General features: G+C 35.8%; 3 protein-coding genes and 1 pseudogene across 6 annotated transcripts; 2 read left to right on the forward strand and 2 right to left on the reverse strand.

Annotated features, from left to right (window-relative positions):
- Positions 1-44702: 44702 nt before the first annotated feature.
- LOC142633053 (argininosuccinate synthase, chloroplastic-like) lies at positions 44703-105555 on the reverse strand. The gene is made up of 9 exons (XM_075807332.1): positions 105249-105555; positions 102945-103005; positions 102713-102800; positions 102298-102439; positions 92079-92109; positions 91747-91926; positions 91250-91335; positions 91107-91144; positions 44703-44764 (listed from the first exon to the last, which is right to left on the reverse strand). Exons 1-9 carry the CDS (start codon positions 105344-105346, stop codon positions 44703-44705), a joined length of 786 nt encoding a protein of 261 aa, XP_075663447.1. The 5' UTR covers positions 105347-105555.
- LOC142632276 (argininosuccinate synthase, chloroplastic-like) lies at positions 61687-66957 on the forward strand. Of its 3 annotated transcripts, none has more exons than XM_075806702.1 (8): positions 61687-63363; positions 64094-64181; positions 64322-64460; positions 65065-65113; positions 65365-65439; positions 65534-65719; positions 65871-65959; positions 66065-66957. In XM_075806702.1, exons 1-8 carry the CDS (start codon positions 63262-63264, stop codon positions 66561-66563), a joined length of 1227 nt encoding a protein of 408 aa, XP_075662817.1. In that variant the 5' UTR covers positions 61687-63261; the 3' UTR covers positions 66564-66957. The 3 variants fall into 3 exon arrangements, with proteins under 3 accessions (XP_075662817.1, XP_075662818.1, XP_075662819.1); XM_075806703.1 differs by having other exon boundaries at positions 64331-64460; XM_075806704.1 differs by having other exon boundaries at positions 63315-63363; positions 64342-64460.
- Positions 90236-90958, reverse strand: LOC142630372 (argininosuccinate synthase, chloroplastic-like; annotated as a pseudogene).
- Positions 105556-112740: 7185 nt separating the features above from the next.
- On the forward strand, positions 112741-116642 carry LOC142631096 (uncharacterized). 2 transcript variants are annotated; one of them, XR_012843508.1, is made up of 2 exons: positions 112741-115842; positions 115964-116642. XR_012843508.1 is itself a non-coding variant. In XM_075805176.1 (2 exons), exons 1-2 carry the CDS (start codon positions 115782-115784, stop codon positions 116586-116588), a joined length of 573 nt encoding a protein of 190 aa, XP_075661291.1. In that variant the 5' UTR covers positions 112771-115781; the 3' UTR covers positions 116589-116642. The 2 variants fall into 2 exon arrangements, 1 of the variants encoding a protein (XP_075661291.1); XM_075805176.1 differs by having other exon boundaries at positions 112771-115842; positions 116077-116642.
- Positions 116643-144179: the final 27537 nt, after the last annotated feature.

Here is a 144179-nt window from a genome sequence, read left to right on the forward strand (position 1 = left end):
AAATTTTCTATTCAAAATTGGTAGATAATTATCTTTATTTAATAAATTAAATAGAGATAATTATTTATTTTTGTTGATTATTATCTTTATTAAAATATGATCTTTATCAAAATAGATAAATAGAGATAATTATCTCTAAGAAGAATTTGGGCCAATCAAAAGTCTGCTACATACTTTCAAGCATATCAATTCATAGGGGAGCTTATCCTCTGAAATCACTATAAATAGAGAACATTCCCTCTCATTTTCAGGACCCAGTTTTCAAAATGCCCAATCTCTGGAGAAATTTTGTCTCAAGAATCTTTGAAGAACTTGAACATTTGAAGGGCTTGAAGGACAACAAATCTCTAACAAGCTCAAGGCTAGAGATTCGTTGAGAATACCGTTCAATCCATCTTCCAATCAAAATCAAGAAGATCTCTTGTTCAAGTTCTTTGAAGTTCTATTGGAATTAAGCTAAAAAACCTCTATAAACCTCAACAAACCCAAATCTTTGAAGCTCAACAGATCAAGTCTCTAAAGCCGCGAAGAACTTCAACCTAAGGCTCTAATAAGCTCAAAGCTAAAATTTGTTGTGAAGACCGTTCAATACATCTTCCAACCAAAGTCAAGAAGAGTCATTGTTCGAGTCAAGTTCAAAGAAGATAGAATCAGAGGGTATTCTTTTGTAAAAGAATTGAAATAGAGATTGTACTCATTATACATCAATACAAATTTATATTTGCAAACCATATTTCTTTTCAATTGTTTGATTTTCTGCGAATGTTTATAGTATTCCTAAACATTGCTCTGTTTTGATGTTTGTGGATACATTGTAACCGCACCATAGTTAATTGTGAAAGTACAATTTCCCCAAAAATCTTCGTCATTCTTTAGTTAAATAGATACATTATGGGTAGTATCAACACATTTATGTGATAACACTTACTTTTAAATGGATTCAATCTTTTGTTTTTTTCTTCTTAGTAAATTTTTCTTCTACACTTGGTATTCGAAAAACCACAATTTTAAAAATGGCAAAGCTTGAATGTAACAATTTGAATAATTCTTCAGCGAAAATAACTATAATAGAAAGAAAAGATTCGAAAGGATATTGCCAACAAAAATAGAATTGGTTTTAATATGTAATTGAGAAATATAATTGGTTTCAATATCTAATTGAGAGTTTAAAATTAGCAACACAATAAATATAGAGAAAATAAATTGGCAGTGAAAAGACCTCACATCAAGGACAACATTGGTAGTGTGATTCTGGCATTTTATGTTTTGATTTGAGAATATAATTCATTCATGCTGATTTAGCCCCTACATATATGGCATTTTATGTTTTGATTTGGATCATCAACTTGATATTCGGTACGATATAGGGAATAATCAAATCTAATTTGAAATCCTTTAAAAAAATGTATATTGAGATACCCATTGATGATGAACTTGAGGTTCAAACTAAACCTTTGTATTTGTATAATTTCCAACATTATATTTTCAGTGGTGCATAAAAGTTGGAGCAAAACGCTCAGCGGCTGGTGCACCCTGTAGCCAATGCCAGCATTCAAGAGCACTTCACATATCAGCTCCAAGCAAACCTGTCTCCACGGTTTTCTTCCCACTAGTCATCAGGCTGCCATTGAAGAAGACAAATTACAAGTTGCAAATGCATTGACTAAGTTAAAAATAAAATTACATATATAAAATTAAAACTTCAAATCGAAGACGAGATTCTTTCACTTGTGAAGATAGTGAAAGATATGCAAGAATATGACTACTCTATCGACGTTCCTCTTTTGAACACAATTCACAAGCCTATAGGACAAAGAAGAATTCACATGGAAGCTATGAAGCACGGGTGCGGCGTTTGGGCTGCCGCACCCGCGTCGGACGCGGCCGGACGCGGCGACGCGCAGGCGACGCCGTTGCCTGCGCGTCCGTGCCACGTCCGGCAATAAAAAATCAGTTTTTTCGGTGCGATTCGGCGCGATTCGCGCCGCTACGGCGCCGGTTCGGGCCGACGCGCGCGAAATCGGGCCGATTCGCGCCGATTCGGCCCGAATCGGGTGAAATCGGTCCGGCCGAAATCAACCGATACCGGCCGATACCGGATAAATCTGCCGAAATCGGCCGATACCGGCCGAAATTCAAAAAAAAAAAACAAAACAAAACAAAAACAACAACAGGTGCGTATGGCTGGAAAAAAGAAAAAAAGAAAAAAAGAAAAAAAAAAGGTGCAAACGCACCGTTTGGAAAAAAACCAAGACCCAACCCTCTCCCTCTTCATTTTCTTGAGCCTCTCTCCCACTCTCTACCTTCACTCTTCAGCTAGGCTCTCTCCTATTCTCTGTATTCTAGTTATTATTTACCATTGCTCTTAAATTTGGTATATATTTATATAATGTGAAAAAAGTATGTTTAGCAATATATTAAAAATATAAATAAAAATATTTTTAATAATTTTTTAATCGCCGCACCCGCACCCTACTTTTTCAAAAATTGCCGAGTCCCGCACCCGCACCCGAATCCCGAAACGCACCCGTGCTTCATAGCATGGAAGCAGAGCTATAAGAGAGACCAAAAAATACCAACTAATATGATGGGTCCATTTTAATTGTAATGAACTTTGATTTAAGATTCAAGATTATTTATTGCTTTAAACCTATAACTGGCTTTTTCTGAAGAATTTGAAGCAAGGTTCCTTTCTCGGCCTACCGGAATTCCAGGGAGAGTCGGTTGTTTCTCTTCTACCTAGTCATATGCTTTAGCCTTATCAGATGTTGTGTCACCTGCCTTTACATCCCCCCTCAAACTGAGGGGAGGAAGACCCATCAGTTTGTATGCAAGATCCATAAACTGAGGGGAGGACAATCTCTTAGTAAAAATATCAGCCAACTGATCATGTGTGGAAATAAATTGATCTGCAAGTCTCTATTAAGAACCTTCTCCCTGATGAAATGATAGTCTACCTCAATATGCTTTGTTCTAGCATAGAAAATAGGATTGGAAACTAATGACAAAGCAGACACATTATCACACCAAAGCAAAGGAGGGAGAGATAAGTAAACCCCCAAATCCTTAAGAATCATCCTTATCCAACACAGTTCAACAGCTATAGAAGCTAAGGCTCTATATTCAGCCTCAGTGGAAGACCTAGCCACAATCAATTGCTTCTTGGCAAACCAAGTAATTGGAGAATTCCCTAGAAACACCACCATGCCAGTAATGGACCTACGATCAAGAGGATCACCAACCTAGTCAGCATCACAATAAGCAGACAGAGCTAAAGGACCAGGCTGAAAATGAACTCCATGATGCAAGGTACCCTTGAGATATCTAAGGATCCTTTTGGCTGCCATCAAGTGATGTTGGGTAGGTTGACTCATAAATTGACAAACCTGTTGAACTGAATAAGACAAATTAGGTCTGGTGAAGGTCAAGTATTGCAAAGCCCCAACCATACTCCTATAGATAGTAGGATCTTGAAGTAAAGGACTGACTTGGGAGCTAACATGCACAGTGGGGGAACAAGAAGTGAGACAAGGTTTTCAATCCAACATATTGAACTTGGTAAGCAAATCTGAAGCATATTTAGATTGATGCACAAAGAGACCTTGAGAAGTGTACTCCATTTGAAGACCAAGGAAGTACTTCAGAGGGCCAAGATCCTTCAAATCAAAAGTAGCCCTAAGTTTGGAAACAATATGAGCAATAAAGGAAGTACTATTCCAAGTGATGATTATATCATCAACGTATAACAGCAAATAAACCACAAATGAATCATGGTGAAGTATGAACAAGTTACAATTAGCATCAGAAGCCTTAAAAACCAATGTGCAATAGTTCAGAGGTTAAGCTATCAAACCAGGCCCTTAGTGCCTGTTTTAGACCATAAATGGCCTTATGAAGAAGACACACATGATCAAGGTGAGCAGTATCAACATAACCAAGGGGCTGAGACATGAAAAATTCCTCTTGCAAAATTCCATGAAGAAAAGCATTAGACGCATCCAATTGCTTCAAAGACCAATGATTCTGCACAGCCAAGGCTAAAATGATTCTCACAGTAGCTGGTTTGACAACAAGGCTAAATGTCTTCCCATAATCTAAACCATATTATTACAAAAACCCTTCACAACCAAACGAGCCTTTTATCTAGCAACAGCACCATCACTCCCTCTTTTAATCTTATACACCCACTTGCAATGAACCACATTCTTACCAAGTGGAAGAGGGATTAAAGACCAAGTATGTTGCTTCTGAAGTGAATGAAACTCAGAATCCATAGCCTCAATCCAATGAGGGAATTGAGAAGCAACATTAAAACTTGGTGGTTCCCCCTGAAAGTAATCCCTTACAATGCAAAGGCTTTGGGCTTGAATATGACATGTTTGGATTTGGTAAGCAATGGATGAGTATTAGTGTGAGGATTAGTGTGGACAGTAGTAGACTCAGAAGAGGGAGAATGTGATGGAACAACACTATCAGGAGAGATATTGGAAGCTGTATCAAACCTAGGGATAGGAAAAGAAGAGGTATTGGAAGCTATATCAGACTTAGGGATAGGAAAAGGAGAGTTAATAAATGAGGGAAGAGCATCAGATATGACAGATAAAGGAGTAGCAGTAGAAGTGGGTAAAAGAGTTGATAACCAAAGGTCAAAAGATGGGCTGTTAGAACTAGCAAAGCAGGAAGAAACATATAAAGGTGCAGGAAGAGTAGGGAAGATTGATTCATGAAAAATGACATGTGATGTGATATACACTTTCTGTGACTGAGGGTCATAACAAATGTAACCCTTGGATAAAGGTGGATACCCTAGGAAAATGCACTAAGTTGACTTGGATTGAAGCTTGTTATCAGTATAAGGTTTGAGAAAGGGAAAACAAGCACAATTAAAGGTTTTTAAAGCCTGTAAAGAAGGAGTAGTATGGAAAAGCTTTTTCCATGGTGATTTGAAACCAATAACAAATGAGGGAAGTCTATTAACTAGGAAGGTAGCAGTACTAAATGCATAACACCAAAAAGAAGAAGGAAGCTTAGATTGGTGAAACATAGACAATCCACTCTCAACAATTTGTTTTCCTTCAGCTACCCCATTTTGTTGAGGGGTATATGGACATGACAACTGATGTTGGATACCATTTTCTAAGCAAAAAGACTTGAAATGATTACTAGTGTACTCACCCCCACCATCTGGCCTAGGGGTTTTGATGTTAGACCCAAACTGATTTTCTACAAGAGCTTTAATGTGGAGAAAAACAGTAAACACTTCAAATTTGTGCTTAAGCAGAAATAACCAGGTAAACCTTGTAAAATCATTAACAAAAATGACAAAGAATCTATAGCCAAGGATAGAAGTCACAAGAGCAGGGCCCCAAAAATCACTGTGAACCAATTGTAAAGGAAAAGTACTTGACATAACATGTTTTGGAAAAGGAAACTTATGCATCTTAGCACTTATACAATATGTACATTGTGAACAAATGTCATCATTAACAGAAATTTTGACAAAATAATTGAAAGAAGACAAGGTAGATTGAAGAAGCTTGGAGCAAGGATGTCCAAGTCTTTGATGCCATAGCAATGCTTGTGGAGAAACAGCACTATTTACAGATGATTGGAATGCAAGAGATGAAGAAGGAGTAGGAGCAGCATATAGTTGAGAGGAAAAAGGGATTGGATAGACACCATCCTTACTCTAGCCTTGATAGAGAACCTTCCCCGTAGGTAAGTCCACAATTAAGAATTGGGTAGCATCAAAATAGCAATAAGCATTGTTTTGTAAGCAAAGTTTATGAACAAAGAGCAAAAACGAAGCCAAAGCAGGGACCCTAAGGATATTATCTAAACAAAATTGATGAGAAAGTGTAAGAAGCTTACCATTTCCAATATGAGTCATAGGCGATTCTTGCCCATTGCCAACAGTAACAGATTCATTCCCTATAGTGATTTGAGAGTGTAAAGAAAGCTGAGATAAATCTGGAGTAACATGTTTTAAGCATCCAGTATCAGTGAGCCAAGTAGAATTGGATGTTGAAGCAGAATTAGCACTTGCTGAAGCAGCCATAGAACTAACTGCCATAGAGGCTAGTTTAGCTGGTGCATGTCTGCCTTGATAGACAAAGTTCATACGATGATAGCAGTCTAAGTCAGTGTGTCCATTCTTGCCACAAATTTGACAGGTAGGTTTGGAATTCTGAAATTGACCTTGAACCTGATGAAAACCAGAACTGGTTCCACCATTCTTGAACTGAGAATATGATTGGAAACCAAAAAATTGAGGAGTAGTATTGGCAGTCCTAGAAGATTGACCAGAATTGAAACCAAAATTGGGATTCCTAGATGTATGGCCATTATTAAAACCAAAATTAGGACCAAAGTTATTAAAACCTCTACCACGACCCCTATGATTACCATTCCTGTCTCTACCTCTATTATTATTCTAATCGAACCCACTTTGAAGCATCATAGCCATTGAAGTATCTCTAGCCTCAAATTTCTTTTTAATAGCTCTTTCTTCAGCATTTAACAAAGTATTTAACTCTTCTAAAGTAAACACATCATTCCTAGTTCTTATTACTGAACAAAATGCACCATATTCTTGAGGTAGAGCTTCTAGAACTAGATGTATAAGTTCTTCTTCGTCAATAACAACAGCAACAAAACTCAATCTATCCCTAACTTTTTTGATTCTTTGAAAGAAATTATCAATACTCTCAGAACCTTTCTTAATACTCAACAATTCATTTCTCAGACTTAACACATGAAATCGAGAAATAGAGCAAACCTTTTCTCAAGCACATTCCAGACTCCCTTAGCAGATTTCTGACCCACTGTCATGGCTAAAATGGATGGAGATAGAGTGGAGTTGATGAATGTGAATAGGGCTTGCTCTCGATTCTTCCAACTGAGATACTCAGGGTTTGGCTCACTAGTAAAGTGTCCAGAACTGTCCTTCAAAAGAGGACCAGGTGCTACACATGAACCATCAACAAAGCCTATCATAGCATAAGCCTCAAGAATCACAACGATCTGATGTTTCCAGACTATGTAATTTGTGAAATCCAGCTTCATCGTCATCCTACTCGCCATATTAGATAGGAGTAGCAACGATGGATTCACTAAAGAATTTGTAAGAGTAGTTGTTGTAGTAGAAGTAGAGGGAGTTGTTAAGGAATTAGAGCTCGGAGCAGAAGCCATTAATGGTTGCTCTAATACCTTGAAAAGCAATATAAGAAAAAGGGAAAATATGAAGAAGCAGAGTAAAGAGCAGAGAAGAACGCAAGGAAGAGATGAAATTTTGATGAACTAAATCTGAGTTTCTTGATTTCATTCATTCACTGAATCCAATACATATACTCAACCTCTTCCGTAAAGTTTGGGATCACTGTAACTAACTATAGTGGCGAGGTGGTTCTTTTGAGAGAGAGAGTTGAAAAAATGAGAAGAGAAAGGTAGAGCAAAGCAATCCAAGCAAGCCCATGGATTTGAGTTTTTAGTTTGTTTATAAACTTAATTGTACTTTGGTACTATTTATAACTTCTATTATATTATCAACTAGCTTTAAACACTTTTAGCAAAAAGTTTTTACATTCCACCAATGAAATAATGACACGTGTCTAACTTTTTTTCCTACCCTGGCTGAGTGATAGCTGTAGGGAGGGAGGAGAGAACCAAAAAAAATGAAACACACGAGTTACCAGCAGTAAGAGACATTTTCAAGAAGAGAATAAGAGAACGTTTATTGAAGTAAATTAACGTTAACGAAAGAGAACTTAGCTGCTTATAATAAAATAAAATAAAAAGACTCGCGTGTTATTATTTCATTGGTTGTACATGAATTGGGACAAGTTTGGTAAGACAAAGGAAGCTGCGTTCCATTTTGACACCTTTCCCATTTGACATGGAATATCCGCTCTTCGGCCCACTAACTCAAAGTTTTTAATTATTTTTATTTTTTCCGTAGAGTTTTAACTTTACGGTGCTTTTGCAGACATTAAATATTAGAGGCCAAAATGGCCCAATATCACAATTTTCAGAAATTTTTAGCAAAAAAACACTGTTTCGGAACTAAATAGGGAAATACCACTTTTATGGTACTTGAGTTTGCCAAACTCGAGTACCATTTGGAACTCAAGTTTAAGACACTCGAGTTCCTAGAAGTTTTGCCACCGTGGCATTGCTGAGGTGGAAATTTGGCGAATAAAAAAATAATGTGGTACTCGAGTTTGGTATACTCGAGTACCATGCAACACAATACTCGAGTATAACATGCTCGAGTACCTTTTATAAATAAAAAGTCAATTATTTTATTTCTACAGTACTCGAGCTCACCAAGCTCGAGTACCTTGTAACTTTTTTTTTTTTTTGGATTATCGACAAATAAACATAAACATAAAATGTTGTTTATTTTATTTCTATAGTACTCGAGCTCACCAAGCTCGAGTACCTTGTAACTTTATTTTATTTTGTTTTGGGATTATCGACAAATAAACATAAACATAAAATGCTGTTTATTTTATTTCTACAGTACTCCAGCTCACTAAGCTCGAGTACCTTGTAACTTTTCTTTTTTTTTTTTTTTTTTTTGGAATTATCGACAAATAAACATAAACATAAAAATGAGTAGCTTTTTTATGTATTTATTTATTTAAATAGAAGCATTGTAAAATACAGAGATTTTAATTTCAAAATATGAATTTAATTTCTATATTAAGTAAACTGTTCACTGTTTTCTCATAAAAATTGTTCACTCTCTTTTTTGAGTAAATTATTTTCTGTTCACTATTTAAAAAATTGTTCGCTATTTTCTCATAAAACACCTAGTAAAATCGTGTTTTCTAAATTTAAACGCCAAATCTGAATGCTTTTTCATGTTTGAATTTCACAATAATTGAATCTATTTTTCTGCATTGATAAAATCTACTTCTACATTAATAAAATTTTCTCTCTACACATCATGTTTACTGTATATTCGAATCTGCTTACTACATTCATAAAATTTGTTTTTGCATTAAGTAAAATTGTTCACTGTTTTCTCATAAAAATTGTTCACTGTTTTCTGCATAAACTATTTCTAGCATTCTGCATAAAATTATTTTCTGTTTAGCATTATTTAAAAAACTGTTCACTCACTTTTCTGCGTAAATTTTTTTTTTTTCACTATTTAAAAAATTGTTCGCTGTTTTCTCATAAAACACCTAGTGAAATCGTGTTTTCTAAATTTAAACGCCAAATCTGAATGCTTTTTCATGTTTGAATTTCACAATAATCGAATCTATTTTTCTACATTGATAAAATCTATTTCTACATTAATAAAATTTGCACTCTGCACATCATGTTTACTGTATATTCGAATCTGTTTACTGCATTCATAAAATCTATTTTTTGCCTTAAGTAAAATTGTTCACTATTTTCTCATAAAAAAATTTCACTGTTTTCTGCATAAACTATTTCTAGCATTTTGCTTAAAATTATTTTCTGTTCAGCATTATTTAAAAAATTGTTAACTATCTTTTCTGCGTAAATTATTTTTTGTTCACTATTTAAAAAATTGTTCGCTGTTTTCTCATAAAACACCTAGTGAAATCGTGTTTTCTAAATTTAAACGCCAAATCTGAATGCTTTTTCATGTTTGAATTTCACAATAATCGAATCTATTTTTCTGCATTTATAAATATGTTTCTACATTAATATAATTTTCTCTCTGCACATCAAGTTTACTGTATATTCAAATCTGCTTACTGCATTCATAAAATCTTTTTTTTTTTTTGCATTAAGTAAAACTGTTCACTATTTTCTCATAAAAATTGTTCACTGTTTCTGCATAAACTGTTTTTAGCTTTGGCGTGGTTATTTCTCTTAAATGGTTTTTGTGTTTTTTTAAATATGTAACCATATGAATAATGGACAAACTCCATGAATGATAAATGAGTGACTCATATAAATCACCTAATGGTAAGTACCTCAAATAATTCGAATTTGTAAAAAAGTTCGAATTAGTTAAATGTAGAAATTCGGGAAAAATCGATGGAAAATCAATGAACGTACCAAATCGTGAAGGTGTACATAAGATGTACAAATAGTCTAGACTTGTTGAGAAAGTACAAATCTACTTTTACAGGGATGCATACACCTCCCATTGTAGTCTTTTAAAGCTGGCTAGCTTGCAGATTGTACTGCAACTTCTTTCATACTCATGGCCTAGGTACCTAATCATTAGTATTGAACAACTGCATTGTGCAAACACTAGGAATTGCACATTTTTAATTACATTATAATGCCATTCTCATAATTTTTTTTAAGTATTTTTCATGTGTATTATTTTCATACTAAGCTACATTGTATTTCTACAAAATTTAATGCAATACAAGTGCTAAATGTTTCTTTTAGATTTCTACTGCCTATTTCTTCCATGCTTTAGAAACCAAAAGATTTTCTAGCTGATTGCTGAATGGGGAACAATACACAATATCTGGTCCAATCAGAGTCCGCTCACATAGGCTTAATATATGCAATAATCTTCCAATCAAAAGTACGAGTTGACATTAGAACGTAACCATTAGTAGAGGAAAGTCAAATAAATTTGAAACAAGAGGTATAGAAAAAGTCATGTTTCTTTAGCAATTTTATGAAACAAAGTCTAATAAGATACATAGCTACAATTAACACTGAATTAAATAAACTGTCTATTACACGTGGAACAAGAACTTCTAGACAATGTCACTTTGCAAGAAACAGAAGTGGTATCAACTAAAAACATAACAAAAGTGAAATGTCCTACGATATTTAAAAGATTTAAAAAAAAAAGATTTTTTTTTTTCATAAAAAATAAAAAAGATATTTGTTTTGTGATGTGTTTGGATGGCTATCAAACTATCTATCATTTTGCCATTTTGGAAGGAGTGTAATAGAATGATTATATATTTATATATAGAAGGATTCGTTCAAAATTTAAATTGAAAGAAATGAATCAAATGATACCCTTAAAGTGGGGATGAAATGTTTTATAATGCTTAAATTTATAAAAGATACTAGTGAAAATTCCATGCGTTGCATGGCTTTAATCCTGAATTTTCTTTATATATATTTTTGAGAAATTATAACTAAATGAGTTATTATTACATAATTTTAGAATTATTTTCTAGCTAAATGTCAAAAATGGGTTAAGTGTCAAAAATGAAATCATGGGTGGGTAAGTTAAATTTGAGACAAATCATAGGTGGGTAAAGTGTAATTCCCAAAAAAAAAAAAAAAAGAGTGGGTTCAAAGGACTAAAAAACCACAATCTATTAGTTTTACTAAGGTGAGTTTGGTTCAGCTTTTTCAAACAGTTCTTTAAGTAGTATGTTTGGTAAAAACTATCAAAAAATGCTTTTTGACAAAGTTGAGTGTTTGGCTAATACTTATAAAAGTGGCGGTTTGAGTTGTAAATTACCAAAAAAGACAAGATATATATATATATATATATATATATATATATATATATATATATATATATGTTTTAATTACCTCTCTTAATGCAAGTTATGGACAAAATATTTTTTCAAAAATTTCACAATAAAGTCTGCATGACAAGCTGGCATTCAGATTAGTTTATTTCCCAAAGTCATCCAAGAAGTAGCCGCACAGATTGGAGGACTTAATTATATGAAGATCACTATTTGGAGTACTCTTCCTACTTGGGACAGTAGTTATTATATGGAAGCTTGGCCAGTACACATTTTGGATGTTATTCATGATTGTGGTTGTATCCTTGAATACAACTGGTATACAGGAGATACTTATTTACCACTTGATGATCTGGATGCTCTGGCTCAAGATGGTCTAATTTCATGAGTAATACAATTTATGAGATATAGAAAGAATTAGACAGAGGCTTCTACTTATATAGTTACACAAACAGGATAACCGTATATGATCCAATACCTTCAGCAAGGAGGCTATTTGGGAAAAGAAAGATTGTTAAGGATCCTAGAATGATACAGATTGAAAGACAGACAGATAGATCACTATTCATCGGCAACTGATCACTATTCACCAACACGCGTGAATAGCTTTTAGAGAAATCAAGACAGTCCAAACAGATACAGACAGATGTTCAAAAGTTACTACTATTTACTAGCATGGGTAAAAAGAGATTTTATAGATTCCCGAGATCTGAAAGATTCCCAGACAGACGCAAACAGACTATTACTCATTAGTACTAATTTCCATACCACCGACAGATTAACTTGAGTTAAATTTACCTACTCAGATTACTTTACCATGGTTCATTTCACCTATAAAAGAGACGTACTACGAAGACAGAAGACAAGTTTCTAAGTTTCTAAGATTCTAAGCTTTTAAGTTCCAAGTTTTAGAAAACCTTTTGTAATAGCCTTCCCTCTCCCTCATAAAGACTTTTGAACTCTCTCCCCATCTTGTAATCTTGTAACCTTTCTCTTCAAACAGTTTTATTTTCAAGCTTGTATCAAAGACAGTAGTTTGTTTTCAAGTTTATCAAAGACTGAAGTTTTTATTCAAGTAAGATTTTACTAGTTTTTGTTTTCATATTCCATACTTCATTTTAACCTTATTTTGAATATATCTATTTTGCTATTTACTTGTTTATTATCTATTTTATCATTGTTTATGCTTCCATATTACTGTTATGCTCTCTCCTGGGTAGTCATTGGTATTAGAGCATGTGGATCATAAAACACCTAATGAACAGTGAATAATTTATGCAGAAAACATGATGTAGCACCAACTGTAGTCATACGAACCACATGTGCCAACAGACGCCACTGTTTCACACATGCTGCTCAACAGCTCGACACGATTTCACACACTGTTCAGCCATATCATCCACATTCATGAGAATACTTAAATATATGAATAATCGTACCCTGGTGCCAGGGACATAGCACTGTGTCAATTAAATATGATTCTCTGTTCAAGAACACTGCAACTATCGCCCACATTTTCAAATCTCATTGTGACATTGGGAACATTTAAAATCCTGTTCATGTAGTGTTTTTCCAGCTTGTATTGACGTGACAAGCCCTAATAACTGAAATTATAATGCTTGGAATATGAACGCTCTGTTTGTTTCAACAATGCTGTTTTCTAGAAAATGAGTTATTTTCTTAAAAGTATTTTCTATGAAATTATCTCATTTTCCAATGTTTGGTAGCAACTTTAAATGAGTTGAAAAACAACCTCCTAACTTCCCTTATTTAGTTTGCTATGAGATAGAGTTGTTTTCCAAAAAAATTTAATGAAAAACAATCTCTAAAAATAAGCCATACTTTTTATATTGACCAAAGATAGTTTTCCTTTGACTCATCTTTTTTTATGCTACCAAACACTGGAAAACAAGGAAAACTATCTTTATACCAGATTTTCCATTGAAACAAACGGAGCGAATATGAGGTTATAAATGCACCACAATAATAATCTTATTTCTACCCCCAATAATTTCATAGATTGACTAAGCTATGAGTCGCAACACCTCAACATCAAATCATACAATGCGAAACAAGTTTAGATCTACTTCAACAAATGGATTATCACAAGTTCTAGCAAATCAACAACTACAGACATACACAGACCACTATGGAGGGAAATGGGTTGGAAAGAAGAGAGATTTTCTTAATATGCCAATATACACATATGAGAGTCTTGGAAGTGTCGGGCACATCATGGTCGGCAAACCTACAAAACCAAGTACAGATACCACCGCAATAGAGTTCACCGTAGCAGAATCACCATGGTCAATCCTATACGAGAAGAGGTGTGAGTTGGAGGTGTATTGTCGATGGCATGGGTTACGAGTTCCTAAGGCACGCTCAGCTGAGTTACCTAGAGATGAACCTGCCAACATACTTGCTCGTCTTGAACAAGAGAACAATCAAATGCAAAGGCGATTAGATCGTTTTCATGCAATCCAAAAAGCTAGGAAGCATCTAAAGGGGAAGGCGCAAGAGCGAGCCATCAAGTCTATTAATGAAGTTACTGCGTTAGATGATGAAAGAGATATTTCAGACTTCTCAGATTCAAGTAATGATGATTTCCAAAAATTTCTACCTACGAACATTAAACGTTGTTGTTAATGTCTACACGTTATGTGCAATACAAAATGTTGTTGTTAATGTCTGACAACTGATGATTATGTACATTCAACTTTTGCAAATCTAAAGATTAACTATTCATTAGTTTTGGCTAAGTTTATATGAAATCACTTGCTCTTTTTTTCCCTGCTGTTCTTTGTTGCTACATATGATTCTTGTGCTTTGGTTGAACAATGTCCTCTGCTTTGTAATGTAAGAAACACCTTAGGAAGTGAAATGCCTCCAGTTAGATATGTTGATGTTTCCAATATTCTGTTTGTGTAATTTGAAATGTTACACACATAACACTTATCACCCAAATTAGATTTATTGTACATTACTTGTTGAGCCCTGACTAGAAATACCCATGTGCTATTACTTCTAACCAGTAGTCACAGATTATGGGAAGAGCATTTCGAGTAGCATCCTTGAAAATGACCAAAGATAGTAAACAGTTCTACATATGCTGTTTAATAGCTTGGTACTATTGAGCCCTGACCAGAAGTACCCATCCACACTCACATGAATACACAAATATGCAACCCTTTGTAATGCACCGTTTTCAAGGATGCAGAGTATCCCTGGAAAGTTTTTGCATCAATTTTGGGGGTGAGCTGTCCACCATTGCTACACTGATGTTTGCAGTGCTACATGTGCTGCTCAATGATTTGGTACGTTCTTTGATTTTCCATTGAGTTTGCACGATTTTTTTCATTCAACAATTTTGAAATTTTCATCAAATCAAGATGATCAGTACATTAGTAAACAGTTTTAAATTGAATTTTCACAATTTTGTACATTTGACAACTCCAAATTTGGAAACAAATCTGGATGATCTATACATCTAATGTAATTAATTTTCCATTGAGTTTACTTAATTTGGTATGTTCTTCAATTTTCATTTGAATTTTCACGATTTTACAAACTCAACGAATTCGAATTTTTCAACAAATTCGTATTATCTGTACATCTAATGTACACTATTTTTCCTTGAGCTTTCACGGTTTTGTACATTCAACAAATTCAAATTTTTAAACAAATTCATACGATCTGTACATCTAACGTACATACTTTTCCATTGAATTTTCATTATTTTGTACTTTCAATGAAGTCAAATTTCTCAACAAGTCTAGACTATCTGTACATCTTATGTACACATTCACGATTTGGTACGTTCGTTGATTTTCCATTGATTTTTCCCGAATTTCTACATTCAACTAATTCGAACTTTTTCACAAATTTGAATTATTTGAGGCACTTACCATTAGGTGATTTATACGAATCACTCATTTTTCTTTCATGGAGTCTGTCCATTATTCATATGATTACATATTTTTAAAAAAAAAACACAAAAACCATTTAAGTGCAATAACCGCGCCAATGCTAAAACAGTTTATGCAGAAAAACAATGAACAATTTTTATGAGAAAACAGTGAACAGTTTTACTTAATGCAAAAAAAAAAAAAGATTTTATGAATGCAGTAAGCAGATTCGAATATACAGTAAACATGATGTGCAGAGAGAAAATTTTATTAATGTAGAAGTAGATTTTATCAATGTAGAAAAATAGATTCGATTATTGTGAAATTCAAACATGAAAAAGCATTCAGATTTGACGTTTAAATTTAGAAAACACGATTTCACTAGGTGTTTTATGAGAAAACAGCAAACAATTTTTTAAATAGTGAACAAAAAATAATTTATGCAGAAAATTGAGTGAACAATTTTTTAAATAATGTTGAACAGAAAATAATTTTATGTAGAATGCTATAAATAGTTTATGCAGAAAATAGTGAACAATTTTTATGAGAAAACAGTGAACAGTTTTACTTAATGCAAAATTTTTTTTTTATGAATGCAGTAAGCAGATTCGAATATACAGTAAACATGATGTGCAGAGAGAAAATTTTATTAATGTAGAAGTAGATTTTATCAATGCAGAAAAATATATTTGATTATTGTGAAATTCAAACATGAAAAAGCATTCAGATTTGGCGTTTAAATTTAGAGAACACGATTTCACTAGGTGTTTTATGAGAAAACAGCAAAAAAAATTTTAAATAGTGAACAAAAAATAATTTACGCAGAAAAGTGAGTGAACAATTTTTTAAATAATGCTGAACAGAAAATAATTTTACGCAGAATGCTAGAAATAGTTTATGCAGAAAACAGTGAACAATTTTTATGAGAAAACAGTGAACAGTTTTACTTAATGCAAAAAACAAATTTTATGAATGCAGTAAGCAGATTCGAATATACAGTAAACATGATGTGCAGAGAGAAAATTTTATTAATGTAGAAGTAGATTTTATCAATGCAGAAAAATATATTCAATTATTGTGAAATTCAAACATGAAAAAGCATTCAGATTTGACGTTTAAATTTAGAAAACATGATTTTACTAGGTGTTTTATGAGAAAACAGCAAACAATTTTTTAAATAGTGAACAAAAAATAATTTACGCAAAAAAGAGAGTGATCAATTTTTATGAGAAAACAGTGAACAGTTTTACTTAATATGGAAATTAAATTCATATTTTGAAATTAAAATCTCTGTATTTTACAATGCTTCTATTTAAATAAATAAATACATAAAAAAAGCTACTTATTTTTATGTTTATGTTTATTTGTCGATAGTCCCAAAAAAAAGAAAAGAAAAGAAAAGTTACAAGGTATTCGAGCTTAGTGAGCTGGAGTACTGTAGAAATAAAATAAATAGCATTTTATGTTTATGTTTATTTGTTGATTATCCCAAAACAAAATAAAATAAAGTTATAAGGTACTCGAGCTTGATGAGCTCGAGTACTGTAGAAATAAAATAAACAACATTTTATATTTATGTTTATTTGTCGATAATCCAAAAAAAAAAAAAAAAAAGTTACAAGGTACTCGAGCTTGGTGAGCTTGAGTACTGTAGAAATAAAATAAACAACATTTTATGTTTATGTTTATGTTTATTTGTCAATAATCCCAAAAAAAAAAAAAAAAGTTACAAGGTACTCGAGCTTGGTGAGCTCGAGTACTGTTGAAATAATATAAACAACATTTTATTAATAAAAGGTACTCGAGTATTGTGTTGCATGGTACTCGAGTATAAGAAGCTCGAGTATCACATTATTTTTTAATTTGCCAAATTTCCACCTCAGCAGTGCCACGGTGGCAAAACTTCTAGGAACTCGAGTGTCTTAAACTCGAGTTCCAAATGGTACTCGAGTTTGGCAAACTCGAGTACCATAAAAGTGGTATTTCCCTATTTAGTTTTGAAACAGTGTTTTTTTACTAAAAATTTCTGAAAATTGTGGTATTGGGCCATTTTGGCCAAATATTAGATCTCTTATTTAATTATTACAAATTTTACCAATTTTTTAATACAAATTTTACCAGTTGAATTAACTGAAAACCACCAATTCAAAGCTAAAAACAAAATTTTAACATAAAATTTTAAGAGCAATTATAAGCATAAATTATTTTACAATATCTTTACAAATAGTTAATGTGACAAATTTTTACTGGTTCTTATTTTGACATATTAACTAACTGCTCCCTGAAAAAAAATGTCTTGGTGTAGATTTATTAACTTTACATTACATAACAATAATTGGTAATATTACGTATACTGCTGGAGTGTTGCCAGAGCAAGCAATTGGAAGGCTCTTGCCATCAAACCACACATTGCAGTGGCATTTAAATTTACCATTATAATCACAAGCCAGTTGGTAAAAAATGTCGTGTTACGCTGCACTTTTCCAAGAAACTAAAACAATACCTTCCATGTCCTTAGAAAAGCAGAGGAGGTTCACCCGCCGAAACCGGAGACGCCTCGCATCTCCATGACGAAATTCGGTCACCTGTCAAAAAGGAATGCGAGAGTGTTTATCATCCAAAGAGCAGACTTGATCACCATCTGCCGTGCTCGGTGCTATCTCAGGTTTGTGCAGCCATTCTTTTAAATATTATGTCAACTTTATATTCTTTTTCTTCAGAACCTCTAAAAGAGGAATTGATAGGGAGACAAAGTATGTGACTATTGGTTGTAGTCGTGCGGGAAAGCCAAGGATTAGATCCAATCGTGCTGGAGTTCCATGGATTAGATCCAGTCATCCACCCCAATTGCAACCACAATCAAAAACAGATTGTAAAGCTCATCTTAGGGTTGTTTGATGCCCTGATGGAAAGTGGGTACTACGAACCATGACACTTGACCAGAATCATGGTTAAGTCCAAGAAAATCTCAATTCTACAAATGCAACAGAATTGAGAATACTAGAACCACGTAAAAAAAGAAAGCTCAAATTGAATGATAAAGCTGGTATTAGAATGAACAAGAATTATGATTCATTAGTGGCTGAGGCAGGGGAATATGAGAATTTGCCATTTCTAGAAAAAGATTGTAGAAATCACATGGAAAAAGTTAGACGTTTACACCTTGAGAAAGGAGATGCTAATGAAATGCATGATTACCTTTTGAAAATGCAAGCCGATAATTCCGAATTCTTTTACATGATGGATTTGAATGAAAATGGTTGATTAAGGAATGTATTTTGGGCAGATGCAAGGAGTAGGGCAGCATTCAAGGAGTTCGGTGATGTGGTTACATTTGACACAACATACTTAGAAAACAAGAACAACATGCCGTTTGCTCCAATTGTTCGGGTGAACCATCATGGGCAATCAACATTACTAGGATGTGGATTGATTTCAAATGAAGACACAGTGACATTTATATCGCTATTTGTCTTGGCTTACATGCATGTCTGGATGTTCTCCCAATGCAATCATTACCGATCAAGACAAAGCCAAGAAAAAAGCTATAGAGATTGTTTTCCCTAATGCACAACATAGATGGTGCTTGTGGCATATCATGAAAAAGATGCCTAATAAATTTAAGGGGTACAAAGAATATGATGTATGAGCAACAAACCACTGCATATGACTACTATTTTTGCCAATTTTTTGTTTGCAATAAATGAAATGATCCTAGTTGAAGATAAATAAGCCAATCATGCAGCAAAAGAGAAGATGATGATACAGCTGAAGCAGGGAAAGCTGAATATAGTCCAATCATATGCAGAAATAATTAAATTTTCACTCTACACATCCACTGATGTTTAAGTTTCTCATCGTTTATATTCATACCAAAGTTACAAAACCGGCTAACTCTAAAATCTCAAGCGTTGTTATAATTTCACATTCCAAGTCAGAGTCATTTTCATTAAGAATTATCACAAATATAACAAGGCCTGCCAATATGGTGTTGTTTTTTAAGAAAATGGAGAGAGACTACTACTGTCTCAAACGCAACAAAGTGTATATGGTGGACCCAAAGAAGAAGGTGAAGGTTGTGAAGAGTAGTGAGAAGAAGAGGGAAACGTTGCCAGAGAAGATGGCAAAGAAGAAGAGAACACTTGAGTAAATTTCATTGAGCTTTGTGAAGAAACCAAAAATAATGATGTGTCGTGCCTTCTGAGATCGTTTGTAATTTTATTTTAGCACACCTTGTTGGAATTTTTGCAAGTGGTATGAAAATGATCAATATCAAATATCAGAGTTGATAATTTGTTTCTCTTTAAAAAGTTTTTGTCACATACGCAGTCATTGTTTTGCTTACCGCAAGCAAACTAAACTTACTCGGATTTTTAGTTCTTTTGTTGATCTATCTTTAATTCATTGTAGAATCTACTGGAATGCACTTGAACTGCATAGCCTATAAATGTAGTATTTTGGATGACCATATATGCAGTTGGCAAGAAACAGTGATCAGTTCATGTGACTTTTATCTTACAGATTTACTAATGTCTGGAAGGGCTAATTCTGTGTGAAAGACTGACAAGCACTTTAGGTTGCATGAATGAGTTCTTATCTTTTTTTAATCACATTAATGAAGAGTTTATTCGTACTCCATCTGTTTTTCCTTGAATTGGAATCTTGAAACCAACTAACCTCCATGACAACCCAAGAGTAAGTAGTGAGCCAATGTCTAATCTGTCAATATAGGTGAGTAGCATGGTTGTGGTTGTTTCACTTTTTCCCTTATGTCTTTGTTTGAACTTCATAATTCAAAATTTATAGAACAATTTTGAGACAAGCATTCAATTAATGTTTTGTTAGTTTGTGTGAATTTCATATGGGAGGAAAATGTTGCTGTCGACTCGCCTCCCTTGGTATTTGCCTCTAGAGAAAAAAATCAGTTCTCACTAATGAGCTTCTGAGGTTCCGGACATCTATCACTAGAAACATGGTAAGAATGCTAAAACCTGTCTTGTTTGCTGGTAATCACATTCAACACTGAACTAATCTGAAAGACCTTTGCTTAAGATTTGAACCTAAGGTATGACCCAACCTCATACGAGCAATTTTCTGCATAATAAAAGGCTTAAAACCTGTCCAACCGGCTTAAAACTTGTTCAATCTCAGAAAATTGGAATAAGGAATAATTAATATGATATATAGAGACACTTTAACCCAAAAGGCCTAAGCCCAATGAGTATGTGCTCAATTATGTTATATAAATTACTCATTCTTTTTATCATTATTCAATGTGAGACTTCACTCACATGTGTGTACCCAACAAGAAATTTTCATACTATCTTCTTTGTCATCTTTTTATTTGCTAGAATGGACTCTGTCTATAGCATTATTGTCTTTAATAAGTGGAGAAAACATATGAAGGAAAACAAAACAAAGAACCTGTCAAATAATAATGATAATTAGCCAAAAGGCAAAATATTAGTAAATCATCTTTATTAATCATTATATTCTTCATCAAAAAACTTGCAGAGGGGACTCTGAGTGGGGGGGTTAACCAAGAGGGCATTGATTTCTACGACAGTTTTATCAATGAACTACTCCAAAATGGTAAGAATGCAATTTAAATTTACTTTCAATTACCACTCATTCTTATACTATATCTTGAAGGTCATCGCTCTCGATTTGTACTTATTTAATGTTTTAATCTTGTGAAGGCATAACCCCTTTTGTGACATTATTCCACTTTGACTTACCAAAATCTCTTCAAGATGAGTATGAAGCCTTCTTGAATTGCAGGATTGTGTGTGCAATTCTTTTGTTTCACACATTTGAAATTTATATAAATACTAATCTTGCTTAATAATCAATTGAGTTTGAACTGCTATATCATTTTGCGTATACAATGTAGTGATGACTTTAAGAACTATGCCAACCTTTGTTTCCAAACCTTTAATGATCAATTAAACATTGAATAACAATAAATGAGCCAAAGTTGGAAGGAATGAATGACACTAAGAAGGACTCAATTGTGATCTTACTTCTTAGTCATCTAACTTTTAGCTTGTTCCTTTCCTTGATGAGTTTGATTGTTATGTTTGGGTCCAGCTCCCCTCCCGTTTCAAACTTATCATGTTTTCTCCAGTTTTAATATAGATGAAAGACACCTGGCAGACCAACAATCTAAAGGCTAAAAAAGACCCACGTCACTCTCTTTCTCTCTCTCTCAATTACAGACCAAGCAAACCCACTGTTATAGCTCCAATCTCTCCAATATCATCACTGTCAACCGGGTCTTAGAGCTACGACCAGATCTCGCTAGAGAAGAAAGCATCGCCCAAATTGAAACAACATTTTTTGGACAAATTCAAAGAACCCAGAAGAGGTAAAGCAAGAATTCTATCAAAATTTGTCTCACTGTCTCCCTCAAAAAGAAACCCCAAGAATAGCCTTGCAAAACCCATAACAGTAAAATCAAAGAAATTTAAGCCTCATACCAGTACCCATAATCAATCACCCATCCATCAAATATATCACAAAATGAAGTGATAGAAACAAAAAGAGAGGAGTAATCATGCAGCAGTGATGAAATCAGTAGCAAGAGGGAGAGACATAGACGTTGGAAATTAGGAATATAAAATCGAAGAAAAATTTGTTGAGCTTCTAACTATTTGCAGCAGTGATCTTGATGTGCTGGCCACGCGTCTCGGATGGCATCTCCGGCATTATTTTCGACAACTCCTTGCCGTCCTTTGCCAATGGTGTTGGGTGCATGTATGATAGTGCCTAGTGGGTTTGCATGGGCCGTGAAAACTTCTCAATAATTTTTTTTTTTTTTTTTATAGTAAAACTTCTCAGTAATTGAGAGAAAGAGAGGCAAAATTGAGAGAGAATGACGCGGGGTTTTCTTAGCCTTTGGATTGTTGGTCTGCCAAGCGTCCATCTATATTAAAACAGGAGAAAGGAGAAAACATAAGGCCAAAATGGCCAAATATCACTATTTTCAGAAATTTGTAGTAAAAAAACACTGTTTTGGAACTAAATAGGAAAATACCACTTTTCTAGAACTCGAGTTTCAGAAACTCGAGTTCCAAATGGTACTCGAGTTTATGAAACTCGAGTTCCTCATCAGTTCCACCACCGTAGCACTGCTGAGCTGGAATTCATGCGATTAAAAAAAATAATGTGGTACTCGAGCTTGGTAAACTCGAGTTCCATGCAACACAGTACTCAAGTATACCAAGCTTGAGTACCTATTATAAATAAAATTATGTAAGGAACTCGAGTTTAGTAAACTCGAGATCCTTATAATCTTTTTTTTTTGGGATAATCAACAAATAAACATAAAAATAAGTAGCTTTGTTATGTTTTTATTTATCTAAATAGAAGCATTGTAAAATATAGATATTTTAATTTCAAAATATGAATTAATTTCTACATTAATTAAAATTGTTCATTATTTTCTCATAAAAATTGTTCACTGTTATCTGCATAAACTATTTCTAGCATTCTCCATAAAATTATTTTCTGTTCAGCATTATTTAAAAAATTGTTCACTCTCTTTTCTGCGTAAATTATTCTCTGTTCACTATTTAAAAAATTGTTCACTGTTTTCTCATAAAACACCTAGTGAAATTGTGTTTTCTAAATTTAAACACCAAATCTGAATACTTTTTCATGTTTAAATTTCACAATAATCAAATTTATTTTCTGCATTGATAAAATCTATTTCTACATTAATAAAATTTGCTCTCTGCACATCATGTTTACTGTATATTCGAATTTGCTTACTACATTCATAAAATCTATTTTCTGCATTAATTAAAACTGTTCATTGTTTTCTCATAAAAATTGTTCACTGTTTTCTGCATAAACTATTTCTACGATTTTGCATAAAATTATTTTTTGTTTAGCATTATTTAAAAAATTGTTCACTCTCTTTTCTGCATAAATTATTTATTGTTCACTATTTAAAAATTTGTTCACTGTTTTCTCATAAAACATCAAGTGAAATCGTGTTTTCTAAATTTGAACGCCAAATTTGAATGCTTTTTCATGTTTGAATTTCACGATAATCGAATCTATTTTTCTGTATTGATAAAATATATTTCTACATTAATAAAATTTGCTCTCTGCACATCATGTTTACTGTATATTCGAATTTGCTTACTGCATTCGTAAAATCTATTTTCTGCACTAATTAAAATTGTTCATTGGTTTCTCATAAAATATTTTCACTGTTTTCTACATAAACTATTTCTACGATTTTGCATAAAATTATTTTCCAGTTCAGCATTATTTAAAAAATTGTTCACTCTCTTTTCTGTGCAAATTATTTTCTGTTTACTATTTAAAAAATTGTTCACTGTTTTCTCATAAAACACCTAATGAAATCATGTTTTCTAACTTTAAACGCCATATCTGAATGCTTTTTATTTCTACATTAATAAAATTTGCTCTCTGCACATCATGTTTATTGTATATTCTCATCTGCTTACTGCATTCATAAAATGTGTTTTCTGCATTAATTAAAACTGTTCATTGTTTTCTCATAAAAATTTGTTCACTGTTTTCTGCATAAACTATTTCTATGATTTTGGATAAAATTATTTATGTTCAACATTATTTTAAAATTGTTCACTCTCTTTTCTTTGTAAATTATTTTCTGTTCACTATTTAAAAAATTGTTTACTACTTTCTCATAAAACACCTAGTGAAATCGTGTTTTCTAAATTTTAATGCCAAATCTGAATGCTTTTTCAGCATTTTGAATTTCACAATAATCGAATCTATTTTTCTGCATTGATAAAATCTATTTCTACATTAATAAAATTAACTCTTTGCACATCATGTTTACTGTATATTCGAATCTGCTTACTACATTCATAAAATCTATTTTCTGCATTAATTAAAACTGTTCATTATTTTCTCATAAAAATTGTTCACTGTTTTCTCGAGAGTGGTGGCCTTAAAATCACCCGGTGGGGTTTTTGCCGTGTTAGTTTTTCCCATCCGAAAACAAATTACCGTGTCAATTTAATTTTCGCTGCACTTTGTTTAATTGGTGATTTGTTTGTGCTACCACGCGCTTTGCATGTTAATTTGATTAATTAATAAAATTGGCTAATTAATCAGTTAATTAATTACTAAGGGTCAATACGTTTTTGACCTATCAAATTTTATTGAAAGTACAAAATTGTGAAAATTCAAGAGAAAATAGTGTACATCAGACGTACAGATTGTTCGAATTTGTAAAAAACAAAATTTATTTGTTGAATGTATAAAATCTTGAAAGTACAAAATAAAATTGTGTAAATTAGATGTACAGATAGTCTAAATTTGTTGAAAAGTTTGGATTCATTAAATGTAAAAAATCGTGAAAATTAAATGGAAAACTATGTACTAATGTATTGATCATCCGAATTTGTTGAAAAATTCGAAATCGCTGAATGAACAAAATCATGTAAACTCAATGGAAAATCAAAGAACGTACCAAATCGTTGAGCAACACATGCAGCACTATGAACATCAGTCTAGCAATGATGGACATTACAAACAACGTCTAATGTTCGTAGGTAGAAATTTTTGGAAATCATCATTACTTGAATCTGAGAAGTTTGAAATATCTCTTTTATCATCTAACGCAGTAACTTCATTAATAGACTTGATGGCCCGCGCTCGCGCCTTCCCCTTTAGATGCTTCCTAACTTTTTGGATTGCATGAAAACGGTCTAATCGCCTTTGCATTTGATTGTTCTCTTGTTCAAGACAAGCAAGTATGTTGGTAGGTTCATTTCTAGGTAACTCGACTGAGCGTGCCTTAGGAACTCGTAACCCATGCCATCAACAATACACCTCTAACTCACACCTTTTCTCGTATAGGGTTAACCATGGTGGTTTTGCTACGGTGAACTCTATTACAGTGGTATCTGTACTTAGTTTTGTATGTTTGCCGACCATGATGTGCCCGATACTTCCAAGACTCTCGTACGTGTATATTGGCATATTAAGGAAATCTCTCTTCTTTCCAACCCATTTCCCTCCATAGTGGTCTGTGTATGTCTGTAGCTGTTGATCTGCTGGAACTTGTGATAATCCATATGTTGAAGTAGATCCAAACTTGTTTCGCATTGTACGATTTGATGTTTAGGCATTGCGACTCATAGCTTAGTCAATCTACGAAGTTAGTGGGGTAGAAATAAGATCATTATTGTGGTGCATTTATAACCTCATTTCATGTTCTAAGCATTATGATTTCAATTATTAGGGCTTTTCATATCAATACAGGCTGGAAAAACACTACATGAATAGGATTTTAAATGTTCGTAGTGTCACAGTGAGATTTGAAGATGTAGGCAGTAGTTGCAGTGTTCTTGAACAAAGCATCATATTTAATTGACACAGTGCTATGTCCCTGGCACCAGAGTACGATTATTCATTTCAGTATTCACATGAATGTGGATGATATGACTGGACAATGTGTGAAATTGTGCCGAGCTGTTGAGCAGCATGTGTGAAACAATGGCATCTATTGGCGCATGCGGTTCGTATGACTACAGTTGGTGCTATAGTAGCGGGCTGGTGACGTGTCTTCAAAAAACTACTCATGCCATAATTGGTGCTACATCATGTTTACTGTATATTCAAATCTGCTTACTGCATTCATAAAATCTATTTTCTGCATTAATTAAAACTGTTCACTACTTTCTCATAAAAATTGTTCACTATTTTCTACATAAACTATTTTTAGCATTTTGCATAAAATTATTTCTATTCAGCATTATTTGAAAAATTGTTCACTGTTTTTTTTTTTGCATAAATTATTCACTGTTCATTAGGTATTTTTTGATTTGGATGCTCTAATACCAATGACTACCCAGGAGAGAGCATAGCAGCAATATGGAAGCATAAACAATGATAAATAGATAATAAAGAGAGTAAATAGCAAAATAGATATATTCAAAATAAGGTTAAAATGGAGTATGGAATATGAAAACAGAAACTAGTAAAATCTTACATAAATGAAAACTTTAGTCTTTGATAAACTTGAAAACAAACTGCTGTCTTTGATACAAGCTTGAAAATAAAATTATTTGAAGAGAAAGGTTAGAAGATTACAAGAGGCGGAGAAAGTACAAAAGTCTTTCTGAGGGAGAGGGAAGGCTATTACAAAAGGCTTTCTAAAACTTGGAACTTAAAAGCTTAGAATCTTAGAAACTTAGAAACTTGTCTTTTGTCTTCATAGTCCGTCTCTTTTATAGGTGAAATGAACCATGATAAAGTAACCTGAGTAGGTAAATTTAACTCAAGTTAATCTGTCGGTGGTATGGAAATTAGTACTGATGATTAATAATCTGTCTGTGTCTGTTTGGGAATCTTTCAGGTCTCGAGATCTATTAGATCACTTTTTACGCATGCTAGTAAACAGTAGTAACTTTTGAACATATGCCTGTATCTGTTTGGACTATCTTGATTTTTCTGGAAGCTATTCACGCGTGCTAGTGAATAGTGATCTGTTGCCAGTGAAATAGTGATTTGTCACCAGTGAATAGTGATCTATCACCAGTGAATAGTGATCTATATGTCTATCTTTCAATCTATATCATTCTAGGATCCTTAACAATCTTTCTTTTCCCAAATAGCCTCCTTGGTAAAGGTATTGGACCATATACGGCTATCCTGTTTGTGTAACTATATAAGTAGAAGCCTCTGTCTAATTCTTTCTGTATCTTATTAATCTTATTACTCATGAAATTAGACCATTCTTGAGCCAGAGCATCCGAATTATTAAGTGGTAAATAAGTATCTCCTGTATACCAGTTGTATTTAAGGATACAACCCCAATCATGAATAAGAACCAAAATGTGTGCTGTTAGAGCTTGCATATAATAACTACTGTCCTAAGCTGGAAGAGTACTCCAGATAGTGATCTTCATATAATTAAGTCCTTCAATCTATGCGGCTACTTCTTGGATGACTTTGGGAAATAAACTAATCTGAATTCCAGAAGTTATGATTAATTTGCTGATAAACCCTGCTTCTAGCATTTCATATAACCATAAAGTATCACGAATTACTAGATCTTCTGTCTCTGTATTGATAAGTAATCCCAGATAGGGATTGGTCTGTCTCCTGTTCCTTCATAAATTCTGTTTGCTTCTCCAAAACTTTCATACCATATAGCTTTATGAGATAGCCATATGTCGTCTATCATGTCTTCTGTTTTGATAAATGTTGTAGAGACTAATACTTTGAAAAGGTAAATCCATCTATCATAAGAACTTTTTATGGCTTTATGGGTTAGTATATTTTGTTGGATTTCAGGGGGTAAGGTTCTAATGGCAAGTCTCATTTTTTGCTGAATCTTAGGCTGGAGCTTTGAAAAGCTTGTTCGCATAAGATAGCTTTTAGGAGACTATGATTCTGTCTTTGTGGAGCTTGAATCTCCAACCTCCTTGCCAGGGAGTTGACAACTAGATGCTTCAATAAATGCACTAGCGTTAACAAGATGTAATTCCAAAGCCTTTCTGTCAATGTCCTTTTGTAAAATCCTTTTAAAATGGTTTATAAGAAAATCATCTTTAAAATTTAAAGCATATATAATAAAACAAACTTTTTTCTGTACACCTTGGTGCTCTTGCAGAGTAGTGGTATAAGAGTAGCCATGATGATCAGGGTGACTGAAATTCAAAAACTTTACAAATTCTACCATGATTTTATCTATGTGACAGTGAACAATTTATGCAGTGAACAGAGAATAATTTATGCAGAAAAGAGAGTGAACAATTTTTTAAATAATGCTGAATAGAAAATAATTTTATGCAAAATCATAGAAATAGTTTATGCAGAAAACAGTGAACAATTTTTATGTGAAAACAATGAACAGTTTTAATTAATGCAAAAAACAGATTTTATGAATGCAGTAAGCAGATTCGAATATACAGTAAACATGATATGCAGAGAGCAAATTTTATTAATGTAGAAATAGATTTTATCAATGCAGAAAAATAAATTCAATTATTGTGAAATTCAAAATGCTGAAAAGGCATTCAGATTTGACGTTTAATTTAGAAAACATGATTTCACTAGGTGTTTTATGAGAAAACAGTGAACAATTTTTTTAAATAGTGAACAGAGAATAATTTACGCAGAAAAGAGAGTGAACAATTTTTTAAATAATGCTGAACAGAAAATAATTTTATGCAAAATGCTAGAAATATTTTATCTAGAAAACAGTGAACAATTTTTATGAGAAAATAATGAACAATTTTAATTAATGTAGAAATTAATTCATATTTTGAAATTAAAATCTCTATATTGTACAATGCTTCTATTTAAATAAATAAAAACATAAAAAAAAACTTCTTATTTTTATGTTTATGTTTATTTGTCGATTATCCCAAAAAAAAAAAAAAAAGTTATAAGGAACTCGAGTTCCTTACAAGGTACCCGAGCTTGATGAGTTCGAGTACTGTAAAAATAAACATAAACATAATTTTATAAATTTTATTTATAATAGGTACTCGAGCCTGGTATACTCGAGTACTATGTTGCATGGAACTCGAGTTTACCAAGCTCGAGTACCACATTATTTTTTTTAATCGCATAAATTCCAGCTCAACAGTGCCACGGTGGCGGAACTGATGAGGAACTCGAGTACCATTTAGAACTTGAGTTTCTGAAACTCGAGTTCTAGAAAAGTGGTATTTCCCTATTTAGTTCCGAAACAGTGTTTTTTTGCTACAAATTTCTGAAAATTGTGGTATTTGGCCATTTTGGCCTAAAACATAAGAGTTTGAAATAGGAGGGGAGTCGGACCCATTATGTTTGTCATGGTTCATTGCTTTTGGTGTTTCAAGAAAAATTATTGAGGATTTGTTGATAATAGCTTTATTTTGCATGTTTATATCATTATTAGAAAGCATTATCAAACTTATTTTGAGTTAATTCATGCATTTTATAGTTGGTTTTGGAATAATTCTAAATAATCAATTTTGTGCTTAATTGAATTTTAATACGTGAATTTATCTTTTATAAGATAATGAAATTAAATAAGTGAATTTGTGCAAAGAAGAAAGCTAATGGACTTTACTTTTACAAGGGCCCATGATGAAGTCAAAGAAAGCCAGCTCAATTAAATTCAAGTCCAACTGGAGTAAGGAATCAAAGGAAATTTGCACCAAATCCAAGTCCAATTCGGATTAGGATTCCAACCTGCACACTAGTTAGTATTTAGAGCATAACTTTCGGCTCAGATGTCCAATTAAGATGATTCAAGTTGGGTTGGAAAGCTAACTTAAAATGCTACAACTATTTTAGTTTACCAAAAATTTGAATTCTGAAGTTAAATGGGCTAAAAATGTCGGTTAAGTGAAGCCTAAAAACTTGAGATTTTCTCCAAAGGGGAATTCAACTTGTAGTAAGATTCCTTGACCAACTTAAAGGCTCTCTAGGGCAAAATTCAGGGGAGAGTTGCCGTAGAACATAATTTAGGTTTTCTCAAAGTTTCTTTACAGTTTTTAGAGTTTTATTTGTGTTATGACTTGCTAGAAGCCTTGCTAAGGCAAAGGGTGGAATCCAACTGTTTATTGGTATGTTCTTAACAATTATTTTTTAGTTTTAATACTTATGTTATTATGTTTTTGATTGATTTACTCATCTAGAAAAGTGTTTAGTTCTGTATAATTCTTTGATTTATTGTAGACTCCGGACACGTTAAATGCTTAGTATTCCTTGTGAACTAATTCACTAGTTTTGTTTTGCCTAAAATCAATCAAGTTCATGAACTACCTTAGACAATTAATTCTTGAGTTTTTATTGTTAAGTCATCCAACTAAGATCATCCTTCATATGAATTTTAGTTGAGTTATAAAACAAATATTGTTAAGACTACCAATAGATGTGTTGTGTGTGGATCCCTAAACTTTAGCGCCTTAATATATTGTTATTTTCTCTCAATTTAAATTACCTTTACTAAACCATCAAAAATCTCTTCAATTAAACTTTATTATTTTAGTTTTATTCTCTTGTGGTTTGCTAATTAATTCCCTTTTCCCTGTGGATTCGACCTCAGACTTATCGAGTTATTACTTCATGACAATCCTGTACTTGGGAGCATTATTTAAGTCGCAGCATTTGTCATCCTCTCTTTCAATTAACAGTTAATTTTCTAGATTTGGTTTTTGTTTTAATCTTGGAGTACATCGGTTATATGGGTGATAGAGATCCATTTTCTTTAAGAAATCATTTGCGCTCCTGCCTTGCAAGATGTAGGAGGTTTTCAAAAAACAAAAATGACAATGATTTTATTTTGCAACAAACTGAGATAATGGTTGTCTTATTCTTCAAAAACGCTTTGGACAGCCTCATTATAGCACATAGCATCCATGTAAGCTGCATCTATGCTTGTATAATGCAAAGAAGAAATTCCAACCTCAAGGCTATAAGTGAAAGAGGTTAATGTGGCACTATTTCTTGGGCTTTCAGCATTAGACCAAATAAGAACATTATGCTAGTAGTGATCTGATGGATGAACAAAAGGCTTACAAATTTGTATGAAATGGCTTACAAATAAGTACACTCATTGAGATGCCCAAAAGTAAAGGGAACAAATTTACTCGTTGAGATGCTTCAAAATATGCATGTTTTGTGTTTGCACATGCACTCAGGTATGGGATACGCAATCACATCTCTATCCCTCCTGTTAGCTCTCATCTCAGGTTGCCCCTGAGATTTGCTGTGCAGTTTCCTCATGATGCTTCTGAATTTTGCATCAAAAATGGAGGTATCATTGAAAAATGGATGCATGGCTTGCTTGTTTGGCTTTATATATTTCCTATGCCCAAGGTTGTCAAAATCGGGATCCTACGTAAGATCGTGGGAGGTAGGTGGAATTGTGGATCGTAAGATTGGATCATGGATCATAAGATCTTACATTATTTGAGGAAAACAAAAACAAAAAAAATACACATTGGTATGTTAAATAATCACATAAATTATACATTCATTGATATAATTAGCATACATTACTACATCCATTTGTAAGCATCATTTAAAGTAGCCAAAAATCTCAAAACGTGACACTCTATTGGGATATTTTTTTTATTTGAGTCTAATTGACACACTCTCTACATTAGAGTAGAAAAACTTGGTTTATTGGGATTTTATTTTTCATTTAGGTCTAACTAAGCCTTCTATCAAGTTAAAGAAGATTGCAAGAAACCAAAGTCATTTGGGATTGTCAAAATCGTACGATCCTACCGATCTTGAACGATCACTAAGATCCTTGAAAGATCCAAATCGTTTTGGGCAGGTGGGATCGTAAGATTTAAATCAGGATTTTGACAACCATGCCTATGCCTGACATAGGCACGATGACCCTGTTAAGTAAAAAATGCAATACAGAAAGAATGAGATAAACTAACACAGATTTAGCAGTTGTACCACAGACATAAATATTATTTTGACATCATGTTAGACTTCTAGTCACCACTAATTAGATAGCTCTTGTCCAGTTTTTATCCAGATGCCTAATATGTGGGATGAAGTTACATAACAACAATATAAAATGGAAACTTTGCATTCAGCAATTATCACTTCTATCAAACTATATTGTACTGTCTTTAGCAATTATCATTCCATCAACCTAGATTGTACTATCTTTTTGTTTTCTGCATTAAGGGGCTAAAGTTATAATTGAAAACTACTATTTAATCAGGGTTTCCATGAGCTGATACTAATAGGACTTCTTCATTGAAGTAGCTAGTATTAGAAGTCTCGATCACTTACTAGCATTGCTCATCCCATATTTCTACCACGGGAAGGTACAAAGACATCGTTGCTCAGGGAGACAATGTAGTCAATGGCAGCTAGAGCTGAGGACTTGTGAATGTACTGTGGAAGTTCTTCATTTTGTGCCAGCTTCTCCTTTGTCACAACATTTGGAAATTCTGCCACAAGTGGTTGCAAAGCCTTGTTTCTCCCAAATGGCTCACCCCCTACAACGTATACCTGTGCACTTCCAAGTGCTCCTAGAGCCTTTAGGAGCCTGCAATAACACCACATTTGAAATTATCTCTCGTTATAGTCTTAAAATCTTTATCTAGGATTATACATATGCAGTTTTGAGTTTTTGATATACCTCGCCATTTCTAATGCATTTATTAGGCATAGTCCAGCAAGTCGTCATTGAATGTAGGTCATGTTTAACCTTCATGTCAAGTATTCAGGTTGAGTCTCCCAAACCTTGGTAATGATGTCATCATATTCTGTGCCTAAACTAGTGAGACATTCAGTTCTGACCCACACATCCTTCCCAAGCCAGAGATGGAGGGCAATGGAAGGGCCTTCAATCCACATTCTCCTTGCAAGCCGATTTCCAAGCTTCCTAATTGGTGTTGCATATCTTAATGCATGAAAGGCTACCTGCAATATGAAGATGCAATGGGACATAATTACGTTACAGAACTATACTGATGATTGTATCATATGAATTTAATGGAGATTGATTTCCAATGTACCTTACATCGAAGCTTTGGAAATCAATCTTTAATTTCAACACCAGAACACCATCTTCATTCAGCTACATGTTCCATTAAATTTGAAAAGTATGAGGTGAAAATGATTTGTCTCTTTGTCAAACTCAAATGTATTTCAAGGGAATCACAATGTAAATGGTGAATCCTCGTGCCAGGAAATTTTAAAAATTAAACCAACTATTGGTGGCTAGTCCTCTATCTAGTCTTTCCCATATTGAGTTGCCATTATCAAAGTGCCTAGCCCATGTGAATTTAGGACCTACATATCCCAAATCCATTAATTCACACTCATAAATTACTTCCCTAAGAAGTTGCATTTGATTATGAGGCCTAATTCCACCACCCACCTTCTCATCTTGTCTAGTGATCTCATTAAAGTCCCAACGCACAACCATGGAATATTAGTTTGAGAATTGAGATACCTAAGTTTTTCCCATGCTTCAGTTCTTCTTGCTGTCTCTGGTTCTCCATAAAAACCTGTCAATCGTCATTCATTGTCTGAATCCTTATCAATGACTCCATCAATATAATACTTTGAAGATCCCACTACTGTCAGATTGATCGAAGACTTCCAAAATAAAACCAATCCACCCAGGGTCGGCCCTTCCCTTAGGCAAGTTAGGCAATTGCCTAAGGCCTCCAAGTGAAAGGGAGGCCCCCAAATGGAAGGGAGACCCCCAAATTTTAAAAAATAAAGGGTAGTAGGGGAAAAAATTTAGTATCAGATTAAAAAAAAAATTAGTATCAAATTTAAACCAAAAAAAAAAAAAAAAGTATCAAACAAACCAAAAATCTGGTTAAACATTGTTCTCTGGACAAACCAAAAATCATCCAGATAAACTACAAATCCAGTCTAAGAGATTAACTACAAAAAAATCACAAATCAAAACAAATAAATCAATTCAAACCCTAAAAATTTTACCTTTCTCTCTTGCTCTCCGCCTCTCCCTGTCTCTCATTCTCTCTAATTCTCTCATTACCTTTCTCTCTTGCAACGGAACTGAGGCAAGCAACAAGCTTGGGCGGCTGGACCGCCTCGATGCCTCCTTGCTCCCTCATCAGTCTACCTCACCACCTCCCTCATCAGTCTGCCTCGCCGCCTCTCTCATTCTTTCTCCGAATCTACTCTCTGCCTCCCTCCCTCATCACTCATGGACTCACCAGCCGTTCACAGTCACTTCATCTTCAGGTATAATTTATAAATATTTGGGATCCGGTTTGACTAATTGAGATTGGGGCACTACTTGTATTCTTGTAATTAATAAGATTGATTGATTGAGTTTGGGCCTAGTTTTGACGTTTTGTAATAGTTTTGGGCTTTAAGTTTTTGTTTTTTTTTTTTAATGATTCAGCCCTTTTTTTCTTTTTTTTTTTGGTTATTGATAGGCCTAGTGTTATAAATTAATAAGCCTAGTGTTATAGTTGTGCTTAAATTTTTGTTATGCTTGTGCTTTTTTTTTTTTTAAATTTTAATCTTGTGTTTATATATATATATATATATATATTAGTTAGTGGTAATATATTAAATAAGTCTTTATTTATGCAGGTTGAAATTGCTAAAAACTTGTTATTGTTTAGTGAAACTACAACAATAATTTCTATATAAATTAGGTTCTATTTCTCATTTGCTCTACACTTGAAAGTTATTTTTTATTTTAGTCTTTATAAATATATTGTTTGATTTGAAATGTCTACTAGAAAATATGCATCTGGTTATGTAAAACTTAAAAAAAGAAGAAAAATTAATTAAGTCTCAAAAAGGATCAATGGATAAATTTGTTATTAGTAATAAACAAAATATAACACAAAATTTAGATGAAAATATCACAAATGAGCAAGAAATTCACCAAAAAGAGTTAGAAGATAATGAAATGATACAATTGCAAGATAACAATGATAGTTTAAAAAAATACTGTCTTAAACTTGAAAAGTTTCTCAAATATGATGTGTATTATGATATTGATGGTTTAGATTTATTTTCAGAGTTAAACATTTTAAAAGAAATTTTACAAATAAAAGATTATACTTCAATTGACAAACTAAATTATATAAAAAGATTAGATTCATTTCCAGATACATGTATTGCTTATAGGATTTCACGAACAATACCTATTACAGTAGCTTCTGCAAAAAGAAGTTTTTCAAAATTAAAATTAATAAAATCATATCTAAGATTAACAATGTCCCAAGAAAGATTAAATGGATTAGCTATATTATCGATTGAAAAGGAGATGTTAGAAGAACTTGAATACAAAATTTTAATTAGTCAATTTGCATCTCAAAAAGCAAGAAAAATATATTTTAAATGAAATATATTATAATATAAAAATATTAAATAAACATTAATTTAATTAATATATAGGTATAAAAAAGGCCCAATTTTTAGTTCTCACCTTAGGCCCCAAAATGTCTAGGGCCGCCCCTGAATCCACCATTTCTACCTTCCCTTGGGACCACCCATCGATGATCATGCTCCATACTTCTTTGTACAATTTCTAGCCTTGCATTATCTGCAAGTGTCTTTGCCAAAAACATTGCAGATGGATCTTTTACTCGAGTGATTTCCACAAGCTTTCTTCCTGTACGCAGGTTCCCAAGCCCATGACAATTCCATGCTAAGCAACTCATTGCTTCTGGCAGGGTTGATGATCAGCCTCCGCCAATATAAAGGATACTCCATCATCTTTTTGAGAAGCCTGAAACTGCTTTGAAGGCAATTCTGAGAAATCAACTGAAGCCCAAGGTTGTCTTTTTCTTTCTGTGGTGAGTTGAGTGGCTGGGATTTCACTTAGTGTTGTTGGCCTGCTTTTGCATGTCCATGATTGGAGAACACACCCCTACCCAATATTTTTTGAAACCCTATCAGGCACGTGAGGTGTTGTTGATTTATTTAGCTGACTTAAACTTGTATCACTAGGAATGTCACGTGGCTTAGTGATGTTGCCGAAAAATCACCAATAAGCTGCAAGCACTTTCAAATCGAAACAATACCTACAAAATGAAAAGAGAAAACCTAACAGAGAGCATCGGTGTGGTGCCGGCCAAAAACCCTCCGAAGGTCAAGTTAGAATTTTTCACAACCCTAAAGTGCCAGAGTTGAGTCAATAATGCGTACCTTAATTTATGAGGGTTTTAGGGTATTTATAGTAGTGTAGGGTTAACCTCCGTGCCTTGACCATGAAGTCCTTTCCTTATAAAATTGGAACTCTTTCCTTTTACATACCTTTTAGAGTTCTTTTCCTTATAGGAATCCTTTGATCAAGGCTTAAACATGTGACCTAAGAATTCTTCTCATACACGTTTGCGTGGAGATCAAGCAAAGCCACATCAGATGTAATTATAAAGTGTAAATCCTCTTTAGGGGTTCTTGGGGCCAATGGCTACCGCGTTGTATCTGTCCGTCCTTTGTGGATCCGACCTCCTTGTCTGTCATTTCAATCCATCACCTTTGTACCGTCACATCAATCACCTAGATCCGTTATGTTCATTTTAATTCACCTTCAGTTGCCCCCTCATTCCATGAGGCCGTCAAGTTTCTGTTGCGGTCTTATGGAATGACGGTTAGTTTTGACTAGTGATAGGATTGTTTTAATGGACACGTTGGAACAGTCATAAATGTACTAGGGACATGTGGTGGTATTCCACTGGTGGTTTGTTGGAATTGATGTGCCCCTCCGGTTACCGCGTCATTCCCTTTATATATACTATCTATCCCTTTCACTTTTACACTTTTGGAAAAAATTTTGCTGATCAGAGCGCAACCGTCTACTTTGTGTGATCCGTCACCTCAAGAAGTTGAAATTCATCGTCCTTTCAGCTCGTCCGTTGCCTTTTGATATCGTCCACCTATGAGTACCTTTTTCGCTTGTTAATTTTTGTTCTTTATTTCGCATGTTGGTCCATCGTTAGTATAGATCTAGAGTCTTAGGTTTCCTTTACCTATCATATGTAGGTGTCAGATGTCTAGTGAGGCGTCAAGTGGTCAGTCTTATGTCCGCGAAGGAGCGGGCTACAAAGAGGTGTTCCCATCAAGTCAAGCAGACTAAGACACCTCTAGCAAGGAGAGGGAACCATCAGCCAGCTCTCCTTCCAATGTGGAAGATGAAGGGCAGGATGAGGATGGTTCAGAGTATGACTCGAACGATGACTTAGACGGTATAGATCCGTCGATCTAGTCCGTCATAGGTCCTGACGGTTTCAGGGAATTTGTCATGCTTCCTCTATGGACGATGAATGATTTCATCTCCGACATCAAGTAGCCACACTTCAATACGCTTAGACAGAAAAATCAGATACCTGATAACATTCCCATACGTCTACCTTTTAAGTCTGAGAAGTGCTATTACAAGGGTCTTGAAGACGTTGGTGTGTATGACCAGATGCTCAAAGCGGGCCTTCGATTCCCATTAAGTGGTTTGCACTGTTGTCTCCTTAAGTACTTAGGTTTGGCCGTCAGCCAAATCTCACCAAATGCTTGGAGAGTTTTCCTAAGCGTTGAGGTCTTGTATGGTGTGATGTCTGACGGGGCGAGACGGTTGACAGTGGAAGAGTTCTTTCATTGTTATCGTCCGTCTGAGATTACAAAGTCGAAGAGTATGTATAGCTTTGTGCCGAGGAGTTCGGTGCTTAAGCTAGTGTCTGAGACCCTAGATTCCAATCGTAATTGGAAGGGTCGATACTTCTTCCTTTAGGGAGACGATTGGATGTGTCGTCCTAACGATCACGAATATATGCCAGTGGATAAGACTTGGGGGATAATGCCTCCATCCGATATGAGCCTCGTCTTACTTTACAAGTTTTTATGAGGTTTTGAAGTTATTCTAACCGTTCAGTTTTACAGCTAGGGACCGTCCACCTATTACAATAGAACAATTTGGCTTTTTAGAAAAAATCTTCCAGACCACCAAGTTGTCGAAGAGGACTTGGATAAAGCTCGTCACCTTGGACACCTTGCATTGGTACTATAATGGTCCAGAACCTACAGCTGCTGCACGTCGATACAACTTAGGAATACGCAAGCGTAAGTCTTTTAACTCTCAACCGTTGCTTTGTCGCGCAACATTGTTTTCACCCGTCTACTTTTTGCAAAAATGGATGATGCCAGGAGAAGAGCTCTTATTAAACAACAAGCTCTCAAGAAAAAACAAGGTGTTGACCCTCCCCCCGAGACGGGTTCTTTTCATCCGTCAACAAAAAGGCTACTAGTTGAAAAGGTTGACCGTCACAGTAAGAAACAAAAGCTGGTGGTGGGATTGCCTACTAGTCAAGGGTCTAGTGTGACGAAGTTGCCCCCTAAGCTAGGGATAGGTAAGGGCAAGGATGGTAAATCCTGACCCCGTCAAGGAGAAGCCTCCCGTCTTGCTTCGCGAGGATTCATAATACGCCCTTGGTCAATTAACTTCTATCATCAAAGATGAGGATTACGAAGACCTAGGCAACCATGCGACGGAGGCAATGGGGGAGACCTGCTTATTTAGTCTTACTCAGGTTAGTGCTCGTCGCTTAATTGTTTCATTATGTTTTTACATTCTTCTTTTTTTACTTATATATTGTTGGTGCAGACGGTTGTGATGGCTAAGGGATTAATGAACCGGTGCCTTGCTCACGAGAGGACGTTAGAACGTGTCCATGCAAAGTCTAAGGCGACGGTGGAGGAGCTTGATGAGTTAAAGCTCTGGAAGCTTCGTCATGAACAGAAACTAAAGCTGTTCGAGCAGGCTCGTGAAAATTTGGAAAAAGAGGTGGAGTTACTGAGGGAGACAGTGAAAGCTAATGAAGACAACATCCGTCAAGCCAAGATTGATGCTGTAAAGGAATACTGAGATTCTGATGCCCTCTTGGCCGAACTGGGTTCCTCATTTGGCGACGGATTCGACGATTGTCTTCGTCAGGTGAAGGCCTCATTTCCTGATTTAAACCTTGCTCATATCAATATAGACACCGAGGGACAGACCCCTGCCCACCCCGTCAACTTTGAAGAGATAGAAGAGCTTTTTGGCGAAGGTCCTGGTGATGACAAGGCCCTAAAGGTTGGTGAAAAAGGACCTGTTGAGGACGACGCCCGTCAACCTTACCCAAAGTCTCTGATACTAACGAGGATACCGTTGTGGTTCAGGAATAACATGTATTTATTTTTATTTTGAATATCATAAATGTATGGGAGAACAGCTGATTCCAACCGTTGTCATTTGCTTGTTATATTTTGTTAGTGCTTTGACTAATTCTCAATGAATCCGTCTTCTTTTAGCCATCCTTGTTTATTTTTATCCTTCAACCAGAAATTCTTATTCATTTTTTTTTAAATGACCTGTTCACTATATCATTTTAATGAACGTGGTCCTGAGATGGTTCGTCTGCTATGCGGATTTTACGAATCTCATCCTTTTGGGATGATCCGTCCACTTTGTGGGCTTGGTGAGCTTGCCTTTTTAGGTGATCCGTCCACTGTGTGGACTTGATAAATTTTCATCCTTATTAGATGATCCATCCACTGTGTGGACTTGATAAATTTTCATCCTTCTTAAATGATCCGTCCACTGTGTGGACTTAGAAAACTTTTCATCCTTCTTGGATGATCCGTCCACTGTTTGGACTTGATAAATTTTCATCCTTGTTGGATGATCCGTCCAATGTATGGACTTGATAAATTTTCATCCTTGTTGGATGATCCGTCCACTGTTTGGACTCGGTAAATTTTCATCCTTGTTGGATGATTCGTCCACTGTTTGGACTCGATAGATTTTGAGCAAAATACATTCCATATGTTTTGAATAAACTCCTCTTATTATAATGGATTGGTAGACTATTGTTCATAGAAAATAAGAAAAACGCCTTTTGGCTCTAAAAGTACTTGTAGGAAATAAAAACTATAACTATCTACTAGAAAAATAAACTGGAAATAAGGAGGTAAATGTTGACGTTGTCTTTGCTCTTCGTCTACTGGTAGTACTTCTTCAGGTGCTCCGTGTTCCATGGATGACTCAGCCTTTTTCCGTCTAGTGTCTCTAAGTAGTATGTTCCCTTCCTATGCCATGAAATGATCCTGTACAGTCCTTCCCAGTTAGGTCCTAGCTTCCTTTGGGAAGCTTCTTTTGTAGTGCCGAGTACTCTTCTTAAAACTAGATCTCCCACCTGGATGTCCCTGTGCCTGACCTTGGAGTTGTAATGCTTTGCCATCAGGTCCTAGTATCGCACTAGTCTCTATTTTGCTACGACTCTGACTTCGTCCACAAGATCGAGCTGTAAATGCATCTTTTCGTTATTCTTGCTTTCATCGTAGTTCTTCACCCGATAGCTTGTTAGACCTACTTCTGCCAGTATAACAGCCTCATTACCATATGTTAATTGAAATGGCGTTTCCCCTATCGGTGTTCTCGCTGTTGTCCTGTAGGCCCATAAAACACTTGGTAATTCGTCCGGCCATATACCCTTTGCCCCGTCTAACCGGGTCTTGATAATCTTAAGCAAGGATCGGTTCATGACTTCAACCTGTTAGTTGGCCTGCGGGTGGGCGGGTGACAAATAGTGATTCTTAATCCCAAGCTGGGAACAAAAGTCTCTGAAAGTGTCATTGTTGAATTGTTTCCCATTGTTCAAAACCAGCACCCTTGGAATTCCATACCTGCAAATAATGTTTCTCCATAAAAAACTACAGATATTCTTCTCCGTGATAGTGGCCAGAGCCTCTGCTTCCACCCATTTGGTGAAGTAGTCAATGCCAACTACTAAGAACTTTAGCTACCTTACTGCTGTTGGGAATGGACCCATGATGTCTAATCCCCATTGTGCAAATGGCCATGGGGCTGTCATAGGGGTGAGTTATTCCATTGTTTGCCTTATGAAATTGCCAAATCGTTGGCACTTGTCACAAGCTCTGACGTATGTATGGGCATTCTTCTGCATTGTTGGCCAATAGTATCCTGCACAGAGTAGCTTGTGCACCAAAGACCTTGATCCAGAATGGTTTCCGCAAACTCCTTCATGGACCTCCTTCATCACGTAGTCCGCTTCTTCATGGCCGAGGCATCTTAGGTATGGTCAGGAGAATCCTCTTTTGTATAGGACGTCTTTCATCAAAATGACCTGAGTAGCTTTAACCTTCAACTTCCTTGCGTCCTCTTTGTTGTTTGGTAGCTTGCCATCCTTGAGATACGCCGCTATTGGAGCCGTCCAACAGCGCCCATTGCTTACCTCCTGCATGCTAGTGCCATCTAATAATGATGAAAGCTGGATGAAGGATAATACCTGGTTAAGGATGATCATAGGTTCGGCTGAAGCTGCTATTGCAAGTCGGTCGGCATCTTGGTTCTCCTCCCTTGGGATTTGAACCATCTTGATTTAGAGGTTATTCGTTTGACCCTTCACTTCCTCAAGATACCTTTTCATCCTTACATTCTTACACTCATAGCTCCCGTTAACCTAGCTGGTCACGACTTGAGAATCGGAGTATACGACCATACTCTTAGCTCCTGCAGCTATTGCAAGGTCCAGTCCTGCTATCAAGGCCTCGTATTTCGCCTCATTATTGGTTGTAGAGAAATCAAGGTGGATCATGCATTCGATCTTATCTCCCTCCAGGGTGTGGAGTACAACTCCGACACCTTCAGCATGTCTATTGGAAAATCCATCTGTATGGACTCTCCACATGGGCGTCTCCTCTGCCCCCCAGTCTTTTATGATAGTGAATTCAGCGATGAAGTCTGCCAATATCTGTCCTTTCATGGCTGCCCGTGGTTGGTATCGAATATCAAACTCACTCAGCTCGATTGCCCATAGCGCCATCCGTCCGACAGCTTCAGGACTGCTCATTGCTCTTCGCAAGGGTTTATCTGTCAGGACATTTATGGTATGCACTTGAAAGTATGGTTTGAGTTTCCGCGCTGCAGTCACTAGTGCGAATGCGAGTTTTTCCATCTGAGGGTACCTTTCTTCTACTCCTCTCAGGGCCTGGCTTATAAAATACACGGGCTTTTATACCTTGTCTTCTTCTCTAATAAGAGCTGCACTAACCACTGTTGAGGAGACGACAAGCTATAGGAACAATTCTTCTCTCGGCATGGATGGGCTAAGCAACGGCGGAGCGGAGAGATACACCTTTAAATCTTCAAATGCCTTTTAGCACTCATCTGTCCATTCAAATGATCTTTTCAGTGTGTGAAAGAAGGGGAGGCATTTGACCGTCGTCCTTGATACGAATCTGTTCAAGGCTGTTATCTTGCCGTTCAAACTTTGTACTTCCTTTACCGTCCTTGGAGGAGGTAGTTCCATGTGTAGAAAGGGAAAATTTCTGACCTATCACAAGCTGATATATCATACTACCAAGTCCACAAAATACAACCAATTACAAAGCGCCACGTACTGCTACTAGGTTTTGCCATCACTATTCAGAAACTAATAGAAATTTGCCAAGTGTCATTGAAATAAAGGCATGAAACTGCATCAGCAGGTGTAAGCGATAACACAAGCAACCCTGCATATGTAAGCAATGACACAAACAGCCCTGCACGTGTAAGCGATGACATAAGCAATCCAGCACGTGTAAGCGATGACATAAGCGAACCAATCAGGTTGTGACACATGTCACCAATCAGACTCCACCACATGTCACTCACCCACCCCTAAACTCCTATAAATAGAAGCCTTCTTAAGACATTGAGGAGGACACACAGGACGGAGACAGAAGGACGAAAATATCTTGAGTTCAGAAATCCAGAAGCTCTGCCAAAATCAAACCCCAAAGCCTCCAAGAATTTCAAGAACTTCAACCTCGAATACAGACAACATTCGAAGCAAAATCATCCAAACTACTCGTCCAGGTCTCAAAGGTCACTAGAATCAAGCTCAAAAGCCTCCAGGAACCTCAACAAACCACAAATCAATGAAGCTCTACAAAATCAAGCCTCTAAAGCATCGAAGAACTTCCACCACAAACCTTCAAAGACGAAGAACGCCAAGAACACACGAAGAACACGAAGAACAAAGAATTTCTAACAAGCTCATAGCCAAAGATTCATTATAATTCCGTTTTAAAGACCTTCGATCCATTCTTCAGCTAAATTGAAGTACATTCGGTGTTCGAATCAAAATCACATTACCACAATTCCAATCAACAAATCTTTCAAGGAGATCAAATCAGAGGATCACTCTTTTGTAATCACAGAGAATTGTAACACATATTCATTAATACAAATTTGTATTTGTGAAACTATTTTACTTGTTTGATTTATTTCGAACTAAGAATTTAGTCGTCGACAAATTCTGGCATGCCCAGTGGGACATCTATGCCTCTCATCTTATTCTCCTTCAAAGAAAAAAAGATCTTCATCATCTTGCTACCAACTTCAATGGCCTCTAGCAAGAACATTCAAGCTTTAACAATAGCTACTTCAATTAAACTTGGTACAGCTACCACCAATAGTTGCATTGGAGCAATCGATTGTAGCCAACCTAAAGCTCACAATCAACTTTAATCTTAATCAATAAAGGAAGCCAAGGTCCAGACAATCATCTCCTTAGACCCTCTTAAAAGAAACAAGGTCATCAACAAGGACATCTCCATCTTGGAACACCTCAAGTATGGGGGCAAATTCCCTGCTTCCTTCACAAGAAGTTGGTCGCACGATTTCTCTCTCATCAAAGCGAACCAAAAAGATGAGATTTCACGTGCTCACTTCAATTCACTTCCTTCTCCATCATCTGTGGAAGTTGTGTCAGTCATGATGACTAACACCTCTACCATGGAAGAAAAGATGGTTGAAATGGAACAAAGGGTCATCCTTCTCACAAAAGCACTTGAAGATAAGGACCTCCAAATTGCAACTTTAATGAACAAACTCAAAGTAGAAGATCTTGGTGAATCAAGCCATGGTCATAAATTCACATCTGCGAAGGATGATGAAGGGAAAGAAATTGAAAACACTCCCCGACAAGAACAATCCACCTCAATGGCCTCAATATCTGTCCAACAACTGCAGGACATGATAACGAATACCATACGAGCACAATATGGAGGTTCTTCTACAAATTCTCTCATATATTCAAAACCCTATACGAAGTGCATTGACAATATGAGAATGCCAAATGGGTATCAACCCCCTAAGTTTTTGCAATTTGATGGAAAGGGAAACCCTAAGCAACACGTTGCTCATTTTGTAGAAACTTGCGAGAACGTAGGGACTCAAGTAGGCCTCTTTGTAAAGCAGTTCATTCGTTCACTAAAAGGGAATGCCTTTGATTGGTATACAGACTTAAAACCCGAGTTAATCGATAGTTGGAAACAACTTGAAAGGGAGTTCCTCAACCGGTTCTACAGCACATGCCATACAGTAAGCATGATGGAGCTTACCAATACTAAGCAGTGGAAAGACGAGCCCGTTGTTGACTATATCAATCGATGGCGTTCTTTGAGTCTAGACTGTAAGGATAGACTTTCTGAAATATCTGCTGTAGAAATGTTCATCCAAGGCATGCACTGGGGACTTCTGTACATCCTGCAAGGGATAAAGCCCCGAACATTCGAAGAACTGGCAACTCGTGCGCACGACATGGAATTAAGTATCTCTAGCCACGGAAATACAAAACCTCCCATACCTGAGGAAAGCAGAAAGGAAGTAAAGATGAATGATAGGAATGCAAAAGGCAATCTCAAAGACCCAATAACTGTTAACACTACCATAGTTAAGGTTCCAAGGAGAAAAGCAAAGGCAAATGAAAAACAACTTGAAGAATGGCAAAAGAACGAAGTGCATCATTTGACCTTTAAAGAACGTGAGCAGAAAGCATATCCGTTCCCCGATGAAGATGTGCCAAACATCTTAGAACAACTATTGCAATTGAAGCTAGTTAAATTGCCAGAATGCAAGCGACCAGAAGACATAGGGAAAGTTGATGACCATAACTACTGCAAATATCATCGCATCATTGGCCACCCAATTCAAAAATGCTTTGTCTTCAAAGAACAAATCATGAAGCTTGCCAAAGAAAACAAGGTTGATTTAGACCTTGATGAAGTTGTCGGGTCAAACCATGTGACCGTTGCTTGTGATGTACTTCCAACTCTCAAGCAGGGGGCAGACACCAATAAGGCTTACAAATTGATTGACAATGAGGGTGTAAGGATCGGCCCCATCAATGGGAAGTTCCTCAAATGCTTCTATGCTTGAAAATCAAGAATTGCTCCTCGGTAAGAGCTTAAACTACCCACTACAGCACTACAAGGGTACATGATGTTTTCCCATTACCTTTGAAAGTGTACAAATAAGGAGAAATTAATCCCACTCTATGTCACCATTTGCGAGTGTGGCGTAGTGGCTGGATGCCCATGTCGCCCCTAAGGCCAAGGTCTCGGGTTCGATTAGAGGTGATACCCACTATTGCGCAAATGGTACCCATGAAATGCCGTGGGGTGTAGGGCGAGGATTACACACGTGAGCCCTCCCTTTTTGTAAAAAGAAACAACAACAACAACAAAATCATGAAAAAAAAAAAACAAAACAAAGAAAAAAAAATCATCAAAATCATAAAAACAAAAAAATCATCAAAACCATAAAATGAAATAAAAAAGTCATCAAAAATAAAATTTTGTTGAACTACGTAATGACTTGATCTCTCTCCGAGGTACGTAGGCAGCTTAGTACTCTTCACTAAGTTCAGTCACATGAAAAGAAGAAGGATTGCCAATCTAGCTTGAGTTTTTCAAAACTCGTTGTAGTAGAAAATGAAGACTGTAAGGAGCTGACGTCGCTTAGCTTTCCTTGAAATGATGATAAATATAAATTGCTTCTTGGTTGTGGAGTAAAATAAAGTCTTCAACTTCTTTTGCAAGAAATGAAGTCTGCATGGCATTCCCCATCTTCTATAGACATTCTCCCACGTTTATAAAGTATGCTTTGCATCACTTATCTCTTGGGGGCATCTTCTTGTACCTTGCAAGTCTAAGCTACATCATCTCTCTTCTGGGTTATGCCACTTCATAGCTCTGAAATTTGAAGCACATCATCTCCCTTCTGAGTGGTGTTGTTTCACACCATGTCTCTGAAATCTAGACACGTCACCTTCCTCCAAACATCTGAAGTTGGTGTTGCATCATCTCTCCTCTAAGGGCATGTTTGTGCAATGTCAAAATCATGGCGGCATTCTTCTCACATCTACAAGGTTTTGTTGGCGTCTCTTTGCATCCTCAAGGTCTTGATGGGAGCTTCTTGAAACTTCAACATCTTGTTGGAATCTCTTTGCATCCTCAAAGTCTTGATGGGAGCTTCTTGAAACTTCAAGCTTTATTATAAAGGCCAATATTAGTGCAACTTTAATGCGAATGCAAGTGCTAATGTGGAATGTTGACGTTGCTTCATGGTATAGACAGATGTCTGCATGGCTTTGATGCAGATGAATTGTTGACATGGCTTCATGGTAAAGATGAATGTTGGCATGGCTTTGCTGTGAACGAAGTGTTGATATGGCTTCATGGCAACGATAAATATTGGCATGGCTTTGATGCAAAGGAAGTGTTGACGTTGCTTCTTGACAAAAATGAATGTCAGCATGGCTTCAATGCAAATGAACTGTTGACATGACTTCATGGCTAAAATGAATGTTGGCACGACAAAGATGGATGTCAGCACGGCTTCAGTACAAAGGAAGTGTTGTCGTGGCTTCATGGCAAAGATAAATATCAGCATGGCTTCAATGCAAATAAAGTGTTGAGGCAACTTTATGGCAAAAGAAGAGTGCTAGTGCATCTTCATTACAAAGGCAAATGGTGCTGCGACTTCATAGAAGACGCAAGTGCAAATATTGCTTCAATAGACAAATTAATGGTGATGCTTCATAGAAAATGCAAGTGTTGGTGCCGTTTCATGACAAAGATAGTGGTGACACGATTTCAATGCAAAGAAAAATATGGATGCAGCTTCATTGTAAAGGCAAGTGTTGATATGGCTTCAATACAAGAAAAAATGCTAGCACAGCTTCATGGTAAAGACTCTTGATGTAACTACGTTGCAAAGATTCTTGATATAGCTGTGTTGCAAATACAAGTGTTGGTACAGCTTAATTACCAATACCGGAGCTAGTACGACTTCAAAGACGAGTACTGGCGATAGCATCGTTGCCTAGCTAAATATCCTCATAGAAACGTCGTTGCAAAGACAAATATCACTAAAAGATTGTGGATGCAAGAAAAAAAATGTAACAACATGAAGGCATACGTCATTGCAAGAATGTTGCTATCAATGAAATTCCAAGCCACCAAATGAAGGCAAACACTTCCATGAGAACGTCAACATAAAGTTTGATATCAAAACCCAAAGTTCAAGAAAATTGTGCTGCAAAACAAAAACAAGCAACAAAAAAAATTGTCAGGGAAAAGATTTACCAAGAAAAAAATAGAAAAAAAGAAAAATGAAAAGAAGAAGCAAACAAGTACAAAGAAATGAGATTAAAAAAAAATCTTGAAAGCAAGAGAAGAAAGCTGAAGATGTTCCTCAGTGATGAAGGCAATAGCATGCCTTTATATAGAAAACTACTGAGAACGGTTTCACCAATCAGCAAGTGGTATTCACGTTTCAGAAGTATGTAGCTCAAATTCAGATTTTGCAAACTCAAATGCACTCAAAGTCAGGGAAGTCTGCGCCAAACCTTGAAAAAAGAAAGGGAACCACAGAGAAGACTAAGATGGCAACCAGTCCAACAATGTGCGCCTTCTCCTCTTCTGAATTTCAAAATCCTCTGACAAGATGTCACAAAAATCAACCCATAAAAATCTTCTGAGGACTTTGAACAAACAAGAAGATAGCAACAAAGTCCAACAATGCCCACTGGCTTCTCTTTCAAATTTCTACATCCTCTGACAAGATGACAAAAAAAAAAAAAAAATCAACCCACAGGAGTCTTCTACAACCTTCGATCCACCAAACCTGAAAATTTCAGGCCTAGATATTGAGCCACGCGCTGCCACACATGACCACAAATTCTCAAGTGACCCACGGGTTTCTCATTCAAATCTGTGCAAATCTGAGAACCATTTTACAAAACTGATGCCACCATTAGAGCTATCGGCCTTCGATCTACAAAACCTGAAATTTTTAGGTCCAAAAAATCTACCACGCGTCGTCACAAGCTCGCGATGACCACCGGTTTAATCCCTCAAAACTGTGCAAATCTGTGCACAATTTCACAAAACTGACCATACAGGGGTCTTCTACGACCTTATAACTACAAAACCTGAAATTTTCAGGCCCAAAATCACACCCACGCGCCACCACGCTCCGCCAGAAGTTCTGACCAACAAGCACGTGCTCCCACGCGCCACCCTCATCTTCCACGCGCATACACGCGCCAGACCATCTCTCCACGCGCGTCACACGAGCGTGCACGCGCCAAGTGCAATTGGATGAAATCATTGATGACGTCATCATCCAAGAACCGGTTCAAGCCGGACCGACCGAACCCGACCCAGATTCGGACCGCCTGAAAAAAAAAATATATATATATATATATGTATATATTACTAGTTGGAATTTTGACTTTGATAAAAAAATCAAAATCAAAATCAAAAATTTCAAAACAAAGCTGTCCCACTCAATTTTTCGTGTACTTTCCAATTTTGGGATCTGTTTTTTTCAACTGAGACTTGAAAATTGCACAAATAGTCCAATTTCTAAAAAAGTTGACTTTCACACAAATCTTGACCAAAAGTCAAAATTTTTGAGATGGACCTGCCCTACTCAGTTTTTCGTGTACTTTTCAATTTTGGGATCTGTTTCTTCAACCAAGACTCAAAAATTGCACAACAGTCCAATTTCTAAAAAGTTGACTTTTGCACAAATCTTGACCAAAAGTCAAAATTTTGAGATGGACCTGTCTTGCTCAATTTTTCACGCACGTTCCAATTTTGGGGTCTATTTATTTATTTGAGAATTCAAAATTGCTCAAATAATGTGATTTTACAACTATTGGCTTTGATGAAAACTTTGACCGAAAATCAAGATGTTCGAGCAAAGCTTGTCCTATCAGGTTTTCACAAAGATTTTGATTTTGAAATCTGCGTATTTGTTTTGGACTTAGAAACCACCAATCTAACCCACTTTTCCAAAGTACTAGCGGTGTCCAAAATTTAAACTCTCAAGATCATAATTTGAGATCCATCCATTTGGTCTGGATTCCCTCAAAATTATCCTCCAGACTTGATCAAGGCTCCCCTTTTAAAGAACAGACGAACTCTTACAAGTATGTCTCAAAATTGAAATTACATTGAGTCACTACTTCAGCCTACCATTTCCGTCGGTGCCTACCAGTCTCCAACCTAACATTCTCATTCGGCGCCTACCATTCCCATCCACCATTCTCACCAAGAGGTCTCGTCCGCCATTCTTAACTACCCAACTACCATTCTTCATCTCTTCGCTATAAATAGAAGGGCCGGATCCACTAAAACCCATCAAGAAAAAAAAAACACATACACTGAATCATGAAATGAAGATTTGCTTCTTTCAAATTTTCAAATTGTCCTTCTCACAGCCAGTTCTCACTATGGCCTCGTCATTCTCAATACCTAGCAACCAAAATCGCTTCATAATCAGTTTGAAATCAACCCCTTTATGGTTCAGTAGTAACCCTTCTCACAACATCATCACTGTTTTAGGATTCAAACAAATTTTGTTTCCTTACATAATGACCACATTTGTTCATAAAGTTACTCATAACAAGGTCTGCATCGACCTTCCATGCTTCCTTGGAATTGGTTGGCCAGGAAATCCAAATCCAGTAGAGACACCTGTTCTTAAAATCAGGGCTTCCGTAATCTCTCTCCAACTGTTTGGTCTCCCTTCAGAAGCAGTGGTTCGGAACAAACAGCAGCTTGGCTGGTTTCTAAAACCAGGATCACAAGTTAGCTCCACCTTTCATTTGTTGTGCTTTCCCAACAAAGTTGCGTTAGGTGAAGGTGGTAAAAAGTGATGGGGTATCCTACAAATTGTCTCCCATCCAACACTTACGATGACCTCTAAGGTACCAGCTCATCAAAAATTAGCCTTTGGTGTCGGCAAATGGTTGCCAAAGCTTCATTCCATGTTTCCGCCAACGCGGAGCCCAAATGTCATCGTTGTTGGTACCACAAAACACACTTTCTGGAATTACTCCAACTTAAGATCAGCTTGAAGAATTTCAAAAAATATACTTCTAAAATTACTTCAACTTAATGTCCGTCAGTATGGTCCAATTATACATGCACATTCAACGACTTGCCGTCGGACCTCATTCTGCATGCAGCCAGTCCCACATCTGAAGGTGTACTTCCTAGAGACATCTACGCCAGAGAGTCCCCAACATGCAGGGTCAAGGCCATGGTGTCATATGTTTCACCTATTCACTTTGCTTCATCACCATCTTCTTCACCACCACCACCAGCAAACCCAGAATCCCTTCTGAAATTACCTTAACTTAACCTGAGTGATGCAATAACACAAGCACATTCAACCACACTCCCACATGTTCTCTCTGTGATCCGAAGTATATCCTTCAGATATTACTTCACCAGAAGTTCTTAAAAATAAGAGGCTAGCTCCAGAGCTCTGCATGCTGTACCCAGCCAACATTCTCACCTCTTCTCCATCTTCAACACCCTGTGATGGCCACCAACGATCCAAAATACTCTTCTGAAATTACCTCAGCTTAACCTCTACCGAAATGTTTCAATCTTGCAAGTATATCCAACTTCTTGCAAATAACTTTCAGCCTCACCAACCCACTCCAAGTACCATTGAACACTCTTTTGAAATTACTTCAACTTAACCTCTGCTGAGAAAGCTCGATCACGCGAGTATATTCAAATACTCGCAGACCCCTTCTCGGTCTCATCAAAGCCTTTCATATGGGTGGGTCTACTCTTTTGAAATTACTTCATCCTGTTAAAAGCTCCACCACCTTCAGCTATTTCACTAGAAGAGTCAAGCATAAAAATCCATTTTTTTCAAGACTCATTCACTCACCACACTCCAAAACTGTGTGCATGAACGAGTCTCGAGGGGGCATTTGTAGAGAGGGAAAATTTCTGACCTATCATAAGCTGACACATCATACTACCAAGTCTACAAAATACAACCAATTACAAAGCGCCACGTACTGCTACTAGGTTTTGCCATCATTATTCAGAAACCAATAGAAATTTGCCAAGTGTCATTGAAATAAAGGCATGAAATTGCATCAGCAAGTGTAAGCAATGACACAAGCAACCCTGCATATGTAAGCAATGACACAAGCAGCCCTGCACGTGTTAGCGATGACACAAGCAATCCAACACGTGTAAGCGATGACATAAGCAGACCAATCAGGTTGTGACACATGTCACCAATCAGACTCCGCCACGTGTCACTCACCCACCCCTAAACTCCTATAAATAGAAGCCTTCTTAAGACATTGAGGAGGACACACAGGATGAAGACAGAAGGAAGAAGATATCTTGAGTTCAGAAATCTAGAAGCTCTGCCGGAATCAAACCCCAAAGCCTTCAAGAATTTCAAGAACTTCAACCTCGAATACAGACAACATTCGAAACAAAATCATCCAAACTACTCGTCCAAGTCTCAAAGGTCACTAGAATTAAGCTTAAAAGCCTCTAGGAACCTCAACAAACCACAAATCAACGAAGCTCTACAGAATCAAGCCTCTAAAGCATCGAAGAACTTCCACCACAAACCTTCAAAGATGAAGAACGCCAAGAACACACGAAGAACACGAAGAACAAAGAATTTCTAACAAGCTCATAGCCAGAGATTCATTGTAATTCCGTTTTAAAGACCTTCGATCCATTCTTCAGCTAAATTGAAGTACATTCGGTGTTCGAATCAAAATCACATTACCACAATTCCAATCAACAAATCTTTCAAGGAGATCGAATCAGAGGATCACTCTTTTGTAATCACAGAGAATTGTAACACATATTCATCAATACAAATTCGCATTTGTGAAACTATTTTACTTCTTTGATTTATTTCGAACTAAGAATTTAGTCGTCTACACCATGATTGCCTTCACCTTCTCTGGGTTGACTTCAATGCCCCTCTAGAATACCATAAATCCCAAGAATTTTCTTGCAGTTACCCCGAACGCGCACTTGTTCAGATTCAACTTCATTTTGTATAATTGAAGAGTATTGAAAGTCTTTTGGAGGTCGCTCATGTGATCGGACTCCCGAATGCTTTTCACTAACATATCATCTACATAAACCTGCATGTTTCTGCCAATTTGGTGTGTGAACATCTTGTTCATTAATCTCTGATATGTGGCTCCGGCATTTTTAAGCCTGAAAGGCATTACTTTGTAGCAGAAAAGCCCCTGACTTGTTACGAATGAGGTTTTTTCTTGATCAACCTCATCCAATTTAATTTGGTTGTAGCAGAGAAGGCATCCATGAAGCTCAAGAGTTCGTGTCCTGCAGTGGAATCTACCAAGGTGTCAATGCACGGGAGTGGGTAACTATCCTTAGGGCAAGCCCTATTCAGATCTGTGAAGTTGATACACATTCTCCACTTTCCATTGGTTTTCTTGACCATTACTACGTTTTCCAACCAATCCAGGTAGTACACTTCGCGTATGAAGTCTGCTTTTTGTACTTCCTCAGCTATGGCTCAATCTTGTTCCGGGGCGAACACTTGCTTCTTCTGTCGGACAGGAGAGAATGAGGGTGATACGTTCAACCTGTGGACTATGACCGATGGGTCGATCCCTAGCATGTCCTCATGACTCCCTGCAAAAACATCTTGGTTTTCCTTGAAGAATAATGTAAGCGCTTTTCGGACTGTTTGGCTAGCCAAGGTGCCAATTCTTGTGGTCCGTTCGGGCCTAGAATCGTTGAGGTGTACTTCTTCTAACTCTTCCACTAGTTCTGCTACCGTTCGCTATTCCTCGATGTTCATTGCTTGCAGATGGTTATCCATTTCCATCGTGGCAATGTAGCATTCTCGTGCGGCCACTTGATTCCTACGCAGCTCTCCAACTCTGTATTCGGTAGGGAATTTGACCATTAAATGGTATGTCGAGGTTACAGCCTTCCATGCATTGAGAGTGGGCCGTCCAAGGATGGCGTTATAGGCAGAAGAGCAATCGACCACAAGAAAAACTACATCCTTGGTTATTTGCTGGGGATAGTCTCTGACCGTCACAGACAACGTGACGACGCCCAAAGGGTAGACCCTTGTTCCTCTGAAGCCAACGAGTGGTGCATTTGTTGGGATCAGTCGTTCTCTACCAATCCCTATTTTCTAGAATGCGGGGTAGTAAAGGATATCCGCTAAGCTTCCGTTATCAACCAAAACTCGATGCATGTTGTAGTCCCTTGCCCGTATGCTGATGACAAGCGTGTCGTCATGTGGGTGGTAAAGGCATCGCGCATCTTCTTCCGAAAACCCAATGTTGGGGTTATCAAGTCGCGCCATTTTTGGTGAGGAACTCGTCAGGTGGACGCTTTGAACCATCCGTAAATATGTTTTTCGGGCCTTTTTAGATGACCCTACAGAAGTAGTGCCCCCTACAATCATCCGTATGTCTCCTACAAGTGATATGGGATGCTCGTTTTCTTGTCGGGGGTTTTGTTCCTAGAGTTGATCCGTTCTTTCCTTCCTTACAAACCTCTACAACCTTCCTTGCCTAATGAAGGCTTTAATTTGCTGTTTTGAGTCATAACAATCCGTCGTGTCATGGCCATGATCACCATGAAAACAGTAGAATCTATCCTTTGGCCTCTTGTTCGGATCTCCCTTCAGCTTGCCAGGAAACATCAAGGTTCCTTCATCTTTGATCTACATTAATACTTGGTCGATTAGGGCTGTGAGAGGGGTGAAGTTCATGAATCTTCCCGCAAGTGTTTTGGGTCATCGATCTTCCCGTTGCTCCCCAGTTCTAGCCATCTTCCATCCCTTATCTGATCATATGTCTTTCTGCCTTTCTCTTTTTCTAGGTTTTTCCTCTCGGGCCAGCAATGCATCTTCTGCGTTCATGTACTTCGTTGCCCTGTAGAGCACATCTGACATTGTCTTCGGGTCATTCTTATATAAGGAAAATAAGAACTTACCTTTTCGCAGCCCGTTTGTGAAAGCTGCTACCAATATCTTGTCATAAAAACTTCGTCTATCGAGAAAGCCTCTTTGTTGATGCGGGATATGTATGACCTTAGCGTCTCGTCTTCCCGTTGCTTAATACTCATCAAATAGGCTGTGGACTTCTTATATCGGTGGCCTCCGATAAAGTGTGAAACGAATTAAGCACCTAACTCCTTGAAAGTGCTGATCGAATTCGATGTCAGTTTGCTGTACCATATCCTCGCAGGCCCCTTCAACATAGTGGGGAAGGCTCTGCACATGATCTCATCCGGCACACCTTGAAGGTGCATTATGGTCTTGAAAGATTCTAGGTGATCTAAGGGGTCCTTAGACCCGTCATAACTCTCCACTTGAGGCATGCGAAACTTTGGGGGAAGGGGGCATGAACTAACAAGTGTTGTGAAAGGTGAATCAGTTTGCTGGACCAAGTCATTGAGGTCGCTGGATACTCGACCCTTGAGGGCATTCATCATCACATCCATCTGTTCCCTCATCATCTGCATCTCAGCGGCTATGTGAGAAGGGAGAGTGTCCGAGAAAGATGGTCGGTTGGTTCCCTACCTCTTCGGTTTGCTCGGAGTGTGGCTACCTTCAGGTCCTTCCTGATTTCTCCTCTCAGCACTTGTTCCTTCCTAGTCCTCCTCCTGTGTGCTGAGATGCGCATTCCTCTGTTGCAACTGCTCCTCCAAATCATGATTCTGCTTGGTCAGGCGTTCGACTGCTGCCGCGAGCGTTTGGACTTGCTTTTCAAAGGCCGTGGCGTGCGGTTCGTCGCCCTGATTGTTGGTTGTTGCCATTGATCGTGTGAGTACCATGCAACTTTTTATCTCAAGGATAAAGCAAAGGCTGATCACTCGCTCTTTCCCACAAACGACGCCAACTGATGATGCCAAAAAATCACCAATAAGCTGCAAGCACTCTCAAATCGAAACAATATTTACAAAAAAAAAAAAAAAAAAAAAAACTAACAGAGAGCACCGATGTGGTACCAGCCAAAAACCTTCTGAAGGTCAAGTTAGAATTTTTCACAACCCTAGAGTGCCAGAGTTGAGTTAATAATGCATACCTTAATTTATAAGGGTTTTAGGGTATTTATAGTAGTGCAGGGTTAACCTCCGTGCCTTGACCATGAAGTCTTTTCCTTATAAAATTGGAACTCTTTCCTTTTACATACCTTCTAGAGTTCTTTTCCTTATAGGAATCCTTTGATCAAGGCTTAAACGTGTGACCCAAGAATTCTTCTCATACACGTTTGCGTGGAGATCAAGCAAAGCCACATTAGATGTAATTATAAAGTGTAAATCCTCTTTAGGGGTTCTTGGGGCCAATGGCTACCGCGTTGTATCTATCCGTCCGCTGTAGATCCGACCTCATTGTCTGTCATTATCAATCTATCACCCTTGTACCGTCACATCAATCACCTAGATCCGTCATGTTCATTTTAATTCTGAGAAATCATCTGAAGCCCAAGGTTGTCTTTTTCTTTCTGTGGTGAGTTGAGTGGCTAGGATTTCACTTAGCGTTGTTGGCCTGCTTCTGCATGTCCATGATTGGAGAACACGCCCCTGCCCAATATTTTTTGAAACCCTATCAGGCACGTGAGGTGTTGTTGATTTATTTAGCTGACTTGGACTTGTATCACTAGGAATGTCACGTGGCTTAGAAACCCCAAATGTATCCGGACCCTTTCCTGACTCCTTTGACTTTTGTGACTCTTCATCCACCTCCTTTAATATCGATTCAATACCATTTGGACAACTTGACATTCCATTATTCTTAGGGTTTAATGGCAGCAAAAATATCGGACATGCATGATTAATGGGATTCATTCTGTTTTGTCCGTTTCACAATGATTGCGTGTCAGCTTCCTGCCTGTAACGTTCGTCGCCATTTGGTTCATGCTCTGGCTCAGAATTGTCTTCTCCTCGGTGTGGTTCTGCTGGGTTGATGGCTCCTCTTCCATTGGTTGAGAAGCAGTTCCAGGCTTCCAGCCTTGTTCATCTTCCTCGTAGAATAGTATCCTGGCACCATAATCATTTTCTTTTTCGAGACCACAAATGGATCCGAATTCCTTTTGATCATTCCTTAGAGTCCCTTCGCTTTTAATCCAAATCTCGCAGTCCCTATCATCGTGAGTAAGGCAACCACACCAATAGTAGATGTTTGGCAATCTTTTGTACTTGAACGAGACCCACACTTGCTTGTTATCTTTTAGGGAGATAAGGCGACCTCTACATAAAGGCAGTGTGATGTCTACTGAGACTTTACACAAATAAAGTTGCCCCCTTCGTAAGTCTTTGGCTTAGATTGTTTGATAACTTCACCCACTGCTCCGCATATTTTTTCCGCCACCTCAATGGTCATATACCTCATTGGGAGTCGGTAGACTTGTACCCAAAAGGTAGTCCTATCATACTTGATATCTAGGAGTGGTCTATCATTGTCATAGCACTGCTTAACGACCAAGTGCTTATCAAAACTCCACGGTTCGCTACCCATGATTCTGTCTACATCCTCTTTGTCTTTGAAAGAAAAAAGTATCTTGTGATCTCCAATATTTTGAATTTCGAAGCCCGGCCTTGCTCGCCACAGAGGTGTAAAAGTTCTAGCAATCGCTTCAACATTAAGAGCTATTTTAGTGAGAAATTTTGCTGTAATGGAGAAGGTTTTGACACTCTCCTCTGTTGTAAGGCTGCATCCTGGCCCTTCTCTCTCGGATAGGGAAAGGCATGTCCAAGATCGTGCGAGGTCCTCCATAGAGATCGGCTAAGAGTCCAAGTCACTCCCTTGATATTTGTTTCCCAAACCCCTGAAAAAAAAATCCAACAAGCTGAGGAATACACGTGGTATTCCAACGAACCTAATAGCACCTTCAAATGAAGGGAACAATCAATTCTACAGTGCAGGAAAGGTCAGAAGTAAACACTAAACTCTTGAGCAGCAGAGAAACAACTCAAAATGAAAATGATGTTGAAAGTGAAATCATGTGAAAATGATTTTCCACTAATCACAATATGCCATCTCAACAATTTGTGACCATAGCAAAGTCCATTTTTTTTCATACACCAAAAGGTAATAGACTAATAGAGTAGTACCAAAAAAAAAAAAAAAAAAAAAAACCCAGAACAAAACCTAAATAGCCCTCAAACTATTGTAAACCCAAAAGCCATTTCTTGGCTTTAAAGGTAGTTGTTAAAGCTTGAATTTAATTTTTTTTTTCTTAAAAAAAAAACTTTTTTTATGGATGTGTAGTAAGTAGCTAAATGTTATGATTAAAGATAAGTAGATATATCTCATAAAAAAGAATAGATATGGACTTTAAAAGCTTAATGTTGCTCTTTGGAGCTTATGTACTAACTTGGCTCGGCAAATGTGCATAGAGTAATTGATTGTGATAGACCTCTCTTTGTTACCATATTCCAGTATAGGTTGTGTTAAAGACAAATTTTTCACACCACATGACTTTATTTCATTGGCAACTCGCACCACGTCAACACTATCATGAATTTTTGGAAAAATCTCTTTTAAAGCCCAAAAGAGTCCATATTCACAAAATGACGCCGAATCTGATGGTCCAAAACTCATGGTGATATGATCTCATCAAATCCCATAATTCGAGCTCATGGCACAACATCTCATTTTCGGCTCATGATCCAAGCTATTGAGTCCTATCGGGAGAATTTTGGAAATCGTGGTTTGGAGGGCCAAGAAGTATGTTCATTAAAGCTCTAGTGGTTCAAAGTTAATAAAGAAAAGCATGTTGCTTAGCATGTCTTCCCCAATTCCCTAAACTCTGACGGGTCAGTGTGCCACATAACACTCAAAATGATAAAACTCCCCATGCTCTTTACATAAAAATTAATGTTCATCATATAATATAAGTTTAAAAATATAATTATAGTATTTCATATAAATTATATTATTATTTTCATTTAAATCAATTCCAAGCACATGGCTAAATATATATTAATATCTCATACCTAGCATTAAATGCTCTCCTTACTCTCCAAGATTTGGTTAAAATACAAAAGGACCATAATTACATCTCTAAAACTTCATTAAATATTAACCAACTAGTCTATTACTTACCAAAATTATATATGGACTAAACAACAGTAGCTCCAGCAGAAGTTGCTCCAGCAAAAGCTACTTCTGCAGAAACAGCTTCTGTAGAAATTACAATAGCTCTAGCAGGTTGACACATGTCCTAAAATGACATCACTTGCCCATTAATGCCCAATCCTAATCCCAGCAGCTTCCTGTCATACCCAAAGAAGTAAGAATCCCATAAAAGAAATCCTACCATTTTTAAGCTAAAATCCTTAGCCTCCAGTTGTAATGCCAAAAATAGAAGGACCCCATAAAGATTATCTTACCATCTTTAACCAAACCATGAATTTAATGCCAAAGGATGTCATTCAAATGACATCATCCAGCTGTAATAGCTCTGACATAGCATTAAAGTCTCAAATTTTCTTTTTTTGGCTAAAAAACAAAAACCTACTAATGAAACCACTTACTTTGTCAAAGACTTTTCCTTATTTGCTAAATTTCTTTTCAACTAATTCTAATCTAGTTACATACTTGGCTCTATATAAAGAGGACCAAGCCACACATATTAAGGCACCATCCATCCCTCTCTCACCCCCCCTTATTCTGAAACTTCATCAATTTTGCTGCCACACACATTTTCATACTTCTCCATCTCTCTTACAAAATCTCTCTTCATAGATAACAACACAACATACATATCACAACACACCATTATCTATTACCCATCTTTCCCACACTCCATTCTGAAATATCATCATTTTGCTACTTATAAACACATTTTCCATCTCTTTTTCTATTTCTCTTGCAATACCTCACTTCTAAGAAAGCAATATAACTAATGTCATAACACAAAAAACAAATCTAGTTACTGCTTTTACTACATTTAACCTTCATATTATCTATCTCATATTTCCATATATTTTACAAACACATTCCTCACAAAATACCCATACATACTTCTCATATATCTTTAAACTCCATGTCTCACAAAGTATACATATACAAGATCCATGTCCAACAAAGTATCTACATATAATTCCTATACATATTACAAACACCATATCTCACAAAATATATATATTTCTTACCATCTCCACACATCTTAAAATATATCAAACACTCTTCCAAGAGCTTATTACTAAAAGCCCTTTCTCATGGAAGACATATATTTATAATGCTAAAAGCCCTTCTTACGAAGGCAAAAACTTATAATACTAAAAGTCATTCTCATGGAAGACAACATCACTCATATTAGACTAAAAACTAAAAGAGTATTACATGAGGAAAGTCATTTAAGTGCATGATGAAAGGGGATAAACTTAACTAACCTATGCACATGGCTAGACATATTCTCTTTCCCTCCAATTGCACCCATTTTTCCACTTCAATAATGAACTCACCATGGAAGGGCTCATAATATCATATTGTACCGCTGGACTCATTTTATCACGCTGCTGAAATGTCATAAGTCCACTGCTGTTCTACGGCTGGAGCTACAAACTCTCAAGATAAGTCAAATTCTCTCTATATTCAAGATTACATTTTTAAGTACATGTTAATTGATTGTTATTGCACCACTGGATGCAAGTTACTTTAGTATTATCTCACTATTTAATAAACATGATATCACTAATACTTCATTAATGAACATACATATTAATAAATCAATCTACCACTGTTGCACATATATTTTTTGGAAATGAACTACTATTGGACATATATTATTTGGACATGGACCATTGCTGGACATACCTTATTATGTTGAACATGAACCATGAACCGCAGTTGGATATGGACTATTGGACTCATCCCATTATTGGACATTTGATACCTAATTAATTATTTTATAATATTGGACATCACTTAATAAACATGCTAAGTATATTAGCATGCTAACGTATCAACTCATTATTTAATCAAAGCTATCATGCTAAGTATATTATTTATTTATTTCAACTATTATCATTATTCTAAAACTTTGAGTTTTATCTATTTTGTAGGCTTAAAAATACATCGGAAGTTATTGGTCTATGCGGCCTAATGTCGAGTTCTGAGTTGAACTCCCCAAAACAAATCCAGGCTTAGCAAAGTCACACATCCAGTAGAAGACACGTGGCTACTCGCAAAAAACAGCCCCCGACAAGTGGTTAGTAAGAATTAGAACAACGTGCTATGCCAATCTTGGTGGTTTAGTAAGAATTAGATCAATGTACTAAGTCGAAATGACATAATAAATCTTAATTATTAAATCGTTCTCATGCATTGATGTTGTATGAATCATGCTTACCTTAGCTTATATCATGAGTATGCTTACCAAATCAATTTTTCTTTACTTGGAGTATAACAAAAAACAACCACCAACGTTAGCCCCAAAACTTTGGGGTTAGCTTGAACTAATTTTCTAAGCCCTTCTATAACTAGTACAAAGAGGTATGAACTAATAGCAAATTCATTGGCTAATTAGAACTTGAACATGGCCTTACAAAAAGGCATGATTTTGTTTTAAAATTTGTCAAATCAGTACGGCAAATTTAATCTAATTTTAACTAGAAATGAGTTAGGGAAATAAAATAAACATTTTCTAAATTATATTTTGGTCACATTGATCTAACAATTCATAACCTAAATTTAAATATATTCTCAAAACTTCTACCTAAAATAATAATTTTAGGAAGTGTAACTTATTTCTCCTATTTTATAAAAATTTGTTACAATTGCGCATATTATTACAATTCTTACATGTGATTAATTTGTTCAAAATTAGTCCAATTTTTTATGGTTTTAATACACCCTATCTATGACAAGGAAAGATCTATTACTCATTATGTATGTATGTGCAACGAACACTATAAATTTAATTTTATGTAGAAATGAGTTCGCAAAATACAACGATAGTGAATATTGATGACATAGAACATTGTTCAAAATGATGGAGATATTATGCTCGCCTGATAATACAACGAGAAGACAATGAAAGCAAAAATATTCGATTGGCAAGATGTTGTGCTAATCACTCAAGACAAAGACAACAAATTTTGGGTGGTGATCACATTTTAGTGGGAAGGCCAACAAATTTAAACTAGCCTTTAAGCACACGCTCACGCTTGTGCTCAAAGACTCTTCTATTTTTTTAGAAAAAAAGTTAATAATTTGCATCCATTATAATTTAGGATTACTACATTTTTTAACAACAAAAAAAAACAAAACAAAACAAAAACAAAAACAAAAACTAGAGATGTGATGAAAATTTATTTCACCTTTAAACGCATAATATCTATTACACCTCTAGATTTTTTTTTAGAGGCCAATATAAATTATAAAAATTGGCACCACAGAAAGGTTTTTCCCGAATGTTACAAGCATGTTTGGTACATGTGTTTAAACACATATTTTCAGTTTTTAAATAATATTACACATATTTTCACACACTTTTTCACTCACACATATTTCCAAAAAATACAAATAACATTACAAGAACAACGTTACCAAATGGTCTCTACATTTTCGCTCTCTTCAAACCAATTATTAGTGGTTTTTTTTGTAAATAAAACAAACAAGTTAGGTAATTGTATATTCAAGAAATTTCTAGGAAGTTTCCTTCCACTCACTTTATATTAAGAAATTTCTAGGAAATTTTCCTTCCACTTAGTTTTTCACATTTCCCAAACCCGTCTACTTAATTTATTTCTCATCTCGCCTAATCTTGAGCATTCTCTCTTAACGGAAAATACATGCTAAAACTGATCATGTGCGTTTCACATGATACTAAGACAAGGGTCGCCATGAATTGTTGCCACCTAACTTTGTTTATAGCAATTCCTGCACACTTGGGTGCAGCAAATCCTTCTCCTTATTTTATTAAAAAGATCAACTCTTTCTCTATCCCAAAAAAAAATCGTTTGGTCTCCTTCTTTCTCTCAGCGTCTGCTTCTTTGACTCCTCAAACGCACAGAGCTCCATGGCTGAAGCCCTCAGAGCAAAGCCTCCCTTCTTTCACCGCCACAAAACACCACAACTGTCACGGATTCACGATAGTGAATCTCCCTCTCTCTTCACCCTCTAATCTCACCATCTCTCTCTCTGCTCGAGCTCAGCCCATGGGGGTTGAACCCATGACCACCATTACTGGCAATGGTGCACAACGGCGAAGCCACCCTGGTGGCCGCCGATCTTTTTTCTCTCCCTCTATATTTTTTATGTTTATTTTTTTGTTTGGTCCGAAAGCTCCCTTTTTTCTTTTGTTCTTTTTTATTGTTTGTGCTTTTAGATTTGCCTGGGTTTGAGGATTGGGGATTTTTGGGTTGAGGGTTTAAGAAAGAAAAGATTTTTGTTCCAGGTTTTGGGATTTGTTTCAAAAATGGATTTTGGGGTTTTGATGTGTGTTTTGTGGCTATGGTGGATGTGAAGCGGCGGTGGCTATGGATCTTGGAGTGTTTGGCAGTGGTGGCTGGAAGTTTTGTTGATTTCTCCGGGATTGTGGTGGTGGTGACTGGTGGTTTCTGGGTTTGATATGGGTTTTTTGGTTAGTTCTTGGTGGTTTGCTGTGTGGATGGTGCTGGGTCTTGGTGTTTTGCTGGGTCTATGGTGGTGTGTCTTGGTGTTTTGCTGGGATTGTAGTGGTGGTTCGGTTTTTTTTTTTTTTTTTTGTATGGGTTGGGGCCTTGTGGGTGAAGTTGGCGGGTAGCAGTGGGAAGAGCGCGGGAGAGCGGAAAAGATTTGCCGGGCAAAATAGAGGGATGGAAGAGAAGAGAGAAATAAATTGTTTTATATTTATGTAGTTTATACTATATTTGTATAGTTTATATTGTTTAATGAGACAATCCACCAGTCACTATTGTTTTAAATAGGTGGCGTTTTATTATTGGTAGTCTCATTTGGACCTACAAAATTACTATTTATTTATTTTTATTTTTTTCCCTAAGAAAAAAAAAAATTTCTTGCACTTCTCGTTAACTTTCATTTCTGCCACCGCACCAAGGTTGTGACACAAGCATGGCTCGGTCAGTACTGTGCATGTGGGCTGTGGGGGTACGGGCCGGGTCCAAGTATTCACGCATATACACTTTTTTTTTTTTTTTTTTTTTGTTGAGAATGAATGATTTTTAACACACGCGGGGAGAGGGAGGGGAAGAATGTTTTTTTAAAGAATCTTACGGATGTATATCCAAAAGGGTCTTACATATTCACTTAGCATATACACTTAGATATACACTTAGGCAAGATTAGAAATCTCCAATTTGCTATCAACATCATGGGATGCATTTGCGGCAAGCCTTCGGCGACCGACTCTCCCCGGAATCGGAGGCCCAGGCAGGATCCTTGCTTCAGATTCATCAGAAAAATCCCATTCCAGGTACGTTTATATAAGCTGTTACAAAATGATGTTTTGAGAAAATGTTGTTTTGAGTTTAAAATGAGCCTACGTAAATGAAAAGGAGTTTTGGGGTCAAAATTTTACTACGAAGTAGTTGGAGCTGGGCTCCAAACTATGGGAGTTTGATTTGCTTTTGTTTCATGTTTATAAATAAGGGGTTCTAATCCCTTATGGCCTGTTTGTTTGTTTGGATGGAGGGGGAAAGAGGAGGAGTGGGGGTGAGGGGAGGGGAGTAGAGTAGTGTTGGCTAAAAATAAACTAATTTTGTGCTAAATCTACTCTACTCCCTCTTCCTTCCTCTCTCCTTCCCCTCCCCTCAATCCAAACAAGCCATTAGGGCAGTCTGATCCCTAGGGCCTGTTTGGATTAAAGGGAGGGAGGGAGAGAGGGAGGGAGAGGGAGGAGAGTTGGCTAAAATATGCTAATTTTGGGCCAAATTTATTCTACCCTGCTCCCTTTCTTCTCCTTAATCCAAACGAACCATTATTTGATTAGACCGCTCTTGGTGTTCGAACTAGTTATTAATGGTCCACTTCATTTTTCAGTGTGTGTTGGGAACACTTTCATTTTTAGCGTCTCATCTTCCTTCTCTAGAGAAGTGAATCTCGAACAGATACCAAAAAGTTTTGTAACTAGACCTATAATCTGCGCCTTTTATAAATAAATGTTTGTTGTAAAAATAATGCAATTAACTTGAGTTTGTTGACAGTTGGTGGCTCAAACTAGCAAGATCCATGGCCATGCTGTTGCAACTATTAGTAATGGTGGCGGCGTAACTAAGTTTTGTAAGAATCAAGGTGAGGTTGTTTTGGAATACGTGTTTCTGCAATTGTCATGTCCCTTAATGTTTGACAAGATTTTTGTTATGCACCGTTTAAGATTTTACTTTGACTAGCCTCTATGTTTGTAACCCTAATGATTTGCCCTTGAGATGCAGTTATTCAAGAAGTTTTGCAGAGTAGAAAGATGGAAGTTTCTGAAGCTACAAAGGGTAGAGGATTACATGGTAAATTGAATAATGTTGTTCAAGCTTATTATGGTGGCTTAAACACATCAGTCATAGTGCCATGGCTGAGGTATGTCTCCTGTTATATGTTTTGTAGTCCCCTGTTTTGTAGCTTGGAACATTCCCTTTAATTGTGTTTCCACTGTGCAAGTATTCAGGGTTCTTCAGTTTTAGATTGGTATGTTTGGAATACAATTGATTAGAATATGGAATTAGACTCGTGTTCTCTTTGATGGCAATTCATGATTAGTAGTTTTAAAATATTTATTTTATGAGGAGAGATAGCCAGTGAGTTTGAGGGAGATGAGATAAAACAGTAGTTTGTAGTAACTGACTAACTGTGTTATGTAGTGATTGAGATGAATTCATTATAAGTATTCTGCTGTTTATGCTGGTAGTGATGAGCTATATATGCTGCCTGCTTTCTGTTTTTAATGTTTCATGCTTGAACATTTCTTCTTGAACTATAGATAAAACAGCAGTTTTTGTGCTGATTAAATATTTGCTCCATGCTTGAAATTGTCTCCTTTGAGTACTTTGTTGAATTATTACCTTACTTGAATGGAATGAATGCTACATGCTTTCTGTTTTTAATGTTTCATGGTGCTGGTTAATGAATTTGAACTATTTTTTTTTCTCCCATGATATATTTTTTAACTACCTTTCCCATGCAGGGAGAACTATGGCTGTGATTTTGTTTGCTCCACTGCAGATGTTGGTCAGGTATGTTAAGTAGCAACATCTACTTGCTCATAGTTATATTTGTTCTCTGACGGGGGAATTTAAATACACTATTGGTACTCTTTTTTGGGGTTATTTAACTAAAAGAAAAATGGATATTAATTTTGTTCAAGGAAGCGTTTTCCTTTTTGAGCTTCTCGTCATCAGCTTTGTGTTTTGATGGCATCGTGAAATTTCTTTTACATCTGATCTTATTTATCTTACATCTTTGTAATTATATATTCAAAAAACAGGCCATGGTGGATATTGCCAAAGAAGCAAGAGCTGATGCTGTCTCTCATGGATGCACAGGAAAAGGACATGTTCAGGCATGCCTGATGATTGAGCTCAAAATTTTATGACCCATTGTGTTCTTCTGTTTTTTTGGCTGACACAGTCTCGCTTGCTATTTTGTGTAATCAGGTTCACTTTGAGCTCCCATTCTTTGCTCTGAATCCCAAGCTAAATGTCGTGGATCCTTGCAGGGAATGGGATATTATAGGGAGAGAAGATGCTATTGAATATGCTAAGAAGCATAATGTGCCAATCCCAGTAACAAAGAAATCCATATACAGCGGGGACAGGAACCTATGGCACCTTAGCCATGAGGTAACATTCACCTCTCCATTTCCTGTCTGCTGAGATTTCAGTCTTAGTATAGCTCTTTGGTTTATCTCAGTTGCTCCAAAACTGTTGTAGGAAATAAGCTTAATTCTCTCTCTCTCTCTCTCTCATGAGTTTCATTTCCATGCCTTTAAAGGGTGACATTTTGGAAGACCTAGCAAACAAACCTAAGAAGGATATGTACATGTTGACTGTGGACCCAGAAGAGGCACAAGACAAACCTGAGTAAGCTTCTGTATTGAATTTTTAGTTTAACCCCTCTGTATTTTTATCTATTATTTTCTATGCCGTTTTATTAATGCTTTATTTCTATGCCTTCATTTCCTGTAGATATATTGAAATTGGGATAGAGTCGGGTCTTCCTGTTTCAGTTAATGGGAAGGAGCTTTCGCCTGCATCACTACTTGTTGAACTCAACAAGATTGGTGGGAAGTATGGAATTGGCCAAATTGACATGGTTGAAAACCGATTAGTTGGTGTGAAGAGCCATGAAGCCTATGAAACTCTGGGTGGGACAATCCTCTTCAATGCTATACAGGAGTTGGAGTCTTTAATAATTGATCAAGAAAGCATGCAACTTAAAGATTCACTTGCCCTCAAGTATGCTGAGCTGATTTCTGCAGGTAGATGGTTTGACCCACTTCACACGGCAATGGAGCATTTATGGAAAAAATCACTGACTACAACAGATTCAGTTTCTGTAACAGGCCGTAGGAGCCCCTATAGCCTCTCTAGGCTAGATAATTCATCTTTCGAGAGCAACCATAAGTATGATCAGGCTGATGCTGCTGGGTTTATTCAGCTTTATGGTCTTCCAAATTTCCAATGAGGGTTTCAATCAATGCTCAATTAGGGCATGTCAGACTTGGGTTTGATTGTTTCATGTATTATAGGTGAATAATTCTCCTGTGTTTGATTGTTCTGTCTTGGGTTTGATTGTTCTGTCTGCTGTGCATATTTTACATTTTGTTGGTCTACTGAGATGCTTTAAAAGATTGGAATTCCTTGAACTGCATAGTCTCTTGAACGGTTAACTATTACAGTTGATTCACAAACCCCATTAGTGTTGATAATTGATTAGGGGCCAACCAAAGGCCTAGGTTTAGGTTTCTGATATTGAACAGTTGAATTTATATTGAATGTTGGATTAGTGAAATGTGGTATCACAGCTGGATACTTTTATTGACGAACCCAAGTCCAAAATTGGTTCCAAAATTTCTCCAGGTCTTTGCAAATTTCTCCCAGTCTTTGCATGCTAGTTTCGTTTCAACTGAGAGTAGAGTAATAATCGAGCTGCCATGAGTATGGTTCTTTGTTAATTCACAAGCTCTTCCCACTATTTTTGTGAAATATGTACAAATTTCACGACTGAGTCTTTCATTATGAACCTTGAGTCAGTTAAGTGTGATGAGTCACATTCTTTGTAGTTTAAAGGTGATTTAAAATTAAACCATAAATTTGTTACTCTTAAGTTGGCATTAGAAAATATTTAAACAAAATGATATATCGTGTGGTTTAAAGTGAAATAATGTTCATATATAATAAGCACGTGCTATTTCTCGAGATAGCAAGCAAATGAAAACTTTGAGTCTGAAACAAACAAGGTAAGGAGAGGTGTATAAAAACAATGGCAACCCAGGTTATTTTGTGTTAAGGCATTCTCTATATTAAAATGAATTTATGAGTTGAATTGAAACGTTTTTTAAATTACTAGTAAGGGTTGCATGTGCAAAGTTCGTGTTGACCAGTGATAAAATTTAAGATAGTATTTTTTTTTTTTTTTTTTTTTGAAGTAGTATAAAACCATGTATTTAAATTTAGAGTAGTTACTGAACATATGACTATCTATTTAGGTGAAGGTATTTGGTATCAAATGAGACCATGTCAACGACTTCAAAATCCAATAAGTGTGAGACATATTAGCAAAAAATAACTAACCCACTAACAATTGAAAGACATGTGTTAGTGGGTAGTTATTTTTGCACATATGTCTCTCGTTTATTGGATTTTAATATGGATGACGAGATATCATTTGATATAAAATACTTTTTCATTTTGTAGAACCTATTTACTAAAGACAGTATATATCTACTCAAAAAAATTCTACTAAGAATGATAACAAATGTTGTCATCTTCTAACAATAAACAACTAAGGTTTAATAAAACATTGTCATAATATTTAAATTTTCGCAATAAATGATGATATATGCTACAATTGAAACTTTTCATCAAATTAAATACCTACAACCATTTGCAATAAATATTTTGTTATTCATACTTCCTTTTTTTATCATTTTATTCTATGAGCCTAACTACAATATTTAGTTTACTTAATTTTTAATGAACACATTTTTAAGAAAGAAAACAAATAACAATAAGAATAAAATAACTAAAAAAAAACATGTCATTGAAGTTTCTATTAGATAAAATTATAGATCTATAGATAACAAATAGAATACCATACATCACCATTTTTACTTTATAAGTATGACTAATACATAAAACTCAAAATTTACAAAGAAAATTTTTGGGACATTAAAATTTTTTTAGGGACTATATACTTGTTTATAAAATATAAAAGAGGAAATTATTCAACTTCAAAGTTGGGGGATGAAACTACCTCAAACATAAAGGGGGAAAGTTTTTTTTTTTTTTTTCCATAATTCTTTTTTGTTAGTAAAACTGTGTTTTTTACTTTAACCAATGTGTTAAAAAAAATAAAAAATAAAAATAAAAATAAAAAGTCAACCCAAGAAAACTGTCCGTAAATCTATGAATTTTGGCTCAACGAATTGGCTAAAAAAATAAAATAAAAAAAGTCAGGAACACAATAATGTCACAATATTTTTTCAATATCTTTATTTTAGCTATAGTGGGCCTTGGTATGATTTTTTCTAATTTTATTTTAGAGTAATGTTACATCTACAATATTTTCACAATAAATTCTAGGTGGTAAATTGTTATTGGTTTTTAATTGGGACAACCACTTTAAACTATGCATTAAAGCAAAAAACGACAAACAACAAACCAATAGAAGGAAATTGTTCGTGAAACAGTGAGTTTTTGCTCACCAAATTTGACTAAACCAAAAAATAAGTCTAGGAACATAACAAAATGTCACTATATTTTCACAATACCTTTATTTTCAGTCGTGATAAGTTTTGGTATGATATATTATTATTTATTTTATAGAAATGTTATCTCCATAATATTTTCATAACAAATTCTAGATGGTAAGTTGTTATTGATTTTAAAATGGACAAACGACTGATATCATTTTTTTACCCATCAATGATAGCTTACCTATGATTTGTTGTGAAATTAATGTAAAAATGGTGTGGACTTAGCATTTTTATATTTAATGTATAAGAAGCTAAGATCTCAACAATTGTGATAACAACAAGTGTTACATTTTCATAAAACATTTATTTTTAGTTGTGGTTGCTCACCGTCTCATATATATTTTTTTTTTCGACCTATAAAAATTGACATCTCAATAATTGTAAAAATATTGTGAAATTTGTTGTGTCAATATAACAATATGCATGCCAACTCATAATTAAAAAAAAAAAAAAAAGAGCATAAACCGATGACTGAAAAAAAAAAAAAAAAAAAAAAGGCCAATGAAGTGATGAACAATACATATTGAGCAAACTAAAAAGTATTGCAGCTTTTACGCATTTACACAACAAGTGTTACAATATTTTCACAAAACATTTATTTTTAGTCGTGGTTGGTCACAGTCTCATATTTTATTATTTTATTTCGACTTATAAGAAATTGACACCTCAATAATTGTGAAAATGTTGTGAAATTTATTGTGCTAGTATAACAATATATATATATATATATATATATATATATATATATATCAGCTCATATAAATATTTAAAAGGGAAAAAAAAAAAAAAAAAAGCTATATCTACTTACTTAGCTACAGTGTCAATTGAACAAACCAAAAAATATTGTATAATTGTGAAAATATTGTGAATTTGTTTTGTTAGTACAACAATATATATGCTAACTTAAATAAATATTTAAAAGGAATAAAAAAAAAAAAACTATAGCTACTGTAGCTACAATGTCAATTGAACAAACCAAATGACACTATAGCTACATGCATTTGCGCTTTATATATATATATATATATATACTAGTATTATGCATGTGCAATGGACGACTTAATCAAGAATCATGTACAAACTAAAGAAAATAAGAAAATATTTTTTAATTTAATTAAAATTAAATAATATAATATATCTAAGTGGTAATCTCAATTTAATAGTTAAGAATTATAAACAACCCAAATTACTAAACATTAAGAATTTACATAAGAATTGAATTTTTGTATTTGAAAGCGAGGGAGGAGGCACTGAATTTTAACCTATCAAAACAAATTGTGTAAATATAAACTTCAAGAAATTTTTTTTGAGAAAAACTAAGAGTTAAGCCCCTGAAAATAAGTTTGCATCAATAATTGAAAATAGCTTCATTAGCGTTGAGATGTGATGAAAACTAAAAATGAATACTTTTTGCGAAGTCCTGCATATCCCTCCTAGGTTGGTTTTGTGAACAACAATCTATATTATGAGTCAACGATGCATTTGGAATATAGATTATAACTTCAAGGTGTTTAAAACTTCAATGGATCATGCCATATTATGACCAATATCCTTTTTTAACCCTACACCTTCAATAAATCTCATTTTAGCAATTATTTTCTTATTTTATTCTAGTGTATTTTTCAATTGTCCCAAACTTCCTAAGCCAACTACATTTTTATTCCTCTTGAGAAGCCTTTGTTGCAATCATATCCCAATAAATTATAGTGGTGAAGATCTAATTAATTAAGTTCTGACAATTCAAGCTCATAGTAACTAAGCTTTTCAAAGTTTCCTTCAAACTCTATAGCTTCAAAGAGTTCCAATATAGTTACTTGTAGTATAAAAAATATGATGTCTTTATGAGCATAATGAAACAAAAATGGAAAAAAAGAAAAAAGAAAAAAAGAATAAAGGATAGACTTAAATAACTTTGGAGAGGAAAATAGAACTTGGAGCTTTCATTGTAGACATCCTTAAAGTATACACACAATCTAACTTGGTACAGTACACTCTGGCACTTCCATTATAGCTTCCATTGCTAACCCATTTTCTATCGAATTAGGATGCTAATACACCTAGAAACTTAAAAATAGGGTTGGCTTAATATATTTTGGGGGCCTAAAACAACAATTTTGAGTGGGACCTTTTTTTTAATTTAAATATTAAAATTTTTTATCGGTTGATTTTTTTTTTATCACAAAAATAGTTTTATATGTTTTTTTTTTTGAAGGGAAAATAGTTTTATTTGTTAACAACATAACAACTAGTAGTGTTAATGTGGACCCATACAAGAGTATACAAGTAAATTTTTTGTTATAACGAATCAATGAAATTTTCAACAAAAAATTGAAGGTGAAATTTATCTAAAAAATTAAAACTCTAAGAGATAAGTATAGACGTAGTTCCATGATTACTAAAATAATAAAATAAAATAAATTTATGGTCCTATGCTACTCCACGTCCGAACCAATATGTTAAATGAATAAACGAATGGAAATAAGTTTACTTATGTGCTATGTCAGAATTTAAAGTAATTACCAAGAATAAAATAAAGAGCAAGTAAAACAAGATAGCTTGAATTATGAGAAAGTTCAGGAAAGAAGCAAAGGTTCTAGAGAAGTAACAAATCTGAGGATCAGACTCAAATGAGGAGAAGAAGGTCTGAAGCACAGTAGCTACAACTTCAAAACAATTTCTTTTTTATGCTTTAAATAGAGAGTGGGGCAAAATTTCCAGCAATTCGTACAAGAAAAATTGAGGCCTGAGATTGAATATGTATATAATTTGTCTTAAGATTTTAGTTGTTTGGTTGAGAGAGATTAGTTATTTGGTTGAGAGAGAGAGTGTGAAAGGTTACACATCAAATGAAAAATTTATTTGTTCTAGTTTTTTCTTTGATAAAAAAATTATTTTTTATTTATTGGTTAGAATTTTGGGCTTAATTAAGACTTTCAAGAAATAGATCCTATTGGGTAGAAGTAATGGTACAATATATATAACATTTTTCACAATAATTGAGTTAGCAAAATTTGGTTTTTATTGGTTTTTATTTGGGTCGCCATTATCATTATTTTATCATATAACATTTTGGGATTTAAAAATTTTTTATTGCTTAAAATTTGGGGCCTTATTTTGCTTGGGGGCCTTAGGTGATTGTCTCACTTGCTTAGTATGTTGAGCCAGCACTGCTTAAAAATCAATAAACCCATTATAGAACAAAACCATTCAACTAAAAATATACACAAAAAAACTAAGAAAACAAAAAATATAACCTTCATCACAGATTCACAGAGAGAGCATAGTCCGAATGAGAAGTTTGAGGGACGTGGAGATAATTTATTTATTTTTTTCCGATTGATTTTATCCCTACGATCTAATCACAAGTTTTAGATATGCTTGAAGGTAAGCAAAATTTGCAGCAAAGTTTTTAGATAGACACAAAAATTGTTCTTATCAACTTTTCCTCTACTAATCTTTGGATAAATACAAAAATTTAATTTTTCTTGTCAACTTTCCTCTATTTATCTTTGGATAAAAACAAAAGCTTAATGTTGATATTAACATTTTTTTTCCTTCACTTTATAAATAATTGTACACATGGTGGGAAAGTTTAATTATTAAGAGTTTGAGTTTGAGACAAAGAATTTAATTAGAATTGATTTTACTTTTTTGATGGCAGGACATCTGAACATCTACTCAGAGATTTTTTTGGATAGACCCAAGAGAACAATATATTTTTTTTAATATAAAGAAGAATGGTTGTACATTAAAAGAAAGAAAATATATTCAAAATTACACTCTGTTAAGGACATATTTTATGTAATTGGCTAATCCTTTGACAAAACGCACTTTACTTGTATTTGGGTAGATCTAGAATGTGTTTAATACTTCAAAGAACATGTTGTTCAAGTCTAGTATTAAAGCCATGAAGATTGGATCAAGAAACAAGTGAAGAAAAGGTGTTTACTAAAGCTGGACACCTACTGGACACATAGTGGACACCTGCTGGACACCTGCGGATAGCTGCTCGACAGATAGTTATCTATTGAGATTTAATGAGGCTCGACGGATGCTATCTATTGAGGTATCTATCAAGGTTACGGAAATCAGAATTTTCAGATCTGATTTCTAGGCTAAGCTTTTGTATTTATGTAGGGTTTATTTTCTTACAAGCCTAGGTATATATAAAGCTTATTTTAGAGGTCGTCACATAAGAGAATACAAGGAGAACATATGCAAAAGGTGACTGAAGCCTTATTCTCTCAAAAAGAAGCTACTGCGTATTTGCTCCTTAGGGTTTTGTAACTAAGTGCTTCTTGATCTTCATTGTTGATGAAGTGAAGAACTGTGCAACCAACATCTTCTTCTTCTCTAGTTGGTGATTGACGTCGCGTACTGGGATCTGCACAATTGGTTAGTCACGTACTGGGATCCGTGCATCAAAGGGTGGCATTCATATATTGAAGAGTTCAGAGGTTCTGAAGCGGTAGAAGGTTTCTGCTGTGAGTTCATCTATAGGGATTGTAGAGTCTAGGGACAAATGTTTTGTACTAGATATGAAACTTCTCTTTACTATAGTGAATTGCTTTTCGGGAAAGTTTCCCCCCAGGTTTTTTACTGTAAAACTGGTTGGTTTCATTGGTTTTCCTGGGTAATCATATCTTGTCTTATTTATTTTTTCCCCTGCACTTAGTTTTGACATGATATTGATGTTTGTATGTTTTAATAAGTTTTATGCATAATAAATCTAATTAATAACTTGAGTTTGAAACTTATTAATTCTATTAACCGGGGTCTAAATTTCTCAACACACTCTTATATTATATTAAAGATAATTTGCTTGAAAATAGACTTTATTAGCTATACGTTGTTGTTGTTAGCTATACGTTGTTGTTGTTGTTGTTGTTGTTTTTATTATTATTATTTTTTTACGTGTAGTAATTAAAAAATAAGGATTAGATGGACCTAAACGTATACTTTTAAGATGAGGATTAGATGAAATTAATTTTGATGGTAATCAAATTAAGATTTTTATTAACTTAGAAATTATAGGAGAAGAAGAAGATAAGAACAAAAAAAATTATATCTATTTTTTTATAGATCTAAAAAAAAATTGCAATTTTTATGTGTAGTAATATAATTTTTTTAAAAAAATATATGGATTACATGGACATTTTTTATGTAGGATTAGATGAAGAGTTTGTATTATGATCAAATTAATATTTTTATCAACTTAAAAATTATAGGAGAAGAAAGATTATTTATATATTTTTAAAAATCTAAAAAAATTTATGCAATTTGGTGAATCCACTTGGCAATAGATTTTGATGTAAAACGTATAAAAGTGTGCGATGTAATTTAAAATCATAAATAAAAGACATGATTGAAATATGATTTACCCTAAAATAAAATAAGAATAAAAATTCTTCTATTCTAAATTTCTTTATAGTTCCTAAATAATGAATAATATTCACTCAAAAAAGAAGAAGAATAACATAAGACTAGCCTCATCACATGCGCTTTGCGCGTGCGATGAGGCTGTTTTTTTAGTGGTACTTTTTTTTAGTAGTCATATTTTGTAGAAAAAAAACTGTATTTAATTATTATATATATATAATTTTTATTTTAAAAATCTAATTTATAAGTGAATAAATCAATCTAGTCCCATCACACGCGCAAAGTGCATGCAATGAGGTTTTTTTTATAAAAAAAAAAAAAATTGTAGAAAAAAATTGTTTTTTTTTTAAATTTATATATATAATTTTTATTTTGAAAATCTAATTTATAAGTAGATAAAGTAATTTGAAAATTAAAAGGAGATGAAGATTTTTTTTTTTTAGTGGTCCTATTTTGTAGGAAAAAAATGTGTTTATTTATTTATTATATATATATATAATTTTATTTTGAAAATCTAATTTATAAGTAGATAAAGTAATTTGAAAATTAACAGGTAAGTGGTCCTATTTTTTAGGCAACATTTTAGTGGGAATTAGAGTTGCATTTTTACTAGATTGTCCTGTAGTTTTATCTCTGCTTAAACATAGGGGTATAGGGGAATTTTTGAACTAAAAATAAAGAATCTAAATAGGAAAAACCCTTTAAATAGTAGTACTAGCCTCATCACACGCGCGAAGATGAGACTTTTTTTTTTTTTAGATTAGTATTATAATTTTTCACTTATTTTAATTTGAATTTACACTTATTTTTCCACTAAAATTGTAGATTTAGAACCACTAATATGGTAAAAAAAATAAGGCTAGCTCTAAAAAATGAACACAAAATAACATTGAAATATGTTTAGTTTTTTTTTTTTGATGTGATATATAGCAGTTTTTTTTTTTTTTTTTAATAGGAAACCATGGGTGGGATTTTTTTAAAGAAGGTGGCATAGTTTTATTTTTTAATTTTTTACCGAACTTAGGATAGGTATTTTTTTAATAGAAAACAGTAGGGTGGTTTTTTTTAGAAGGTGGGATGGTTTTTTTAGGAGAAAGTGGAGATTGTGGAGAGTTTTTATTTTTTCACTTTTTTTATTTTTTTGCTAGTAGTGCTATTTTGTAGATTATATATATATATATATAATTTTTATTTTGAAAATCTAATTTATAAGTAGATAAAGAAATTTAAAAATTAAGAGAAGAGTGATCCTATTTTTTAGGCAATGTTTTAGTGAGAGTTAAAGTTGCATTTTTACAGAATTGTCCTTTAGTTTTGTCTCTACTTAAACATAAAGCTGTAGGGACATTTTTAGCTAAAAAATAAGAAATCCAAATAGGGGAAGCCCCTTAAATAATAGTATAGATAAGAAGAAGGTGGCTCTTCAAACATATTTTATTCCTAATCTTTTCCCTTTTTATTTTTTTAACTTTTTTTTAAACTTTTTTTTGTGTGGTTAAAATGGAATATTCATAGATATTAGAAGCCCAAAACAGGCAAGTTCCTGGCTGTGAGCCTTACAGAGTACATAAATTAACAAAAGATGGATTATCTAATACAACAAAAGCAGTAAAACATGTGCAGGCTTCTTTTGCTAGCAAATCTGCACATCTATTTGCCTCCCGATAGACATGGCTGATCTTGTATCGATGAAATTGGCATAGCAGGTACCTGCAATCATTTAGGAGTGGCATCTAAGCTCTATTACAGGTATTGTTGGAGAGCAAGAGATCAACAATAACTTTTGCATCAAGTTCAATAATTAAATGGTTAATGCCCAGTTGAGAAGCCAGCAGTAGGCCATCTCTCAAAGCCCAAAACTCAGCAATGACGCTCGTGGCCACCCCAATATTCCTCATGTAACCTTTAACCCAATTTCCACTATGGTCCCGTATCAATCCACCTGCTCCTGCACTCCCCGGATTCCCTTTGGAAGCACCATCTGAATTCAGCTTAAACCACCCTACAGTTGGTTTATTCCAATGCACAAGGATGGCTGAATATTTCTTGGTTCGGAGTGGTTTCCCAACACAAAAGGAATATTCCGCCGCTAGTTGGATGCCAGATTTATGTAGATTAGTATTGAGAGGAATGTTTTCGAACACCACTTTGTTCCTATGTTTCCACAGGCTCCACACTCCAAACAGGAATTGAGTATTCCAAGGGAGGCCGTTAACTTGAAGTTGGCTGCTGCACTGACAGTTTCTTTGCAGCCACTCGGGGAGGTCGAGGTGGCCAAGGTTCGATAGAGATTGAGGCATTTTGATTGATTTCCAAAAGGTAGAAGCAGAAGAACGACCTCGTAGTAGGTGGAGAACTGTCTCTTCATGAGTTCTGCATAATGGACATGTTGTGCTACAACTAATACCTCTTGCTGCCATGACTTGCCTGACCGGAACACTGTTGTGGTGACACAGCCACAGGAACGAGCTAATCTTAGGCCATATGTCGAGCTTCCAAACCCAATTGCCCAGAAAAGGTTGAGGATTAGCTTCTTGAGGATTAACTTTGTTCCAACAAGAAAAGGTGCGCAAGAGCAAAGAAACGATGACCCCCTCAAAAAAAAAAAAAAAAAGAAACGATGGCATTTTATGTAAGAATCTCAAAATAATAAGGTCATTTCCACATCTCTCTCAAAACCCGTTTCCACTAATTTCCACTTTTTCATTATTTCCCAACTCCATTTCCACACCTCTCCCAAACTAATAACAGCGGCACCGCCACTCCGCCGATTCTACTCCGACTCCTCCAAGCAGCTCAGCCACAATCCGACTCCGACTCCGACTACTCCTCCTCCAACTACTACAACCAAAAGCCGCCGCGTCGTTATGGTCCATTGTCTAACTCGGAGACCTCGGGTCCAATCAACCCGGTTCAGTGGTCTTTCATAGGGAACCCGGGCGCTAAAAGGCACGTGTTCGCGCAAAGGACTCGAAGCTTCTACAAGTTCCTCATATTTCCATTTCTATTCTCCTCCATCAAGACCTCACCCCTCGCTCTCTTCTCGTTTCTACTCAGTTCAAGTTTCTTTTTTCTTTTTTCTTTTTTTAAGGCATTTTGGTCCTTTTTAATTTTTTTTTTTTTAAGTCATTGTAATAGATTAGATAGCTGAATGATAATGAAATAGTATCTGTCTTGGTACTATAATATCTATTTTGGTCATAATCCAATATCCATTGTTTGCTATTTAGCAAAAAAAAGAAAAGAAATATATATATATATATTTATATTTTTGGTTTTTGAATAATTTCTTTTGGGAAATTAGATAAATATTTGGAAAGTGAGAATAGATTATTATTATTATTGTTCTTGTTGAATATAAAATCTTCCGAAAGTGAGGTAGATATATGAATAATTTTGTTCAAAATACCATGGTTGGCTTGTCACATTGTTGTTGTTGTTGTTGTTTTTTTTTTTTTTTTTTTGATGGGCACATTGTTGTTGTTCTCTGCTAAAGTAATTAATGAATGAAAGTTAATTCTATCCGGTCCTTTGAGCCCGTTTGGTTTAGATATGACTTAGTTTTTCATAACTCAGGGGTGTTTGGTAACTTAGTTCTAACACACATTTTCACATTTTAAACAACATTATACACATTTTCACACATTTTTTCACCCACACATATATCAAAAACACTCAAACAACATTACTCAAACTATTCTACTAATCGGGCCCTCAGTATTCATAACTCATAACTTAAACTCAAAACCTATCACTCATAATTCAAAACTCACTATCACTCAAAAACTCTAAAATTTTTGTTTGGTAACAAAACTCGGTCATTTATCTCGACTTTTAAGTCCACTTTTTGCTAAAATGGTGGAGCCCACTGATTAGTCTTTTTCAATTGTCTTCTTCCTTTACCCGCTCAACTCTACATGAAGAACATGAAACCCACACCCAAACCCAATTTCATCACCACCACCAACGGAAAACCTAGATTTCACTACCATCAACACTACCAACAACCAAACAAAAAATCCAAAAGAACGCATAGGAAATCCTTAACCCCAACCAAAAATCCAAACCCACTAACAACCATCAATGACAATCACAACCTTCCACAAAAAATCCAAACGAATGTACAAGCAACCTCCACCTCTGCCCAAGCCTCACCAACCACAGCAAAAAATCCAAACCCACCAACACACAAATGCATAGGAAACCCAGACTTAGAATCCTTAGATCGGAGACCCAAATCACGAGATTAGACACAAAGATGAACTGATCTGGCAAAAGGGATGAGAGAGAGAGAAAAAAAACGTTTGAGAGAGAAACCAATCTAGCAAAGGGAGGAAAGAGAGAGAAAAAAAAAAGGCCCGATCTGGGCTGAGCTAGAACTGATCTCATGATGACTCGTGGTTGTTGCTCGTGATGGTGACGATTGGTGTGGGGGTGGTGAGAGAGAAAAAAAACGTTTGAGAGAGAAACCGATCTAGCAAAGGGAGGAGAGAGAGAGAGAGAGAGAGAGAGAGAGAGAGAGAGAGAACGAAAGCCCGATCTAGGTTGAGCTTGAACTGATCTCATGGTGACTCATGGTTGTTGCTCGTGATAGTGACAACTGGTGTGGTGGTGGCGGCTTATGGAGGAGCAATGAAGGTTCAGTGAGAAGAGAGATCTCTGGGTAAAAGAAAAAAAAAATGAATGAAGAAAGAGAAGAGATAGAGAAAAGAACGGGTTGGAGTGAGAATGCCAAATTGATTTTTGGAGAGAGATGTTATGTGATGGGACAAGTCATACGGGTGGGTCTTATTATTCGCTTAATTTTACAAAAAGGCCACTGAAACTCAATTCTCAAAAACTAAAAACATAAAAAATTTGTTTTCAGTTTCCATAACTCAAACTCATTTTTATGAGTATTGAGTTATGGAAATTGAGTTAAGAAACTGATCCAAACAAACAAAGTTGGTGTAGGGTCCATAAAATTTGGAAAATGAGTGATGGAAACTGAAAAATGAGGGATGAAAACTTATAAACCAAACGGGCTCAATATCTTTGGTCAGCCCCCACGTGTTTGGATGACTGTTTGTACCATTTTATCATATTTTGTTTTTGTTTTTTTGGATTTTTTAGAACAGAAAAGTCCAAGGCTACGAGGGACAAAAAGGAGCTATGGTTCAATTACGTCTATGGGTTTTGGCTTTGACTTTTCTTCTATAATTCTTTAATCTAAAAATAGTGGTGGCAGGAAGATAAAGAAAATGTATTTAAGTATATATGGATTTTGGGATTGAGATGGCAGTGAAATATATATATATATATATATATATATATCTATCATGGTTTATTTAGAAAGCTTTTCTTCTTGCTGGTACCATTACAAGTTTTTCTTGAATCATCTGATTGTTTAAATAATATCTGAAAATTGTTTTAAGTAACATCTAAGGATTTTAGAGAAATGATTAGGGAAAAGTTCTTTTGTGGTGTGCTAGTTGAGGTAAGTAGCCTTTCTCCTGATTGATTTTATTTTTGCTTATATTATTGTATTTTAGCTACTAAATTTTGTTCTACAATGGTTATAATTTTATTTCAATTGTTTTAGCTACATTGATTTAAAGTAACGAATAAAGAATTCTCATAAATTTATTTGATTACTACGTATATATATATATATATATATATATATATATATATATATATATATATATATATATATATATATATATATATATAATATTATATAATTGAATGAGATATATTTTTGTTTGAACTATGATTTGATATATGTGATTTTGGACAATCTGATTATGTTTTGACTCTGATACCCAACCAATGGGAGTTATTCATTAGTACTGAAATTAATTTTATCAGAAGCATCACGAGCCTATTGTGTTTCTAAACCTAGCTAATAGGGGGATATACATTAGCACAGAACTAGTTTCATCTAAATCTGATGCCTAGTTACAGAGATATAGCGTGACCATAATCATATAAAATTGTAAAGAATATGAATTATGTTTGAATATATGAACTATTTTTAATCTATGAAACTTCCTAGGTTTATTTTGAAACCCATAGTATATTATAATTTTTTATATATGTGAAATCTTTGATTTGATATAAATGTATTATTTTGTCAATCTATATGCTTGTTTTAGCTAGTTAGGATTTGGTTAATTATTGAGTTATCAACTCACCCTCCTTTTCCCTTTCAGTTTCTTTCAAATTATGAAAAATAGCAAGTTTTGAGACTTTTGCTAAGAGTGTATGCTTGAAAGGAGTTTAGGAATTTTTAAAATAAGATGATCTTGTAATAATTAGTATATCTTTTATTTAACAATCATGAGATTTGGATTGTTGTTTCTATTGGTACTTTGGAGATTTTTTGACAATTGTATTATTGGGGATGATTGTGAATTTATTGATGAAATTTTCTTTGAGGATAATTTTTAGTTACTAAGAAGGCATTGCACACTTGTAGAGTGAAAATTTTATAAGCGTGTGGCCGTTGTCATGTGCCTATTTGTATGATTGGGTTCGGGCATGACAACAAATCATTCCCAATTGATGAAATTGGTAATTGTGCACAAAATTTCAACCAAGAACTATTGCATTCTGGATTCTTTGAGCATTCTTTTCTTTAACCTTTGTTTCCAGTAAACATACTATAGATACATTCCCTTTTATTAATCAACCTCTTCACCATTGTTTCTAGTAAACATATAATAAGTTTCACAACTTTTGTCTTATGAGTGATGGAGAAAAATTAATATTTGTGTTTATTTTCTTGTTTAGTTTTATACTCTTTTGTTCTAGCTGATATTTGACAGAAATTAAAATTTATAATCATCAGCTTGATCAAGGTACGTCTCTTCCTTCTCCTTACCTTACTTGTTTCTACTTGGTTCTCATGTTGCATATTAATATTTTGCTCTCTTTTCATTCAAGACATATCTTTGAGAGTCTCATTTTTAACATTGAGGATAATGTTTGGTTTAGGTTTGGGGGGATGTACATAGATTTCTATCTTTCTGTTGTGTTTTGTTTAGTCTAAAAAAAAAAAAAAAACTTTTGCCTAGCTTGAGGTTTATGTTTTGAGTTTGTTATACTACTCTTGCTTAAAGAATTTCATTGCTTTCATGCTCAATTCATTGCACATGCATGTAGCCACTTAGACACAACTTGTTGTTGAAGGATAAAAATGATTAGAAAATCTTGATGATAACAATGTGGAGACTGTAACCCCTCTGAGTTTTGAGCCAATCATTATTTTTGGAGGGTTATTTATTGTTTCTAATCTTAAAGTTCATTTGGAAGTGCGTAACATGTTTCCCTTGTTGTAGTCTCATTGTTCTTTCTTTTGGCCAAGAAAAAAAAATCTAATTTTATGCCACACTTGAATCTTTTGAATTCATTGATGTTGAATAAACTATACTAGTATTTGAGAGATGAGATTAGGCCATTTTTGTCTACTTTGAGCCATATATGTGTTTTTTTTTTTTTTCTTGATACATTATCGCTAGTCACCCCGTTGAGCCTTTTAATTAGCCTTTCTTTCTTAAAGCCCTTATCCATAGTGTTTTAAGATGGAATTTGATCAGTTTGTTTCAATGTAGTGGTTTGTGCGAGAATTCAAAGAAGAAAGAAAAAAGAAGTCAAAGAAAGGAAAAAAAAAAAAAAAGAATTCAAAGAAAAAAAAATGAAAAAGAAGGAAAGTGTCAAAAAGAAGAAAATAAAAAGGGTTCTTATCAAATTCTGAGATGTGAAATGGAAGGAAGGAATACTACTTTGAAGAAGAAGAAGAGGTGGAAAAAAAATTGTTGAATGGAAATTCTAAAAAGAGTTGACATTCCGACAAATCTTGAAAACACTTCTTATTATTTACCTTTACCCATTTTTATTTCATTCCCTTTGCTTTTACCCTACATTACGTCCTAATAAAGTCCTTATTTAATCTTGGGGGACGTGTCATTTGTCACATTTTGGCTGGTCATGTCAACTCGTTTTTCGAGGGACGTGCCATTTGTCACATTTTGGCTGGTCGCGTCGCTTCGGGTACTAGGGTTTATTGCTTATAAATAGTGGAATTCCTCCACTACCCTCCTTATTTCTGAAATTTTCTTCTTTGACATCCCTCGTCTTAGCACCTCGTCTAGAAGTTTCCTACGTCCATAGTCTCCCTTCGTCTAGATCCAGGTATTTTCTCCATCCTCGTCCTCAAGTTTTAAGCTTTCTTAAAGAATGTCTGAGGTAGCCCTTTCTTCGTCTAGCAATAATGTTAACAAAGCCATAGACGAGTATCATGACCCTAGTAGTTTTAGTGGGTCTAGTGATAGTAGTAGTAGTGATTGCAATAGCAGTAGTGAGGGAAACACTACAGACGAGTATACGACAAATGTCCTTGGGGTTCCCTTAGAGGTACTTCAGGAAAGCCTTAGGACGAGGGCTGAGTTTGGGTCTAGGGCTGGCACAAGTGCTCCCTCGTCTTCCGCTCAAGATGAGGAAGAGGTAGTTTAAAGCTGTGCTGTTGGGGTTGCCTCTAAGACAGACGAGAGAAAATTAGGCATGCTTAAGACTTGGTACCAAATTCCTGAGGACTTGAATCCCAGGGTACCTGTGCGTGACGAGTGATGTTGTCAACCCCGTTTTGGCGTTGGCATTTATGAGGCTTACCTCTTGGGGGTTTGAGGTTGCCCCACAATGCCTTTTCCAAGGAGTTGCTTTCTAGGTTAGGTTTAGGTATATGTCAGTTCAACCCCAATGCATGGAGGCTAATTGTCGCTATGCAAGTTTTATGGAGGGAGGTGTTTGAGGGGGATCGTCCTCTTACTGTGGCTGAGTTCCTCTTCTGCTATAAGCCCTCCAAGATTAACCAATCCCTTGGCTTTTATCAGTTTACAGCCAGAGGGAGAGATTATAGGCTAATAAAGTCCTTAGTCACCTCAGATAGGAAATGGAAGACGGAGTTCTTCTTTGTCTCTGGATTTTGGGTTGGACGCCCTATTGAGGTTGACAGGAATCCATTCCATCCCTACACAAGAGAGTTAGAGAACCTTCATCCTGAAGGTACGTCTGTGGCAGTCCCTTTACTTTTTGTTGCCTTTGATTGTAGTCGTCTAATCACCCTCCTCTTTTTTTTTTTTTTTTTTTAAATAGGTGCAAGATGGCCTTATTTGAGCAGGTTTTATCTTGAATGAGTTCAGAAGGCACTTCTATACACTGACAGGACATTTCATTCCTTGATGAGCCTTCAACATCTTGCCACTTGGGGGTTAGGTCTAGAGCCGTCTGCTAAAGCTATTGCCCACAAACTCACCGTCTGTAGACGTAAGTTTTTTTTTTTTTTGGTGGCTAACGCCTTTCTTTTCAGGAATGGTGATGATGAAGGAGAACAAGGACAAGGAAGTGGTGGACGAGGCAGCTGGGCAGGGGGTGGAAACCCAGCCTCGTCCATCCACTGGTGACAAAAGGAAGAGCTTGTCCCTTGGTGTTGACTTGGAGAATCTTCCAAGTAGACGCAAGGATAAAAGGGCTAAGCGTAAGTCGTCCAAGGCTAAGGACGCCCAAACCCAGGACGATCAACCCAATCCTTTCCACGTCCCCTAGGGTCATTCCATCCAAATTCTAGATGTTGATTCTGAACCTAAGGATCCCTCGTTCGTGCAAATCTCATCCAAAGTTGCCCTTTCTGCCTCGTCTAAGCCTTCTCAACAAGTGCCTCAAAACCTTCTTTCCAATGAGTACTTGGCTTGGAAAATGTTTGAGAAGGTTGTGACAGGCGAGGACGTAACGGCATGCTATGACATGTCTTTAAAGGATTTTGAACATTCTGGCATTCATGACCTTTTTAAGGTATGCCTTTTTCATATTATGTATGCCTCGTCTTGTCAGCTACGTATATATGCATATTATAATGAAATTTTAATTTGTGCAGACAATGTCTAAGTTTATCGCCGCGTCCAGGCAGGCAACTGAATTAGACAAGACGAGGATTCTACTAAAGAGGATGATCCAAAAGGGGAAGGACGAGTCTAAGAGGCGGGCTGAAGTGGCTGCCAAGGCTAAGGAGGATGCAAAGAAGCTGAAAAGCAACGTCGAGGAGTTTAAGACAGACACCAAAGAGAAGGACGCTCGTCTTGAGCTCCTCTAGAAGAAGAACGACGAGTTAAGCGCTTTTCTTGCAAAGGCTAAGGAAGACGCAGTTGCAGAGTTTAAGGCGTCCAAACAATTCACTGATCTACTGGACACCAACTATGCAGCTGGGTTTGAAGATTTCAGGATGGACACAGTGGAGAAGTTCCCTGAAATTGACTTCAGCCTTATTGAACTTAACCTTGGTGGAGCTGCTTCAAGTGCCCTCCTCCAGACGAGCTTAGAGGACGTTAATGTTAAGGACGATGCCACTACAAAGCCAGCTCAGGACGATCCCAATACTGATGCCCCTCCTGCCCGAAGATGAAATTTTGATATTTGATTATTCAAGTGTTTGTTTTGTTTGTTTTTGTTTTGGTCCACTGTTTTTAGGACCCTTATTTAAGATGTATTTGAATACAGTTCTCTCGTCCAGAGTGCTTTGGACGAGTTTATTAACAATTGCCTTTTAAGGTTTATTTTGTAAGGGTTTTTGGACGGTGGTCATCTACCCTTTTTAAACTTTGATGAATATTTACTTTTATCCATTTATTTATTGTATGGAAGAGTTTATCCTCAACTTTCATCATTAATGTTATTGGCTTTTAAACAATTTGAGCATTCTAAGTGTTGAATGGTCGTCCATGCGTTTTTCTTACGGACGACCCACCTATGCATGGACGGCTTTGTTAGCCATTTAAATTTTTCTGAGTGTGACACGTCTCAGAAACGTTAATGATGATTTTGCCAGTCCTTTATCTCGTCCTTTGGGCAATTGGAACTTGTCTATTTTCAAGACGTTTCTAGCGTCTAACTCGTCCTAGAACATTGGGGCGTCTTGGCTAGATGCTCGTATTAAAGCACAAAGGTCCAAGGACGAGCATCTAGCCAAGACGCCCTAATGTTCTAGGACAAGTCGGGCGCTAGAAACGTCTTGAAAAAAGACGAGTGCCAATTGCCCAAAGGACAAGGTAAAGGACTGGCAAAATCATCATTGAAGTTTCTGAGACGTGTCACACTCAGAAAATTTTAAATGGCTAACAAAGACGTCCATGCATAGGTGGGTCATCCATAAGAAAAACGCATGGACGACCATTCAACACTTAGAATGCTTAGACTGTTTAAAAGCCAATAACATTAATGATAAAAGTAGAGGATAAACTCGTCCATACAATAAATAAATGGATAAAAGTAAATATTCATCAAAATTTAAAAATGGTAGACGACAACCGTCCAAAAACCGTTACAAAATAAACCTTAAAAGACAATTGTTAATAAACTCGTCCAAAGCACTCTGAACGAGAGAACTGTATTCAAATACATCTTAAATAAGGGTCCTAAAACAGTGGACCAAAAAAAAAACAAACACTTGAATAATCAAATATCAAAATTTCGTCTTCGGGCAGGAGGGGCATCAGTATTGGGATCATCCTGAGCTGGCTTCGTAGTGGCATCGTCCTCAACATTAACGTCCTCTGAGCTTGTCTGAAGGAGAGAACTTAAAGTAGCTCCACCAATGTTAAGTTTAATAAGGCTAAAGTCAATTTCAGGGAACTTCTCCACTGTGTCCATCCTGAAATCTTCAAACCCAGTTGCATAGTTGGTGTCCAGTAGATCAGTGAATTGTTTGGACGCCTTAAACTCTGCAACTGCGTCTTCCTTAGCCTTTGCAAGAAGGGCGTTTAACTCATCGTTCTTCTTCTGGAGGAGTTCAAGACGAGCGTCCTTCTCTTTGGCGTCTATCTTCAACTCCTAGACGTTGCTTTCAGCTTCTTTGCATCCTCCTTAGCCTTGGCAGCCACTTCAGCCCACCTCTTAGACTCGTCCTTCCCCTTTTGGACCATCCTCTCCTGCAGAATCCTCATCTTGTCTAATTCAGTTGCCTGCATGGACGCGGTGATAAACTTAGACATTGCCTGCATAATTAAAATTTCATTATAATATGCATATATACGTAGCTAACAAGACGACATACATAATATGAAAAAGGCATACCTTGAAAAGGTCATGAACGCCAAAACGTTCAAAATCCATTAAAGACATGTCATAGCATGCCATTACGTCCTCATCCGTCACAACCTTCTCAAACCTTTCCCAAGCCAAGTCCTCATTGGAAAGAAGGTTTTGAGGCACTTGTTGAGAAGGCTGAGACGAGGCAGGAGGGGTAACTTTGGACTATATTTGCACAAACGAGGGATCCTTAGGTTCAAAATCAACATCCAGAAATTGGATGGAATGACCCTGGGGGACGAGGAAAGGATTGGGTTGATCGTCCTGGGTTTGGGCGTCCTTAGCCTTGGACGACTTACGCTTAGCCCTTTTATCCTTGCATCTGCTTGGAAGATTCTCCAAGTCAACACCAAGGGACAAGCTCTTCCTTTTGTCACCAGTGGATGGATGAGGCTAGGTTTCCACCCCCTGCCCAGCTACCTCGTCCACCACTTCCTTGTCCTTGTTCTCCTTCATCGTCGTCATTCCTGAAAAGAAAGGCGTTAGCCACCAAAAAAAAAAAAAAACTTACGTCTACGGACGGTGAGTTCATGGGCAATAGCTTCAGCAGACGGCTCTGGACCTAACCCCCAAGTGGCAAGACGTTGAAGGCTCACCAAGGAATGGAATGTCCTGTCAGTGTATAGACGTGCTTTCTGAACTCATTCAAGATAAAACCTGCTCAAATGAGGCCGTCTAGCACCTATAAAAAAAAAAAAAAAAAAAAAAAAAAAAAAAAGGAGGGTGATTAGCCGACTACAATCAAAGGCAACAAAAAGTAAAGGGACAACCATAGACGTACCTTCAGGAAGAAGGTTCCCTAACTCTCCTATGTAAGGAGGGAATGGATCCCTATCAACCTCAATAGGATGTCCAGCCCAAAAGCCAGAGACGAAGAAGAACTCCGTCTTCCATTTCCTATCTGAGGTGTTTAAGGACTTTATTAGCCTATAATCTCTCCCTCTGGCTGTGAACTGATAAAAGTCAAGAGATTGGTTAATCTCAGAGGGCTTATAGCAAAAGAGGAACTCGTCCATAGTAAGAGGATGATCCCCCTCAAACACCTCCATTTATAAAACTTGCATAGCGACAATTAGCCTTCATGCATTGGGGTTGAACTAACATATACCTAAACCTAACCTAGAAAGCAACTCCCTGGCAAAGACATTAAGGGGTAACCTCAAACCCCCCAAGAGGTAAGCCTCATAAATGCCAACGCCAAAACGGGGTTGACAAAACCACTCGTCACGCACAAGTACCCTGGGATTCAAGTCCTCAGGAATTTGGTACCAAGTCTTAAGGATGCCTAATTTTCTCTCATCTGTCTTAGAGGCAACCCCAACAGCACAGCTATAAACTACCTCTTCCTTGTCTTGAGCGGAAGACGAGGGAGCACTTATGCCAGCCCTAGACCCAGACTCAGCTCTCATCCTAAGGCTTTCCTGAAGTACCTCTAAGGGAACCCCAGGGACACCTGACGTATACTTGTCCGTAGTGTTTCCCTCACAACTGGTATTGCAATCACTACTACTACTATCACTAGACCCACTAAAACTACTAAGGTCATGATACTCGTCTATGGCTTTGTCAACACTATTGCTAGATGAAGAAAGAGCTACCTCAAACATTCTTTAAGAAAGCTTAAAACCTGAGGACAAGGATGGAGAAAATACCTGGATCTAGACGAAGGGAGACTATGGATGCAGGAAACTTCTAGACGAGGGATGTCAAAGAAAAAAATTTCAGAAATAAGGAGGGTAGTGGAGGAATTCCACTATTTATAGGCAATAAACCCTAGTACCCGAAGTGACGCGACCAGCCAAAATGTGATAAATGGCACGTCCCTCGAAAAACGAGTTGACATGACCAATCACCAATTAGATCATGACATGTGGCACCCATAACAACTGACATAATGACACGCGTCCGAAAGATAACGTCATTTTATGTACTTCCTAGACAACCCATAGACAAGGGGGCAACTGATGGGGTAGACTCCAATATCGTCCATGGAGGTCGTCCAGGGCAAGACCAAGAAAGCAAAGGTTGTAAGAACCTCGTCCATAAAAAGCTCGTCCATGCAGAAAGGTGCTTGGACGAAGCTTTGCGTGGTCAAGTTTTACAAAACCACACTGTGTCATCCAAGGGAACCATCAATCTCGTCCATGAGAAGGTCGTCCATAAAGGAACGACCTTCCTTAGAAGCGAGATATGCTCGTACAAAGGACCTCCGGATGAGGACTTCTGGATGAGCCCTTGACACTTGGAAAAATTCCAGCGTATGTAAAACAACTCCGTATCACACGTATAACTTCCAATGACTGTTGTGTGAGAAAAATGTAACCCCTAAACAGTTGAGGAAGTTATCCCTGAACCCTCACACCTCCTCAAATCCAGGGGAGGTTACAAGTCTAATAACTGTTCTTAAGACACTATATAAATGCTTATTTAGACAAAACAAAGGTAGGTTTTTTACACATCCTAAAAAGTTGGAACTCCAAAATTTGAGAGAGAAAAACTAACTTTGCCATCGGAGGGTTCTTGGCCGGCGACCCCGGTCACCTTTGATTGCTTTTCTTCCTTTCTCAGGCCATCAAGACAGCCAGTAGTCCTTTCAAATTTGAAGCATCCAACCTACTGATTTTCTTCGCATCATCAAAGATAATTATCTATCAATTTTGAATAGAAAATTTATCTTTTATTTATTTATTTATTTATTTTAATAAAGATAATTATCTATAAATTTTGAATATGAAATTTACCTTTATCTTATGGGCCAAATGACACCTGGCAAATTTTGATATACTAATGTGATGTCAATTTGGACGACACATGCCATCATCTAATTTAATTAATTTAATGACATTAATTCTGAATTTGCCACTAAATTTTGATGTGGCATTTTATGATTGACTTAAAAAATTTTCCTCCTATAGCAAGAATCTGGACCAAATTTTAAAGGATCACCAAAGGTAAGTAGAGTCGCCACCAATCATAAGGTTTTTTTTTCTAAAGTGTGATTAGTCACCTATTTCTAGTTGATTTTATTACCAATCCTAGGCTAAGAAAAATAGCGTTTTCCTAATCTAATGTGAATGGAAAAAAATCTTTATCATTCTTTGGTTAAATTGATACATTATGGGTAGTATCAACACATTTATGCGATAAAACTTAGTTTTTAGATGGATTTAATCTCATTCTTTTTTGCTTCTTAGTAAATTTTTTCTACACTTGGGTATTTGAAACACCACAAAGCTTGAATGCAACAATTTGAATAGTTTTTTAGTGAAAATAACCATAATAGAAGGAAAAGATTGAAAATGACATTATTATTATCAAAAAAAATTTATTTAATTATCAAAAATTTTATTAGTTGAAATAACTGAAATTCACAACATAAGGCATCAAATTCATTATTCAACTATATAAATGCATTACATGTTTTTAGTTAAAATCTAAGAGGGTCATTATTTAAATTTATGTCCAAAATTATAATTTTGTTTACTAAAAATACAAGAGGGAGGAAGGATTTATTAAAAGTCAAGGAGGCCAAGGCCCCCCCTAGCCCCCTCCCCTCCTGATTATTACTCTACTCAAGTGAAACGAAACTAGTGTTCAGAGAACCGGAGAAATTTTGGACCCAACACTTGGGTCGTCTCTATTCATTGTCATATCCACCACGTGATACTGCATTCACTATTCTAACATTCAAAATAAATTCAACTGTTCAATACGGGATCCTAGATGCTAAACCTAGGCCAAGTGTAAAAGTCAAACCATTCAAGGGACTTTGTAGTTCTAAATATTCCAGATCTTTTAGAGCATCACAGTAGACCTGCAAAATGTTAAATATGCAAAGCAGACAGAACAATCGGCAGTAACGTCTTACAAAAAGAAAGCATGAACCAAAGAGAAACATAAATCTTATGTCATAAACTACTTATTGTCATACAATTAACCCAAATGCCTCAACTTAGGAATACAAGAGAATTATTCAACAATAAGACAAGAAACAATCAAACTCAAGTCTCATATACGCTGCTTAAGCATTGGTTGAACCTGCATTGGAAAACCATAAAGCCAAATAAACCCAGCAGCATCAGCCTGATCATAAATCTGGCTGCTCTCAAAAGATGAAATATCTTGCCTATAGAGGCTATAGGGGCTCTAACGGCCTGTTACAGAAACTGAACCTTTGTATAGTTTGAGCGTGTAACTGAACCTGTTGTTGTCTCAGTGATTTTTTTCCATAAATGCATCATTGACTCACAAAGTGGGTCAAACATCTACCTGCATAAACTAGCTCAGCATACTTGAGTGCAAGTGAATCTTTAAGTTGCATGCTTTCTCAATCAATTGTTAAAGACTCCAACTCTTGTACAGTGGCAGTGGCAAAGAGGATTGTCCCACCCAGAGTTTCATAGACTCCACAGCCCTTCATTCCAACTAATTGGTTTTCAACCATGTCAATTTGGCCAATTCCATGCTTCCCACCAATCTCGTTGAGTTCAACAAGTAGAGATGCAGGCGGAAGCACCTTTCCATTACGGGCCCATTTGGATCGAGGGGGAAGGAGGGGGAGTAGATTTCCAGCCAACTTTGCTCTACTCCTCTCACCTTCCCATTAATCCAAATGGGCCTATTAGGATTGAGGGGGAGCAGTGGGGAATAGAGTAGAGTTGGCCAAAATTCGGGTGCCAAATTTTGGCCAACTCTACTCTATTCCCCTCTGCTCCCCCTCCCTCCCCCTCAATCCTAATGGATCATAACTGAAACAGGAAGACCCGGCTCTATCCCAACTTCAATATATCTACAAGAAATGAAGGCATAGAAAAAAAGAATTAAAAAAATGGCATAGAAAATAATAGATAATGATACAAAAGGCTTAAATTAAAAATTCAATAAGGAAGCTTACTCAGGTGTTTCCAGTGCCTCTTCTGGGTCCAAAGTCAACATGTTCATATCCTTCTTAGGTTTGTTTGCTGGGTCCAAAATGTCACCCTTTAAAGGCATGGAAATGACACTCATGAGAGAGAGAGAGAGAGAGAGAGAGAGAGAGAGAGAAAATTAAAAGGCGACCATGAGAGCAAATTAAGCTTATTTCCTGCAACAGTTTCTGAGCAATTGACATAAACCAAAGAGCTAAACAAAGATTAATTGAAATTTCAGCAGACATTTGACAAGACTGAAACAGGAAATGGAGAGGTGTATGTTACCCCATGGCTAAGTACCAACAGGGTATCTAAACTCCAATCTAACAGAGACAACAAATGAAAATAAAAACAGATGATATAAAAATCTAGTACACTTCTGAAAGACCCACAAAGAGTATTATTAATTTTCCTTGAAAAATCTGCATGCCTGCCATATTTAAACCTACTAAACACAACAAACTTAGAAGTAGGAGCTCACTTTTTCTATAACAGGGCAAGCCATTGAGTTTCCAAGCAAATATTTCCTATCATCAATTGCAACAGCTCTCGAGCAAAGAAAAATAGAATTTCGTCCAAATTCCTCCAAGTACTTCACCACTAACTGAGAAGCATCACTGGCTTTAGCCTTCACTTCCAACCCTTCCAATTCCCCAATACCCTATAAATTTAGCATTTCAGATAAGCACACAATTAATATGAATGCAACTGGTCAAGTGGTAATGAAGGATACCATCTAAAAATAATAAATAGTACAGGAAGACTAAATAAGTAAAGGAACTATAAGCAAGTAGATGTTGCTACTTAACATACCTGACCAACATCACAGCCATTGTTCTCCCTGCTGCAAGGGAAAGGTTTGTTAAAAAATATACCTTGGGAAAACAAATAATTCAAATGCATTAACCAGTACCATGAAACATTAAAAAAAAAGAACGCAGCATTCATTCCATTCAAGTAAGGTAATTCAACAAAGTCTGCAAAGGATACAAGTTCAAGCATGGAGCTAATATTTAATCAGGCGAAAATACTACCGTAGCATGAAACATTAAAAAACAGAAAGCAGGCCATCTATAGTTCATCACTACCAGCACAAACAGCAGAATACTTATAATGAAGTCATCTCAACCACTACTAACACAGTTCGTCAGTTACTACAAACTGTCGTTTTATCTCCTCCAAACTCACTAGCTATCTCTCCTCATAAATAAATATTTTAAAACTAATAGTCATGGATTGCCATCAAAGAGAGCACGAGACTAATTTCAGATATTAATCAATTGTATTCCAAACATACCAATCTAAAACTTAAGAACCCTGAATACTTGTATAGTGGAAACACAATTAGGGGGGAATGTTCCAAGCCACAAAACAGGGGACTACAAAACCTTTAACAGGAGACATAGCCATGGGACTATGACTGATGTGTCTAAGCCACCACTATAAGCTAGAACAACCTTATTCAATTTTAACGTAACCCCAAATAAGAAAAACTCGCGTGCTCAGAAGCTAGATGAATACAAAATTTTCCAGATAGACCATGCTATTTACAATTGTGAATGTGAATGTGCATTATATTTAAGTTACATTTTTTGGAGCTAGCCTCGTGACACTCCAGCTGTATTAGTAGTTCTCAAATGCATAATATGATCGAACATACACTTAAACCTCAAATTGGGATGGATAAAAAATTGACACTAAACCCAAAAAAAAACCCCAGAGCACCTGTGGAGCATGTGCGATGAGGCTAGTTATATATACAAAATTGACCAATTATTTTTTATTACCTTTTTTTTTTATAAATAAGAATGTTATATATACAAACGGCTACTCTATGCATGAAAAACATAGAGCAACCCAGAAAAAACAAGAAAATAACAGAGAGAAAACATAAAAGAAAACTAGTCAACATATTAATTACAAAAAAGAAAGAGAACTAAGAAAAGAAGGGAGAGAATCACTAGTCATGAGTCCTCATGCCCAATACCAATAAAAAAGAGTCCCACTAAAAAAAGCTAGCATCTGATCACTGGAACTATCCAAATCCTCAAAAGTCTACCGATTCCGTTCCTTCCAAATACACCATAGGATGCACAATGGAACTAAGTTCCAAATCTAAGACGAATGCTTCCCCAACCAATTCCACCAGCCAAAAAGCAAATCTAGGATCGAGCTAGGTATAACCCAAGACAAACCAAAAGTTATTAAGGCAAAGCTCCACAACCGATGAGACATCTCACAATGAAGAAGTAAGTGGTCTTACGTCTCTCCACAATGTCGGCACATAATGCACCAGTCTACAAAATCCAATCTCCTCAATCTTAAGTTATCACCCGTTAGGATCTTATTCCAAGCTACACACCAAATAAAAAAAGAAACCCGTCTAGGTGCCTTTACTCTCCCTATACCTTTCCAAGAAAAGACAATTGAGGGAGAATCCCGCAATTTGTTATAGTAGGACCGGATGTCAAACTCCCTATTAGGTTTCAACTTCCATATCATCCGGTCTCCAACATCCAGTGGAGTATTAGCTCCCAATATACGAAGAAAATGCAGCCCTTCATCCATCTCCCAATCATTAAGTTCTCAAATAAAACGAACATCCCAAATTCTTCTATTCTCCGCCTTTTGCCTTGACAAAGAAGCTTCTACAGATGCCTCCTTATCAATGGTAATACCATATAGCCTTGGGAAAGCCAATTGGAAATGTTGATCCCCATACCACCCATCCTGCCAAAATCTCACTCTATTCCCCAACCTAACAACAAACTGATAATTTTTGCTAAAATCCTTCCACCCCATACGAATACCTCTCCACAAACCACACCCATGAACTCCCCTACCTAGCTTTGAGGTCCATCCCCCCATTCTTCCCCATATTTTGAAACTACCACCCTCCTCCATAACCGATCCTCTTCCTTCCCAAACCGCCATAACCATTTCCCCAATAAGGCCTTATTGAAAGTAGTAAGTTTTCTTATCCCCGAGCCACCATTAGCTATAGGCGCACAAACTTTATCCCAACCTACCAAGTGAGTCTTGCTATCACCCCATAAGAAATCCCTTTGCAACTTTTCAATTTTATTAGCCACATAAGTAGGAATGGTGAATAGAGATAGAAAATAGGCAAGAAGACTAGATAACGTACTCTTGAGTAACATCAATCAACCCTCTTTAGACAAATACAACTTCTTCCACCCGACTAATTTCCGCTCAATTTTTCCAAAATGGGATTCCAAATTGAAGGGAAGTTATGCAAAGCCCCCAACGGCATGCCAAGATAAGACATAGGCAAAGTTCCAACTCTACAGCCCAAAATTTCAGCCAGGGCATGCACATCATCAACCTCCCCTATTGGAACCATTTCACTCTTGTGCACATTGACCTTCAAACCTGTTACCGCCTGAAAACTGAGTAACAACAACCGAATATGAAGAATTTGCTCCACATTTGCATCACAAAATAGAATAGTATCATCTGCAAACAATAGATGTGAAACACTTTCCCCACCACCCCTCCTACCCTCAACTTTAAAACCATGGATCAAGCCAACTCCCTCCACTCTTCTCAACATCCTATTGAGCACCTCCATCAACATCAAAAACAGCATAGGAGATAGCGGATCCCCTTGTCTTAAACTGCTTGAACTACCAAAAAAATCAGTTGGAGACCCATTAATCAAAACAGAGAACTGAACTGTGGATATACAAGTACGGATCCACTTACACCACTTCACTCCAAAACCCATTTTATTCAACAAATCTAGTAAAGCCTCCCAATTCACATGATCGTAGGCCTTCTCAATATCAAGTTTACAAATGGCTCTAGGAACCCTACTTTTCCCTCGGCTATCCACACACTCATTCGCAATAAGAATCGAGTCAAGGATTTGTCTCCCACCCACAAAACTATTCTGAGTCTCAGAGATCAACTGATCTAGAACCACTCTCAAACGATTTGCCAAAACCTTAGCCAAGATTTTATACACACTCCCCACCAAGCTAATAAGTCGTAAATCTCTAATATTAGAGGCGTAATTCTTTTTAGGAATTAAAGCAATGAAGGTACCATTAAGAGATTTTTCAAACTTACAATGTTGAAAAAACTCTTCAAAGACCACTAAGACATCTTTCTCCACTACTCTCCAACAATGATGATAAAACGCCATAGTAAATCCATCCGGACTTGGAGCTTTGTCCCCCTTCAAGTCACTTACGGCTTGAAATATCTCCTCTCTCAAACTTTTGTTCAAGCCAAACCCTCTCCATATCCCCCAATACGATCAAACTCCAAACCCTCCACAAAAGGCCTTCACCCCTCAGACTCCTTGTACAATTTTTTATCAAACTGGACTACCTTATTAGTTACCTCGGATTCCTCCTCAAAAACCACCCCATCCACCTCCAAGGTCCTCAGATGATTATACCTTCTATGGGAGTTAGCCATTTGTGGAAGAACTTGGTGTTATTATCCCCTTCCTTGATCATAACATCCTAGATTTTTGTCTCCAGGAAATTTCTTCCAAGGAAAAAAGATGCTCCACCTGGGACCTCAAATTTGCCCTATGACATTTCTCCCCATCAATGAGACCTAAATCCCCTTCCTTAGCGTCTAATTTTTCCAACTCCTCCAGTAATTGTTTCTTTTGACGCTCTACATTACTAAACTCTCGGCGATTCCATTGAACAATGTCCTCTTTCAAAGCCTTTAATTTTATGGCAAGCACGAAACTAGGTGTACCTACAAAAGAATGCCGATTCCACCAGGATTGAACTTTATCCACAAACCCCTCCGTCTTCAACCATATATTTTCAAATCTGAACGGACTTTTCCCCCTTGCCATTCCCCCTGCCTCCAAAAGAATTGGATTGTGATCTGAGATAGGACAGGGTAAAATCCTTTGAATAACATCTAGTAAGTGTTCCTCCCAATCTGGAGTGACCAAAGCTCTATCAATCCTAGACATTGCTGGTTGATCAGTACCACTTGACCGTGTATAGCTACCTCCTTCCAAAGGCAAATCAATCAAGTTAAGATCCTCAATAAATTCAGAGAATTTTTCCATAGCTAGGGTCAAACGTGTCTCACCCTACGCTCACTAGGAAAGCAAACAATATTAAAATCCCCAAAGCAGCACCACAATATCCTCCAATACTGTTGAATACCCACCAACTCATCACACATGTGACCCCTCTCATTATTCTCATTTGGGCCATAAACCCCTGAACATGCCCATATAAAACCGTCCTCCACCCCTTGCCACTTTACTGAAACTAAGAATGTACCAACCATAACCTCCACCTTATCCAAAACCCTTTTATCCCACATAATCAAAATACCACCAGCAGTCCGATCAGCCTCCAAAACAACCCAATCCACATATGGACAGCTTCACAAACTACAAACCAGCTGTCTATTCATGCTAGCAATTTTCGTCTCTTGTAAACAAACATCACACTTCCACTCCCGCAACAAATTCTTCACCACAAGTCGTTTCCGAAGATCATTTAAACCTCTAACATTCCACGAAATCATTTTTATCTTCATTACCACAAAAATATCCCCACCTACTGACACCAACACAAAATCAATCATCTATCTCCTATCATAATTCACCAAAGAGATCAAGTTTCGCAGCTCTCTAAGTCCCTTGTTTTTGGACTTAGCCACTTTTTGGCTACCTATTACTTTCCGGTGTAGCACATTGGCTGCCTCCATCTCAGTTTCTAGCCTTTGTAAGAGAGCAATGCACAACTTCTCATGCCGAGTCATTGACAACCCAACCAATTTACTGAAATTAGGAATTATGCGTTTCACCCACCCAGAAATATCAAACTTAGCCTTAATACTCAATACCTCAGTGACCTCCTCCAACTCTGCCGAAGTTGTCGATGCACTCGGAGCAATAATCCTCAAAGGTAAACAATTTGTCAGTTCTGTTTCACCAAAACCCACAGAAAAATCGGCTACATCCTCCACAAGCATGACCTCCCAGTAAGGCTCAAGAGTTCCTTACTAGAAAAGGAGTTTACCTCCTAACCCAATGCTCCAAAACCCACTGACCCAGCTCGCAAAAACTCCAAAAAATGCTTGGGAAAAGATGGTCCAATCAATCTCGGCACAGATTCGAGAGTGACCAAACTTGTATCTTCAGAAACCAACCCACTCGACACCATATTTGAGCCCAAAATACTTTTCTGGTTAGAACTAAACTTGAAAACCATTTTTTGAAGATACTCGATGCAGCCCGACACTCCTACCGGCGAAGCACTCCATGGATGAGTAACCAAACCTCCATCAACATTGGTCTGGAGAGCCCTTACCTACGAAGCCACTTGCAACTGAGAGACCGAGAAGCTCCCTTCAAAATCACTCCTCGACATCTCTACCGGCATCACTAAACAATTTGGAAGTACTGTGGGCTTCTCTCCAGACCCATTGGGAGTAGATGTAGAAGAGAATGGGCCTGAGTAAGTGTTGGAGCATTCCCCAGCCTCTGAGTTACCTGGGCTTGTGGTCATCGGGCGTAAGTTATAAACGCAATGGGCTGCTGACTGTTTCGAGCCCAAACCAATACCCACCTTCTCCATCGATGACTGCACAAGGCAACCCATTGTCTCGGATTGAGGAGAAGACTTCTCATAATCACCATCAGGGTTCATCATCATCCTTATGGAGTGGGTTAAATCTGCATCGGGTTTGTCCAATATTTTTAATGACTCCTCGATACTAAATCCATCGGAAATAGTACACTTAGCTACCACCGAGGGCTTTGCGAGACTACCCATCGTCTCGATTTGACCAACCACGATCTCATAGTCATCAACACCCATCGCCATTGCCAATGATTGATTTTGCATCTGAATCACTGGCGCCGGTGACTTCTCGACGTGAAATCCACCATCTGTTGTGACGTCAACCACCCTCAAAAGCTCACCAAGTTGACCCAACTCCTCATTCTGACTCAACGAAGCTTTGTGAAGGGCAGTGGAAATCACCGCCATCGCCGACATGTGGCCTTCTGGCTTTGGTGGGCTTAGGTCAGCTAACGAGGAGCTCTCAACCACTTCCATCCTAATTGGGCCTATGAGCTCTAAGTTAGGGAAGCCCACCTATTGGTCACAGTTGGTGTCTAGGCCCACCACATCCTTTATTTGAGCCCGTGTTACCCATTTAAAATTTTTTACTCCCCCATTATTGCTATCCCAAGAAAGCCGTCTCTTTCCTTTCACATCAACTTCCACAATTAAACCACTCCCTATCCAGCATGATCTCCTTATATCACTCCTCTTCCCATTTTCATCTGATTTTGAATTCAAACTGAATCTTACTGGGATACGTTTCCTATTTTCTGCCGGAATTTGCTCACCTAATTTTGTATCCACATTAATGCACTGCTCCCTCCTATCCCTTCCTCCCACCACCATTGTATTAGGCTTGCCCACCAAAATATCCCCCACCTTTTTTTTTTTTTGATAGGTAATCAAAAAACTTTTATAAAAGATAGAAAAAAAGGAATACAAGGAGTTCATGATGATGAACAACTAGAAAAAACAAAAAAAGGAACAAACAGCACAACAACCAGAGGGAAGTTAGGAAACTAAGCTAAGAGAGGACAAACACTCAGAGAGAGAAGAACAATCAGTAAAACCCCAACACTGAGACCACTCCAATAAGCTACGCTGGCATAAAAGCTTTAACTCATCCAACGTCTTCTCTTTGTCCTCAAAGGATCGACGATTACGCTCCAACCAAACAACCCACATTAAGCACCCCGAAACCAAGTTCCAAATGTCCGAGTTATGCTTCTCAAGCCACTAATGCCAGCAAGATAACAAACCTGCCACCAATCCTGACATAACCCAAAGAATACCAAAGGCTTGAAGAATGAAAGTCCATAGGGAAAGGGTGACAGGACAATGAAGAAGAAGGTGCTTAACCGACTCCCCATCACAGCAACACATACAACATCTATTCGCCAAAGGGCGACCCTTAAGCATAAGATTATCCAAAGTGAGGATCCGACCATGAGCAGCGGTCCATAGAAAGAAAGCCACACGCTTAGGAATCTTAGGTTTTCAAACACCCTTCCAAGGAAACGAAGAATTTGAAACACCCCGAATTGCAAGGTAGTAAGACCGAGTGTCAAACACACCATCTCCTTTAAGCCGCCAGAAAAGAGTATCACTCCTATTACCCTGAGAAATACGAGTTTGGATAAGCTGAAGAAGAGAATATGATGCAACCAACTCCCAATCTTCAAAAGCTCTATAAAACCTTAAATTCCACACTCTAACAGTACCCCCTTCTGGAATCCACAAAACCTCAGAGATACAAGCATCTTTAACTGCTGAACACGCATATAGCTTAGGATAGAGATCTTTTAGTGCGTTTTCACCAATCCACCTATCATGCCAGAAGCTGATCCGAGTGCCTTCACCCACTGTAAAGGACAGATGCTTAGAAAAGCTCGCCCACCATTCATTAATGCTTCTCCAAAGGCCACACCCATGAGACCTCCTACAAACCTTAGTCCTCCACCCCCCTTGACCTTCACCATATTTAGTGGAGATAACTCGCCGCCAAAGGTGGGTAGCTTCATGACCATATCTCCACAGTCATTTCCCTAAAAGAGCTTGATTAAAAGACACCACACTTCTAATCCCCAAACCACCCATCTTAACGGGTAAACACACCTTATCCCAAGCCACCAAAGGATATTTGAAACTACCCTCAGAAGACCCCCAAAGGAAGTTCTTCTGAATGCTTTCCAATCTAGCCGCCATAGCTTTAGGAATAGTGAAAAGGGATAAAAAATACGTTGGGAGACTTGAGAGAGTACTCTTAAGGAGCATGAGCCTACCACCCTTAGATAGATAGAGACGCTTCCACCTAGAGAGCTTCTTCTCCATTTTCTCCAAAATAGGATTCCAAATCGAGACTGTCTTAAACAAAGTTCCCAACGGCATTCCCAAATATTTCATAGACAAACTGTCCACTCTACAATGGAGAATATTAGCCAGAGTAACTAGATTATTCACCTCCCCAACAGGGACAATCTCACTTTTCCCTACATTGACCTTCAAACCCGTAAAAGCCTGAAAACAAGACAACACCAACCTCATGGACAGCAGCTGCACATACTCCACAAACTCCCCCTGAATCATATTTTTATCCTTGTCCTTGGTTGTAATATGTTGTGACTGAGTCACATCCCTTGGCTGCACCTGACCCTTTAATGTCTCAACAAAAGACCGAGAGGGATGAAACCCCGACATTCTCCTCTGTGGCTGAGACACAAATTTGGCCTCGCTTGAACCACCTAAAGCATATTGGTCAAGTTCCAACATCTTCCTCAATTCAAGCCCAAAGACCTTCCAACCATTTTGTGCTTTGCCTCAAGGAATAATGACAAATCTTCTCTGCCCACCAACTTTGAGTTTAGACACTAAAAGGAACTGACCAAAGGAGTTTGATCCCCGCTGCAAAGTGTATGCGATATCTCCTTCCCTAAGCGTAAAAAACTGTTTGGGATTGATTCCAACCACCGTGTGTTCTATATTATTCATCAACCATAACGCTGCATTCTTGCCCATGAAAACTGACTTCATGAAGTGTTTGCCTCATTCGAAAATATGTAAGGAGAAAAATTTCCTGCTTTCTCAACCACCAATTGAAAAGGCTTAAATTCAATGAAAATACTACGAATTCCACCCATGGAAAAAACTACGATAAATCAAAATCTTCACAAGTTTGGTCTCCCTCTCACTAATCCCCCTTGAAGTGGTTTTTCTTTAAAGAGGTTCTTCATTGGCTTTTCACTTTGTTAACAAATTTGTGTCTTTTACTGCTTTCCATCATTATGGTTTGATTTGGTAATTATAACTGTGGTTGAAGATAATAGTTTGTAAATCCGTAGTAATAAACCATAACTTGATCAATTATTTAGAAATAACTTACTGAATGTGATCCTTGACACCTATTGTCATAGATAAAGCACAATCACTCAAAGTCCCCCCTCACTTTAATGGGAACAATTATGCCTTTTTTTTATTACCTATCAAGCTCAGAGAAGCTAACGTACATAAAACCTTAACATACTAGGCACCAAGGAAAAGTAAGAAGAGCTTAGACTTTAAAACCTAGGAAAAAAGTAGACTTGATCATAAGTTGAATGCCAAAAAAAAAAAAAACAGATATCATTATTGTCACTGAAAAAAAAAATAAAAAAGCATGTTGATAAGATTTGGGGAGGGGGGTGGGATGATTTCATTGCCTTTATGTGAATTCTGGGATGCTTAAGGGATCAAAGAAAAATTGAGGGGGAGAAGATGAGTAGAGTGATCATGTGGCTAAATAATTATTTTTAGTAGTGCCACATTGAGAATTTAATGGAGAGATGACAAATTTAAGAAACCAAAATGTTATAGGAGAGAAAGAGAAGGATGAATAGAAAGATGAAATTTTCTACCTTTAAGATTAATAAACAGGTTTTTGGTTTGATACTTCAATGGATCGGTAATGCTGTTTATTCTAAAATTGAAATACACCACTTAGGCACTCATTATGTTTTTTATTTATTTTTTACGCTTTTGGCACTGCACATTAATTGGCACATTTTGAAATTTATATAGACTTAGACTACAACCAAAATGATGTCCTTTTGATTGAAGGAAGTTAAGAGGTACATGCCACAATGATGTGGTTTTGATTAGAGCAATTTGAGAAAATATCTTGCATTCACATGTCCATTTTTAGGGAGAATAAAATTGTTAGTAAAAAGTATTTTAAAAGTTAAGAAATTAATCAACCTTTTTAGTTATTAGATTGTGTTCAATAAATTTAAAACTACTAGTCATGGATTTCTGTCAAAGAGAGCACGAGTCTCATTTCATATTCTAAATCAATTGTATTCCAAATATACCAATCTAAAACTGAAGAACCATGATTACTTGTACAGTGGAAACGCGATTAAGGGGAATGTTCCAAGCTACAAAACAGGGGACTACAAAACAAATTACAGGATACATACCTTAGCCATGGGACTATGACTGATGTGCCTAAGCCGCCACCATCCATTAGAACGGCCTTATTCAATTTACCACATAACCCTCTACCCTTTGGAGCTTCAGCAATTGCCATCTCTCTATCACTCAGCAAAACTGCTGGTATAACTGCATCTCAAGGGCAAATCATTAGGGTTACAAACAGAGAGGCTAGTCAAAGTAAAATCTTAAACAGTGCATGAGAAAATCTTGCAATACACCTCTCTTGTCAAATATTAAGTCATGATAGCCGGCGCGCCATCAATACAATAACACTAACATGAAAAAGAATGACCAACAATAGCAAATATTAACTGATATTGACTTCTCTAACCAGAAAATCTCTTGGGCTATATACCAAACAAGAATATTGAAGAAACAAGTATTCCAAAACAACCTCACCTTGATTGATACAAAACTTAGGTACACTGCCACCATTACTAATAGTTGCAATAGTATGGCCTAAGCGCTTGCTTATTCTAGCTGCCAACTGTCAAAAAAACTCGAGTTAATCGCAAACTTATACAAAAAACATTTATATATAAAGATGCAGATTATAAGTCTAGTGACAAAACTTGTAGTGCTATATCTCCTTATTTCAAGCTTGCTCTGCACAAGATTTATTGCTTTATACCTGGAGTGGTCCACAGTGGCCGGTGGAGGATTTCTGGGGAGATTCAGTTGTGGAAGGCTTGCTGCAAATGCAACTCATGATGTTACTAACAAATTGGAGATTTCTGCAGTTAGTTGGCGCCTTGGCAATTCTTAAAAGAAATAGAGAGATTTTGATTTTGAGGGCCCAACAGTCAACCAATAACAAGGAATGATAGTGACACCAATTTTCACACCCATATTAACACACTGCTTATGTATTAAATCTTGATTGAATATAGCACTTTCACAATGGTCCACCACATGTACTTGAAGACGGTGAAATCCAATCAAGACTTGACACACAAGCAAGGTGTGAATATGGATGTGGAAATAGGTGCGTCCCTAGCATTATCCTTCCTTTTTCTCTCTCGTGATCTAATGTTTCTCATCCTCTGTTAGAAACCCTAAAGGCATATAGATAATCATTGTTGTAATGTTGCATTTAGTTAGTTAGTTAGTTGTAGGATTGCAACAAGTTGAGCCAAGTTAGTTACAAGTTGTTAGTTGGTTATTTGGCTAAGCAACTTGTATAAGTACTTGTAATCTATAGCATTTTGGATATTGAAAAATAAACCAATTTCTTAGTGTATAAGTGCATCTCTCTCTCTCTTTCTCTCTCTCTCTCTCTCTCTCTCTCTCTCTATGGAGGGTGACTACCTCAAATTAAGTCAATTTTCCCACCATTCCCATACACTCCCCTACAATTCCTATCCAATCCCATTAGGAACAACTAGGTTCCTAACATTTGGTATTAGAGCTATCGATCTTGAGACAGGTGAAGGTGTTTTCAAGCGGAGAGAAATGTTAGGAATATGAAAGAATTGTTGTAATCCATTTAGTTAGGTAGTTAGGTAGTTGGTTGAGATTAGGATGAGTTAGTTAGGTTTTGAGCACATGTAGCTTATTTAACACATGGCTTAATTCATAGAGCACGTGTTGAATTAACTAACCAATTATCTTAAGCCATATGGGCCAATAACATTAGAGCTAGTCTCCTATAAATACATGATTGTGATTCAACATTAGATATCAATGGAAGAATAAACCAATTTCTTAGTGCATTAGTGCATCTCTCTCTCTCTCTCTCTCTCTCTCTCTCTCTATGAAGGGTGACTATCTCGAATTAAGTCAATTTCTCTACAATTCCCATTAATCCCCCCTACAACTCATACCCATCCCCATTAGGAACCTTCCTAACATTCTCTCTCTTCTCTTTCTTTCTCTATTTCAAGAATCAATTTGATTACTTATGGAAAAAGAAGAATTTATATTGGAGAGACTAAAGACCAACAAATATGAGGGTTACTTTAGATGGTTTTAAAAATCAGATCAGACGAAGAATCGAAAACGACTAGTTCTAGATTATTTTTTCTAAAAGGGATGGTCAAACCAATAATGTCATTAATAATTTTAAAATTATAAAAATAAATAAAATAAATGTTTAATGATATATACAAACAGACCAAATATAAAACACACACTTCACTTTTATCATTTTTCTTTCTTTCACTGAAAAGTATACTTGTAGAAAAGGTGTGAAAAAAGTGAGGTTTCCTGTACATGAAAGCTCTAGCCATTTATATATGTAAAAGCTAAAAAGACACATACATATTTATTAGTTTCATTATTATATTTTATATTCTTTCCCCGAAGCTCACCAGACCATCAATTAACTATTTGCCCTTGTCTTCCACAACTCAACACCCATGAAAAAACATGTGCCCCAAGCTAAGGAAAACATTGAAAATTCAAGATGCCTGTGTTGTGTCAGTGGGTTTCATTCCACCCAGGACGAAGTGGGCTCGCCGATCTGCTCAGATCTTCAAGCACGGCGTGAAGCTGATATGAAGGAAGAGGTTCTACAATCTAAAGTGATGCTCTTCAAGATCAGGAAAACCGGTTCAACCAACCGGTCCGATCCGATCCTATTTATAAAATCATTAACTACTCCTCTTTGTTACTTCATTTTCATCTAATTGTATTGAAGTTAATTTCACCCAAAATAAAATAATAAACTTTGAAGATACTGTGAGATCCAATCTTTTAAAATCCTATACTAGTTGGGGCCTTATTTACGTGGGCTAAAATTTGGGGTTTTACAACATGTATTTCCATTTCCGAATTTCTTCTTTCTATTCGTATCTCTTCCTGAGGTACTTGTATTTTGTTTTTAAGGTCTAATTGTGAACATGATGTACTTTTTATGAAATAAATCTTTGATTATCTATCAAAAAAAATAAAAAATAAAAACTTTGATTCAGGGTTTAAGAGTTATTGCTTTTACCTGCAGTAGTGTTTTGGAGGACTGAAGCTAGATTCCTTTCTCGGCGTATGACCAATGGGAGAGCCGGTCTCCGAAGGCTTGCCGCAAATGCAACCCATCCGTCGCCGAAGATTTTGAGTAAAATTTAGTGTTATTTGTGAAAAATGAAAAGAGTGCCTTTTATTTTTGTTGGGAGTCGCAGTATGGCATTTCTTTTTATTGAGACAGATTTGGTCCAAGTCCAACCACTCCCGGGCCGGCTGATATTGTTTGTGCACGCAGAAATGTTTTTCTCTCTTTTCGGCTGAATAAGCAGTTACGTTTCCCAAAGCTTGTTGAGTCGGTGGATGGCCGATTCAATTCAAAAGGTGACAATTTGGGTCGGGTTTGGGTAAAATACGAATTTTCCGGTTTGGGTATGGGTATTACCCAAACCCGATCTATATTTTAAATAAATAGATTTTAGAAAATAAAAAAAGCGAGGGGACAAACCAGCTGCCAGCTACAGTGGTTTAAATGAGTAGCAAGTAACTTTAGGGCCAGGGTAGATACAGTTAAAAACTGAAAATATTATAACAAAATAATTTTTAAATATGTGAATAGTATTGTGAGTCCCATTTAAAAAAAAACTGAAAAGTGTATGTACTGTTCATGAACAGTGTATAAACAGTAACTGCATAGTGATGAATAGTACTGCTTGTCCCTTGGTTGAAACCTGTGCACAGGAAAAAAAATGGCTGGAAACGCTGAATGCGTCTAGCGTTCAACATTTCTAGCATTTTAGGCTTGGTTTGGATAGCTAAACGCATCTAGCGTTCAGCGTTTTCAGCCTTCTTTTTTTTCCTTCTATGCACAGGTTTTAACTAGAGGACAAACAGCACTATTCATCACAGTACTGTTCATGCATTGTTTATGAACAGTACATACACTTTTCAGTTTTTTTTTTAAATGAGACTTGTAGTACTATTCACACATTTAAAAATTATTTTACTACAGTATTTTTAATTTTCAATTGTATCCAAACAGACCTTAAATATTATGTTAAATTACTATTTTTAGTACCATAAACTCTCCTCCGTTACTATTTTACAATCTAATTCCTTAAAATCGCGTTCCATTCCAGTTGCTAAATCCAAAATTTTTTCCCAACGCGCTATAGCGAGGTTGCATATTAATGCTTTTTTTCTCTCTCCTCTTCTCTAACTTTCCCCTTCTCTCATCTCTTTTTTCCCTTTCTTTCTCTCCTCCTAATCCTCTCCGTTTCACTTCTCCATATCTGTCTTTTCTCTCTCTATTTCTCTTTGCTCCATTTCCCACTCTTCTCTCTCTATTTCTCTATTCTTTTTTCCTCATCTCGGTCTCCCTCTCTCTGAATCGGTGATTGCTGGTTCAGTGGTCATGGTCATGGCTCGCCGTGCGTCAGATCGTCATGGGTGGGTTCAGATCGGCACAGGTGGCTTCAAATCGTCGTGGGCTAGTGTGGGGCCGTTGGTGCTCGTGGGTGACCGTGTTTTGCTTGCCGTGGGCCGCCACGAGTCTTTGGTTTGGTGGTTGTGGCAAAAAATGGACCTGATTTGGTTTTGTTTTGTTTTGTTTTTTTTATTTGGGTTTGTGGGTATGGATTTGGCAGTGGTGGATGTTGATGGTGGTAGCAGCAGCTAATGGTTTGGGTTTTGTATTTTGTTTGGGTATTTTGAGTTTTAGTATAGGTCTTGGATTTTGTTTGAGTTTGGGTTTGACTCTCGATGGTGGCTCGAAACTCAGAAATCAAGCTACGGTCAGATTCTTCTTCTTCGTTCTTCTTCTTCTGCACTTAGTCTGATTCTTCTAGGTATTTCTTTTTTAAATTTTTTTGATCGTGGGGTTTCTCTTCTTCGGTCAGATCCTCCATCTTCTCTGTCAGATTCTTCCTCTTCTTCTTCACTTGGTCAAAATTTTCTTTTTGCAACACTGAACTCGAGCTTAATAGGCTCGATTTTGAGGTTGTTGAAGCTTGAAATCGAGTTCATTATACTCAATTTAGCACTCCAAAATCTAATCTCCTAATCTTGAATGATGTAATTTCAATGGAATTCGGTCCACATTAATGAAAGCCGGTCAAAGTTTACAATAAAAAAAAGGTGGGGTAAGTGGAATTGGGATTGGGGAATGAGAATATCAGGGTTAAAATTTGTGGACCTGGCAGTGCCACGTTTTGAGTTTTAAAATTAATAATTAGTTTTTTTTTTCTTTAAAGAAACGGTTAGTGTTTTTTTTTTTTCTTCAGTATTAGACTATTCCTACATAGGGTCCGTTTGGATAGAACTTATTGCTGAAAATTGAAAACTGAAAACTGAAAACACTGTAGCAAAATAATTTTTAAATGTGTAAATAGTGCTGTGGGACCCATTTTTAATGAAAAAGTTGCTGAAAAGTGAAATTTGTGGGTCCATAAACAGTGCACGGATGCACTGTTCATGAGGAGAATTGGTCAACAACAGCGGCTGAAAAAAAAAAAAAAAAAAAAAAAAAAAGCTGAAAACGCGCAATGAAGAGAAACGCAGACGTGAACGTGGATCCAAACCCTCTCTAAGTATTCAACTTTTTCCAAATATTCAAATTGGAAACTTAAAAAAAAAATTTGTTGAAATTAACTTTTTTTTTTTTTTTTTTTTTACCATGGAAACAAGTGCTTTTGTTTTTGTTATTATTATTGTACTATTATATTATTGTTTTTATTATTATCTTTATTTTTAGAATACTAGATATTTTTAACCCACTCCAAAAGAGGGGAGGTTTTTTTAAAGAAAATTGCTCGTTTTTATTATTATCTAAATACATAGAATTTGGTGATAATATATGAGTACATCCATTGTTTTATTTTTGTTTCCCACGGGCAAAACAGAAACGTTATTGGCTTCCTTTGACTGGAAACATGTGGAGGAGATTAAAAAAAAGAGTAAATAAATAAAAATAAAAAACCTAAAAGGTAGAGAGAATAAGTAGACAAGAATAAAATAATGTAAAAAAAGTGTTGTTGGATAATTCAAGTAAAAAAATATATATAAGTGAGTTTCTGTTAATTTAACTGGTAAAGTTTTTTATGGTTGAATAAGATATTTAGAGTTTAAACTCTACCTATACTAAAAATCGATTGATATCTTGATATGATGATAAAGAGTTATCATCATAAGTAGATGTCATAAATTGAAATTCTTTTAAAAAATGTAAAATATATATATAAATGATGCTAAAAATACAACAAATTTCACCACTTAACCTCTAAAAATTAATGTTAACAGTCATAATTCTTTGGAAAATATTAGTACTATTTTAAAAAATATTTTTAAGTAGTTTTTTCGTGATTTGCGCAGGATAATGATTAGTTTGTTGTAAATGATTAGTTTGTTGTAAAAGTGTTGTGAAAATATTATAAGCTTGAATTAGTGACTAGTTTGTTGTAAAAGTGGTGTAAAAATATTATAAACGTAACACATTTTTTCAGAGAGATGCTACGTCCACAATATTTTCACAACAAATCATAAGTGGTTAGTTGTTATTGGTTCAAATTTGAACCCAAACACTAAGATTAATTTTTTGCCCCAATAATAACAATCAGTAACAACCTACTACTTAAGATTTGTTGTAAAAATGTTGTGAACGTATCATTTTTTATTATTATTATTGTGAAATAGCTTCTTACATGCTCCTGAGTTTGTTTTTGGGGGCTGCTTTTGTTTCTACTATTTGCTCCTGTGCACTTTATTTTTTTAATTAGCATTATCTTTCTTACCAATTTTTAATAATTCCCGTTATTTCAGACTCTGAGACCTTGATTTGCACAAGTATTTGTTTTTATTTTGTTTTAATGGGGTTTGGAACATGAATCTTCATTAGAACCCCAAAAAAGATTTCATCTTTTGAAGCCAAGGGCTTTGAAGAATTTGGATTCATTGTGTTTTGGGTAATAATAATAATAATAATAATAATAATAATAATAATAATAATAATAGGATTTTGCTAATATATGCTCTAAGACACACAATAATTAATTATTTTTAAAAATATTTTCTCGAGAATTAAAAAAGTATTGACAATTTTTTTAATTCCTGAGAAAGTATTTCAAAAAATAAATAACTTAATGTGTACCTTAAAGACATACATTAACCGAACTCATAATAATAAACCGGTCCTGAACTGATTCTTTCTCTAAAACGAGAGCTTCTCTCTCTAAAAGGAGAGTTCTTTCCATTTGGTCTTACTGTATCCATACAGCACTTTACCCCAAAGACACCCGTACTCTTTTGCTTCTACTTGTGTGTTTTTCGCCTCCCTTTTCTTTTTTTCTTTAGCTGTCTTATCGTTTGTCATTCCATCCTCCAACCTTTTTTTTCCTCTTGATTCTTTTAATTTATGACCCTTTCCCAAAGCTTAATATACCCTCTCTCATATCACGACAAGTTTGCACTTTTGGTCAGTGTAAAATATTTTTTGAGCGTAAAATAATCTCAGGTAAAAATATTTTCGAGAAAGAAAAATATTGTTAGGTGTTTGGTAGCATTTTAAAAAATATTTTGAAAAATATTTTCAGGTGTTTGGTTGTGTTATTGAAAATATTATAAAAAACACGTTTTCTACTTATTACTCACATTTTCTCAGCTTCCAAACAAATATATAACATCATTTCTCAGCAGAGAAATACAAAAGAAACAAAACTCAAAAAAAAATATCATCAAATCTGGGAGAGAAGAAGGAAGAGAGAGAGGCTTTGAACGTGCGGCGAAGGCTTCGATCGTGTGATCAACGGCGAAGGCGAGACGCGCGGCGGAGGCAAGATCGCACGATCGGGGGCGACTGGGTTCGAGATCGCGCGGCGTTGGAGTTGATCTTTGCTTGATCGACGGTGAGAGGCACGGCTCGGAACGGCGAGATTGCGAGGTGTTGCAGTCGATCTTGGTTCGATTCTTTTTTTTTTTTTTTTTTCTGGAAATGGTTTGAAGGTAATGGTTTGGAGATGAGTTTAGGACCTTGGGGCGGCACGATTTGGGCTGGCCGGAGCTTGGTTGGGCTGGCCGGTTGAGGTGAGCTTGGAGATGGGTTTTGGACTGTGTGAGGAGTGTGCTCGAGCTCTCTCTCTCTTCAGGTGTGGTTTTCGAAAATTGTTTGAAGGTAAAATAAAACTATAAATGATTTTCCGTTGGAAATGGCTGTATTTTACGGTCAAAAGAAATCAATTTCAAGTTGGCCATATTTTACATGTGCATCCAAACACACGTGATGGTGTAAAATAATTTCCGAAAGTTGTTTACTCCTAAAACAAACGCACCCTTTGTGTCTTTTTCTTTCCTTTTAACTCTGCTGACCTTCCTTTCTTTTATCCTTTTTTTCTCCTTTTTCTTATCTGTGCTCCTCTGTCTCTGTTTTTTCTTTGTGTTTCCTCTTCTCTATCAGTTGTTCAATGGGAGACTCTTCTATCCTTAGGGACTTTGCTTGGACTGAGAGTAGTGGGTCCGATGATGGTGAGGACCCCTTTACTGATGAATCAGATCAGTCTTCACTAAGCATCAATGATCTAGAAGTGCCATTCGCGAGACATGGTCCATTGATTGAAGCAGACCCTGACTCAGTACACATGCAACGCCTTTTTCTGGGGTCAGTGCGCTATGGGTTTTGTCTTGGACTATAGGAAGTCATCAGTGGCATACCTTCAACATTTGATTCGCTTTGCATGGCGTCTCTGAGGTGAGGTTACTGTCATGGGGAGGGATTCCTTCTTTTACATGATACATTTTGAAAGCTTGGAAGATTTGGAGCATATGTGCTCCGAGGGTCCCTCGTCCATTGATGGAGCATTTCTGGTACTTCAAAAATGGCGACCCAATCTGGTACTAAGTAAGTTGCATTTGAATTCTGTGTCAATTTGGGTCCAATTACATGGGTTACCTAAAGAATGGGTCATATGATTGGGTATTTAGAGAAAATTGACTGGGAGGATAGGTTGCCTAAAAATATCAGGTTTATGAGGATAAAGGTGCAGTTAAATCTGTGGATGCCATTAGTTTCGGGGTTCATGCTGCGTTTGGATGATGGTACTCAAACTTGGATTTAGTGTAGGTATGAGCGGGTGCACAAGTTGTGTACGAAATATGGTCTCATTGGACATGCACGGAGTCAGTGCAGTGAGAGTATGGATGAGTTGGAACGAATGCTCATCCGTCTAAGGCATAGGATTCAATGACTATTCCATGTACCTTTTGCCTATGATGCTTTAGAACTGCATTTTCACAATGAGCTAAGGGCATATTGTAACAAGCGGTGGAATAGGACTACAAGAGCTTGGTTTGGCTATATGGAATCTGAGTTTCCCACAGATGGTCACCCACTCTCTACTTCTTTTAATCCTGAAACACCAAATTTCCCTGCTTCCACCCCTAATCAGAATACCCCGGTATCTCCAACACCTCACCCCACACATGCAACCCTAAATTCTGCAATTCTATTTGTCTCTGAACAGAGGTTCTGTACCACCCACACCTGTCAATTCTTCACGATCGTCCCCTGATGTCACACACCCCCCAATTTGAAACCAAAACATACATGCAATAACTCCTCTGAACCAATTCCCTTCTCAAAATGTAGCCAATACGTTGCCGCCAGAACAGGGGGTTCAGGAGAATAATGCAGTGCACTGGATGTGGGTTAATGGAACTGGACCATTTATGACTAATGGAGAAATCAGGGAGGTGACAGACTCTTCATCAACAACGGAGAATGATTCTGAGACTGTGGTTATGTTCAATCTTGATAGATTAAATGAGGATCGTCTTGGGTAGTTACGTGGGAATGTATGGGCACGAGGTCAAATTCCTGAGTCAACTGAGGGATCAATTGATTCTTTGGTCAATAGGGAAGGTAGAGATAGGCAACGGACTGAAGTATTCAAGTAATGGGCCTGGTATTAGTCAGCCCAATGTCGTGGCCTATACCCAAACCTCAAACCAATCCATGGCAGGACCACAAGTGGAAACCAATCCAACCCAATCTGTCAGTCTTGATACGAGGTTGGACATGTGGACCTCAGGTGTTGCTGATACGGAATCGAGTGCCTCTTTACCCAGATCACTTGGGATGTGATCAGGAGCCGGGAAAAAAGTGTGGTCCTTCAAGAAAGAGGATTGGAACTGAAATTGGAAGGCTTGGAGGGAACATCCGTTGGAAGTTGATGTGTGGATTTTTCCCCAAGGAAGGTAACGTTCATCCTCATTTCATTAATCAGCCGTGTTGTTCTTCTTTCTTTCAATACATACATGTCGTGGAATCCCAGTATAATCCAAAAGGTTGTTGGGAAGCTGACCCTAGTCAGCTTCCCCAATCACAATAAGAATCATGAGTTGGCACTATGGAGGTTTGGACAAATCCTCTGCAGTTCTACAATGCAAGAAAAAAGCCCTAGATTTAAAGCTTGATATTTTATTTCTCATGGAAACTCGGTTAGCTAGTGGTAAAGGTTCTGAAGTGTGGCAAAAATGTGGATTCTCTGAGGGGTGGGAGGTTCCTAGGGTGGGTTTTAGTGGTGGCCTTATTCTTGCCTGGCTACCAAGACAAGGATTGCAGGTAGTTTATGACTCACCAAATTTAATACACATCAATTTACTTTTCCCACTTTCGATCACTTTTGTCTATGGACATCCTGATCATGCTAAGAGAGGGGAGGTATGGTAACAATTAAAACATTTAAAACATCAGTCACATCCTACTTGGCTCTGTATAGGGGATTTCAACCAAATTCTGTCAAGGGAAGAAAAACTATCCTTTAGGAATGGGAATATTATTGGAGCAAATGAGTTTCAACAGGTCCTCATGGAACTGCAATTATGTGATTTTAGTGCTTCAGGGCAGAGATTCACATGGATGAATAAGAGGGAGGAAGAAGATTTCGTTATGGAGAGACTGGATAAAGCCTTTGGTAGTGTAGAATGGGCTAACAAGTATCCTTTATACTATGTTAGGAATCTCCCTATTGTCAGGTCTGATCATGGTTCGATTATTCTAGACTTGGAAGTTCAGACACCTTTTAGAAGAAGGCCTTTTCGTTTTGAATATGTGTGGCTAACCCATGCAGGATGTAGGGAGATGGTGGAAAAAGCTTGGGAAAGTCACTCCATAGGGACTAGAGCTTTTCAGTTGAGGAACAAACTCATCAGTGTCAAACACAAGGCTTTGGAATGAAATAAACATGTGTTTGGCAGGGTGGAGATTGAAATTAAGAGGAAACAAAACCAATTACAGGCACTTCAGGATTCCATTGTGTCAAATGAGGATGTTAGGAGAGAGAGAATTTGTAGAGAGGAACTTGAGGAACTTTTGAATAAAGAGGAGTTTATGTGGGCTAAGAAAGCTAGAACTAATTGGTTTCTAAATGGCGATAGGAACACAGGATACTTCCAAACAGTGGTTTGGCAAAGGAGGTCAAAAAATAGGATTCTTCAAATTAAGGATAAGAGAGGGGTCTTAACTGATAAACCTGAGGAGATTGAAAATATTTTTGTGGACTCTTTCAAAAGGAATTTTAGTGGTAATGACAACTTATCTGTGGAGAGTATCATTCATGAACTTCAAGGACTTCCAATTCCTACTCTCACAGTACAACAGTTGCAATCCCTAAACATGGGTATATAGAGAAATTGAAGAGGCAGTTTTTCAGATGGGGCCTTACAAAGCCCCAGGACCTGATGGTATTCCTATCTTCTTTTATCAACATTTTTGGGATACTATTAAGGTTGATGTGTGCAATGCTGTCCAAACATTCTTTCATTCAGGCTCTCTCCTTAAAGCCCTCAATCAAACCTTTATCACTCTTATTCCAAAGATTCCTCATCCGGAGGATGTCACTCATTTTAGGCCTATCAGCCTATGTAATGTGATTTACAAAGTGATCTCCAAAGTTCTTGTTAATAGATTGAAGCCCATCATGGATAGCATTATTACACCATACCAAAATGCCTTCATCAAAGGTAGAAATATCTCAGATAATATCCTTTTGGCACATGAGATCCTTGATGTGATTAGGAAAAAAAGAGGGAGAAGGGATAAATTTGGAGTGTTGAAAATAGACATGTCTAAAGCCTATGATAGAGTCAATTGGAACTTTTTTAAAGCTGTCCTCACCATCATGAAATTTGATTCCAAGTGGATTAATTGGATTATGAAATGTGTGTCTTCAGTTGAGTATACCTTGCTGATAAATGGAAGCATGACCAAGTCCTTTTGTGTGCCAACATCCTCTCGATTTCCCTAACCCAAGCTGAGGATCTTAAGAAAATCAGAGGAGTAAGAGTTCGTAGGAGTGGTCTCTCTTTTTCTCATTTACTGTTTGCTGATGATTCATTATTGTTTTTTAGGAATGACAGTGCTACTGTCCATAATCTTCATCTCATTCTAAATTTGTATTGCTCCATCTCGGGTCAATCCATTAATCTAGCCAAATCTAATGTGTTTTGCTCGCCAAACATGCCTACAGAGGAACAAAGGGACCTTGCCAGAACCCTTCAGGTTACTTTGATTCAACAACCCAATAAGTACCTTGGTGTTCATTTTAAATTGAGAGGTAATAGGATTGTTGATTTTCAATTCCTCATTGATAAATTAAAATCAAAGCTTCAAGGTTGGAAGACCAAACTTCTATCACAGGCTGGCAGAACAACCTTAATTACTTTGTTCTTCAATCCTTACCCTTGCACTCTTTTGCATGTTTTAAAGTTCTTGAGTATGTGTGCAACAAGATGGATTCAATCATTTGTGCTTTCTGGTGGGGCCATGATTATGGTGCGAATAAGCTCCACATGATCAACTGGGATAGGGCTAGTCAACCCAAGAAACTTGGTGGGTTGGGTATTAAGAAATTTGGGTATATGAACCAGGCTATGCTGCATAAGCAGTACTAGAGAATCATCCAAAATCCACAAACCCTTTTAGCCAGAACTTTTAAGGCTAGGTATTTCCTAGCTTGTACTATTCAAGACTATAGGCCAAAGCCTAATCAATCATGGGTTTGGAGAAGCATCTTAAAACAAGAGAATCATATTTTGAAGGAAGGCAGGTGGAGAGTGGGGAATGGGTATCAAATTCCATTAAATCATAGGAGTTAGACCCCAAATTTAAATCTTCAAAGATCAGAGTTCCATCTCCCCACAAGTACTGTGGGGGATCTAATTGATCATTGTAATAGACAGTGGAAGGTAGATTTGGTGAGAAGTTTGTATCTGTTTCCTCAAGCAGCTGAAATTCTTCAAATTCCTATATCCAAGACTGATTCTGTGTAGGATCAACTTATTCGGAAATTCTCAAGTAAGGGGGATTTTCAAGTGAAGAAAGCTTACGAGATTATAACCCAGGATGTAGCAAGTCAACCTAGACCTTTTCAAGCACACAAAGGCTGGTGGATGTCATTCTGGAAGATTAAGATTCCTTTGAAAATTAGTACCTTCATCTGGAAAATTTTGCATAACTGTCTTCCTACTCTTCTCAATTTATACAACAGGGGTATTTCAAGTGTTAAATGGTGTCCTATGTGTAATGAGGAGGAAGAAAGTCATGCTCATCTTTTCCTCCATTGCCCCTTTGCAAGAGCTTGCTGGTATGATTCTATTTTGTCCATTCACACATTTGATTTCACCAATATTTCAGTTCAACAATGGATTAAGCAACTCATCTCAAGGCATAATACGAATGATGTGAATTCAACGTGCCATGTGCAGGATGTTCTTACTTTTCTTTGGATGGTCTGGACTCATAAGAACAAAGTGATTCACCAAGGAACTACTCCAAATCCAGTGGAAGCGATACTAACTGCTCAACAACTATCTTGCAGGTACAGGGACAAACTCAAACCTTGGCATCTCAGGAGGCAAGGAGGATATAGGCTTCAGGTCAGTGAGACAAAGTGCAGCAGGGGAGTGGCAACGGATTCTCAAGCTTGTAGATAGTAGAAGCAAGGTTCCACATAGATATGGTGCTGCTTATGAAGTTGTAACAGTTCAAGGGGAGAAGGTGTTTTTTGGGGTAATCAGTAGCAATGCTAGAACATCAATAAGGGCACTACTGGAGGCTATGCTTAAAGCTGTTCTGACTGCAAAGGAGCAAGGCTTTCAGCTTGTTTTGGTTCTCAGCAATAGTAGGAGTCTTCTGCAGACTTATAAGAGGAAATCAGCTTTGGATTGGTTAGACAGTACTAGGCTAGCTGATCTATGCTTTTTGAATCAAAATGGTTTCTTCTGTGATGTGTTTTGGGTACCCTCTGTAGTTGTAAATAGCTTGAAGTCTGTAGCTAGATTGGTAACCCGAGTGCTAATACATCATTGCTGGTTTTCTTCTGTTGGTTAGTATCATTTGTAATATATACTGTTGTATTGCTTTTTCCCTTGAATGGTATGGAAAAATAATAATAATAATATTATTATTATAGGGACACAAAAAATAATCCCCAAGGAACACACCTTGGAAACCTTTTATAGTCGCCCACCTCTGAATCTAAATCCTAGAAAATAGTGGGAAAAAACACTCTACAATGGAAAACTCAAGCAATAGATTTCATTGACCACTATAACACTGCAAACACTATTACAATCTAAGCTTTACTGGCTGCGGGAAGTTCTAACTTATGTTCCCGTGGTGTTATACACATGATTTCTCTTTCTCTCTTTCTAAGATAGGTTTCCCCCTTTTTTCTCTGTTTTTCCAACCTCCCCCTCTTTTTGGCCCCCTTCACCCTTTATATCTCCCCCCTTTTTTCTTACCCTTACAGCTATTTCACTTACACCCAGAGTAGCGGGGATATTTTTCTTACTTTATTGGTTTCCTCACCTTCTTATCTTGTAACTCAGGATGGCCTAGGGGTGACGTGTACTGTTCAGGCTATCTTATGTGCCATTAATGTGGTAGTGGTTAGGTAAGAACCCCTTCATTAATGCGGAAGCAAAGATCTTCCTCCTTCTTGCACCTTCTAGGAGCTTCGCATGGTCACTAGCATCTTCCAGAAGTCGTGTGTTGATGATCCGTGCTCCATGTCTGAAGCAAGCAACTAATCTATCTTTCCCGCTAGAATGGAGTACCCATGGTACTTAACCTCGTCCTCACTACCTAGGATGAACCATCTTTAAGCCCATCGCACAAAGGCCAGTCCCAATTACTTTGCCGCGGTCCAGCAACTCCTTGGGCTTTAGGTTCGTGGAAGGACAGTTCCACTTCCCACAATTATTATTATTATTATTATGCATAAAATTTTGTTATTTAAAAATTTTAAAAAATAAGTAAATAAATAAACTCGAAAAACCGGGTTCGAGTCAAGTATGGGTATCCGTGGTAAAAAAATCAGGTAGGAATTGGGTACGGGTTGTTGATACTGTATTTTTTCTGACCTCAGTAAGCGTGCCAAAATGCAATTTCAAGCCCTAAAAAGTGAGAATCATGCTTCCAGAAATAAGAAAATAGGGTACTACATGAAAAAAAAACGTTGGATTTTTTATATGACCGTTCAATTGAGGTAAATTTTTAATCATATTAAATATCATAAAATTCCCTTCAAAATGACAGTTCACGAACCAAAATCGAAGTTAAAACAAATGAAATATCAAGAAAATACAAAAACCTTAATTAAATGTATTATTTTTCAGGTAAAGGGGTTGTTTTGGGGGTGTTTTCGCGTAATAAAATGTACCAATCCAGCTATAGCTAGTGGAACTGCTTGGATCATATTGAATTATAATGAGTTAGCTACCTTTCATAAAAGGGCTCAATGATATCTTCTCTAGATTGGGAGAAATGAATTTTTCAAGAATAGTGTTATTAAATTTCCTACACTGCATCACCTCCTTTCTAGACTCGATATCTCAACAACCGTAGCTTCAAATCATACAATGTCAGAACCTATAGAAACTAGACATCCAGACCTTTCTAGAGACACAAAGTTTTAAGAAATCTGAACTCTTGAAAACCTCCAAACAGCAACCTAAAAATAGGGTAAAATAAAAAGGAAAAATCAGAAAATCGGAAAGGAAGAATGGAGAAGCTTCTAGAAGAATGAGGAGTGGCAGCTGGCATTACAGCTGGTGCACACCATGGTGTGAGCCATCTGCCCCTCATTTTCCCCTATAAATATCTCTCCCCTCCTCTTGGAAATATCACCAACAATCATGCATAAAAATCACAAAAAATCTTCTCTCTCTCTCTTGAATTTCTTTAGATTTAGTTTTTTTTTTCTTTCTTTTTGAAGCCCCTCCTAAACCTAAGAAACTCCAGCCCTTTTCCACCATTTTTATATTCTTAGTTAAGCTTGGTGAGTTTTGTAACAAAGATATGGGTTAGCTTTGTTCGTAACTACACCATTCTCTGTGTGTGTGTGTGTAAAATACATCGTTTTATATATTGAAATGATTTTATTTTTTATTTTTTATGTTGTTCATCTACTCTTTTTTGCTCATTACATATTGTTTTATATCTCTCTATTTGTGCATTCATTGTTTATGCTCTTTTCTCTTTAAAGCCCTCTCTATGCTTGTAAAAAATGCTTTCTATCACTTTTTCTTTGTTGTCTTCACCCTTTAAATCCCTTGGGTTTAAAAAGAGAAAACAACCCAACATCTTTGATAAATCCTCATTTTCCTAACTAGAAGGCTCGTTGAGGAATATCCTCGTGCATGGCCAACCTTAGTGGGAAGACGGTGATTTACCATAGATGCGTTTCTCTTAAATGGGTTCTAAAGCTTGTTCCTAAGCACAGTATGAGTATGCTTCTAAGAAAATTGTAGAGGTCCCCATGAATCCCTATTCCCAACAAGGATGAGAATCCATAAGCTTGAATGTGACAAGATTTAGGGTTTATATAGGAGAAATTTCTTAAAAAAAGAATTTTATATCAACTCTTTTACGTTATGTCTTGCTCTTAAATTCCTTTAAATACAAGCTTTTACCTAATGTCTTGCTCTTTTACTTTATGTCTTGTTCTTAAACTCTTTTGAATTCAAGCTTTTAACTTATGTCTTGCTCTTAAATTCTTTTAAATTCAAGCTTTTACATTATGTCTTGCTTTTAAATTCCTTTAAATTTTTGTCTTTAAATATTGTTCTCCTTTAATTTATGCACTTTACCTTTGAGCTTGCTTTATTTTCCATATTCCCTTTCTTATGTGTAAAAGAGTTTAAGGGGTTGCTAGTTCTCTAGCTAGCACCATAAACCCTAGATTACCAAATAGCAATAGCTTGGATAAGCAAACCTCTAAAAAATGTGATTTTAAAAGATTTTGTTTTAAAAAAAGGCTCCAATGTTCATCCATTATTCTTAAAATGTATCTTTTTTCAAAAGATAGCTTCTCTTTGATTTCTTAAAAAAAGGCCTTCCAAAGTGGCATTTTTCAAACCCTCCATTTTCAAAACCTTATTTGGTTCTTCTTCTTTACATAAAAAATGAACAAAAACCATGGAAATCCTTTTCTCAAAAATCATTTTAAAAAAAAATAGTTTTGATTTATGTTTTGTTATCTTTTTAAAGAACAAATCTTTCTTAAAAAAAAAATAGTGGTTTTAAACTTTAATCTAAAACTTTTCCCCTTTTAAATGCAAGTGTTCTACCTTAAAAAGATAAAAACTATGGATTCTTTGCTTCAAAACCCTTTTTTTAAGAAAGCTCCTGAAAACCATTTTCTTAGAATCAAACTTTTTTTTAGATGTTAAATTAAGGTTTCAAAACACCTTTTTCCAAACAAATTTGTTTCCCCCTTTGTTTTGACTTCTTTCCCAAATGATTTTTGAGCTTAAATCACAATTTTACAAAAACTCTTTTTCTTTACCATTTCAAAACATAAAACTTGAATTCTTTAGAAAGATGAACAAAAACCATTGTTTTTCATCAAAGCCATAAAATTCATTTTCTTTAAAAAAAAAAACACTTTTTCAGAAATATTTTCAGTTTTAATTTGGGTCTCTAAAAATTCTTTCCCTAATCAAGTTTGGATTCTTTTTTATGAAAATCTTTCCCTTTTAAAAAGCAAACCCTTTTTCAAAATGGTTTAAAATCAAGTTTTGGGTATGTTTTCTTTAAAAAGTTTGAGGATTCATTCTCTTAAAAAGAAAGAGGGTCTTTCTCAAAGGTAAGATTTAAGGTATTTTTTTATATGCTTTGTTTTAAACATTTTGGAATTGCATTCTTTTTTTAGGTATGTGTCTATGGTATGGTTTTAAAAACCAGACTGAGGGTAAAACCATTTTTGCCCTCGATTCAACCTAGTTTTGGCTAGTTTTCACCAATTTTGGGTGTTTTTACTAAACTGGACTGGTGCTCGATTTCCGGTTGAACCGATCGGATTGTCCAGTTTTTAAAATCATGGTCTATGGATCATTTTTATTGAACCAATAGACACCAATCAAGCTAACATATTCCCCCTCCTCTCCCCCCCCCCCCACCCCCTTTTCATCTGAATAAAACACCTCTAGTTAAAAAATTCAAAACCTTTCAAATTTCAAATATTAAAAAATTAATTTTTTTTCCTATTTGAATTCAAATACTCTCAATTCTTGTTGTAATATCTTAATATCCTAACAATTCTTGCAGTTCCATCCCTTCAATTAGTAGTTAGTTACACATATTGGCCCTTTAGTTAGATAGTTAAGATAATGATGAGTCAGTTAGTAATTGAGCACATGTAGCTCATTTAACACATGACTTAATTCATAGAGCACAAGTTAAATTAATGAGCCAATTATTTTAAGCCATGTGGGCCAATGGAATTAGAGCTAGTCTTTTATAAATACATAATTGTAATTCAATATTAGATATCTATGAAGAATAAACCAATTGTTTAGTGCATCTTTGTCTCAATCGAATTAAGTCAATTTCCCTATAATTCCTATCTATCCCCATTAAGAACCACCGGGGTCCTAACAAGTGGTTTCAGAGTCGTTGATCATGAGATGACCAAATCCATTGCAACAAATTAAGCTTTCATAGAATTTTATTTCAAAGGTGGAGATCCTTTTTGGGTGGCTTGTCAAGCTCTATGAATTCTTTGCTCTAGAAAACACACCACCACATCGCATGGTTTCCATTGCCTCTTATTACATAGGAGAATCGTGGGAATGGTTCCAAGATGCCGAGACATTGGATTTATGCACAAATAGGGTGCATTTCATATGCACCCAACAAGATCAGTTTTCGAGCACCAATCCTTGATGCATCAATGGAGACTACTATTTAAGAATCTAAGATGAAAGAGCCTGTGAATTTCATACCGGAAGACCAAGAACCAATTCTTGATGCACTAGTGGAAGCTCCCACTCAAGAGTCCACAATTCAAGAATCGGTAATCCAAGTGTCAATGATCCAAGAATCAAATATGCAAGAGCTAACAATTCTAATCGTTTTAGAATTGAATGAGGTCTTGAGGATCCAAGAACACTCCAAGGTCCAAAGAACCAATGAGACCTTGAAGATTGAAGAATCATTAAAGGCTCAAGAATTTGAGCAAAGTTTGAAAATCTACAAAGAAAGAACCTTCATGTATACGAGACTACTTGTCAAAGAGAAGTGCATGAGTATGGTGATCAAAAATGTCTCTAAGGTATTGGTCCATTGGAAGATCTCCTTTGATGAAGATATCAACCACAACAATACCTTTGTGGAAAAAGTGTTTTGAAGGGGGGGGGGGGGGAATGTTAGGAATCTCATATTTGTTGTAATATCTTAATATCCTAACAATTCTTGTAGTTCCATCCCTTCAATTAGTAGTTAGTTACACATATTGGCCCTTTAGTTAGTTAGTTGAGATAATGATGAGTTAGTTAGGAATTGAGCACATGTAGCTCATTTAACACGTGACTTAATTCATAAAGCACATGTTAAATTAACTAGCTAATTATCTTAGGCCATGTTGGCCATTGACATTAGAGCTAGTCTCCTATAATTACATGATTGTAATTCAACATTAGATATCAATGAAGAATAAACCAATTGCTTAATGCATCTCTTTCCCAATATTTCTCTATAGAGGGTGACTACTTTGAATTAAGTCAATTTCCGTACAATTCTTATCCATCCCCATTAGGAACCACTGGGTCCGTAACACTCAACTACTCCAAAAAAATAAATATACCTCAATTACATTCATTTCTTTAAAGAAAATGGGGAAAGAACATTCTATCAAAATTAAGCATGTTTTTATTTTATTTTACTTTATAATCTCAAACAAATGGATAAACTTCAAAGTCCTTGGTCATACGTTTTTAAATTTAAAATGTATTGATAAACTTCAAAATCCTTGGTTATAAATAAACTTCTCTTTCACTACATATAAGCAATTCAAATTGAACCAGTTCCCTCCATGCATACCTCTCACTAAGTCACGTTCAAATGATTACACAACCTTAACTCACAATATACAAAAAGACGGGAAAAAAACTGAACCTTCTACAAAATATCCCTTCCTAAAAAATTGATAGAAAAAAAAAATCAACAAAAGACCATAAATTTGTAGGAGAGATGCTCAACATAGAGTTTGCAAATCAATTTTTGTGTGTGTGGATAGGTATAGCTTTTGCAAATCAATTGAAGGCATGTTAGTAACACTCACAGAAAATAGACAAAGAACAAAGGTTCTCTCTTTTTCTCACGCTACTTTTCTAGCAAAGCAAACACAAACAAGTTTGTTCATATATATATTGCTATTGTTTGAGTCTCTGTGATTATTTGCTTCAACTTTTATTTACTTATTGGCCTCAGATGTTCATCCTAAATTGCTAATTTTTCACCATTGGAAATTCTTTGATTGGTGAGCCTTTAAAATTTATGACATTAGAAGAGATGAATGAATAGAAAATTATGACACTAAACAGGGACAAAACTACCTTAGGGCTAAGGGGGGCCATGCCCCCCTCCCACCCCCCCCCCCCCCCCAACCTTTGAAAAAAATTCCCTAGTATATATATTAACATAAAAAATATACTTTTGAGTCTACAACTAAAATACTTGGCCCCCCTCTCCCAAAAAATTTACAAGCTAACTCATGAAACAAAAAATGAAAAAAATTATCAAATCACCCCTTGTCTAGTTGTCCCAAGAATATCAAGAAAAACATTTAGCTAAACATTTGAACAATTTACAAATCCGAATAACAAGGAAAATCTACAAAACAATACACATATTTAAATAATAATAAAAATTCTTTGGACACAGTCTAAGTTAAAAAATATATATAATAAATCAATTATAAATCCTAGTAAAACAAATCACAAAAGCCCAATAACCTCTACCCAATTTCTACCTCTCATTTGAGAGTTTTTTGTCCCTCTCAAGTAACTCCACCCTATAGTCACAAAGACAACTCTTATGCTGCTAATCAGTCCATCCACACACCAATTAGTGTCACTAGCAACTTGGATTAGTTGGTGCTTTAACTCAATCCTTGAAAAAAATTAATTTTTTTCAAGATCTACTGCTCACTTGGATCAGTTAGTGTCTTTTAAAAATTTACTTTAACGATGCATTATTAGCATTAGTTTATACTTGATTATAATATCTATTATTAATTTAAAAAAAATACAAAAAAATTAATAAAAAATAAATGCTAATAATACATCATTGTCAACCTTTAGTATTAATATTCTAACTTTTTAAAATTCTTGAACAAAGAATTTTGGCCTCCCCTAGATTTGAATCTTAATTCCGTCCCTAACACTAAACCCACTAAAAAAATAATAAAAGAAGAGTTCTAAAAAAATAATAAAAGAAGAGTTTCATTCCGCGCAAAATCGCAGCTAATATTTTATATTGTATTTGTCATTGTCTTTTTTATTTTTCTATTAATCTTTTTATCTCAAAAATAGTTACAATAGTGTATTAAATATTCTCTTTTATTTTTGTCTTTGTGATTTGTCTTTTAACCCTTTTGTCTCAAAAATAGTTAAATATTCAACTCATACACATGCATGGTCCCTCCCCTCCCCCCAAAACTAAAATGAAGCTATCAATTTAATATTTTGTTGCCCCCACCATTAACAAATAACAAATAGTCAAACACTATAATAATAACACCCTATTATTTATTCTCTACTCTCTGACTCTCTCTTTATAATTTAAACTCTAATCTCACAACTTCTTCTTTTTTTTTTTGGTTAAGAGGAGATAATATATAAAGAATTAACTGGCCACAAAGACCATAATAGCGGCTACAAGTCTACAATAATACAGTCCATTAATATCCAAATTCTACAGAGGGGGAATAAAAAATAACCAAGTCTTCCCGCATGGAGCATCACTTTTTAGCCAAAAGGTCAGCACATTTGTTCGCTTCTCTAAACATGTGAGCCACCCTAACCTAAGGAAGCTAGCTAGAAAAGACTTGCAGTCATACAAAAGAGAGGAATAAGCTTAGTTAGGATCATTATCAGAGTTGATTAGATCCACAATCACTTTGGCATCGAGCTCAACTTCTAACTGATGGAATCCCAGTTGAATGGCTAAACTTAGGCCATCTCTCAATGCCCATAGCTCAGAAATAATACTGGTGGTAAATCCAATCAATTTCAAAAATCCTTTAACCCACTTTCCCTGGTTGTCTTTGATGATACCTCCACCCTCGACCTTCCCTGGATTCCCAAGAGATGCACCGTCAGTATTAAGCTTGTGCCACCCCACCAATGGATTGGTCCATCTGAATGGGATAGCAACTTTTGAGGATATCTATTTGGATTTGCTCACACAATAGAAATATTCCAAGGCTTGGCTAAGACAGATTTTATGGAGATTGAGGTTGGGGATGGCGTTCGCTAAAACAATCTTATTTCTATCCTTCCAAAGGGACCAAATGGTAAAAAGGAAGAGGGTGCTCTAACGGGTGGAGGACTTGTGCCCAACAGTACTCAAGCAGTTGGTCTTTAGCTAATTCTCTAATGGCCTGTTTGGATGTTTAAAAAAGGAGGGGGAGTAGAGTAGAGGGAAGGGGAGTAATTCAATTACCTTGTTTGGGAGTTTTTTAAGGAAGGAGGGGGAGGGGTTTGGAGGGGTTTGAAGGGGTTTCAACTACTTCCAACCCCCTCATTTTTAATTCCCCCAAATTGGAGAGATTTGGAGGGAGAGTAGAGCACATAAAATTATTGATAAAGTAAATTACCTAATTTACCCTTATTATATTTATAAAATTACAATGTTAAAAACAAGAGGAAGGGCTAATTACTCCATTCCCCCTTACTAATTATAAAAACATTCAAACAAGGTGGAGGGTAATCATTCTACTCTACTCTCCTCCCCACTACTCCCCTCCCCTCTACTCCCCTCTACTCTCCTCCTTCTCTAAACTCCCAAACAGGCCATAAATTTCCAGCAAAAGAACTAATGAGTGAAGGGGGGACCTCCAGCTTCCTCCAGAAGGCACGAGCCAATTCACAATCTCTAAGGAGGTGTCAATGGTCTTGTCTCGACAATTACATATTGGGAAAACTCTATCGCAGTTGGTACCCCTTGAATCTCGCAACTACTCACATATTTCATTCTCATCTCACTACTCATATTTGCATAAAAAATGCCACACAAAAAAAAAAAAAAAACAGTCTCTGAGACAGAGATTCACAACCTCAAAATTAGTGAAATCACTATAATAAACCAAACAAAAAAAAGAACACAATCACAAGTCACGACCATATCACACTATCATATGAGGAGAGACAAAAAATGTCATAGCAGATCAGCTCATAAGAAGACTAGTAGTTAAGTTTTTGAGAGAGAGAGAGAGAAGTTCTTGAAGTCTTGAAGATAGAGGGTGGGCTGGGCGGCAGTCGATGTTGGGAATATAACACAAAGTAATGATGGATAAACAAGTTTAACACAAAAAAAGAATAGAAAAATAGATAACTTTGAGGCACAAAATTATTATCCTTAAACAATGTTTGCCCCCACACTCTTATTGTTAAAGTGTTATCGCAAACTTGTCCCTAGGATAGAACCAAATTCTTGGATTCTACAGATAGCAGTTCTAGAGAATAATTACAACATTTCTTATATTTCTTAGAAACTAACTTTTGAGAGAGAAAAGAAAAAAGTGGTTATCAAATGAATATAAACCACTATTTTATACCCAAATGATTATAACCCTTCAATAGGTACATTTTCATTTAATAAGTACCTTTTGGTCAAAAGACACTTTTGATAAATATCTAATATAAAAGGTTATGTCCTTTCAATAGACAATTTTTCATCAAAAGGTACTTTTAATATATATTAAATATGAAAGATTATGTCCTTTCAATAGACACCTTTTCATATATATATATATATATATATATATATATATATATATATATATATATATATATATATATATTATAACCTATTTTGTATATACTTATATGTATACAACAATCCCCCACTAGGTTGTAATAATATATGTCTCACTTGATTGATATTCTATCAAACATAATGAAAGGCGTCTTTCAATTTAAACCCCCTTTTAGTGTAATTGCTCAAGAAATCAACAGAGTTAATAGTGGCTTGGTGTTAAAGCCAAAACTCTTATGTATTGAAATCGGAAACAATACACACATGAGAACATCCACAATACATTTAGAAATCGATTGTTGTCAGCACTATTATGGCTTGTGTTCTTCCTGGTTTAGTGAACATTTACAAGAGAAAACCCTTTACTCTTGTTAGAAACAACACCACTTCTATGTTCACAAAGGTGAAGTTTCTTCTTATGTCTCTGTTACACAGACATTTGTACTTTCTGAACTTCATTAAGAGTGTAAAACTCATCCTTAATTACATCGTAACAGTCTACATTAATCCATCCTGAATGAGACACAAAATTAGTGCTCTTACTAACCACGCATTAATAGTTTGTTGTTACCCTTTAAACCTCTTTAGATTAAATCAACTTAAGGTTGGGTTCTCACTATTGGTGATTCTCTTAATAGAAGGGTTTTAGTTTCATTCCAATGGATGTTACCCAAACTGTATCATGTGTTAGACCTATATGTCTAGACTTACCATTATACATTTTATTGTATGCTCTGCCCAAGGTGACTTCACTATTGCAATACACTGAAATGACTGGTATTGGTTGTGGCCACAACTCTATATCTAACAACATATTTCTTAGCCATTCTTCTTCCTTGCTTGCTGCCGCTAAGACTATAAATTTTGATTCCAAGGTGGAGTGAAAAATACACGTTTGTTTCTTTGATGCCCAAGAGATGACACCCCTCACCAAGAGTGTATATCCAACCAGACGTGGATTTTTTATTACTCACACTAGTAATCTAACTAGCATCTGAATAAACTTCTCACGTAGTTAGAAATTCGGAATAAAAGAGTTTCAAACTTATGGTTTTCTTTAAATAACCAAGAACTCTACCAATTGCATTCCAGTGATCCACATTTAGATTACTTGTAAATCTAGAAAGTTTGCCCACTGAAAATGACATGTCTAGTCTTGTACAATGCATAGCATACATCGCGCTACCAATAGCACTAGCATACTTGAGCTATGCTATTGCTTTTCCAGTGTTTTCACTCAATTTTATACTCCGATTGAAATGTGTATTTGCTTCCTTTATATTAAGATGTTCGAAACTTTAAAACACTTTCTCAACATAACGAGATTGACACAGTGCAAATCCCTTACTATGTCTTTTGATTTTGATTCCCCAAATATTATCTACTTCATTTAAATCTTTCATTTAAAACATAAAAGAAAGATTCTTTTTTGGCTTCACATACATCTTTTATATTTGTACCAAATTTGAACATATCATCCACATAAAGGTATACAATGACTCCATATTCCTTTGTAAATTTGGAATACATATATTTGTTAGCACCATTGTGCACAAAGCCATCTAACAAAATCACTAAGTCAAATTTCTTATGCCATTGTTTTGGAGCTTGTTTCAAGTCATACAAGGACTTGACTAGTTTGCAAACTTTCTTTTCATTTCTAGGAAGTACAAAACCCTTAAGTTGTTCCATGTGAACTTCCTCATCAAGATCACCATTTAGGAAAGATGTCTTATCATCCATTTGATGTATAACTAACTTCTATATGGATGCAAGTGCTGACAACGCACGAATAGACGTGATCCTAGCTACCGGTGCATAGGTATCAAAGTAGTCTATTCATTCCTTTTGTTTAAAGCCTTTTGCCACTAACCTTACTTTAAAGATTTGTATTTATCCATTAGTAATATATTTTCTTCTAAATACCTATTTACAACTAATTGGTTTTGAACCAGTAGGTAGATTCACTAGGACCCAAGTATTATTGAATAATATTAAGTCCTTCTCATCATTCATAGCTTCTTTTTAGAAAGCTGAATCTTTAGAAGTCATAACTTCCTCAAATATTTTTGGATCATTCTCTGTGTTAACACACAATGGGTATTTTATTTAGGACCACTTGTTTATTACCTTCAACAAGGAACAATTGAGCTTGATAAGAAATGAAATTTGGACCAAAGTCCTTTACTTTTCTTACCCTTTGACTCTTTCTTTGTTCACTTGGTGAATGACTTTCAATCCTTTTAGTACCACCTAAAGTAGTATTAGGATTAGAGTCACCTTGTTGTGTTTGAGTAGCTATCAAGGCATCCGTGGAATCTTTATTGAATTTATTCTTAATAAACTCAACATCTCTTGATTCCACCACTATATTAGAGTTTAAGTCTAATAACCTATATGCTTTTGAATTTTTAGCATAACCCACAAAAACACTTTTCATAGCTTTTGGTCCCAATTTCATTCTTTTTGGATCAACCACTCTATAAAAGGCTAAACATTTCCACACTTTGATATAATCAAGGTTTGATTTCCTTTCATTCCATAACTCATATGGAGATACTTTAATCTTCTTGAAAGGTACTTTATTGTGCACATGACATGTTATAAGCAATGCCTTTTCCCATAAATTAAAAGGAAGCTCTGCACTCAAGATCATGGCATTTACCATGTTTACAAGAGTCCTATTTTTTCTTTCAGCCATACCGTTTTGTTGGGGTGTATAAGGAACTGAATTTTGGTATATTATGTCATGTTCCTCACAAAATGTGGAAAATTCATTAGGAAAATATTCACCACCTCTATCGTTTCATAGGATCTTTATTTTCCCAACCTTTTGATATTCTACTTCATTTTTATAATGTTTGAACATGTCAAATGATTCATCTTTATTTCTCATTAAATACACATAAGTAAATTTATAGAAATCATCAATAAATGTAATGAAGTATCTTTTACCTCCTCTAGTTAATACACCATTCAATTCATATACATCAGAATGTACAAGTTCAAGCATAATATAATTTCTATCTGACTTAGAAAAAGGTTTCTTTGTCATCTTTGCTTGAATACAAATCTCATATTTCTTTTCATCATCATGCTTATATGAAATCATACCATGCTTTAACATAAACTTCAAGTATTTAAATTTAAATGTCCTAATCTAGCATGTTACAAATATGAAGAATTAACAATATAAGCACAACTAAAAACTTCTTTATTAATAATACTTCGTTTGTACATGTTATCAGTAGCATATCCCTTTCTTACAAATACCCAATTCTTGGACAAGATTAACTGGTCCGATTTAAGTACAACTTTTACACCACTCTTACATAACAAATTGGTAGATATAAGATTATTCTTGATATCGGGTACATGAAAAACATTGGTCAAGATCAACATCTTGCCGGAACTCATTTTCACTTCAATGGTGTCATTTTCAAGAACCTTTGCTTTATTGTGATTGCCCATCGCACTTCTTGTTCTATGGAATACTCCTCATAAGTCTTGAATTGTTCTTTGTTGTTGCACACATACACCGTTGCACCTGAATCGAACCACCAATCAAAAGGATTTGTAATCACAACCATATTAAATTTAGTGATCCTATCACTATGTTTGCCACTTAACATAGCAACAATGTTCTCAATGACATTTGTTTCCTTGGCACTGTCTTATTCATCATTTTTCTTGTTCTTTAAGAGATTACATTTGCGAATGTAATGACCTTTCTTTCCACAATGGAAAAAAGTCCAATTCTTCTTGTCCTTGTTGGGATTCTTGGAGTTGTTCTTCTTGAAACCACTCCCACTCTTGTTCACTTTCAAGTGCTTGTTGGTCTTGCTTGAACTCCCATTTTGAGCATTGTTCACATTCAATTTAGAGTCGGTATTAGTCACATCTCTAATCTGACTTTCCTCTTCAATTCGAAGATGTTGTCCAAATTATTCTAAAGTGAGATCTTCCAACATATGCAAAAGCTTTTTCCTAAAATTATTCCAACTTGGTGGGAGTTTTGCAATAATTGGACCCACTTGAAATGATTCAGATATATTGATTGACAAATCATGGAGTTTATTGACCAAAATCTGTAATTCAAGCACTTGATTCAAAACCGAGATATTATCAAGCATTTTATAATCAAAATACTTTTGAATAATAAACTTATTTGTACCTGTCTTCTTAGTTTTGTACTTTGCCTTCAAAGCATTCCAAATCTCCTTCGATGACTTCATTGATGTGTAGAGATCATAGAGACGATCTAAAAGAGTATTGAGAATGTGTCTTTTGCAAATCAGTTCATCTTCCTTCTATTTCTTTCTTTGTGTATTTTATATCATCAGTGTCTTCATCACTTGCAGTAGGAAAATGTATCAAATTCGATTCCAAGACATAGAAAAGTTTCAGTGCAGTAAGTAGGAATTTCATCTTGTCTTTCCATCGAGAGAAATTGGTTCCATCAAAGCGATCTAATTTCACCAATTCTTGATTCAACATCTTCAATGTTGAAACATCACTTGTTCCTTCCATTGTAGGAAATATTGCATAAGATTGTTGAGAATATTACACAAAGTAATGATGGAAGAACAAGTTTAACACAAAAGAAGAACAAAAAAATAGATAACTTGGAGACACAAAATTGTTATTCTTAGATAATATTTACCCCCACACTCTTGTTGCTAGAGAGTTATTGCAAACTTGTCTCCAGAATACAACTAAGTTATTGGATTTTACAGATAGCAATTCTAGAGAATAGCTATAGGATTTCTTGTGTTTCTTAGAAACTAACTTTTGGGAGAGAAAAGAAAAAAGTGGTTATCAAATGAATATAAATCACTATATATACCCAAATGATTATAACCCCTCAACAGGTACCTTTTCATTTAATAGGTACTTTTTGGTCATAAGACATTTTTGATATATATCAAATATGAGAGATTATATTCTTTCAATAGACACCTTTTCATATATATATATACACACACACACACATATATATCATTATTTCAACCTATCCTTATATATACCTATATATATACAATAGCTGGCGTTAAGGAAGGATGCATTTCTCTCTCTCTCTCTCTCTCTCTCTCTCAATTTAATTCCTATTTCTGTGTTGAATTAACGTGGTGAATTTCGGCTAAAATAGTGTTTTGTTTGGGCTGGGTTATTATTTGTAAAAATGGCTGAAGATTATGGTTTGGGCTGGGTTTTTTTTTGGACTGATAACTATTGTTGTGACTTGTTAGGACTGGATTATGAACTTGTTTGGGTTTAAGTTATTATTTGGGCTGGGTTAAGATTTTAGTTTTGGAGGGGGCATTTTTTTGGTAATATCAGAGGGCCAGGCCCCCTTGGGCCCATATGTGGGTACATCCCTGTTAATGTGATCTTTTATATTGTTACCGGTATATCAAACTTTCCTTATAAAACGTTATATTTTAACGTTAACAATTTAATTTCCTATTAAAAAAATTACTACTGATTTGATGAGTCAAACAGTGAAAGGAAAGAAGTTGTGTCTAACGTTAATGCCATTAAACATGGTTTGAAATGGCACTTTTGCTTTTCTATATATAGGCCAATGGCAATTAAAAAAAAGGGGGGGCTAAAGTGTAAACTATACCCTTAAAGTTTATTTCAAACTATGAAATTTAAGAATTTGAATTTTACTCTAAAGTTATATGTTGCTTGAAAGGTATCCCCTTTGTCCTTTTTTTTGAATATGTGTCCATTAAGTACTACATCAATTTGACACCTATTTTTTGTTGATCCAATCAAATTGTAACACAGATTTTATTATTACATGTAATTAAAAAATCATTAGAATACTTAAAATTAATTTTGTAAAACTAAAAATTACATAATTAGAAACAAAAAATAAAAAAATATTTTTTCTTTACACTATTTCTCCCCCAAAAAAATCAAGATTTTCTTAAACATTCTTGATACATGACACAAACTTAATCTCAAGGTTTGTTCCGCAACTAGGGGTGTTCTGATGTTGAAATTTCTTCACTGCCCGATGAGAATAAGATGGTGATTGATAAGGAAGAGTTTAAATTGATTTCAGGGACACTGAATTTAGGTGGTTCAATGTAGGGCTATAAATGAGCTGAACTTTGTTAAGTACTAATTGTTCAAGCTCAGCTTGACAACAAAACTAGAATGTTCAAGCTTACAAATAATGTTTAAGCTTGAGCTCGTCATAAAGTATAAAAGCTCAAGCTCAGCTTGATTCATCAATCAAACTAAACTCGAGCTCAATATCAAGTTTTTAAGCTTAAGATCCAACACAAGTATATTATCTAGTTCATATCAAGCTTATTACCTAGCCTATTTGGATTGTACGAGTGGTCTCAACTCTTAATTAATTAAATTCTTAAAAAGCTATGAGTTTATTTGTTAAGTTCATACCAATCTTATCACCAAACCCATAAATAAGCATAGAATCAACTTGTTTTGTATCTAACCCTAATGTTCACAAGCTTATTAATGATTTTTTTTTTTTACTCGACTCGGCTCGTTTATTAAACAAGCCAAAAACTAAAGTTTAAGCTTGGTTTGTTTATAAATAAATAAACATGAACATGCTTTTTATTGAGCTAAGTCCAATCTATTTATGAACAAGTTGGTTTATTTACCGCCCTAGTTCAATGCGTATACTACTCATGTTCTTATTATAGGTTTATAGCTCCCAAGAATAATGTAACTTATTATTATAACAAGGGGCACACGGAGAGGAACAACAAGAGAAGACATCATAATCGATAACGATTCAAGGGATTGATGTTTGTATCGGTTATCTAGGTTCCATGTCTGATGACTAGGTGTTGGAGAAGTTTGCTCTGAGTCAGAGAGGGAATATGGGGCTTTTGAAGGATGTTTGGATTGTTGGGAATTCTGGGTATCCATTGATGGATTGGGCTTTGGTTCCTTACAAGTTCAAAAGCGAAAGTGATAGAAGAGCTCACCCTTGTAGAATCTTGGCGTATGCACACGGTGTAAAATCTCAAGCTCAAGAACGAGAACATGTCAGGTTTGGTTTTTTTATTTTTATAATTTTTATGAATAATAAATCTTTATAAACAAATAAAAGCTAAAACTACAACTACGAGCTTCATCCCTCACTACATAAACAAAACAAAAAAGAACCAAAAAATATTACTAGACACCTACCATTTCGCTAAAGAATGAGCTACCATATTGGCTTTTCTAGGGAGCCAAGGCCTAAGAGACATAAACATTAGATAGCATAGCAAGCTAGTACTGCATCTCAAAAACTCTGGATTTGATCCTTCACGGGTGGGGGCTTTGGAGGGTTGTTGAAGGGCCTCCTGGAAAATCTTGAAGTCAGTCTATGCTCTCAGCTTCAAACTTAACTGATGTCGCAAAAGGATGAAGAAAGCACACACGATACTCTCTTTAATGGATTAAAACTAAACTGTTAGTTTCTGGGTAGTAAACCTCGAATCCACAAGGGGTTCCATGAATCCACAAGGAGATAAACTAGAATCCACTAGAGAAAAGTTTGAGAAAAAAACTGTAATTTTATTGATAATAATCTGAAAATTGATTGTCTTTGGAGGCTACAATGCGTTTAAATAGTAAAAACAAAACCTTGGGTAACTAGAAATCCTAAAGCGGCTACAAAATCATATAAAACGCTAATTTGACTAAACAATAATAAAAATACCTAAAAAGTAGGAAATAAATAACCTAAACCTAAACCTAAAATAACAAAAATTACATAAAAGTACTAAAATTAAATATTTATAAAAATTAGATATTAAACTGTGTTCTACATCATTAGTGGCCAACAACAAAGCCCATTGTTAGGGTACATTTTTTTTACATCTAATTTTATTTAAGTACCACCTATTTATTTTCAAACACCACTAATAAGTTATTGGGTTTTCCCAAATATTTTTTACCTATTATTATGTTAACCACAAATATTTCATATCTTATTATTTAAACTGGGTCATGATATAAACTATCACAAAAAGCCCCAAAACTTATTTTTTATCCATTTTTATTATCATTATTTAGCTAAGCCGAAAACCGGCCCTATAAGCCCAATACACACATCCCATTCTATTTAAAGTCCAAGAATACTTATACTTGACAATATTTAAAAAGCCCATGATTCAAGTTCATGGCAAAACAATTTTATCAACGGAATTCAAATCCATGATCAAAGTCTATGATTTAAACCCATGGCAATTTATTTATTAAAAGCCCAGTTCTCGTTGGCAGTATCAAAAGCTCAATTCTTATTGGCAACATCAAAAGCTCAATTCTCATTGACAATATTAAAAGCCCAGTTCTCATTGGCAACATCAAAAGCCCAATTCTCACTAGCAATATCAAAAAACCCACTTCTCATTCGCAACATCAAAAACTCAGTTCTCATTTGCAATATCAAAAACTCAATTTATATTGGCAATATTAAGAGCCCAATTCATATTGACAATATTAAAAGCCCAAGCTAACTACTTAGCACTATTTTATCAAAAGCCCAAGGTTATTAATACTTGGCAAAATACTATATTAGAAGCAATTCGCTTAAAAGTCCAATGATGGATAATGTTTTTGAAGGAAAATCACATGTTTGTATCGCATACAAAACATATACAGCGAAAATTTAACGAATCTACTTCATACACAATCGATAACATGCACTATGTAAGTTTTATAATTTAAGAATAAGAGAGTGTACCTTGGAGTAGTGAATTTTTCAAAACCGAAGATCAGAAGCACTTGGGAACACTTTCAATCTTCACTTCAATTCCACTAACGCCCAAGATGTGTGGTCTCTCAATCAGTTCCAAAGAGAGAATGTCAAAGTGTCTAACACACTTGCACCACTTCGCAATAGTGTTCTTTCTAATTCTCTCTACAGAAAATTCTGTATGTTTTTCCCTTTGTATTTAACTGATTATCTAATTGGGCTGGCCTTTTGGGCCTTTCCAATTGGGCTTAAGTGTGTGGCTTGGTTTGGGACCAAAAGGGACCAATAAAATACTAGCTCCAATAGGCCTTGGGTTTTTCCGTCAACTCTTGACAAGTCTAAAGTTACCATTAACTATATTTAATACCACTATATAAATATAGTTGCACTCTAGGTCTTATTTATAAACTATATCCCAAGACTTTACTATACATGCAACCCCTTCATAAAATATTTGTAGTAATACAAAGTCATGAATGTAGACTGCCACTTTATAAATTTCTACACTTATCCTTAAGTATCCTGTTTAATCCTTTAAGTTATTCATTATATATTTATGAAATCCAATTTCGTAAATATATACTTTAGCAACAATTTACTAAAGTAGTTAGGTCTAATATTTTGAATAACAAACTCATTAAACTTATCTCAAGAGAATATTTTATATCTCCGTTAAAAGACTATGAATTCCATCTTGAGAATATATGTTCCATCAACATTAAATGTGGTTGTCCAACATATTGAGGTTTTAACCGTAACTCTAGATAACACTCTTGATATATCAAAGTAATTTACACCTTATGATCAAGTCCATTATTCTCTCAAGATTCAGAGTTCATGCAAATATAAGTCATGAGTTTATTATTCATTTAACAGTCGTTAGGAGAATAATAAATCTTACACCGGTCTAGTTCAATATATTTTAACTCTTAAAACATATCAACATATCAACTAGAAATCTCCATTTCCATGATCAAGACAAATCATCTTTGCTGATATGCTATAGTCTTTGCAGATAAAATGCTCAATTTCATCACCGATTACGAACTACAATTCTGAGTTTACAAAGAACTTGTGATTTATATCTTCTGTGACTTTTCACATAAATCACATACTATGCATCTCATGGACTATGTGATAATGTCCCAATATTTATGTTACCATTATTTTTAGATAATAATAAAACAACTTTATTAATTACAATATTAAGTCATACATAATGTCATACATAATTACGTACATAATATCATACAATAGGATTTAAGGGCACTAATCCTAACAGTTTTAATTTCTTAAACATTACTATGATATTACAAGCCCATGGAATCCATGACAATTATCTATTATCAAAACCATGGCAGTTATCTTATAAAAGTCCATGGAAAGTTATGATTATTTATCTTAGACCCATTACATTTATTTATTTCATATTATAAACTCATGGTCATTATTTATCTTATATCACAACATTCATAATATTTATTTCCAAAACTCATAATAATTATTTATCCTACAAGCCCATTACGATTATCTATAGAAAAACTCATGAGAATATCACATTATTCCGTTATAGTGGTTGTTACCATATTTTATTTGAAACCCATGGATATTGCCTATATTTAAAACCCATGGTAAATATTATTTTCAATAAATATTGGAGGTTATTATTTAAAAGCTCCAAAAAAAATTATCATTTACAAAATAATCCATAGCAAAAATTATGAGAAACCATTCAAATTGTTATTTAAAGCCCATGAAAATTAATACCCAAAACTTATCATAAACATTTATTAAAGCTCATGAATACATTTCATTTTAACTAACAACTAAAGCCCATGTGGAATAAAAATCCATGGCAATATATAGTAGCTTTGTTCTTTTTGTAGGGCACACAATGAGAAAGCAAAAAGTTAGGCTCAAGTGGAGAGAACCACCAAGTCATAGGCCTACCAAAGTACTCAGCTCTCATGGCAGAGCCCAACATGAAGTCTCAGCCAAAACAGTCCATGTGTGCAAACTGATCCAGCTAGAGAACTCTATTCAGTTCCGCCTTCTGATGAAGGTCACCTTAAGAAGCAACTAAGCTCCCAAACCAAATTAGGAGCTGGCCACCTGTCCCATTGCCAACTCTGACATGAACGGTACCAAAAGCTGACACTTGAAGATTAATGGACAATAAATATCCTTCTTCTCTCAGTTTTGGTCACAACTCAAGGAAGCCATAACCAAGACCTCCAAGTTCATGAAGTCCTCAACTAAATAGTTTGTTTTATTACTAAAAATGTATGTAAATGATTCATGAACCAAGCCTATGAATCCTAAAGGGGAAAATTTGGGAACATGTGGTTTAGAGGGCATAAATGGATCTCCAATGGAACCCTTTGAAGTGGACTTAAACTTTGACACCTAGCTTGGGGTGTTGAATCCTACTTCCTAGGGTCCAAATCTCAGTTGGAGCATTAGGATTCCTTCTTAATACCTGCCTTAATCCCATTGGCTGAATGCAATCTCAGAAAGTTTAGCATTTAATGCAAGATTACCCCAAATACTCACCATGTGTCATATTACCCAAAGAAGCAAAGCAACCCCAAAAGCAAATCTCTCATTTATGGCCAAATTCTAGGATAATTAAGTCTGCTATTGTACCCCTTGCTTAGTCCTACGTTTTTGGACTTTTGCTAATTAATACCTCCCTAAACTCTACTATAAAAAGACAAGCACATCAGCCTACAAGACACACCAACTCCTCTAAAATTTCTAATTTTCTTGTCACTTTGTTTGTGGTTCAACTCTTCCTAAGCTCATAAATCATTCCCCTTAGCCCACACTCACTTAGCTTCAAATATTCCCTTTCTCTTTTTGCATATTCACAGCCTATAAATACTTCTTAATCAGTCATAAACAACTCTTTGCCCATTAAAGCCTTAGCCTTAGCATTAACTCTATCATACCATTACAAGCTTAAATACCCACTCACTCAAAATAGCCTACACTACCCCATTCATGCCCCACATATATATTCCCCAAGAATCTTAGTTCAACATCTGCTGCACTGAGTTGAAATCTTTCTCTCCCTTTATTCCACCTTATTTTTTCATCTTTTTCACGTAATTATGAAGCATTTGATCATTGTTTATAACTATTATAATGGTCATACTGTTTTGGACACTATGAAAGTTTTCTTTTATGTTGACTTAATATTAATGAGGAAAATATATGATTTTTATCATGTAAACACACTTATCAATCTGTCAGACGTCTACTGCTGGAGGTCTGTCATATTCACTGCTGGACTATTTTTCCTCTTGTGTACTTGTTATAGTGGGCCCACTTTTATATTAACCAACTACGGAGGAAATGCATAATTTTTACTATGCAAATACATTTATTGATTTTCCAAAAATCTAACGTTGGACGTTTCTCTTGCTTACCGCTACACTATTATTTAAGCACTTGTTGTGGTGGGCCATCCTTTGCGTTAACTTATCTTTGCAGGAGATATTTTTGGTGCCTTATTATAATCTTTGTTGGATGCAACCTAGACCTTAAACAAAATAGATCTTTCACACCTCACCGATATCCTTTGGGCCATGTTCCAAGCCTAAAGTTAGGTCTCAGTCTTAACTCCCTTAACATCATGTGGGCAACAAATAAAAAATGCCCCAACACCCATTTAACTGCTTTGGCCTCAGCTTGGAGAGGGATGGTGGTATTCAACTTTTAATAGCAAGCAAAGACCAATTCCCCTCCCCAATCTCTCGCCATAGATGAAAATTTCAGCCCAATTGTAGCATCAACATTTATTTTAATTGAGAAAAAGCCTAGGAGGAGACCAAGCATGAAGAAACTCCATCAGTCTTGCAAAAACTATCTCACGAGATTTGGAATTTTTGAATTGAACAAAGAGCTTCCCAATTTTGGAAGATAAGTTAACACTGCTTAAGGGGAGATTTTCAAAATAAACTTGATTCCTCAACTTCCAAATTCCATCATAAAGTATTGCTCCAAATAACAAAAAAAAAAAAAAAAAAAAATCATTTCTTTAGTCAAGGCTCATACAATCCACACACGAGGGTGGGGGGTGGGGGGGTGGGGGGGGCTAATCCAAGGTAGAGGAAAAGTGCAACTAACCTCACTCCCCATTGACTATTGAACCATAAAATCTTGGCCATCAGGCATAGAGCAAAAAGATGGATCGATGACTCGCCTTCTGCCTTACAAAGGGTACATAGTACATCTCTAATATATAAAAAAATCTTGCTAAATTGCCTTTGGTGGGCAGGCATTCAGCTGCAATTCTCCAAATTAGCATTTTATACCTTTCATGAAGATTAGTGATGTGCATGAAATAAATACAATAAAGTATTCCTATAAATTGTCTTTGTTTTATTGGTTATAAAGGTTTTGCATGCTAAGAGCACTAGCATCAAGTGTACTAAATGCTAAATTTTTAGCATTTAAAACACCAAACACTAAAAAATGTGTTGCATGAAATGTTCTAAATGCCATTTTTTTACAACATGCTATAGTGTCATTCTAATGGAAGAATAGCACCATAACCATGTTCTAAAAAAAATTTATATTTATTTGCCCCTCATATATTTTATCCTTTCACACTCTTATTCTCTCTCCTACTGCTTCCTATCTTCTCTGATTACTGTTTTCCTATCTCTTTAATCCCTGTTTATCTCTTCCTTCTCCTCTTTGCCTCCCTCACATATCAAACTCATGCCTAAAGCTATTTTTTTTTAATCTTTTTTTTTATCCCACATTATCTCTCTCCTCTCATGCACATGTTCTCTCTCTTCCTCTCTCCTTCTCACTCTCAACCATGCCGCTGCCTCTCCATGTCGTCGACATCATACATTGTCCACCATGCCACCTTGCATTGGCTCTCTCTATCTCAATCAACTCCACCTGTTCGCGCTGTCATATTCCTCTCAGATTGGCATTGATCAGTTTGTGAGAGGACGATTGAAGCTGCTAAAGATAGGTTGTTCTGATGGTTATTGTGGTTGTAGATTTTTGGGTTGTTGATGTGGGTTTTTTTTTTTTTGTGTGTGTGGTCGTGTGCTGAATTTTATGGGTTGTAGTGAGCTGAATTTAATGGGTTGCGGTGGTTATGGTTACTGTGGATGCCCCAAAAAGTCTTGCTCATGAGGACTCTTTTTTGGTTTATTGCACATTGGGTCCTTAGCAATGCAACTCTTTGTGTGCATGTGTTTCTAGGGTGAGGTGTGAGTGTGTGTGTATGCCTCTTTTTCTTATTTTATTTTTTGGAGTCGCCACCAATCATTGGTTTTGTATTAGGCATGATTGGCTACCTATTTGTCTAATTCTTTTTTAATTACCTAATTAACTAAAACCAATTCAGTGGTTATTAATTGATTAAGGTAAACCAAAGTCCCAAACCAAAAATTTTGGATTGGAGAAGGTGTTAGGCACCCCACACTGTCTATCCAAAGGATATTACCTCATTTTAATTATAATTCAAATGTTAACTTTTTAATGAAAAAAATAGATACTTGGCATTTTTTTTTTTGAAAAAGATTTTTGTACAAACAATATATATATATATATATATATATATATATATATATATATATATATATATATATATAGACAAACTCACATGTGAGTATTTATTTATGTATAATTAACATATTGGGTGAATATTTATTTCAAAGAATTATTTACAAACAAATCATGTGAAATTATATGTACATAACATGTGAGAATTACTACGTCACAAAAATAATAAACATAAACGTGATTATTATTTATTACTTATTTAGCATGTGAATATGTACAACAAAAAATAAAAGGGGGGCAATGAAAGATGTCACTTTTTAGCAAATTTATCCTCCATTTTCTCAACATAATGAATCAAAACATTAGTGCAAAATGGGAGGGGGGAATATGTTAGCTCAATTGGTGTCTATTGGTTCAATGGAAATGAACCATGGATACATATCTCTAAAAGAGTACAATTCAAAATATTCAAAATAATGCACATGAATGAAAACCTTGAAAACTTACCTTTAAAAGGATGATCAATTTCTTTTAGGAAAACTCATGACTTTGGAAAAAGTTTATTTAGAAACTAAGGTTTACATATTTTTATAAAAAGAACTTCTCTTTATTTTACATGAAGGAAATAGTTTTATTTGGTGGGAAAGTGTTGATTTTAAGGAAAATGAATTTGAAAAATAAAAGCATTTTTTACAAGAAAACGGTTGGTTCTTTTGAGAAAATGGGATCTATGATTTTATTGAAAACCAAGGTTTTTTTTTTTTTTTTTTTTTCATTTTTTAGGATAGAAAGGATTTGATGAAAGGTTTTAAACATTAAAAACCAATTTATTTTAGGAACAAGGTTCCCATGGTTTTATTGATAATCAAGGTTTTTTTTTTTTTTAAAATCTCATTTTCAATGAGGGATGAACTTTGTGTTTTTATAAAAAGATAATGAAAAAGTTTCCAAGAAAACAAAGTTCAAGTTTGAAAATCATTTGTAAAGAAGATTAAAGCAAGAAAGCAACAAAGTATTTGGAAGAAGGTTTTTGAAACATCAGAAAAGGATTGATTTAGAGAAAATGTTTTCCATGGGTTTTCTTTGGAAATAGGGAGCTTTAGATTTAAAAATTCATGGTTTTTATTCATTCTTGAAAAACATAATGTAAGAAGGTTGTTTTAAGAAGAATATTTTTTAAGGAATTTTCTCTTAAATAAGTCTTAAACCTTCTCACATCCAAGCTTATGGATTCTTTTCCATGTTGGGAAATGGGAGTCTTGGAGACTTTTACCATTTCCTGGAAACATTTTCATATTGTACTCAGGGACAAGTTTAAGACCCATTTAAAAGAAACTCAAAAAGGGGTTTCCATATTTATTAAAAGAAGATACCAAAACTTTTTTGGTTTAAAATCATTTTAAAAGTAAGAGAAAGAAAAAGGGTTTTGAAAAATAAAAGACTTGAAAAATGCCCATTTAGAAGGCTTTTATGGATTTAAAAGGAAACATTATATTGAAAACATTCATTTTTTTTTTTTAAGAAAAGGGGATAGCCATTGGAACCATTTTTATCTTTTGGAAAACACATTTTTTAGAGGTTTGTTTACCCAAGCTTTTTTACTATAGTATAATCTAGGATTTATGGTGCTAGCTAAAAAGCTAGTACCCTTAGACCCTATTTCACATGAGAAAGAGGATGGAAGATAAAACAAGCTTAAAGTGCATAAATTAAAAGAGCACAATATTTAAAAACTTGAATGTAAAAGAATTTAAAGACAAGACATAATGTAAAAAATTGAATTGAAAGGCAATAAAATAATGTAAAAACTTGAATTTAAAGGAATTCAAAGGCAAGCCAATAATATAAATGAGTTGATTAGAAATTCTTTTTAAAGAAATTTTTACTAAATAAGCTCTAATCTTGTCACATCCAAGCTTATGGGTTCTTTTCCATGTTGAGAAATGGGAGTCTTGGAGACTTCTACCAATTCCTAGAAAACATACTCATATTGTGCTTAGGAACAATGTTTAGAACCCATTTAAGAGAAATCCATCTATGGTAAGTCACCATCTTCCCACTAAGGTTTTCTCTGCATACCTTCTAGTTAGAAAGATGAGGATTTATCAAATATGTTGAGTTGTTTTCTCCTTTTAAGCCCAAGGGATTTAAAGAGAGAAGACAACAAAAGAAAAAAGGGTAGAAAACAATTTTTTACAAGTCAAGGGAAAGCTTTAAATAAAAAGCATAGACAATAAATAGAAAGATATAGAACAATATGTAAAGAACAAGAGAGTTGATGAATAATATAAAAAAGGAGGGCATCTCATAGAATGATGTATTTATAAGGAAAAAAAATGACATCACTTTAAACAAGGTAATCCATTTTTATTACATAGCTTACCAAGCATACCTAAGAGCTTTGGAGGTATGAACATGGTGGAAAAAGGGGCTGGAGTTTCTATGTAGAGATGAGTTTCCTAAGGAAAAAGAGAAAGAAACTAAGGCTAGAGAGATTTCTAAGAGAAAGAGAGAGAGAAGAGAGAGTTAAAAATATCAAGTGGGCAATGATATTGCTACCCATTGGTACACTTATTTTTTGTTATTTGAAAGGTTAAAAATAATAAAAACATTATATATTGGGCTTGTGGGTGCTTGTATATGTTTTTTTGTTATTGTTTTGGTTGAATTGTGGTAAGCTAAAGTTTAATGTTTACTATTATTTAATTTTTTAGTTAAAATGACCAGCTTTATAAAATTATTATATTTATTTATTTTTATAATTATTAATTAAATTATTTATGACATCACCGGTCTAACTAGAAAACCGATAATCAGTTCATTTTTCAGTTCTTTCATCGTACCGGTTTTTAAAACCATGATAGTTAGATAAAAAAGTCAACGTTTTGACCATTCTAGCTTAGGGTTTAGGTCAGCGTTGTGTCAAATTTTGCCAGAAATGACAAGTTTGATTTTGGATTTTTTGTTTCGTCATCCAATTAGGGTAAATAGGACTGTTTCAAATTGTTCCCAACTTTTGGTTTTTGAAATTATGGTTTTCACCATTTTTTGAGATTTAAATCACTATTTTAACGCGTTAATCGGGCCGAACAAAATACGGTATTAACAGGTACAACTGCTGGTAGTGGTTGGGTTAATTTTGGGTTGTGGTTACAGTGGTTGGTTGATTATAGGTGGTGGTGGTGGATGCGGGTGGTTTTGTGCTATTGATTGATTTATTTTTGTTTTTATATTGTAAGAGATTTGTAAGATTATTTTAATGTGTTGTATATATGATTTTAATGTGTTGTGTGGAATAATAGAATATGTGATGTAAGGTATACCATTAAATAATATGTTAAAATGTAAAAAGTAGGTGTTTATGTGTTAACATGACATTTGGGATAGCAGAG

Source organism: Castanea sativa, chromosome 4, assembly GCF_040712315.1.
Source record: "Castanea sativa cultivar Marrone di Chiusa Pesio chromosome 4, ASM4071231v1".
NCBI classification, from domain to species: domain Eukaryota; kingdom Viridiplantae; phylum Streptophyta; class Magnoliopsida; order Fagales; family Fagaceae; genus Castanea; species Castanea sativa.

Coding starts and splice junctions, on each gene's coding strand:
- LOC142632276 (XM_075806702.1), top strand. CDS start 63,262: ATGGGATGCATTTGCGGCAAGCCTTCGGCGACCGACTCTCCCCGGAAT. Junction 64,182..64,321: donor TAAGTTTTGTAAGAATCAAG/GTGAGGTTGTTT, acceptor CTTGAGATGCAG/TTATTCAAGAAGTTTTGCAG. Junction 64,461..65,064: donor GTCATAGTGCCATGGCTGAG/GTATGTCTCCTG, acceptor TTTCCCATGCAG/GGAGAACTATGGCTGTGATT.
- LOC142633053 (XM_075807332.1), bottom strand. CDS start 105,346: ATGGGTTGCATTTGCGGCAAGCCTTCGGAGACCGGCTCTCCCATTGGT. Junction 92,110..102,297: donor GTCATAGTCCCATGGCTAAG/GTATGTATCCTG, acceptor TTTCCCTTGCAG/CAGGGAGAACAATGGCTGTG. Junction 91,927..92,078: donor ATGGCTGTGATGTTGGTCAG/GTATGTTAAGTA, acceptor CTAAATTTATAG/GGTATTGGGGAATTGGAAGG.
- LOC142631096 (XM_075805176.1), top strand. CDS start 115,782: ATGAGGAGGAAGAAAGTCATGCTCATCTTTTCCTCCATTGCCCCTTTG. Junction 115,843..116,076: donor CCCTTTGCAAGAGCTTGCTG/GTATGATTCTAT, acceptor ACTATCTTGCAG/GTACAGGGACAAACTCAAAC.